The sequence below is a fragment of the Ictalurus furcatus genome, chromosome 5, assembly GCF_023375685.1.
Source record: "Ictalurus furcatus strain D&B chromosome 5, Billie_1.0, whole genome shotgun sequence".
NCBI classification, from domain to species: Eukaryota; Metazoa; Chordata; class Actinopteri; order Siluriformes; family Ictaluridae; genus Ictalurus; species Ictalurus furcatus.
The window spans coordinates 29787044-29931222 of NC_071259.1; the positions used below are offsets into that span (position 1 = coordinate 29787044).

At 40.1% G+C, this 144179-nt stretch overlaps 5 protein-coding genes and 1 long non-coding RNA gene across 14 annotated transcripts in view; 3 read left to right on the plus strand and 3 right to left on the minus strand.

Moving 5' to 3' along the window:
* LOC128608166 (uncharacterized) overlaps positions 1-3908 on the plus strand; it is a 4723-nt gene extending 815 nt beyond the window's left edge. The window contains exons 2-7 of one of the 3 annotated variants that reach the window (XR_008386011.1): positions 222-1539; positions 2030-2111; positions 2327-2458; positions 2589-2677; positions 2773-2797; positions 3271-3908. This is a non-coding gene — a long non-coding RNA (uncharacterized LOC128608166). Of the gene's footprint in view, positions 1-221; positions 1540-2029; positions 2112-2276; positions 2459-2588; positions 2678-2772 lie in introns of all 3 variants that reach the window. The other 2 variants (XR_008386012.1, XR_008386010.1) reach the window with 2 other exon arrangements.
* Positions 3909-18484: 14576 nt separating this feature from the next.
* On the minus strand, positions 18485-74815 carry grm6a (glutamate receptor, metabotropic 6a). The gene is made up of 10 exons (XM_053625916.1): positions 73513-74815; positions 51955-52171; positions 48065-48200; positions 43264-43418; positions 42253-42393; positions 39771-39971; positions 34486-34625; positions 29099-29722; positions 21108-21419; positions 18485-18724 (listed from the first exon to the last, which is right to left on the minus strand). The coding sequence occupies exons 1-10, from the start codon at positions 74059-74061 to the stop codon at positions 18485-18487; spliced, it is 2715 nt and encodes a 904-aa protein (XP_053481891.1). The 5' UTR covers positions 74062-74815.
* Positions 74816-101347: 26532 nt separating this feature from the next.
* On the plus strand, positions 101348-108561 carry abt1 (activator of basal transcription 1). Its single transcript, XM_053625685.1, has 4 exons — positions 101348-101442; positions 103601-103951; positions 104174-104349; positions 106272-108561. Exons 2-4 carry the CDS (start codon positions 103615-103617, stop codon positions 106650-106652), a joined length of 894 nt encoding a protein of 297 aa, XP_053481660.1. The 5' UTR covers positions 101348-101442; positions 103601-103614; the 3' UTR covers positions 106653-108561.
* LOC128608169 (catechol O-methyltransferase A-like) lies at positions 107276-115733 on the minus strand. Of its 2 annotated transcripts, XM_053625680.1 has the most exons (6): positions 115668-115733; positions 113144-113369; positions 112091-112208; positions 110840-111033; positions 110459-110590; positions 107276-108207 (listed from the first exon to the last, which is right to left on the minus strand). In XM_053625680.1, the coding sequence occupies exons 2-6, from the start codon at positions 113315-113317 to the stop codon at positions 108028-108030; spliced, it is 798 nt and encodes a 265-aa protein (XP_053481655.1). In that variant the 5' UTR covers positions 113318-113369; positions 115668-115733; the 3' UTR covers positions 107276-108027. The 2 variants fall into 2 exon arrangements, with proteins under 2 accessions (XP_053481655.1, XP_053481654.1); XM_053625679.1 differs by lacking the exon at positions 115668-115733 and having other exon boundaries at positions 113144-113596.
* Positions 115734-117843: 2110 nt separating this feature from the next.
* On the minus strand, positions 117844-136489 carry comta (catechol-O-methyltransferase a). Of its 4 annotated transcripts, none has more exons than XM_053625684.1 (7): positions 135822-136489; positions 135521-135574; positions 121886-122129; positions 121368-121485; positions 120496-120689; positions 119254-119385; positions 117844-118902 (listed from the first exon to the last, which is right to left on the minus strand). In XM_053625684.1, the coding sequence occupies exons 3-7, from the start codon at positions 122051-122053 to the stop codon at positions 118723-118725; spliced, it is 792 nt and encodes a 263-aa protein (XP_053481659.1). In that variant the 5' UTR covers positions 122054-122129; positions 135521-135574; positions 135822-136489; the 3' UTR covers positions 117844-118722. The 4 variants fall into 4 exon arrangements, with proteins under 4 accessions (XP_053481659.1, XP_053481658.1, XP_053481656.1 ...); XM_053625683.1 differs by having other exon boundaries at positions 135521-135578; XM_053625681.1 differs by lacking the exons at positions 135521-135574; positions 135822-136489 and adding an exon at positions 127231-127247.
* The window catches only part of cdk16 (cyclin-dependent kinase 16), a 33961-nt gene continuing 17043 nt past the window's right edge, over positions 127262-144179 (plus strand). The window contains exons 1-2 of one of the 3 annotated variants that reach the window (XM_053625677.1): positions 127262-128947; positions 139566-139746. In XM_053625677.1, coding sequence (XP_053481652.1) covers positions 139626-139746 — 121 coding nt within the window. In that variant the 5' untranslated portion in view covers positions 127262-128947; positions 139566-139625. Of the gene's footprint in view, positions 128948-139565; positions 139747-144179 lie in introns of those variants that run through there. The other 2 variants (XM_053625675.1, XM_053625676.1) reach the window with 2 other exon arrangements.

Consider the following 144179-nt stretch of genomic DNA (forward strand, 5'->3'; position numbering starts at 1 on the left):
GCAAAAGAGTATGCAAGTTCTGAGACATATTAACAAGTCATGTAGCAGAAGAGAATGTTGTTGCCTAGTTACACACACTCCTAGTTTCATTTCAGCTTTTCTTTATTCATTATCCCTTATATCATTTATATAGTATATAATTTCATTTACAGTTCCCTTGATTTACTTATCCACATTTCATTTTTTACACCTAAAATGTGTCCTTGAATGCGGCGAAACAGACCATCACGAAACTCCTCCTCCCTGACGCAAGGCGTTGTGGGCAATATTAGCTGAAACAATGTCCACGGTTCCAAATCTACCGGAAATAGTCGACCATCCGGGTTACCTTTTTAAACATACTCCGATTTGGGACGCACTCCTTCTAATCTCAGATACTATTAAGATGGATAATAGGTGAATTGGGATGCAGCGTAAGATATTTTTCTTCTTCTGTTCTCCTTCTTCTTTATCTTTGTTAAAACTGATCAGGCACAACAAACCGTAGGTGGTACAGACATGAATGATGGTGCTATCGTTAGGTGTTTTACATTTTGGCCCACATCTCATGAATCATCCATCCTACAGTGAAATTGGTTTTCCAGTCATTCCTTGGGTTCTCCTACACACAAACAAAAGCCATAAGAATCACTTAGCTCCATCCACTTCAACTTTGAGCTTGTTTTGAACTTGATTTTGTTGTTGTTGTTGTTGTTGTTGTTGTTGTTTTGCAAACTAGTCCTAGAATCTTTGTCCTATTTTTACAAAATTGCTGTCAGTCTACTACAAGTGAGTGAGAACCTCAATAAGGATCAAAAATAGGTTGGAGTTTTTGTAAACAATATCCTCTCCACATGCCAATCAATGCTAATTTCCTGATAAACGTAAATGTTAAATATATTTCTAAGTGTTTTATATATTTATAATGGTAGCCAGGCAGAGCCTATAATTTACTCATCCAGCTGTAACTCATGAATGGTGGTGTGGATGTGCAGAATTCTTGAAAGGCATATACAGGACAGAGTTTGGGGGCGTGGTCATGGATTGGAAGTGCACATATGAAACAAAATGCACTACATTACATTTTCCTATTCGTACTGACTACTGAAACTAGATTATTTATTGATTTATTTTATTAAATAAATTTATTATTATTTATTATTATTATTGCCGCGCTCACTAACAGGTCCATATTCTCCTCAAACACCCGTGAGTATATAGTGGTACAGGAGGTGCTACAGGTGATATTTATTCAGATCTGAGAACAAACAGGTACTGGAAATTTTTACACAAGCCTCAGAGCAAATGGTGACAGGTGGGCTTAAAAAAACCAAACAGGTAGTACAGGTGGTGTTTGGAAACACCTGAGTGTGAACACTGTTGATTATTTATTTGTATTTTTTTAAAGACAGGTGGTACAGTTGATACTTTACACTTGCAAACACACACATGTACAGGTGATCTTTATATGCACATAAGAATGCCAGAGAACGCTGACGGATGCTGGAGAACGCCGAAGAACACACAGGCACTGGTGATCTTTGACCCCTGTGTCTACAGGTACAGGGCTGATCTTTGACACACACGTGAACACACATGCACAGGTTTATTATTTTAATTAGTTTATTTAAAATACACCCCTTTGAACACAAACGGTATGATTAATTGTTTAAAAAAATGACCTCACAGGTATTGGTCATCTTTAAATAGAAATCTCAAACAAATGGGTACTGGTGATCTTTAAACAAACCAGTGCTACTGGTTTGTGCTATACAAAACTAAGAACAAACAGATGCAGGTTTAATCTTCATCTTTAAACATTGAAATTGAAAACTAATGGGTACTGGTGGTCTTTATACAAATAAATAAATAAATAAACTCTCAACATACGGTTGCTGGTGGTCTTTACAAAACCTCAACGCAAACAGGTGCTTACCTTTTTTACAGGTGTTTACTTTTCATGTCTAATACCAGATGTTTGTGCTTTCATGTGGGTGTATATATACATCCGTCCCTCTGTCTCCTGTAACACGTGCACCGACCGGAACAGCAAAACGTTCTGCCGAGTGACCAGGTCCTCGTGTGTGCCATCTTAGTATTCATGTCCGTGGACCTGACCGTCTTCCACTCAGGTAGGTGAATCATTGTTTTTCATAATCAGTACCTTTGCTAATTTATTTGCATCCTAGGACAATTACTAAATTCATAATTCAAGGTATTTCGATAAGCTTATCTTTTTCCTTTGTAGTATGTCCTTATTACACTATTAGATTACATTTAGACTGTTTCACCTCCAGCTTTTACTCAGTTTAAGCGTATTACACAAGAATAATAATCAAATCTTGAGGTGGATGGGCCACAAGAGCAGAAGACCAGCAGAAGATCTTGTTCCATTCCTGTCAGCCAAGAACAGGAATCTGAGGCTACAGTGAACACAGGATCAAAGATACTGGACAGCTGCAGACTGGCGAAAGACCAGGTGACACTAACAGGACACCTGGTCTTGTATTGTACCAGTTTATAAACCAGTACATTTTATTCATGTATTTGTGCATTAAGTACATTTCTTCAGTTGGATTCACTTTTTTTTGGCTTTGATGTCTGATTAGTAAGAGTTCACCAAACAAAGATCACTAAATAAGTGAGCATCGCAGTGAACACACTCCCACTGAAGATCGTAACTTTCTGATGTTTTCAGGTACCCGAGCCCAGAGCAGTGAAATGCTTGTCTTAATCTCCTGAGGACTTTGTTCTTTTGGAGATCTTAATCTCTATCCTTTCATTCTCTTTCAGGTTTTGCTTTCATTTTCCCTGCATGGTGATTAAATGGCACTTTTCTTACATAAACATTGATCAAAGAGGCTGCAAAATGATATAATGCAAAAAAAATAAAATAAAAATAAATAAAAAAAATAGGGACATATGTATAAATATTGTAGTAGGAGTAGTAATTATTATTATTATTATTATTATTATTATTATTATTATTATTATCTAACAATAAATGTAACAAAATCCATGTATGTTATATGTGGTTTGTTATATTTATGTAATTCTTTACTGTAATAGCCCTTTTAATTGAATAACCCCCATGAGAAAGCATAATAGAGACAATAAAGTAAGAATACACCAAGAGAGGGAATAATGAGTGAGAATAAGAGTAAATAAAAACAAAATAATCCAACATAGTTTATTTTTAATCTTCACTCATGGTGGCCATTATATTACATTATATTTAATATTACTTATTCAGAGTTTTTCCATTATTGACTATTTATGAATTATTTGTAGCTGGTTGGCTTCCACCAGGCAGCAGGTGGCGCTGTCTCACCATGCAGCTGTAAAGCTTTATTGACTCACCGTTTGGTTTGAACTCTCACACAGCCATCCTTTCAAGGCTTTCCAGAAGCACAGGAGCTGAAGAACCCATGAATAAAGATAAATTAATAAACAAAAAACAGAACTAGTCACACAAGCTGTCCAGAGGCAAATATGTTCCCTGTTTACCCACACTGCTTAATAAATGATGTGTTTTGTGTGTCAAACTGAAATAAACAGGCCTCAGTGCAGAACAGTACTGCGTGTGTTTTAAGATGAGGAGGTTTGTAGGAGGGGACAGAATCCACACAGGCATGGTTAATGCAAATCTGAACTAACAAACAAACCTTATACAAGAAATCAACTTAGACAAGAAAGAAAGCGGTGCTGAGTGCTGAGGCAGAAACAATGACCTTAAATAAATAAAACTAGAGCCATGAATTAAGCATCACAGACCAGGAAGTAATGACCAAATAAGGACAGTGTTATATGACATTCATACTGCAGCGCTGTTGAATTCTGGATTCTGATTGGTCAGAAGGTGCTGATTAATTTTTTAGAACTGCAGCTCTGACTAATTCTGACCGCAAGGCAAATGTGCAGCTGCATCTCAAAAAATTAGAGTATCGTGGAAAAGTATCTTTTTTCCCCCCGTAATTTAATTCAAAAAGTGGAACTTTCATATTCATTACACATAAAGTGAAATATTTCAAGCCTTGATTTTGTTTTAATCTCGATGATTACGGCTTACAGCTCACGGAAATCAAAAATCCAGTATCTCAGAATATTCGAATAAAGAATTTATAATACAGAAATGTCGACCTTGTGAACAGTATGTTCATTTATGTACTCGATACTCGGTCAGGGATTTAATCCTTTTGCAGGAATTACTGCGTCAGTGCGGCGTGGCATGGAGGCGATCAGCCTGTGGCACTGCTGAGGTGTTCTGGAAGTCCAGGTTGCTTTGATGGCGGTCTTCAGCTCGTCTGTATTGTCGGGTCTGGTGTCTCCCATAGATTCTCTATGGGGTTCGGGTGGGGAGAGTCAGCTGGCCAATCAAGCACAGTAACACCATGGTCAGTAAACCAGTTACTAGTAGTTTGGGCACTGTGGGCAGGTACCAAGCCTGCTGGAAAAGGAAATCAGCATCTCCATAAAGCTCGTCAGCAGATGGAAGCGTGAAGTGCTCTAAAATCTCCTGGTAGACGCTGCATCGACTCTCGACTTGAGAAAACACAGTGGACCAACACCAGCAGATGACATGGGAACCCAAATCATCACTGACTGTGGAAACTTCACACTGGACTTCAAGCAACTCAGATTCTGTTCCTCTCCACTCTTCCTCTAGACTCTGGGACCTTGATTTCCAAACGAAATACTAAATTTACTTTCATCTTCTCCTTTCCAAACAACTTGTGGTGATGTAGGTGACTTCAGATTGTAGTTTTGGACACTTTCTGACCCCAAGACGGAACTAACATCTGCAATTCTCCAGCTGTAATCTTTGGAGATTTTTTGGCCACTCGAACTATACTCTTCACAGTGTGTCGAGACGATATAGACACACGTCCAATTCCAGATAGGTTCATAACATTTCTAGTTGACTGGAACTTCTTAATTATTGCCCTGATGGTGGAAATGGGCATTTTCAATGCTTGTGCTATTTTCTTATAGACACGCCCCATTTTGTGAAGCTCAACAACCTTTTGCCGAACATCACAGGTATATTCCTTGGTCTTACCCATTGTTATGAATGACTAAGATTATTTGGCCTATGTCTTACCACATATTTATACGCCTGTGAAACAGGAAGTCATGGTTGAACAATTTCCTGTTCCTAGTCACCCAGGTGTAGTAATATATTTTTTTTTTAATCAATGGGAATATATTTCAAATATATTTTTCTCATATAGATTCAATTGTTGCACATCTATATTTAAAAGGGATTTTATTTGATTAACCTGTGTTATGTTTTTGCAATGGTTTGATATACATGAAATATTTTTTGTGCATTTTTCAAACAAAAGATAAAAAAGTTAAACAATAAAAACTATTTTTCACAGCCTTCTTTGCTCATATTTATCAAGGGTGCCAATATTAGTGGAGGGCACTTTATATTAGATTGTAGTATGTCAGATATGTTTAGATATACAGTGGGGTCCAAAAGTCTGAGACTGAAAATCTGGGATTTTTTTAAATGCAGAATTGCAGAAAAAAAATAATAAATAAATAAAAAGAATTGTGTATGAACAAAAGGTTTTAGAATTTGGAAATATTTAAAACGAAAGAAATATTCAAGATATTGAAAACTTTAAATATTCAAGATTCTGCACTATTTCTAAGTCCCTGTTTTAATGTAAGTAAATTTGTGATATATAACATGTTAACTGCTTTGTACAAAAGGTTTTCCTCATGCCTAATCTGTTCTACTCAAGCTAGGGATGAAACGGTTACCAGTTTCACGATAAACCACGATAAAATTTAGTATTACCGTGTCACAATTTATTATCATTAAAACCGTGCGCGATTATCGTGATTTGTAAAACTTGTGGTAAATGCTGTCCACACACACCCAGCACGAGTCTGACACGGGCGCAACATGCAACATTGTTTTCTGAGCATGAAAACAGACGCTGCAATTAAAAACCGAACGCATCTATTCAATTCCTCATGAGCCTCATGAATGAGTCAGAGACGCAGCACAGATCAACTGACAGGAAGAGCGAGGCGAGCTGACTGACAGGAAGAGCGAGGCGAGCTGACTGACAGGAAGAGCGAGGCGAGCTGACTGACAGGAAGAGCGAGACAAGCTGACTGACAGGAAGAGCGAGCCGAGCTGATTGACAGGAAGAGCGAGCCGAGCTGATTGACAGGAAGAGCGAGGCGAGCTGACTGACAGGAAGAGCGAGACGAGCTGACTGACAGGAAGAGCGAGACGAGCTGACTGACAGGAAGAGCGAGGCGAGCTGACTGACAGGAAGAGCGAGGCGAGCTGACTGACAGGAAGAGCGAGGCGAGCTGACTGACAAGAAAAGTGAGGCGAGCTGACTGACAGGAAGAGTGCGGCGAGCTGACTGACAGGAAGAGCGAGGCGAGCTGATTGACAGGAAGAGTGAGGCGAGCTGACTGACAAGACGATGGCGGAAGATTTGGTTTAATATAAACTAATGCAAACTAGTCCATGCCAGCTCGAGTGCACACTCTCACTTGAGTCGTTGTCAAGAATATAATTTGTAATAATTCTTGTATTAAATTAGAAATGTATGCAAAATAAAAGCATTTTCACTAGTTCTCTCAGACTTTTGGTCCCTACTGTATATTAGATATATTTTATTAAAAGAAATTAGAGTGTCGTTTTTGTTTGTTTGTTTGTTTTTTAACGGAAATGGCGAAAGTAAACCTGACGTATGAGGAACACTTCATCTAAAAATTCAAAAGTGAGTCATTTTGGACAAAAAAGCAGTGTCTGCCCCTTTTAGCTCTTCTCATTACTCGCCCTGTTAGTGATCCATCAGATGACAATCTTTCTCTCCTCCTCCTGGTCTGTCATGTATGTTTAATGCGCTCTATAAGTGGAGCTGCTTTGATTTGGGTCTGGTGTGAGGATGAAACGGCCTGACAGCAGGTCTCGCACACACTCAATATGCTGAGAGAGAGAGCGAGAGAGACTCGTTTTTAGAAGGTGTCCATCATGATCCTACACTTAAGTAAGAAATGAAACACTTGGGAACATCTGTTCTAGGAAAACAATCAAACTGCATGGTGTGATGTGGCCTGATGTGAAGCAGAGTTACTATTACCACCCACAAGTTGATTTTTTCCAATAACAGGGCATCCTGACGGGTTTTATTCCTCTTACATCACAGCAATTTGCCAACAATTACAATGTGTAATTTATTAACAAAAAATGTCATACTTTTTTTTTTTTATCCGTTTAGAGTTACATTTAATGTTGTGGAATGTCTGCAGAACAGGTTAGCTTCTGTTATTGCTTATTATAGCAGTTATAAACAGTCGTTCCCTCAGCAGCCTCTCTCTCTTTTTGTTAAAAGTAGTTAAATAGACACCAAGCATAACTTGTCACCACACCAAGAATTCTGTCAAGGATTGTTCCTTTCACCCAGGACTGGAGAATGAGAGATGATCTTGGCAGGAAGTTCCAGTTCCCTAGTGAGATCAACATACACCATACCAAGTCTCTGCCCTGATATAGTGATAGTAGTCCAGTGGTGCCAAGTGGTGCCACTGGAGCAAACCAGTGAAAGGACCTCAAAGACCTGGCTAAGAGGCCGAGAAAACCAGCTTTAAAAAAAATATATCGATATTCATATCATAATATCATCATATCGCCTTGTCATGTTACCGTTGTCATGTTTCCTGTGTCGAAAAATTTACTAACTGTTACAAAGCACTGAAGACTCCTTCACTGGAGACACTGGAGACTCCTTCCATAAGTTCCCAATGATTGTTTTGCGCCATCAATGACTATAGGTTTTTCTTTTTTTATAAAAAAAATATTCGACTCAGATTATGTGGACCATCTGTGCAAGTCCCTGAGTAAGTTGCTACCACGGGAACATTTTAATGTATTAAAATGTGTGCCTTTATTATAAACATGTCTTGCCCTGTAGTCGGCATTACTGTCAGAGCTGCGGTTCTAGAAAATTATTAAACACCTTCTGGCCAATCAGATTCGAGAATTCAACAGCGCCGTGGTGTAATTTCCATTAATATTTAAGTTGAAGCAATATAGCTAGTACATTCCGTATGCAACGTTAGGACATAATGCTGCGTTCAAAATGCATGATCCTGTCGCACGCTTTGAGTTTTAGGCGGAGCGAGCTGTGACAGGTCAATTTTTTCACGTGATCCGATTGGCCAAGCGGTTCAGGAAAGCTGCACAGTCAAACATGACGGGTTTGTGTTTACCTCAGTTTCACTATTAAGTCGGAATAATTTGAAATGAGAAAAGTCGTTCCATTATTAAAGCGTTTTCCTGGTGTGCAGGGAATCAGATTGTACCAGCGATGTTGCACAACCTGTCAGCATCCTCTGGTCCTTTAGGGCTTCAGCTTTTGACAGGAAAATACATCGAGGCAAACATAAACCTGTCACAGCAAACATTCTTCATGGTAGTAACCTGTCTGATTAAATGTCATCCTTAACCTTTATCCTAACAGTGTTTAATCAGCATGTATAGTCTTGGGTACGCTCTAAGAGAGTTCAAAAGACAATAGAATAATCTTTCATAATATCATCTGTGGGAAAAAAATGACTGACACCCCAAGGAATATTTATGGAGCAAAGAATAAATATATGGAAAGGAATAAATACTAATCATCGTCCTTAAAAAAAATGTTTAAGAGGTGGAGGTATTATGTTTTTATTATGTTAAGATTCTCGTTGGCGTAATATCTCATAAACGAGTGCTTGAATGTAAGATTTGTAAAGATTGATCGTCGTATCAAGCAGATGAACTGATTCGAATTCTGGAATTGATGTAAACAGGCTCAAGATCAAATGTCTCTCCAGATCTCTCCAGAAATGTATATCTATATTATATATATATAAATATATTATATTATAATATATATATTATATATTATATTGTACTGATACAATAGACTTCATTTTCCACACAAATAATAATAAAAAAACAACAATAGAAAGAAAGAAAGAAAGAAAGAAAAGGAACTAGAGAAAGATTGGCACCTGTAAGGAATATTTATAATAAATGCAATGTAATACTTTTTGCTCTCAGCCTCCACCACTTTTTCTTCTTTAATGGTTCAAGATTCTCTACAAGTGTCTCCAATTCTATTAGACAGGAAGAAACATGACTTAAAATATTACTTGAGGGTGCTAATAGTTTTAGAGGCTGTACACATTAACACTAGGACATAATTCAACACTGTAATGAGTGTATGTGGGGTTGGGGGGGGGGGGGGGTTTCTTTAGAACTCGGTATTATTCAACACCCAGATATTAATTATTCAAAGTGAACCAAACCCTAAACATTTAGCTTTTAAAATGCTCCTTAAATGCTAACATTTCATTTCAAAGTTCACCGTGCATTATTAATTCTGCAACGTTAACCCTTTAATCATTTTTCAGGTTGATAAAACGTTTTGAAGCACGTCTACAACTTGCCTATGTTATGTTCTTTGAATTTTTTTTTTTTTTTAATGAGCAAGTCTGATTTCTTCTACAAAGGGATTTTATCTAGCTTTTTTTTTTTTTAATCATTTTGGTAATTCTATGTGTATTCTATATGGATGTATTTTCTGCTATAATGATTTGATTTTTATAAATGTTTTTTTTTAGGTTTACATATTGTTAATTCATTTATACACCGATCAGCCATAACATTAAAACCACCGACAGGCAACGGGAATAAGATTATCTCTTTACAGTGGCACCTGTCAAGGGCTGGGATATATTAGGCGGCAAGTGATCAGTCAGTTCGCGAAGTTGATGTGCTGGAAGCAGAAGAAAAATGGGCACGCGTACGGATCTGTGCAACTTTGACACCAGGATGCACTATGGGAAGAAGGCAAGCCGACGGAGGAAGTGTCATGCTCTGGGTAATGCTCTTCTGGGAAACCTCGGGTTCTGGAATTCATCTGGATGTTACTTTGACACATACCACCTACCTAGATATTGTTGCAGACCAAGTACACCCCTTCATGGTTCAAGGTGTTGATTTGGCCTCCAAATTCCCCAGATCTCGATCCGATCGAGCATCTGTGGGATGTGCTGGACAAACAAGTCTGATCCATGGAGACCCCACCTCGCAACATACAGGACTTCTACTGCTAACGTCTGGGTGCCAGATACCACAGCACACCTTCAGAGGTCTTGTGGAGTCCATGCCTCGACGGGTCAGAACAATATTAGGTAGGTGGTTTTACTGTTTATGGCTGATTGGTTTATATGGAAATTAGATGTTAATGAATGAAATGTCATTTATTTATATACAAATTATACAAATCTAGACACCAGTACATTTGAACAGACATCCCAAATGGTTTGTAATGGTGAATTTGAAAAATAAACTAAAATTGGTCAGTAAGTGGTTTCTTTAAAAAATAACAAACAAACAAACAAACAAACAAATAAATAAACTAGGGCTGGGCAATATGATATAATTTCTTATTATGTCAAAATATACTTTTTGAGATCATGGGAATCAAGATAACTTTTTTATTTATTTATTTAAAACAACATTGAGAAACTGGAAGCAGATTCGATGCTCGTTACATTTTTCAGAGATTTTTACTTTTGAGAACTGTTTATTGTAATTGTTGAAACGTCTTGAAATATTGAAACTAATTAGTTGGCGCACAATTGGCTTAGTGGTTAGCATGTTCGCCTCACACCTCCAGGGTCAGGGTGGGTTCGATTCCCACCGTGAGCCTGTGTGTGCGGAGTTTACATGTTCTCCCCGTGCTGCGGGGGTTTCCTCCGGGTACTCCGGTTTCCTCCCCCAGTCCAAAGACATGCATGGTAGGCTGAGTGGTGTGTCCAAAGTGTCCGTAGTGTATGAATGAGTGTGTATGTGATTGTGCTCTGCGATGGATTGGCACCCTGTCCAGGGTGTACCCCGCCTTGTGCCCCATGCTCCCTGGTATAGGCTCCAGGTTTCCCCGTGACCCTGAAAAGGATAAGCGGTATAGAAGATGGATGGATGGATGTTCCTAACCTATTAGAAACTAAAAAATTAATGCATCCATTGTTTGTGTGTTTTTTATCGGTCAGATCATTAGAGTTAATGTAACACTTTTATAAATTCTTGTTAGCACAATATTCAACACTGTAAGAGCTAATTCATAACCATTATAGGTCGCTGAATTTCTATCATCATGCCAAGTTTGATCAAAAACCACAGACTCCTACGATTTTCTTCTTCACTGGATCATGTATGGCATTTATTTATTCATTCAGCTAACAAAGTACAAATGTGTTTCATGATTCTTCAGCACGCAGCTAATGAAGTAGAAAGAGTTTTCATTTTTGTTTTTGTTTTTAAATCAGAGGATTTGGATTAAAAATGACCAACGTCGGACCACCCTTTAAGGACAAAGTGGAGATCGGAGCATGAGGATGAAATTCCGTGACTGGGATTGAATTTTACTGCCGCTTTGCGAGTTGGCCGAACAGAGCCGTCACGCTACTGAGTAATGCTTCGACTGAGTCAAAGTCTGGAACGGTGTAATCATTCGATTAGATTTACAGACGCTATATCGAGCTTTTTCTCCTTGTAGAAAAGTGTTGCATGGTTTCAGGACATACAATTCAGCATTCTCTTAAAACCCCCATGCAAACATTTTGTCAATGAAAGATTTCATTACTTTTTGTTTCATTCTCTACATTTCCTGTATTTACAGAGCGAAACCAAGGCGACTGTACACACATTTACCTTTCGTAGAAGTTTGACAATAAATAATACTGCCAAAAATAAATACAAATATTAATGAATAATAATAATAATAATAATAATAATAATAGGAAGAAGACAAATTCATTGTATAACTCTATAAACCAATATCAGTTTCGTCACATTTTCAGTTTCACAATTCCAAAAACCAGACATTAAATGCTATATAACAGTGCAAGTACTAAATCTTTTGGTTAGGGGAAATGTCTAAAATATTTTAGTGTAAAATTAGATTGCCCTTAGCTGTTTAATAAAATGAAGTTAAAATACAATGCTCATGATGATTTGTTTTTTTTTCTCCCCATGTGTTTGTTCTTATTCTTTAAAAAAGTGCTCTATGCATTTGTTTTAAAAAATGTTGTAGCACTTCTTCTTCTTCTTCTTCTTCTTTTTTTTTTTTTTTTGGTGGTGACATCATGATCTATAGCATAGCCTTACATTAGACGTTTAGAGCATAACATTAACAACACGGTATACCATCACGTCTCTATATTAAACGAATCTGAAGAAAATAAATACAATATCGGATTTTTTTTTTCCCTTTCATAGTAAATAGTGACTATTTCATTTCACTTTCAGTCCAAAGCTGCCGTCTTCGGGGGTTTACACGACGCAGGTGCATGAAACACACAAACACACAAACACTTCGGTACACATCCCACATGCTGGCTACACTGCTATATCGACCGCGTCACTGCTTTTACAGACATTTCCCTCGTTCATTAGTAAACACGAAGACATCCCAAAGATGTGCGAGACATCGTTGTGATAAAGCTTCAGTTCGAAAAATGTGCATTTTATTTATTTATTTTTTTGATCCACGTTTGCATCGTTTTTGACGTTCGTGCCTCCGAGTCCTCCTTATAGAAGTCCGCAAATGGAAATCGACTAAGTGGAGTCTTGCTTTCTTTTTCTTCCACTTTTCTTCCGTCTGGATTAGCAGAGTGTGTTGCTCCAGGCCACCTGCCATTACACACATAAAAGAACATAGGACGCGTCAGTGTAACGTTATTCAGTGGTGCATAAAACAGCATGAACAGCAACGGCTCGTTAATGTAATCGGTCATTTGGTGGAAATTTGTAGCATCATTTTAACAGCTCATTCTGCCCCCACTTTGATGTCTCTGCTATATTCAACTTCAGAATTATTCAAGAGAGAACACTGCAAATAAGTAAATCGTAGCAAGCAAGAAGGGGGAACAATTATTTACTGTTAAAACGCTGACACCGTATTTCAGTGGACGAGACGATATAAATAACACAGTTATAATACGGTTATACAGAACAAAGAGACCAGAACCGCGCTCTCGTGTTTTCTGTTGGTTCACAAGACCAAGGTTGACAAATTCACAGGTCTAAAGTCAAAAGTAAGCGCTACCAAACTGAATGGATCTTTCATGTCCTGTGTCCTTTCCCCTTCAGTGAACTGGCTTTTCAGCTGGGTGAATTTTATGGTGTTTGGTCTGACTGGTGCTTTAGCTGTAAATAAATAAAGTGTGGTTTTCGGGTGTCTCTTGTAGCAGGTCAAAACTGTAAATGCTACGGCAAAACCGCACCTCTGAAGTCGGTGAGACCCGTTGTGTCATTTTAAAAAAATCAGTTATGAAAATGTTGTTTTTTTTTAAATATATATATAATAATGTGGCAAGAACCAAATATGAGGTTGTTTTAGATGTCAAATTATCAATATTTCTTCTATCAATCACCATGGATACCCTGGAAAACCATTTATCCATTTTCCATAACGCTTATCCTACACAGGGTCGTGGGGAGACTGGAGCTTATCCCAGGGAACTCTGGGTACAATCTCACACACCCACTCACACACTATGGTCAATGTGGAAATGCCAAACAGCGCATGTCTTTGGACTGGGGGAAGAACCTGGGGTGCCTGGAGGAAGCCCCCAGAACAGTGGGAGAACATGCAAGCACCACACACAGGGCGGAGGTGGGATGTCACCGTTGCCCACCATGCAGAAATTGCTGTACCTGAATGTGAAGCCTCATTGGAGCTACAATTGGAATCCTGTGTTGTGGTCACTTGACACAAAAAAGTTTAGGCCACGTGGCATTGTCATGTTTGGTGAAAAATTGGGCCTTCATACAAGCCCACTGCAAGTTGGTGTTTGTGAACTGCTGATGTTCTGGTGCTGTTTTGTTTCTGGTGGAACAAGAGCTCTTGTCGAGATTGATTGAAATTGATAAACGTAGCTATGCACCAGGATATTTCAGCAGAAAACCTGCTACAAGGAGGTTAAGACTTGGCCAAAAAATATAGATTTTAACAAGATAATGGCCTCAAATATACCAACAAATGACCACCAAAGCTTTATCTCTGGCACGAGGTTACAACTTTGCAGATGATATACAAATGCAGGTGGAGATTATAACAAGACTTCAAATATAGAAGCAAATCAACACCATAGATCACCCCTCTTCTGACTCTGCCAGGAGGTTAAGGCTTGGAAATGCTGCTTGTAATATGCGTAACAGATGTGGCTAAGTTTAATAAATACACAAGCAAGCGACGCAGAAATCGGAGTCCGATCTTAAAGTCCTCAAATCAAGCAAGAGTCAAAATACCAGTCAGACCGATCAAGACCAAAGGATCATCCAAAATACCAGAACCAGGAATCAGGGCAAGAGTCATGCACATCAAGGCAAACAGATGAATGGATCAGTACTTAGACATGGAGATATCGGCAAGGCTTCACAATGACTGAACGTCCCCGAACTGCTTATATAGAAACGAACCTGGAAGTACATCCACACGCAGCATGTTCGGAATATACTTATATAATAGAATCTACAGGAAAATGCAAATCTGAAAAGAACAAGTCAAGTTTTTCCAACTAAACCTTGCACCAAGAGGTCAAGACTTCAAGAATACACTTTGTAATAAAGTGACCCACACATGGCCTGGAGATCCTGTATGAAAGTATAAGTCTCTACTGCATTCTTAATAACAGCAAATATCTTTCTTCTGTAAAAAGAAAAAAAAAAAAAGAAAGAAGAGGAAAGAAAGCCCAGAGCTAAGTAAGAACAGAGAAGAAAGAACTGCTCGTTTGGAAAACTCTGAATAAATGGGTTCTCTCTCTCTCACTCTCTCTCTCTCTCTCTCTCTTTTCCCCACTGGGCAGAATTTTATTTATCTGTTTTGATAATTCCATCGCATTTGACTGATGTGATGTAAACGGCTCGATTTATCATCGCAGAATTTCCTGAGCTAGTTTCATCAGACTCCAACATTGCGGGCTTTTTTTTCCCAACTCTGATTTCTATGACAAGTAATATTGATTCACTGTGATTCATCTCATACACAATGTTACTTTTATTTATTGGTGAGTCAAGTAAAGAAATCTAGTAAAAAAAACCAAAAAAAACCACCAGACGAATGGCACGCGAAGCCGGAGTGTTATATAAAAGCGGAAGGGTTTCTTTTTTTCCCCCTGATGCTTTGAGAATACCTCCCTCCTCCACGAGAGGTTCAGAGAAAGGTTTCTTTTCTCTCCTGAGCTGACTCACAGTCTCCGCCGTGTTATTGAAAGTGAAACTCTGCTCTTACAGTTTTCCCACAATGCCTTCAACACCTTTTTCCATCTCTTCTTTCAGAATGTGAGAGACTGTAGTTAGTACTATTTAGACTTCACGTTCTTACTGCGACAGAATTCAAAATATATACAGTGTTTATCAACAGCTGGGTATTAAGATGTTCCTGTTCTTCTTTACATTTTCTTTTCTTGTCTTTTCGTGTTTAAATTTCACTTCGCTAATTGGGAATATCAATGTTAGTTATTACAATTTTTTTTTAAAATGTTGTGGTATTATTTCTACATTGCCGTCTGGTAAACAGATTTATTCGCTTTCCAGGCTGCTGTAGAGGTCAGTTAAGTCTTATTTAGGTGTTAAGATGATCTGTGAGATGATTATCACACCTTATGTTATGAACAAGCATTTACTGTCAGAAAAAAAAAAACACCTAGCGTACATGTGTACATGTGAATGTGTTCTACTGAGGTACAAACGGTGTTAGTCACATCGAAGCTACAAATGTTAACCAAATGTTTCCTTTTTTTACCTTCATTTATTCTTTCTTTCTTTCTCATTCTTAAATTTCCTTTATTTATTTTTTTATTACATTTTCTTTATTTGTCTTTATTTTTCCATTTATTTATTTTAGTTTTCACCTTTTGTCTTTATTTTTAATTTAAGAAAAAATCTCTATTTTTATGTAAGCTTTTTTTCCTTTTAAAAAAATATTTTTCCTTTTTCATTCTTTTCCCCTTTTTTCATTTCCATCTTCTTCCATTTCCTGTTATTTCTGTCTAATTTTGATTTCATTTTCTTTCTTTCCTTAAATTTTATTTTTTAATTAACTGCATTTTCTTTAGTTTTGTCTTCCTTATTTGTTAATTTCCTCTTTTTTTCCTTTCTTCATTTAATTTCTTTAATTTAATTTCTTCCTTTTTTTCATTGTTGTGTTTTCTCTGTAATTTTCCATCTCATTCTTTTATTTGTATAATTTCTTTCTTTCTGTTCATTTATTTATGAATTCTATCTCTTTTTTATTTAGTTTTTTCCTTTCTTTATCTTCGTTTGTTTGATGGTTTCCACTTTTTTTTCTTTGTTTATTTAATTTGTTCATTTAGCTTTCTTTCATTTTAAACTGTATTTATTTTTTGTTTTATTTTTCATTTTATTTACTCTTTCTTTCTTTCTTTCTTTTCTTTTTATATATTAAACATTTCTTTCCTTATTTACTTAATTTTTATTCTCTTTCTTGCTTGAGGCTAATTCTGTATTTTTTAAAATTTGTTTGTTTGTTGATTGAGTCCATATTTTTCTTTGCCTTTCTTTGTTTGTTTCTTTCTTTCTACCAGCCTTCCTTCGTTCAACCTTAAGTTGCTTACTTCTCACCTTCTTCCACCCAGACGTCCTCACACTGAGCAGGAATATCGTGTATTTTTACATATTTGATGTATTTTGGTGGTTATTTTTTTATTTTTCTCAAGGACATCAGTAATAAGAAAGCACTGGGACGTGCTGCTGCTGCTGCTAATACGTCCTGGAGAGAGAGAGCGAGTGTGTGCTGGAGAGATAGAGGGCAAGTGGAAAATTACTCTAAAGAGCTTTTTTCGAGGTTTAGACGAAGAGAAAATTGAGAAAAAGTGTAAGAGAGAAACGAGGAGAACATTGCCTGAAGTCATGGCCGTACAGCCTGGAGGAAACTCACCTAATGAGTCACGACACATAAATACTAATTTACAGCAAAGTAAAAAATTAAAAATAAAACTGCTCATAGATGTACGTATTAAATAAGAGGGGAAAGTCTACAACAAATACTAGTGTGTTAAAGGTACAAAAAAAATCCATTTCATTACTTCATTATAAAATTTAAATAAATGGATTTTTAAACATCAACATTATTAGCCTCTTTTTATGTGGAGGGGGTTTTTATTTTTTTTTTCAGTTGTTGTTGCTGTAATTACTTTTTCACATCCTGCTCCTTTCATTCGGAACCTCTGCAAGACGCCAATTCAGAGCGATGACACGGAGCAGCCACCTTTAAACCACCACTAATTAGCCCTAAAGATAGATCAACTAAATGTGTGGAGAAGTCACAGAGGTGTGTGTGTACGCCTCAGGAGGCGACGATGACCGCTTTTGCTCTCTGCTTTGAGTCGAACCTTTATAATGTGTAAAGTGCAGAATCTTCTCACAGTCTGTTTATCTGCAGTGAAAACAAGAAATACAGTCAGATTGAACATCGGGTGCTGGGTCACTGGCAGAGAGGAACATTTTTAGAACGTTTCTTCTTCCAAAGGTGCCTCAATTATCAGGCAGGATACAAAACCGTTCATTCACAGGAGCGTTTTAGAAAAGTTAGTTCAGAAAAACGCTGCGATGACGTGAACCTTGACTGATCGGCTTCGGATCGTGTAATCGAGTCACTGAACCGAATTTAACGAACGTTTTGTGTGAAACTCAGAAAGAAAGCAGTCCAAAAGAAATCCACGTTCAAATAGGACAAAAGAAATGGCACCCTATAAAAGTTGGAAGAGTCTGAGTGTGGCTATGGTTTGTTGACGAAACTGCAGCGGCTGAGGAATATTTTTCTCTTCTTCCGTTTTCTCCGCAATTTGGTTTATTCCAATTCCCATCCCGTCCCCTAGCATACAACAGCTACCAACTGGAGAGAGTGAAGGCTAACACGTACTTCCTCCGAGACAACCACATCTTTTCAAACTGCTGAAACAGGGCAGCATCTGATACACGCTCTGAGAAAAGCGCTATCGGCCCTCTTCTGCATACATGAGCTCACAGATGCACATGATTAGCTAGTGTCCTTGTGATTGACGGGGGGGCGGAGAATACCATCCCTCCCACCCAGACAGCATGGCCGATTTTAGCCCGGTACTTTTCTGTTGAGCCACGCATTGGAGGCGCTCTTTACCCATTAAGTCAGCGAAGTGTCATTTTTGCCTTTTATGGATTTAAGTGGGCGTTACTAAATGTACATCAGCTGTGCTTTGAACACTAAACACGTGGGACTATAACAATTACAATGAAGCTGCTGACTAAATCACTGCATTCTTTACGTTAAAAGAAAAATGAATCATTTGATACAAGTGAACTCCAAGCCAGCAGTAATGCTCAGTGGGCGTGGTCAAGCTCAGACTAGACACCAGGAAGCAGACAGAAATGTTCACTGACTCGTTTATTGAGCTGGACTGGAATTTGAGTTACCTGCTACTGCGTCCTGTCTGGCTCCATCTTAGTCTCGCCGTTGTGCTTTTCGCTGTTGGTGTGTGACAGACGAGTGGACATGGTGGCCGCCTGAACCACAGCCTTGAAGCTGCGCTTGCGTTTCTGCACATTCTGCTCCGGGTGAAAGATGATGATGTACACTTTGGGGATGTAGAGCATACCCAGGGACACGGAGGCACTCAGGCTCATGGACACGGTCAGCGTGGTCGTCTGGATGTACATCTGTAATAGTCACAGTCACGATCCACAGGTGAACACTAAACACCAAGGGCCTGGGTAATGGTTTATGGTTATTACCTGCTCAGATTTTTTTTATCACACGTGTTTGGAAATTCCCACTAGATACACAATAGGGATGTGACCAAATATATTATACAGAATAAACAAATATTGTGTTCTAAACAGATACAAATAGGAAGTGTACTACTAGTTGTTAGGGTTTTTTTTTTTTAATGGTCTGCATTTATATATCACTTAAGAAAGCACTACATCAGGACTGGGATCTCAGGGGACACAGCAAAACAAAGTCACACTAGTGGGAGGTTTTTACTTTCATGCGGTGAAGTGCGAGCGATCGGATATGAAGATCGTGGGACAAAAGACGGACGACATTCAGTAACATGGACATACAGCATTCATACATTCATCCTTAGTAACTGGTCTGGTCAGGGTCGTGACAGTTTAAGTTAAGCTACTAGTTTGTTTATTTTTGGGGGGAAATAGAGTAAGAAGGGTTTAAAATAACGTCAAGCAAAGAATTCCTGCAACGACAGGTTTTCAGAACATTGCAGGAACGTTATATTCGCAACATTCCAGGAAAAAACCCCAGAACCTGTCAAATACATTATTGAACAATCTGGTAGACTTTTTGGTATCTAAAACCGGGTTCCTGTTTTCCTTGCACTCCTGCGTGTATTTTTAAAACGGCTGCCGAATTTTACAACAGCTTTCAATTATTGAAATCCTCTGTTTAAAACAGTGACGCTACTTGAAAGACCAGAACTAATATCTTTTAATGAATAAATAAAATCCCGTAGACGGTTTCCCACCAGGAGAAATCACGCGTAGTGTCGTTGTGGTGAAAAGAAACGGGGGGCCTCGGTGGTGGTTCACCTGGCGGAGGAGAGACGGAGCGAACAAACGAATGCTCGAGTTCTTCATTCTTGTGGTGGCTTCTCTTAGCTTTATTAGGATGGGTGAAGGCATTGTCTCTCCGGCTCCCCCACACTCGTCTTATCTACCTCCCACCACAATTAAACCCCTCGCTGCAATGAAGCAGGGCCTTTGTCTCCATGTCATGGTGTGTCTTCAAGAGATAAAGACAGGCGGGGTGGTGGAGATGAGGGGGAGAAGACGTCTTCTTTTCTGCACGTCTCATCTCTCCCTGTGTTCGCACGTTGCCATATGAAAGCTCGCTTCAAAAGAGAAACTGCTTGAGACGCAACTTTGGCGGCGTTATCACGGGCCTGGCAGGTTGCTGCTTGCTTTGGCACATTCATATTGAAATGACTTCATTCTGCATAATTTTGCTACACGAGGACTTAAGTAGTCGCTAAACTGTTGGGCCTTTTTGTCGGTGAACTGGGGAAAGATAGGGTTGTGGTAAAATGGTGGCTGTTCCTTCGGAAGTCATAATTTCCTGCTGCGTGGGTAAACGCGCTGTACGATTCCTTGTGTTTTGAACACACGCAGGATGAAGGAAGAAGAATAATTAAGGGTTTATGGTAGCATAGTGCTTTATAATACTAATCATAGAGGAGATGAAGTGTGTAATGAGTGTAATGAGATTTCTCTCTATACAGTCTGTCTCAATGTACCTGATCTCATGGCCAATATGTGCAAATTTGTATAAACGAGGGGCTGAATTTATTAATGTGGCTGAATTTCATTTGAAGAAGCTGTAAAAAAAAAAAAAAAAGGGCTTTATCTATCTGTCTATCTATTTTTTTATTTTCCTGCCTGTTTGTTTGTTTATTTATCATTCATTTATCGTTAATTATTCGATTCATTTGTTTATTACTTGCTTGTTGCACGCACGCTTATTCGATTGTTTATGACTCAGTTAGGTCACTGAATTATTTTTCCTTTTCATATCTTCTCTTTTTGCGCTCCCACTCTTAGGAGTGGTTGTAATAGTCCATAAAAATGTACCTTTATACTGTATATTCATTATTTAGTCCCTCATTGTCCTCCTAAAGGTTGCAGGTAATAATAAAAATAAATAAATATTCATAAGAAATGAGTCATTCAAATAGTTATAATAGTCCTGTTCGTGATATTGATATACGCTTCACCATCAATGTGGCCAAATGTGGCCTGGTTTCCCATATGGAAAGCCTTCAGGGTCAGTTTTGTTCCACTTTAGCGTTTAGAGGAAAGCTTTCCCATGTAGAAGGTACTAAGGGTAGAAATGATAAAAGAAAGAAACAAGAAAAGAAAAAAAGTTTATGAGATGAAAATGATCAAAATTGGCTAAATGAACTGGTAGAGGAAGCAAATTCCTTTTCCGTCCTGCGTTCTTTCCCACTTGACTTGTAAATGTAAATATGTAATGTTTAGAAACCGGACAGTAGCGAAGTCGTGTCGTTAACCCGACAGCTCTCACCTTCTCCGTGGACTGTGCCGTACCAAAGAAGATGGGCACGAAGGCCAGCCACACGATGCAGGTGGTGTACATGGTGAAGCCGATGGGCTTGGCTTCGTTGAAAGTCTCGGGGACGCCTCGACTTTTGACGGCATAAACGGTGCACGTGACCATGAGCAAGATGCTGTAGCTCAGGCAGCAGATCAGAGACAGGTCGGACATGTCGCACTTCAGGATGCCACGTGCCAGCTCGGGGTTGGGCGGCCGCAGCTCATCGTAGTCCACAATAGTGTGGGGCGGCACCACGCCGAACCAGATAAACACTCCGATCACCTGCACAGAGAGAGGGATGAAGATCTGGGGTGAGATGCAGGAATATAGTGACCTATTGGGGGAAAATGTCAGATGCTGTGTCTCAGATTGTTTACTTATATACTATTCCCAATGCTTAGATATATATATAAACTGTCTCGTCTCTTGTCTTCAATGTGTTCTTCAGTGTGTTCACACTGAAAAATATAAAAAAAAAAACGACTTATTGCTGAAAAAATTGTGAAGTGTAGACACTTTTTGCAATTCCTTGTCCCATCATGCAAAGGAAAAAAACAAAGCAGGTGTCTGATGCTGGGATGCATCAGTGACTACGTTTACATGGACAGCAGGAATCTAATTATTGACCTTATTCTGAATAAGACAGTATTGTCATTAAGGTGTTTACATGAGTCGCTTTTAGAATACTCCTTTCATGTTCAGGTTTTACGTGTTATAGAACATAGATGGATTAACGTCACACGTCATTACGTCACCGCGCCACACCGTCCGACGTCCCTCCAGAATTTCACGTATCGACATACAGTTCATCTTCGTTATGGGACCGTATACAGTTTTGGGTGTTTTTATTTTAAATTTTACGAAAGCTTCAAGTGCAGTTAATTATTTGTCGTGCTGTACGTGCAAATAGACGACTGCTTGAAGCCGTGGGCTGCGTCCCAAACCGCGTACTTATCGTCTATATAGTAGCTCAGATACATGTATTTTTCCTACTATATAGCAGGTAAGTACGCGGTTTGGGACGCAGCCGTGCTCTCTTGTTTACCGTCAAACGGTTGAGTGCTGCCTTGTGTGTACGTGTCCTGTCGCAAAATGTGGTGAAAACTCCCACACGACGTTAATAGTGTGATTAAGGTGTGTACGTGTCTGTAACACACGTCGATAATGCGACTAAAACAGGAGTACTCCACACGTCTTAATTCCATTTGTGCTTACTTCGAGTATGACTTTAATCGGATTAAAGTAATAAAAAATCGCTGTTTACATGCTAGTTTTTTAATCAGAGTATCGTCTTAATTGGGTTAATATCGGATTATTGTTGTCCATACAACTACTGTACGAGTGCATGCTTCTGGTCCTCGCTGTTAGCAATATTGACACTGAAATGAGTAACCTACTTAGTATTAAAGGTGTCATGGAACATCTTATTTAGCTCGGTTTACGTCGGTTTCTACTGTATGCATGTTTATGTATGTTTTGCCAGCAATGAACTCCTCGTTCTTGGTTTGACTTTTTACGATGTTTGAACAGTATTCTCAATAGACAGCGAAAGGACATCCGACCCCGGTCATTAAAAGATGTGCTAGGTGCCGTGAATTAGACAGGCAAAGTAGACCCGGCCGAGTGAGAGGAAAGGAAGTGCACATCTCTCCGTGCTCAGTGCTCGCAGAACTCTCACATGTGACAGTTTCTCTGAATACTCACTTCACTGCTCCATGCTTATGAGTACGTTTGTGTGCGTGCAAGTCCCAGCACCCTGCTCTTGTTGTAACGACCGTGTTCGCTGATACAGCTCTGCTCGCTCAGGTCGGCCATCCTTTCTGTTAAAGATACCGTTTAAACTCCATCACATTTTTTTTTTTCATTCAGGATACTTGTAGGAAGATAGAGTAGCGCCTTAATCTTGATATTTTCACAGAGCACAGTTTGCAGTCTGCTTTGCTTTGATTGCCATCATTAATCATGAAAAAACATCCAGATCACTGTCATTCTGTATCGTCTGTTCATCATTGCGGCATTAGTGCACTAGGCTTACGGCACACAGTATCAGACGCTGGTATCTGGAAACATTTTTACGAGTAAAAGTCAGAGTAAATGAACAGGGAATCGGACCAATATCAGACCCAGTGCCATCGGTATTGCTGCGTAGAAGGGAAAGAGCTGGTAGCAGATAACAGACAGGAAGGACGTACCTGGTTACTGATGATGACGCAGATCTGTAGATTAAAATGAACAACACAGATAGTTCCATCTTTGAAAAAAAAATGCTTTAAAAAGGGTTATCTGGTGTAGTTAAGGGTTCTTCAGTTTACTGAAGTTCTACCTGGAACTCTCTCTAAAAGGGAAACCCTCCGTCATAGGGATCTGAAATTTTCAGGTTTTTGATCATTTTGATGATGCAACAGCCAGGCATGGGTGCGAGCCAAGGGAGCAAAATTAGGCGTGCTTTCTAGGTGGGTGGGATGGCATTGTCTCTCTCCCCTGTCAATCACAGAGACACTAGCCAATCGTGGGTGTCTGTCGGCTCACGTATGCAGAAGAGGGTAGATAGCGCTTTCCCTACAAGTGTGTTACCGTATGCTGCCCTGTGACGCAGAATGTGCAGCAGCTGGGTGCGAAATGACACGTGACCGGAAAAGGAGGAAATAAGTACAAGAAATGCAAAGTGGAATAATTAGAATAATAGAAATATAATGTAAAAGTAACTTACTGGTAAAATGCAAATAATAATTTATGGTTAAATGCTACAAAAAAAAAAAAATGTTCAGCTTGTTTTTAAAAAAAAAAAAAAATAAATAAATCAGTGATAGATAGAGCATGGTGAATTGGTAATGTGGTCCAGAAAGACTGCTTAGCCAAAGTACTTTTGATAAAGATGTGTCACATAAATCAATGTAAATGTAAAGATGGAGATAAAGATGGGTGTCAATACATATGAGCACTATGAGCCCTCTATGATCAATGGAATTGTTCATATAATATCATACAGTATATATAACTGATCATTACACACAGTCAAACAGATCACGCTCAGGATTATTTGTCTGGATTTGTGAGTCCTTGGGTTCAGTTCAGACGGAATTCAGACAAAGACCAAGCTTCATTTGTGGAGTGGAGAACTCCAAAAAGCATCCTGTTAAAGAAACGTACAAGATAATTGTCGTAAGTAGCCCCGTTTGCAATTAATAAGGTTTAATTTGGGGTTTTAAAATGACCCTCCTACCAAGAAGTAGACAGATTAAACTGCAGGAAACGGTGCTCTTGTGTATTTATCCCGTATCACAGTCCTTCATTTGAATACAGCAGCTGGACGGTAGAAGAACACAGAGACGAGCCCGTCCTCCCCACCTGTTCGTCGCAGGAACTCACTCACTGAAGCTTAATCTCGTCTGCTAATGCAAAAAAAAAACAAAAACAACGAGAAAAAAAAACTTCCAGAAGAAAGTTTCAGGTCATGGAAGGGGAACGCAGACGCAGACGTGAAGACAGATGCTGCTGTCATGAAGCTCAGCAGAATGGCAGCGCGATCATTTAGACTCGCTGACACCTCCGCCATCATGAGCAGGGAGGCAGGGCTAAAAAATATCCCGCTGTCAATCAATTCGGCGCCAGAGGACGGATAAGCTCCTCTCCCCCGCATCCCACTTCCACTGAGTCATGCACATCTCATTCAAATACTAAGCTCACAGCCACAATAGCTTTATTAATATTTCTGCCTGTAAACGTGTGCATCAGCACCCTGCAACTTTTTTACGGTATCAGAGGAAGAAGGAAGATTAGCGTGGGCTAGTTTTCCTCTGTCTCAGGCATATTACTTACAAACCAGTAGCTGGAATTGATGAGGAATTTTGTTGCCGATGCGTACCAGTGAGCTGGTCTGTGCAAGGTTGAGCACCCACATTGATGAGATGTGCAGACAGCTTAGCATCAAAAACTGGATTGCCTGTCTGTGTGTTTCTGGATCCTATTCAGAAATAATTCATCATTCTTGGAGAGGATATAAGATCTCTGTCGACCGCTTTTGTTTTCCTACAGCGCTCCAGATTGCTATTTTAAACCGTATAAAGCTCTTTTACTCGCGGCTTCTTAATCAGTTCTTCCCCTTAAAAGCGCACAGTAAAAAATGATATCTCGGCAAGTGGAAATCTCTTGAATATAGTCAGATTTGATCTTTCTACTCGTTTCAAGCTTGAAACGATCTTGTTCTGTTGGAACTTTGATCATTTTAAGCTTTCATTTTTGAAAAAGACGCGAAATGATCTGCCAGCTATCCATCCATTTTCTGTACCACTTATCCTACACAGGATCGCAGGAAGCCTGCAGTCTATCCCAGAGGACTCGGGGCACAAGGGGGACACCTTGGGGTATTGCATGGCTCAATCACACACCCGTTCACACACTTTGGAAATACCAATCAGCCTACAACGCATGTCTTCGGACTGGTGGAGGAAGCACAGAAGGAGAACCCCATGCACACAGGGCGGAGGCGGGAATCGAACCCCCAACCCCAGAGGTGCGATGCGAACCACTAAGCCACCGTGCCCCCTAATTTATCTGCCAATATCTTATAATAAGAAATACTTGACAGATCGAGTTCAATGCTAGGATGTTCAAAGTGCTAAGATGGCATTTTTTTTGCCGTGCGTATTATATAACAGGGGAATTTAACTAAATTTGGGTCACTGCGTAAAATATCTTGCTTACAAAGGCACTGAAGCGACTAACAGGACTGGATGGGGACAACAGTTACCTTAACTATTAGTGCGTAACTTAGTGCTTACGCTAAGGTAATTAGTGCTAAGGTAATTAGGGCTTACCTTAACTTAATAGTTGCTTAACTATTAGTGCAGGAACTCCCAGTCTTCTTATTGGTTTCATTTGTTTTACTCTAAATATGAAGACAGATTTTGTGTGCCACTGTTTAGAAATGTAGTCGAAGAGATTTTGTACGTGTTATTTTTCACTATCCTGACACGCTGCGCTAGTGTAGGAGTTCAGCAATAAACCTTTCCTTGTCCACCTACCTCCGCTAGTTCCTCGACAACATCGAGTGATCCTGACTCAACAGAACAACAGAAGCAGTTCTGAATTTGACACGGAGAATAAATGCATCCTTCTCTGTCTTTTAGCATTCAGTTTAAAAAAGCCACGTTGCCTCTGTGCTAATCAGACCAGAGAGAGAAAATAAAATGAAAAACATCTATGAAAATCTGTGAAGATTTTCTGACCGAATATCTCCAGGCCCTGTAGCTACTCTCTGGTCAGACGAGCTGTCTTCAAAAGCTAAATAATTTACCACAAGACGCTTTCAGAAGATCTGCTAGAGATCCTGGTGAGCTGGGTCAGCTATCGAACGGCTGCTGTTATTTAATTCAGTCCTCTGAAATATTTTTGTTGGGTCCACGTCTGGACTACAGTCTGCCAGTGGACGACCCTTGACCTTGTTATACAGTGTAGTTATATGAATGAGGAATGAAGTTCTCGATCTGTCCAATGTAGGTCTGGACCCAGTGATGCATCCTGGGAGAGGAAAGGGTTTAACCCAGAATGGATCACATCTCCATTTTCCCAGAATGCACTGGGATCACTAATGAGATGTTTGAGGTGATCCAGTCGATCTACTGTGATGTTTCCGAGATGTTTCATTTATGATCACTCGCACAGGATCTTTTGGGTAAATGTAGGCAGATGTGTTTTGTGTTTGTCACCTCACTCCAATCGCACACACACACACACCTGTTCCCAATTACTGGCTCACAACAAAAACATGCACAAACCTCAGTTCTCTGTGATCCTTGCCGATCACTTTTGCCATTACCAAACCTGCATTCTATTATGGTTTTGACCGTTGTCTAATTTAGCCCACTTGTTGATCTATTGTGTGTCTATGACAGGGATCTTCAATCTTGTCCGCAAAGGTCCGGTGTGCCTGCAGGCTTTCATACCAGACAAATAAAAGGCATACATGATAGCTGAGTGGAGACGAACTGATTAAATGAGTGGAATCAGGTGTGGCTCCTGCCTGATTGGAATGAAAGCCTGCAGCCACACCAGCCCTTTGTGGATAAGATTGAAGACCCATGTCTGACTTCTGGATGGAGTTCTCATCACTTGGAAACCACTCACTGCTGCTAAGGATGGCCCCCATATGGACAGCATAAAGATACATGAGATTAATGTGGCTGTAATCACTTAGAAACCATGAAGATGGCTTTGGACTGCAATTGCCATGAGCAGTTTTGCACTCAAGTCTCCACCAGTGATACACTGATAACAACAAAATACGTTAAAACTGTATTGAATTTCCTGGGTACTCAGTTGCACGTTTTGACTATATAGCACACAGTTATTGAAGGGAATTCTTTATAATTGCACTATTCGTTGTCACCAAGATGAGGACGGGTTCCCTTTTGAGTCTAGTTCCTCTCAAGGTTTCCTCCTCATATCGTCTTGGGGAGTTTTCTCCTTGCCACGGTCACCTCTGGCCTGCTCATTACGCAACAACGTCCGTTATTAAAAGTACTATACAAATATAATTGAATTGAATTGACGTCTGTGTCATTTGCGGCAACTTCGGCGTGGTAGAATCACATTAAACGCATACTGACACATTCCTATTCGCATCCAAAAAAATATAAAAAAATCTGTGCTCAGCCTAATTCAAACCAGACAAACGTCTCAAACACCATCCAGTCTTTTCTCTCTTTTTCTGGGTCCTGAAGACGTTCCTGTAAAGGAAAACGACCGACCGTCACAGCGCGCTGATACTGGAGACTTCTTCCGTAAACATCTTCTTACTTAATCACATCAACGTACATGTTTCTCTGTTGAATAACCTTTCTTTTAATCTGTTTATCATTAGATACATTAGACCGCGTGAAACATCCGCCATACAAGTCCTTGTGTTACTATGGAAACGATAGCTTATTATAATAAGCGCGTTAATCACAAACAGGCCAATACGCTAGGAATATATACCGTGTTTTCTGTCTAACGTTCATTTCAGGGATCAGAAACACTTCCATTTCGATCCATGCTGACTCTGTGAGGCCAAATGCAACAGAATGATGGATGTTTTAAGAGTTTTTAACAATGGCGCTGCTGTGGTTCACATCACTTCACTGGGAGCCCATTAGAAGAAGAAAAAAAGTATACCAAAGAACGTAATCTCCCAGCCTGATTAAACGGCTTATTATAACGATAGCCTCGATTTATATTACATGTCACAGTGTCATTATTCATTGAATCATCCTCAGCGAGGGCTATTATATATTTAAGTAACCGGAGCTCAGGATCAAAACAAAGACCCTGGAGCTGTAAAGTACACCGCTGTGGCACTCATTTCATTATTGTTGTGTTAAATAAATTCATGCTGCAGTGATACAGTCAAAGCAGTGTGCATACTGGGATTGTGTATTAGTCTTACAGATGCCACCAAACCTAATAGGTAGGTTCCTGAGTGATATTTATATCATATAAGACGTTTCTAACAGGCTACACTTTCAAAAAGAGCTGGAGAAACGTCCCTAGCTTCGCCAACATAAATTGAGCGAATGTATATTAGGTCAATTAACTCTTTCGGAAGGGCGTCGTGGAATAAATATGAATCCAATACACATCAGGATATGATTTCATCCTAGCCACTCAACCTTATGATTATCTGAGCAGAGTTCCAGCAATGAAAAAGGAGTTTATGTCTGAAATATGGGACAAATAAACAGCTTTTGAGAAGAAGTCAGTGTGCCTAAAATCAGGTTGAAATATGGAACTTTTCTTTGAAGTACAGGAGACCTGATAACCGCACTTATAATATAATAATAATATATGTATTATATTTATATTTATTAGCAATAATATAATATGTTGACGCTACAACGCTATAATCTTGTTTTATTTTCTAACATGACCAAACATGATTGATGAATTTCCTGAGCGCTGGACTGCGATCAGTTTTGTCTCACCTGGAAGGAGACGAGGATGAAGGTGATGACGAGCTGCGATGTAGGGCTGATGAACTTCGGCGCCGTCACCGACTTCTTGCCCTGTTCGAAAATGCGGTAGATGCGGTTGGTTTTGGTCAGCATGGCCGAGTAGGTGATGCACATCCCGAGGCCGAGCAGCAGCCTGCGTAAAGCGCACACCACCGTGTTCGGCTCGGCGATCATCAGGAACGTGATGAGGTAGATCAGGAAGATGCCCGTCAGCAGCACGTAGCTCAGCTCGCGCCCTGACGCCCGCACGATGGGCGTGTCGTTGAAGCGCACAAAAACGATCACTACGGACAGAGTGGCTGCGATGCCCAGGATGGCCAGGAACATGGGCACGACAGCCCAGGGCGAGTGCCAATCCAGCTTGATGATGGGTGTGGGCGTGCAGGCAGTGTGGTTCGCCGTGGGCCTCATGTCGAACGGACACATTTCGCACGTCAGCTCGCCCACCTGGTACTGATAGCCATCGCAGGGCTCGCAGTGCCAGCAGCACGGTACGCCTTTCACCATCTTCTTCCTCTCGCCTGGCTGGCACGGGAAGCTACACACAGAAGCAGGGATGTAATGCTCGCCTCCGGACCACTGCATCTCCTCCACCTGAGACATAATATATAAGTTTATAGTAATCAATGTTTTAGTTAATATACAGAATAATTCAAATTGTGAAAGGTTCAAGCAGTACTTGGTACCATAATACAATAAGTGGGGAATAAAACATAAGTGGAGAGTGCTGTTATAAGACAATAATCAATAATTGATTTGATTGAAATAGAGTTGATTATTTTCCAGTAACAGCAAGAGTTTTATTCCTCTTAAACTGCAGCAGCTTGCCAGTGCTGACAGTTTTTTCAGCTTCAGTACTTTTTATCCATTTATAGTTACATTTAATTGTTGCTAAACAAGTCATTCCTATTATCACCTACTTTATCGCAGCTATAAACAGTCTGATGATGGGTCGCTGCCGGGTCGCTGCCCGGTTAGCTCGTAGAGTAGCGTAGCTTTATAGTTTTTATAGTTTTTGTTTGTTTGGTATTTTTTGTATATCGAGTGCATCTAGTTTACAATTTGCAGCATAAACGTAGATTTATTGTGGCTACATGTGCGTTCTAAGGTCGCTAACTCGCCACACTGTAGTTGACATCGACTAGTGAACGATACGGATTCTAGAAGACTCTTTTGGTCACTGGTGTTTTAACATTTTTAAAAAATATTTTTTGAGCAAGTATCATGTTTATCAACTGGATATATTCTCCCGGAGAATCGGCGACCTGCATACTCGCGAGATTTTCTGTTGCAGCCGCAATTCCACCCTCATCAGGCTATTGTTACAGAGAGGATTCCAGAAGAAAGAACACGGAAGAGGCCATCTATCCAAAGGGAATCTTCTCAAAACGAGAAGGGGAAAGAAAAAGGGAAGAATACGAGCTAGACTCAAACGGGAGAAATGTAAACATCGATCGTTCCCCTCAGTCATTACGGCTAATGTCCGTTCTCTCCGTAGCAAAATCGATGAACTGCGAGCTAATGTGAACTATATGCATCGATTTAGGTCCGCTTCTAGTTTGGCATTCACTGAAACGTGGCTAAATAAGAACGATGATGATGACACTTTACATATAGATGGCTTTGGGATTCCCCTGAGACTCGACCGGGATAATGTACTTACGGGCAAACAACATGGCAGTGGTGTTTGTTTTTATGTAAATACATGCCGGTGCTCAACGAGTGTCGTAAGGGAGAACTTGTGCACGTGTGACATTGAACTTTAGGCCGTGTCCCTACGCCATTTTTATCTGCCCAGGGAATTTCCACAGCTTTTTTTATATATCGGTTTATATCCATCCGAGAGCAAATGCCACCACGGCCGCCGAGCATATTAACAAAACCTTGGACAGACTGGAATTAATATCTCTTTAACCACTTGGTTCTGCTGATCACCATACTGTATTGCTTGCACCAGCATATTTACCGGTTATAAGGAGGACAGAGAAGGTTGTAAACGTTGTTAAACAATGGACTAATGGCAGCATTGATAGGCTACAAGGATGGTTTGGAACAACTGATTGGAATACGCTCATATCTCCATCTATTGATATTAATGAGCAAGTGGATATAGTAACGTCGTATATATATCTTTCTGTGTGGAGAACATCATTCCTACTAAGCAGGCTACCATCTTTCCCAACAACAAGCCCTGGGTGACTAAGGAAATTTTTAAACAAGAAAAAGAGAGTTTTCTACACCGGCTCTGGAGTTTGAAAAAATAGAGAGATTAAGCGTGCTATTAAAACGGCTAAACTGAAATATTAGAACAAGATTGATCAAACATTTACTCAGGGGAACCTCCATACAGCCTGGCAGGGTCTTAAGAACATAGGAGCAGTTAATATTGCTCCCACTGCTCGTAAGCACATTCAGGTTGCAGGTAGCAGTCCAACATATCTTCCAAATGACCTCAATTGTTTTCACATCAGATTTGAGACAGATAATAGCACTCAAGTTGAAGCAATCATTTCTATTCTAAAACCTGGTGACTCTGCCCTCACCATAAGTACAGAGGAGGTGGTGCAAGCCTAGATTTAAATTCCTTCGATTTATATATAGCGCTTTTCTAGACACTCAAAGCGCTTTACATTCTATGGGGAGAAATCTCCTCAACCACCACTAGTGTGTAGCATCCAGCTGGATGATGTGACGGCAGCCATAGTGTGCCAGAACGCCCACCACACACCAGATATTAGTTTAGAGGAGAGAGCGATGTAGCCAATTCAGAGATGGGGATTATTAGGGGGCCGTGATACAGAAGGGCCAATGGGAAATTTTTCCAGGACACTCTTAAGAAGACCAAAGTTAAATCTGCACCTGGGCCGGATAATATCTGTAGCCGAACCTTAAATAAAACATTGTACGGAGCAGTCAGGGGGTGTGTTTCAGACTCTGTTTCAAAGCTCCATGGATAGTGGTGTAGTCCCTCAGCCGTGGAAACATTCCAGTTATTCCGATACCAAAAAAAAGAGCTCCATTAAAGCCTTAAACGACCTGAAGCCCGTTGCTCTCACCTCTCTTGTGATGAAGGCTATGGAGAGGGTTATTAAAAATGATATCACGGAAGTAACTGACCCACAGTTGGACCCACTTGCCTATCGCACAGGCAGAGGGGTCGATGATGCAAAGGTGTTTATCTCAGACATTGTTCATAAGTGAGTCTTCTAATACCACAGTCAGGTCTTTGTTTGCTGATTTTATTCCGGGATTCAATACCCTACAGCCACATGTTGTTGCTGAGTATCTCATCCGTCGTTTTCATTTGGAGGACCATCTGATTTTTTGGGATAATTGACTGTCTGAGCAATAGGTCTCAGAGAGTGCTGGTCAACAACATCATTTCTGACCTTCTATATACTTCAACTGGTTCTCCGCAGGGCCGTGTTCTTTCCCCTCTGCTCTTCCTTCTGTATACTGATGATTGCAGGTCCACCCAATCTAACTGTCATCTGATTAAGATTGCTGATGACAACGTCTTACTGTCTCTGCTTTCAGGCCCTTCACAGCATCATGGCCCAGCTCTTCAGGAATTTGTTGAGTGGTGTGACAACTCCTGTTTGGAACTAAACGTGAACAAGACGAAAGAAATGGTAGTAACCTTTTCTAATAAGCAGAGGCAGACGGGTATGTCAGTCACTACTGTTATTCACGGAAAGCCCGTAGAGATTGTTGAGGAGTACAAGTACCTGGGGACAATTTTTGACAATTTGCTGAAATTTACTTCCAACACGGTGGAGATACTCAGGAAATGCCAGCAGCGGCAGTACCGTTTAAGGAAGATCAATTCCTTTGGGGTTAGTCAGAACATCCTTATTATGTTCTACTACTCCTATATTGAAAGCGCCATTACATTCTCTATCGACTGCTGGTTTCATTCTATTAACCTTCAAAATAGAAATCGTTTCCGAGCACACAGATAAAGTCTGTTCAAAAATGATTAGACTTCCTATTAGGGCTATTTCTACTATACGTGAACAGCAAATGCAAGACCCTTCACATGTCCTGTTTTCTGTTTTTGAGTGGATCCCGTCAGGGCGACGGCTTCGCTGTCCAGGCTGTAGGACACAAAGGACGAAGGCAAGCTTTATTCCTAAAGTGGTGCAGCTTTTAAATTCTCAACCATGTCTGACCCCTTTGTTTACCATAGTTATATACATATACATCGGGGGCAGTGGTGGCTTAGTGGTTAAGGCTCTGGGTTACTAATTGGAAGGTCAGGGGTTCAAGCCCTGGTGCTGCCAAGCTGCCACCTTTGGGCCCTTGAGCAAGACCCTTAACTACCTCCGCTCCAGGGATGCTGCATCATGGCTGACCCTGTGCTCTGACCCCAGCTTCAGAACATGCTGGTGTATGTAAAGAAGAAGAATTTCACTGCACTGTAATGTATATTATTTATTCATTCTTATACATGGTTTGGATTTATTTTTTTTAATTTTAGATATCTGCCTGTAGCAGATTAGATTTAATATGTACATGGTGCACACTGTGTTATTTATTTAATGTATGCTGCTTCTTATGTATATTGTTCGTGTTACTCTACGTGACATCGTAAATTGCCCCTTGGGGACAAATAAAGTGTTTGAATTGAACTGGATTGTCTTTTTCGTCTCTCTTAAAGTTGAAAAGACAAAAAAAACAGAAAAGAAATCTCTGTCCTGAAGACGTTCTCATGTTGGAAAACGTAAAAGGACGGCTTGACCTCTGACCTTTCTCTTTACTAAATCGCTGTGAGGAATAAAACTTCTAAATATTCATAAAACCTCAGGGTGGTAACTTCGTGGTGGGCTGCAGCACACCATCCCATCCTTGATTATTTTCCTAAAACAGCACAACAACAAGTGTATCATTCCTTACTTAAGAGTGTGACGTATTGTATTAGTTCATTGAAACCGGGTCACTTGGTACGTACTGGACTCCTCTAATTATATTGTAATTATTGGTAATCATGTATGGTTCAATCCCACCTTTGAACACTGTTCATGTATAAAGTAAAATTCATTACGTAGTTCTTTTTCAAGACTCCTCTCGACATTTTCCCCTCTCACTACTGCGTGTGGCTTGTTAATTATCGGTCTAGCCGAGGGTTTTTATTCATTTTTAAAGCATGCTGTGCTGCCTCACACAGTGTGTATGTGTCATGCCATGCATTGCAATGTACTGACCTCCTGATCAGACCAGCATACATAGAAACACAGAAATAGGATGCATAAGATTATCAGCTCTAGCTTATACAGGATTGCTGAGTTATGTTTTTGAAGTTGATGCAGAATAAGTTTATTTTTTTTTTTATATTATAAAATGGGAAGTGGACCCACGTTGATTCGGAGGTGGTTCGTCCACTGGCCGATGACTTTGTATCCTGGGCTGCTTGTGTTGCTGAACTGATACTGAAAGATGTCATAGCGACCCGGAGCGTCGCCGTTCTCATTGAAAAGGACACCGGTGCCAGCACTGCCTGCAAATAACACAAAGAAAATATATCATTCAGATTATGTGTAGAGTTTGCATGTTCTCCCCGTGCTTCAGGGGTTTCCTCCAGGTACTTTGGTTTCCTCTGTCCAAAGACATGCGTTGTAGGCTGCTTGGCATTTCTAAATTGTCCACAGTGTGCGAATGGGTGTGTGAATGTGTGTCTGATTGTGCCCTGCGATGGGTTGGCATCCAGTTCAGGGTGCCTCGAGTCCCCTGGGATAGACTTCAGGCTCCACGTGGGGCGGCTGTGGCTCAGGTGGTAGTGCGGATTGTCCACTAATCCTAGGGTTGGCAATTCGATTCCCGGCCCACATGACTCATGTCGTAGTGACACATGCCGAAGTGTCCTTGGGCAAGACACTGAACACCAAGTTGCTCCCGATGGCAAGTTAGCGCCTTGCATGGCAGCTCTGCTACCATTGGTGTGCGAGTTTGTGTGTGAATGGGTGAATGACAACCAGTGTAAAGTGCTTTGGATAAAAGCGCTATATAAATGCGCCATTTACCATTTTACCATTTAATGCGCTTTACACAGATACACAATTAAGTGTCATTTAGTTAGAAATGACCGTTCCCGGGGAAAAAAAAAAACATTGGCTTGTTAATCAACAACAACAACAACAACAACAAAAAATGCAATTCTAGATAAAAACAGGAATATGAAAATAGCAAAATATCCTGCGTGGCATTAGGTTATCTAATAACGTGCATGTTTTTTACTTTATAGTTTGACATTTCCCAATAATCAGCTCGTGTTTATAAAGTCATTTTATTTTCACTCTGTTGTTTGACATTTCCATAGTAATCAGCAAATAACTCGTGTTTATCAAGTGAACGTTTTCTTTTAAAAGGACGCAGATTATAAAATATGAAAGCAAAACAGACAAATCTAACAGAGTGAAGTGGGCATTTTCACGCTCTTCGGTTAGTAAAGTCTCAGCCACAGAAGGATGATTATCAGTAATGATTTGACTGTAAAACCGAGTACATTGGAATATAAAAGGAAGGAAAGCAACCCAGTCTCATACACAGAAATTTGATATATTGCTATAGAGGGTGCTGCAAATAAGTTAGATCCATTATAGATGGTATCTATACATACATATATAGCTTTTTTAACCTTAGCGGTTCTACAAAGCGCTTTACATGTGTCTCATTCACCCATCTACACACCAATGGTAGCAGAGCTGCCATGCAAGGTGCTAGCTTGCCATCGGGAGCAACTTGGGGTTCAGTGTCTTGCCCAAGGACACTTCGGCATGTGGAGTCACGTGAGCCGGTAATCAAACCGCCAACCCTACGATTAGTGGACAACCCGCTCTACCACCTGAGCCACAGCCGCCCATTATAGGAAACTAATCAACGACAGGATGATGTCACGTAGCGCAACACAAAGCAGAGTTGCTCCTACTGTGTTTTGACGTTTCCAATAACAACACAGTCTGAAGTGTTTTATTCTTGTTCCGACTTCCGCAATTTACAAACGAGTACCATTTTTATGTATTAATCAACAACGCTTCATACTTTCATTATCCTTTTATAGTTACATTTTATGTTCTGGAACGTTTGCTAAACAAGTTAGTTCCTGTTATCGCTTATGCTATAGTAGCTATAAATTACATTCGTTCTCTCACAAAGTTATTACGACAAAAAAAAAATCGCAGCTTGTCATGTTACCGTGACATCACAAACCCCTCCATCTTGTGTCAGAAATGAATCAGCACCTGGAGATTTTTTTCTTTTTAATCTAATTCAGGTTTTAACTCTTAAGTTAAAACCTCCCTTTGGGTGCTGCACTTTTTTTTTTAAATAACACAAACATTACTTTCTTTTTACTTGACCTTTAAAATAGATGTCTAGAACCACATAATTAACTTAGCTGCAAACACGATTCCCCCAAAACCACAAGCTCACACTCATCCATCACAGTAGCATAAAGGGGCGGTATGTGTGAGGGAGTCCCCTCGCTTTGCTTTCTCTCCAATCCAACTGAGCTTTTCGTGTTCTCTCACTTCTTCCTCGCACACCAGCTGCTGGATATGGAGGATCCATTCATGCATACTTTAACATGATAAATGTTGCATACACGGTCTATTCTTGGCCTGATTACATTAAAAAGAAAAGAAAAAAAACACTATGCAGGAAACGAAGAAGGGAAGGAACACAGCGGCGATGTGAAGGTTTGCGATTTGTCCCCCTTTCACTACGTCGATCCCAAACGGACGATCGACTCGGTCACATCAATTATTATGTGATAATTTGACAAGATTTGTAGTTCCTAATCATCTTGCTAAGCAGCTTCAGTCACTGTTGAAGGAACAGCAGGTTTCTTTATGCCTCATTTGAAGTCTTAGGATAAAAATAGGGACTCCTTATGGGGTTTTTTTCTTCTTCTTCTTCTTCTGAAATAATGCATGTTCCTTGTTTGGATGTTCCAAGTTTTCAGTCTTTTTACAAAAGACTGGGTTTCCTTTTTCCAAGGGGGAAAAAAAAAACTTTAATGGACAAGCCCTTTAGAAATCCAGGGCCAAGTGTGGCTGGAGAAATAACATTTTATAAACGCTCCCGGGGGCAGAGATGGGCCGGACAGAATTAGAGAAGGGAAAAGAACAGAAGGAAAGAGTGAAAGAAAGAGAGATGCTCTGGTAATGGAGTGCAGAGTTAGCCTCGATACAGCAGTGCTACAGTACTCACTCAGATGAAGTTGTACTGCAGGGCAGAGTGGTGGTTATGAAAGTCCTCACTATACACAATACAACCTCGCTGACCTACAGCAAACACCGGAATTCATTACTGCATGTCTTCTGAGAATGTCGTGATGTATATACGGTATATGTTGAATCCAGCACTTGCATTTGCCTCAAGTCACAATATTAATGACTTGCATTCACGTGAACTTGTTAAGATCACTGTATATGGATTGCCCACTGTAGAAACTCTACAGACATAAAGTCATCAATACCTATGACTGTCATCAACCTACTATCAACTAATCATCAGCTTGTGAGATCAAATCCTGACGATGCCAAGGACGCCCATGGCCCAGAGTCCAAGAGAGCAAAACTGGCTTGGCGGGAGGGATGACGTGTAACTTTCTTCGCTATCAATCACTAAGCAGTCATGTATGTGGAAGAGGGCAGTACGCGGGTTCGTCTGAGTGTGTTACACTGCTCTGTGAAGCAGCATGAGCAAAACGAAGCAAGCTAGCACTTGCTAGAGCTCGCTAGTTGTTGAAAATTTGCAAATGACCAAATTAGGGGAGAAAATTACAGTTTTTTTATACTTTTTCTTTTTTCTGAGGTTTAGCAGAAATCTATACATAGTCTATAGACTAGTGGTCACCAACCCTCTTCCTTGAGATCTTCAACCAAAATCTAACAACGATGAAGGCAATGAGTGGATGGTCAGGTGGGCACGATTATGATTGGAAGCTAAAGTCTTCAGGAAGGTAGATCTCCAGGAGCAGGGCTGGTGATCATCGCAATAGACCATTCATTCATTTACCTTCAGTAATTCAGTTATCTATATCCTGCTCAGGATCACGGTGGATCTATCCCAGGACCGTAAACCAAGCTCAGGATTGAACCAGGGACTCTGGAGCTACTCGTTACACAACCAAAGCCAATCCTCTATAGATGAGGGGAGCTCAGAATTCTTACAAACAAAGACTGCTTCTACAGACCACCTTAGGACATATTTATTTGTGAATGTTCTTTAATTGTGTGCTATAACATTCTGGCTATTCAGTGAAGTTGACATTATTTAGAGTTCTGCTTGTTTAAAATCCATTCAATTTCCCTGTCCAGTCAAATCAGCTGATAAAAATTGAATAATTAATATTATAACCCCGCCATCCCATAACCAGACCCCCGGTTATGCTTCCCAGAATCAGTGAAATACAACAACATGCCCATTTTTTCTTTAACTTTATTTAGATAGTTCACTTTCCAGCCTTTTATAGACTAACAGCTCATCACAGTTTAATGGCATGATGTTGAAAGATAGATCAATGTCATTGGATATGTTGTTGAGAATCAGCTGATTGGCTGGTAGATGGTTTGTAGAGCATAGTGTGGATGGAACTGCACTTTTTCCTATAAAAAAAACTTCCATTTCCAAATGTGTCTTGTCCTGCTGATTTGATCCATGGTTTGTTTTTTTTTTGGTTTTTGGTTTTTCATTTTTTTATGAGAATGGGTGCTAAATTAGGCTCAGGAAATGCACAGTTCTGCTGATTGTCGCGCGTGAATGCAAAATGAATGCAGAAATTTTAAAAACCTTGTTTTCAGTGAGTGCATTTTGTGTCAAAACATTTTAAAATAATGAGAGTTCGGTACAGTTTCACAGTTCATTATCCTAACTAACTGTGTGAAGGGTTTTGGGGGAAAAAAAAAGGAACTGAAAAAAAGCTTGTCAGTGAAAAGAAAAAAAAAACCAAAACCCTACGAATATTCGAATGAATTATTACCCTAAAAATCTATTGCAAAAAAATAAGTACTTTTATCTGCTATCGATCCACACATGATATTATGAAGATGCCAGTGATCCTGCAACTGGAGGCTACAGCCTGGAGATCGCTGAGGATGGTACCGCTTGAAGTACCATGGAAATGCTTTTGGACCTCAATTCCACATGGACGTTCTCGCTGTGGTTGCTGAGACTACGGTTGCAGCGATGGCCTTGGGACTGCGATTTCCACATGCACTCGGGTCTCCTTTAGTGAACAGTGGACTAGTTCAGCAAACAGACTTCATGTTAAAACCATAATGACCTTTCTTTTACTCTCACACTATCCGTCGTTACCCAGATGAGGACGGGTTCCCTTCTGAGTCTGGTTCCTCTCAAGGTTTCTTCCTCATATCATCTTAGGGAGTTTTTCCTCGCCACCGTCACCGTCGCTCAATAGGGATAAATTCACACACTTAAAATCTCTATCCTGTGTTTATATATTTCTGTAAAGCTGCTTTGAGACAATGTCCATTGTTAAAAGCGCTATACAAATCAAATTTCATTGAATTGAATCTAAAAGATGTGATTGTGCCTTACTAGCAATTCAGTAATCTAAGTAAAGATGTGTATGTGTGTGTGTGTGTGTGTGCTTTGGTCTGGAATCCTTATCTCGACTCACCATTAAAGTTGACAGCGCGGATGTAACTGAGCAGTAAACGTCCCTCTACGGGGTCCATCTTAGCACAGAGTCCCATCGCCCCCGGGCACAGGTCCTGGTGCATGTTGTGTAAAGCGTGTGCCATGGCGTAAACAGCGTCAATCACAAACTGCACCTTCCCCTCCTGCTCGTACGGTGAGTCACGGCCGATCCGCTCTTTACCTGAGGGAAACCGAGAGAGCGAAACAAGGGATAGAGATATCAATTTCGAGCGACAGCCAAAAAGGTGAGACATAAATGAATACGCATCAGCAGAGTAAGACAAAGAGAGAATTAAAGGCGATCAAAGTCACCCATCACTGTCACGCTGTCATAGCCTGCACTCGGAGAGAAAACTATTTCTTCCTTCCTGTCACTTACTCTGAATTATCACGCAGCCTCACCAGTGCAGTTTTTTTTTTTTTTTTTTTTGGGGGGTTTTCTTTGGATAATTAAAAATAAATCACCCCCAAAATGGCAACAAAAAAATGACACATTTATCCAAGGATGTCAACAAAATGTTTTTATGATGCATGATTAAGAAGAAAGGCAACATATCAAAGATAAAGCTTGCCAAAAAAGAAAAAAAACATAAAAGTAGTTGCTTTCCAGTCTGATGAATGTTTGAAGATTCTCTGTCTTTTACCAGTTTAAAAAAAAAATCCATCCAAACAAAACAAATTCTGCAGAGAAGAAAATGACTGAGGTTCGTTAAGGGTTCTTCAGATGGCTAATGGCTCTAGCTCTCTAATGTGGTTCTCTAAAAACCTCTGTTTTTAAGGTTCTTCATATAACCTTTAAACCTAAATGAACGCTTTTCGTAAAAAAAATGTAAAAAAAATACTTCCCTCTTTAATGTGATTCGTTTGAATACACTCACACCTCAGTGAGATTTACACAAACTCAGGAGCTCTTGTAGGAATACAACAGTTTTTCCCAATTAACAGGATTTTATTGAATACCACATGCACCAGCGAACGATTTACAAATAAATCTATTCATCTAGTTTAAAAAAAATCCATCAAAAAAGGAGTAATTGAAAAAAAAAAACCCTCAAATTCTGCCATGTAAACTGAGATAAACACTGTCCGATCTTATCCACGAAGTGTGACAGGAGGTAAACATGATACAACGCAACTCGTTCATCTGACAGCCGAGTCCAACTGATTAAACAGGCGGAATCAGGTGTAGCTCCTGCGCTGTCGGAATGAAATCCTGCAGCCACAGTGGTGCTTTATGATCACGATGGAAAAATCTTGCGAATATGTGACACACACACAGCTGAACACAAACATTTCCAAAAGAGAGTTAGATCAGGACCAAACCAAAACCAGTGACTTAATGCAAAGTGCTTCTAGTCAAGTTTGTCCACATACTGATGACCTTCCTGGGTAGTTATTTCCAGTCATACAAGGCCACACTCTGTTGAGAGAGCCATGAACCAGAAATGGATCAACAAAAAGACATCCCTGCTGAAAAAAACAATAGAAACCCTCACAGAATTTGGTTTTAATGGAAACTATAATGGTCCCTGTGGGTCTCGACTGGTAGTTCGTTGCCTTCTATTGGTGGAATGTTATGTCTAGTGGATATCATTAAAGACCAATAATGGTAATGGTTTTAATGGTTATCTGATGGTTTGTAATGGCATTTGTAGTGGAAGCCATTACAATTGGTATAATGATAACGAGTCTTTATTTATCACATATACATTACAGCACAGTGAAATTCTTTCCTTCACATACCCCAACATGTTAGGAAGTTGGGGTCAGACATGACAAGGGCCTTGCTCAAGGGCCCAATAATGGCAAGTTTGCAGTGCTGGGGCTTGAACCCCCAACCTTCCAGTCAGAAACCCAGAGGCTGGCTTGAACCCCCAACCTTCAGGTCAGAAACCCAGCACCTTAACCACCGAGCCACCACAGCCCCCTATGATGGGTTATATTGTTTTTTTCAGCTCAGATTTCAAGCATACATGGCATTTGCGGCGTTTCGCTCAAATCACACGCAAATAAGAAGTCACTGTTGTTTCTGGCAATGTCTGAACCAATAAGGTGATTCGCTCTTTTTAATGGATGGGCGGGACTTATGTAATTCAGCTGCCATTTTGAGCCCCAGTATGCAGTATACTGTACAGTGTTTCTGAAGCAACTTTAAGTTAAAAACATAGTTTCATTCCTGTAGCTTTATGCCAGGCTAAACAAACAGAGATTACATTTATGGTATTTGGCAGATGCCATTATCCAAAGCGACTTACATTTATTTCCTTCATACATCTGAGCAGTTGAGGGTTAAGGGCCCTGCTCAAGGGCCCAACAATGGCAGCTTGGTAGTGCTGGGGTTTGAACTCACAACCTTCAAAGCAGTAGACTAACACTTTAACCACTGAGCTACCGCTGCTCAGTGCACAGATTTGCTTTAAAAAAAGAAAAAAAAAGAAAAAAAATGGAACAATTGGTTTCACCTGTACATTTCTTCTTTTCCGGGTCGAGCTTGATGCCTGGCCGTGTCAACTTGCACCTAAAGTCATCCTCCCAGAACTCAGCGAACCAGATATTTCTTCGGTTGTTCTCCAGAGAGCGGGATGTGAAGTACTGATCAAACCCTGAACAAAAGACGCAGAGAGCCAGCACTGCCTCAAACCCAGATTGAAATCAAGCGATTTAAAGGGTTAGAAAATAACAACATGCTGTATTGTTTATAAATGTCAATGTAAAAAGGTTCAAGTCTGATAACTGTGTTAAAAAAACAACAACAACAACAACTCTAAAATATGATCAATCTAAATAAATCACGGGCGTTCATACTTCGACATGCTATGTCCTCATGAACATGTCATGGAAGATACATTATCATGAGTTGTCATTATAGTTGTCCAGTTGTACAGCAGTATAGCATGAACTGGTGGACCATTACTGGTAATTGTCACGATATCACAAGATAAGTGTACCCTAGTTAGCACATTTGTCATGATAGATGTTAACACCCATCCTTAATGAGAACTGTAATAACACTTTATGAAATCAGTATTACATTCTATTACAGCACTGCACTATTGAACTCTATAATCTGAATGGTCAGAAGGTGTTGATTCATTTTCTACAACAACAGCTCGGGCACTTGTCTCATTCTAGTATTTTATCATTTCTATAGTAACAACTTATTTGTGGACTTGCATGCCATATGTTGTGAGGAGATGTTTCTTTGACATTATGGAAGGAGTCTCCAGTGTCAGTGCTTTGTAATGTCAGTGTCAAGACAGTAACTTTAGGTTTACTGATAGTTTCCGTAAAGTAGGAAATGTACCATCTATCATAAAACATGTGCTAACTAGAGTACACGTAGGAAATTAGCATAACTGGTCATGGAATCAAACATTAGCCGAGCTATCGTGATGTAATTGTTGTATTGTTTGTTTAAATTGTTATTGTAATGTCAGCCTGCAGTCGTTCGACACATTTTGAGGCGTCTTTACCTTCCACAGAGGCTCTTTTGGGCAGGATGGTGACGGCACCCTCTGCCACTTCCTCATTGTCCAGGATGGGGGCGCTCTTTGCTCCCCAGCTGTCTGAACCCACAAACTTAAAGTGGCCCGTCAGGTTCGCCCTTCTAGCCGCTTCTAGTACCTGCCTACACCAAGCAGACAGAGAAATCATACGGAACTGTAGGATTAATGAAAAAAACATTTCATCATAATAGATTTTTTTGTCTTGCTAATTTATGTGCGTTTATTTTTAGTCCTGGATTGAATAATCAGTCAATGCAGATGGGTTTCATTAAGTTTTAAGCAAACAGTTAATTTATGTGTTAACTGACTTAGCTATTTAGTTAACATTACTTACAGCGTAGTAATGATGAAGTTTATGGTTTTTTAATATTTACTCATGCGGTAAATAATGTTAGTTAAGGGAATATTAATATAAAGTGTTCCACAGTAAACGGTGTTTAACTTTCGCTCAATAAGAAGAAACTTACTGTAGTCAAGTATGTTTTTGTCTTCTTTGAGAAAAACATTTGACCAAACTATACTCATTTCTTCTAATATATTCAGGCATTCATTCATTCATTCATTGATCTTTAGTAAGGGCCGCGGGAACACACAGCGTTATGCGGGAATACACTTTAGTTACACAAGCTCAGGATCGAACCTGAAGCCATGAGGCTTTTTATAATAAATCAATTACAAAAAGAGCTTATGTTTGTGACTACAGAATATTATTCGATATAGAACAGTAAAACAAAAATCCAAAAGCTTGTGTCTTAGAAACAGGTACTAAGTATACTTTGAGTCCCTTACAGTGAAGTGGAACAAGAGTGGCCATTATAGGACATATCCAGTGGGTCACTACGTCTTGCCTCATTAATGAGAGCCATATCGATTCGACAGAACCACCAACTGAACTGTGATCCAGCAGAACAGCCACAAGAGCTTGTTAACAAATCAGCAACTGGCCTTCTGACTTCTCAGTACAGAAGACAGCGATTCCCTCAAAATCGGCCCCTAATTATATCTGATTTGAATTCTGTTCCAGTACCAGGGTGAATGCCGGCTCTCGCCGTGTCAACACGCAGCGCTTGTTTAGTGGTGTGAGCTTTAATGAGTGTGAAACTTCAGCACACACGTCTGTCCGTGCCGATGTGGTGGAAAGGCTGTAGGCAGCATGTCATGGGCTAAAGTTTTCATCAGCAAACACTGGCAGGCACAGGGATGTGTATGAAGAGCTTTAAAGATTCACTGATTCAAATCAACGCACCAGGCTCAATATTTACAACACAGTTACACTGATTCAAAACATTTCAATACCATGTGCCTAACTTTTTTTTATCACTACTGTTTATTATTTCGAGAAATGTTCTCACTAATGTGCCTGTCAGTCCCAGTGAAGGAGGCATGGTCTCTGTGCCTGTCAGGTTCACTGACAATGATGTAGCCTTTGTGCCCTTCAGTCCCAGTGAAGGTGGTGTGGCCTCAGTTTCTGTTAGTCATAGTGAAGAAGGAGGTGTGGCCTCTGTTTCTGTTAGTCATAGTGAAGAAGGAGGTGTGGCCTCTGTTTCTGTTAGTCCTAGTGAAGAAGGAGGTGTGGCCTCTGTTTCTGTTAGTCATAGTGAAGAAGGTGTGGCCTCAGCTTCTGTTAGTCATTGTGAAGAAGGTGGTAGGGCCTCGTTTTTTTTTAGTCCTAGTGAAGGAGGTGTAGCCTCAGTTTCTGGTAGTCCTAGTGAAGAAGGAGGTGTGGCCTCTTGTTCTGTTAGTCCTAGTGAAGAAGGAGTTGTGGCCTCAGTTTCTGGTCCTAGTGAAGAAGGTGGTATGGCCTCTGTTTCTGTTAGTCCTAGTGAAGAAGGTGTGGCCTCAGTTTCTGGTAGTCCTAGTGAAGAAGGTGTGGCCTCAGTTTCTGGTAGTCCTAGTGAAGAAGGAGGTGTGGCCTCAGTTTCTGGTCCTAGTGAAGAAGGTGGTATGGCCTCTGTTTCTGTTAGTCCTAGTGAAGAAGGTGTGGCCTCAGTTCCTGGTCCTAGTGAAGAAGTAGGCATGGCCTCTGTTTCTGTCAGTTCTAGTAAAGGAGGTGTGGCCTTGGTTTCTGTCAGTCTTAGTAAAGACGGAGGTGTGGCCTATGTTTCTGGCAGTCTGAGTAAAGAAGGAGGTGTGGCCTCTGTTTCTGGCAGTCCTAGTAAAGAAGGAGATGTGGCCTCTGTTTCTGTCAGTCCTAGTAAAAAAGGAGGCGTGGCCTTTTTGAAACTACATTTTTTTATTATTGCACCATATGACTGTGACACAAATGTGAAACATTTTTTAAAAAAATTAAATTTGAAATCATATTGGCTTTTTGCCAACTTTAAATGTATATTTCATCTCAACTCGTCTCATAAGGAGAAATATTCACCCTGCAAACCCTGATGCTTTCCAGTCACCTTCAGAGACAGCAGCAGTTAAAAGCGAAACTTCTTCTCTTGAACTAGACTTTGAAAACGTTCTTACGTTCAGCACACTAGCTCAGGTGGCCAGCCGTGTGAAGTGATGACCTTCTTCAATTCAACATTCAGGCTTTTAATACATTGACTGACAGACTGACAGTCTGTCACTCCTCAGCATTGTAGTTGAAGGTAAATGTTTTACATCGCTCTATCTCCACTTACGGCTTTTCATCCTTTGCTACTTTGGCCACCGAGCCCGTCAAGGCTTCAATGAAAGCGCTGTCAAGACGACAGCATCACAGTACCTGTGTTCAATATGAAAAGCCACTGAACGGCAGAGATAACATCAGGAAGGCTGTAATCGCTGACAGCTTTCATACCTCTGAACTCTTAAAGTGACATTTTAAAAGCGGATACAGCTCACGCTGTAGGCTGGGTCAAGCTCCTGTGTTAGAGCATTACACAAGTCAAGCTTACAAAATGTGAAATATCTCATTTGGTGAGCTGTTTTCATTATATACTACGTAATATACTAATATACTGTATGCAACATACTGTATTTTGAGTTAGAATTAGACATAAAATATATAATATATACCCAACAATATTTTATTTTGACTGAGTCTGAGTTTCGTATCTACTCTTTTACTACCAACATAATATGTATAAATATTCATAAACCCAAATCTACACAGACCCATCTGTTTCCCTGTATAACACACGGTCTGGAGATTTTACCCATCATGCTCTTCACTCTGCTTCACAGCCCAATGCCTAATTTAATTTTCCTGCCCCCTTTATTAGCCTATCAAAGCATCAAAGGGACTCCATTCTAATTATGCTTGTAATGATTTCAAACTAAATCTTCCCTCTTTTGTCTAGGAATACACCCACAATACACCCTCATGCAGCTATAACAGGTGCGGAAACAAGCCAAGCAATGCACATTTGTCTTATAACTGCCTCACCATCAGCATTATATAAATAGCAGTGTATTTACAGCAGAAACACTTCCAAACAGATGATAAGCCTGTCAGAAACACTTAGAATTAACAGGTTGTGCAATTGAACAATGAGGTTTCTAACAGGATCATACACCAATCAGCCATAATATTAAATCCACTGACAGTGGCACCTGTCAAGGGTTGGGATATATTAGGCAGCAAGTGAACAGTCAGTTCTCAAAGTCGATGTGTTGGAAGCAGGAAAAAATGGGTACCTATATAACAGTACCTACCAAAAGTGTTCCAAGGAAGGACAACTGATAAACCGGCGACAGGTCATGGGTGCCCAAGTCTGATCCCACAGAATAGCTACTGTAGCACACACTGCTGAAAAAGTTAATGCTGGCTATGATAGAAAGGTTTCAGAACATACAGTGCATCACAGCTGGCTGCGTATGGGGCTGTGTAGCTACAGACCGGTCAAAGGGCCCATGCTGACCCCTGTCCATCGTTGAAAACACCTACAATGGGCACGTGAGCATCAGAACTGGACCATGGAGTAACAGAAGAAGGTGTCCTGGTCTGATGAATCAAGTTTTCTTTTACATCAAGTGGATGCCCGGGTGCATGTGGGTCGCTTACCTGGGGAAGAGATGGCACCAGGATGCACTATGGGAAGAAGGCAAGCTGGCGGAGGAAGTGTGATGCTCTGGGCAACGTTCTGCTGGGAAACCTTGCGTCCCGGCATTCATCTGGATGTTACTTTGACACATACCTCCTACCTAAACATAAGTAGGCCAAGTACTTGGCCACAGACCAAGTAGACCCCTTCAAGGCAACGGTATTCCCTAATGTCAGTGGCCTCTTTCAGCAGGATCACGTGCCCTGCCACACCACAAAAATTGTTCAGGAATGGTTTGAGGAACATGACAAAGAGTTCAAGTTGTTGACTTGGCCTCCGAATTCTCCAGATCTCAGTCCGATCGAGCATCTGTGGGATGTGGTGGACAAACAAGTCCGATCCATGAAGGCCCCACCTCGCATTTACAGGACTTGAAGGATCTGCTGCTAACGTCTTTGTGCCAGATACCACAGCACACCTTCAGATGGTCTTGTGGAGTCCATGCATCAATGGGTCAATGGGTGATTGTAATGTTATGGCTGAACTGATCGGTATATATATATATATATATATATATATATATATATATATATATATTATACTCTATATACACTCTATATAGACTCACTGTCCACTTTATTATCAACAGCAATTTTTCTATATGCAGGTATAGTACAAACTTTCCTAATGATACTAAAATATAATGGAAAAATTACAGTTTTTTTTTCTGTGCAATCTTGCAATGAAAGCCAGGATTGATTAGGATAGCAGTACTGATAGTACATGAGCATTGATGGACTTACTTGATGTCGTCTTCATTGGCGAAGATGATGATCCCTCGAGCGTTCGGGGTCTCCATTAATCTCTTAATGATCTTGTCAAACTCTCCGGGTTTGGGGTCTCGGGGGATCTTCATAGACTGAGCAATGCACAGGCCTCCTGTCTCACAAGAAGACAGACACTGATGTTGAAATTTGTCTCGCTGATGTTGACCAGCTCCAATTTATATTAATGACCACAGAGAAGTTATGAGAAGACTGGTATAAATGCGTACAGATGTCCCGGCCATGTTTTTCGAGCTCTTTGGGACGTACAGTGCTGGGTGTGATATTAATAGGTTGATTAATTTGGTTCAGCTGAGAGTAAAAAAAAGACTTTGAAGGTTAAGGAGGGTCAGATTTGATCTGGGCCTGGAGAGCAACGTCACTGTAGCTCAATCCACTCCCATATAATTAGCTGATGAGTTAAATATGATGTGTTAGGGGTAAAATAAGGTAAAGGTGATACAGGATAAGAACAAAAAGTAATACAGAGGCATGCCTTACAAGTTGTTATAAATATAGTACATTATAAAATGGATAGTTTCTAAAAATCTGATTGTTGTGTTGTTTGTGTTGTCTGTGACCACTTAAGCCATTGTTCTCTCTATATAATGTCTTAATCTTTGTCTGTTATGTTGCTTAGCAACCAGCGCTTACTGTTAACAGACTACATTGCGTGATGGATGAACTGTTCATCACAAATATTATTAATACAATCGGAATAATAACACTAATCTACAAAATGGAATCCAGTTCACAATAAAGCAAAATATCAGTAAAACTAAATTAAAAACTCCAGCTTTTCTATCTTGTTAATCATTCCTGATTGGGGAATTTATTTATTTTGCCCTTTCCTTTTTGCCATTTTTTTGTCTCCCTCTTTTCACTATTTTGTTTTTCTTCTTTTTCGTATTAGTCATTTTTTTTGTACAGAGAGCTTGAGGCGCTATGTAAACATACACACACATTATTATAATAATAAAGCAATATTTAACATGTTCTCTGACTAATACACCTATCATGACTCCTCAATGTTTCATAAATCTTTTTTTGTAACAGAGCTCCATTCAGAAACGTCATTAATCGTGACATATATATATATATATATATATATATATATATATATATATATATATGTATATATGTATATATATGACCCTTGCCTAAAATTTGACATCGCTGACAGTGACAATCAATAAAAAAATTCAAATCCACTTTCGCATACCATCTCTTTTCCACGATTTGGTTCCTATCATTTCCTATTACTAAGTCGCATATGACTCTATAGACAATGTCTTGCGAGTCAGTGAGGTAGAAATAGAGAATAAGGTGGTAAATATTACTTACAGCACTTGGTAGTAAATATGACTTATTTACAACATTAATTCCCATAGAAAGTAAAACCACTCGAGTTGAAAAGTCAATAACGGAGTGAAATGAAGACGAGTCAAAACAGCACTAAGCTGCATCCTGTGAGATGAGTGCAGGATGGACATCTATCTAGTTTATTTCTTTAGTCCAAAATGCCTCCAGCCAAATAATCCAGTCAGAGATCTGATTGAATTTTAGAGTAACTGTGTTAGATAAGTGGTTCTCGGTTCCTCTTCTTATGACACACACACACACACACACACAGACACACACACACACATTGCTTTTTCCTGCTTTAAAGTACCCCAGTACATATCATTTTAAACCATTATATATAATCAATCCATGTAGTGCCAAAAATGGTCTAGGAAAACCTTTACACATTTACCCTAGGATCTATTTTGGAAATTAGCAAAGCACTCATGTCCTCCTACTTTGCCAAGGCTAAGCTTGGATCTATCTTGGAATTTAGCAAAATAAAAGCCCTAATGTCCTCCTGCTTTCCAAAAGTAGCTAGTTGGCTAGTTATCTGCTAGCAGCTTTAACTTAGCATCTATATTTGAATTAGGAAAAAGCCCTCCTGCCCTCCTGCTTTCCCAAACAGTCACCTGGCTAGTTAAGTTCTAGCACATTTACCTCAGGATCTATCTTGGAATTTCAGAAAAAGCCCTCCTGCTTTCCAAAGCGCTAGCTGGCTAGTTAACTGCTGGTAACTCAGATTTATCTCAGAACACTAGTGGGATCTTAGTATCTGAGATTCTTCTATATATATAAATAGCAGTCAAACCTGCCAAAATACATCATAACAACTAAAATTAGACAGGTTAGCTAGGTGGCCAGCTTAGCATATGGATTTTGTAGGTACTATGTTTTTAAGTGCAGGGCAAGGCTAGGCAATATGGTGATGTAATGTCGTTATTGATATATCATATATCAGTGTATCGTAATATTGTGTATCATAGAGTTCATTCCGATTATTCCATTATATGATATTTACTCCTATTGCCCATCCCTAGTGCTAGGGATCTCAAAGGAATATCTGTTGTAGAGTTTTACATATACCCCATACTGATTCCTGTTGAGCCCATGTGCCAAACATGCCCGTAGTAACTACTACTCAGCATTTTCAACAGCAGACCTATAACATAGCAACCTATAACCGCCTGCATTGCGTACGTGCTACTGTATAGCGTGTTAAAATCAACACCAATCTGCGTTTGAAGTCAGACACTGGTCTAATAATGACTCAGAAATGCACCAGGGGTTAGTCTGCAGTGTTGTGATTGACTCCAAATCCCAAAATGAATCACCCAAGATTGAGACCTACAAACATGTTGAGAAAGAAATTGGTGATGGCAAAGCAACGGCGTGGGATGGGAGACGAAGGACATGTATTCTTAGCATCCAACATACAATTCAGTGTGAGTTCTTCTTAAATCTCTTTCTTCCCGTTATATATCCATCCATCCATCCATCTTCTATACCGCTTATCCTTTTTCAGGGTCACGGGGTACCTGGAGCCTATCCCAGGGAGCATGGGGCACAAGGTGGGGTACACCCTGGACAGGGTGCCAATCCATCGCAGGGCACAATCACATACACATTCACACACACATTCATACACTACGGACACTTTAGACACGCCAATCAGCCTACCATGCATGTCTTTGGACTGGGGGAGGAAACTGGAGTACCCGGAGGAAACCCCCGCAGCACGGGGAGAACATGCAAACTCCGCACACACAGGGTCATGTTGGGAATCGAACGTGCTAACCACCGTGCGCCGCCCCGTTATATATTTTCATATATATTTGGAAAACAGATATAAGGCCTATAGGAGTTTGCATGTTCTCCCTGTGCTTCGGGGGGTTTCTTCTGGGTACTAAAGTTTCCTCCCCAAGTCCAAAGACATTGTAGGCTGGAATAGTACCTGGGATAGGCTCCAGGCTCCTCCACGACCCTGTGTAGGTATATGGTACAGAAAAAGGATGGACAGATGGATATAATACCTATATAGCCTATATAAGGGGTTGGACGACTATTCTAGGCCTAAGCCTGGTCAACTAATCTTTTCCACAATTATGGCAAAAATCTGATTAGTGCACTACACTTCCTACGAACTGATAATGTTTTATTAAAGCAAAAGAAAAGGAAAAATATACTTTCCCAGAAGAGACTTACACAATGTGGAGTTGACTGTAGAATTTGTTTAATCTGGCCTGAATATTACAGTTAAAAAATATTTTTAACCATCTGCCTGTATTTATTTTTACTGTTTTTTTCCCCAACATTTAATAGCTTTCAATTATGGTCCTTCAAAGCCTCATGAAAATAGTAATGTGGTCTGGGCAGAATTTGAGTTCGTCACCCCTGTTGTAGAGGGGCAATATGAAAACCCATTTAGGATTTAGATGTATCACCAAACATTTCACTAAATTAGCTTAACAGAAGCAGTGTTAGGACGGTTAATTGAGACTTTTCTGCTGTGCGCATTACTGTACCTGCCTCTCGAGAGATCTGAACAAACGCGTCCACGCCGCTCTCTCCATAGTTGCCCTCGGAGGCCAGTGTAGAGACGTAATTCCAGCCGAGAGCCTTCACGATGTCCACCATGGCCTGAGCCTGGTACGAGTCCGGAGGAACCACCCGCGAGAAGAAGTCATAGCGGTTGTTGTCACTGAGCTCCGGGGCTGTGGAGGCGTAGCTGATCTGAGGAATCTGGAAACAGGAGACGCAGGATATCAACTCTGAATAAATGGTTAAAATGACGATCACAATTATTTCATTGAAAACATTTTAATATCATTATTATCACAATAATTTAGTCGATTTAATGATACTTTAGCATTTTTATCCATTTAAATGCCATGCTAAAATGTCATTTTTTCCCCATCAATAACGTTTATACTTGCATAGTGTGTAAAAAGAAATGAACTATTGATTCATTTATTTTTATACATATTTTTGATCCCAACTACATCTATCAAATCTTCTTGTACAGTATTTTTCATTTTTTTCATGCTCAACATATGTTTTTTAAGCTGATTACTTAAAGCATACTGTTCTGCATTCCTTGTACAGACATTTGCTTAGCTGAGGTAATATTTCATTTTGAAAGATCATCTGTTTCCTGGGATTCTGCTGGTTACTGACATTATGTTTATCAGCCATTTCATTTGACACTGTCCCCCCACCCAAATATATTCTTGTCATATTAATTATGTCTTTGAATACATACATAAAATAATAATACCATTTTGATCAATTCATTTACTGAAAAATGATTTTTAGGATATGCAAATCTGATGTATTACCTCTTTTTTTTTAATTTATTCATCTACAATAAGTGCTTTATCCTGATCAGGGTTGTAGTAGATCCAGAGCTAATCCCAAGAATCCTAGGCATGAAGTGGGAATGCGTCATGGATGAGACGTCAATCCCATCACAATTATTGCCTCATTTGTGTACTTTAATGCAACTTTAAACGAAAATAAATAATTCATAAAAAAAAATTCTAATATGGTACAGATTGTGTTTCATTCTGATGTAAGGGTTACTTGGATGTGACTGTGATTTTAAATATATATATGCTGTTACACTAAACTAAATGAAAAAAATAAGTAAATATGACCTGATAGTATATAACTATGCCTAGGCTACTCTGTCTACAGATTGGAAAACAGTCCAAGTCTTCTGTGATTGGTTAGATAGTTCAAACAGTCTAATGGTAACCATCTGCTTTAACTAAGTGCAACACTATCACTCTTAGCTGATTAGATTTAATTAATAAGAGCCAAAGTATTCATCCTAATGAATATGCAATTCAAATGCAAGAAGATTCAAGTTTGTTTAATTCAAAGTGCGCATGTTTTTGCCATGACTGTTACTCAAACTTCCCTAATTTACATCACGGATCCGCATCTCACACCAACCTGATTTCATGTGCTGGAATTTCCTCATTTAAATGGCAAATAATATGAGTCTAAGCCGTAGACGCATTAACACCTCACCCATTAAAGCCGTATTTTTCAGACACAGGTTCTGCCCGGTCATGGCTTTAATTACACTGCTAAGTAATTCTCCATTAAAGGAATACTGTTTAAAAAAAAATTGCTAATGTGCCTGCCGATACACTAGGGCTTGTTCAGGCTGGTGGACGTGATTCATTTACATAACTACTTGCTTGCTTGCTTAACTATTTCTCTGGCCTTTTCATTCCCAGACTAAATGGAACCTTTTTCCAGAAGTCCTAAAAAAAAGTGCCAGGCGTTTGGATTAGCAGGTTTCTGTTACCGTAATTCAGTATGATAATTCTCCTTTGATAGGCTTTAATCCAGCGGTGTTCGGCTTCTGCATACTAATGTGCGCAGATAAATCTCCATAAGGAGGTTTCAGATGCAGCTGTTTGTCGGGCGGAGAAAAAAATGAGCAGAAAATACTTACATCGATTCTTTAAAAACACTCGTAAGCCTCAAATTTATCGCAGGTCATAAAGTAAGATTAGGGATTTAGGGGCAGGTTCTCGCTTTCTTTAGAACTATGTATATCACTGTACATTAGGATGCACATTTCTAATTTGTGGAGGTTTTCTAAATGTGGGTCAGTAAGAAGAGGAACACAGGCAGAGTGTGTAGAGAGAAGGACACAAAAGGAAGCCATTTGACAGATTATCCATCGAGGATTAGAGTGGTTTTAGTCAAATGAAGTGATGCACAGAGGGACGCAAAGCCATTTCACAGCCTTTCAAAAACTGCACATTCAACAACAGACTTAACTCTTCATTCACATCCCTGAATCATCGAGACGCTGAGATTAGATCAGTGTATATACATGCACATGCACATACACACACACACACACACACATACACACAGCCTTGCATTATAGATTCAACCGTGCTGGAGCAGATTGTGGGTGGCTTTATTGAGCATCAGTAAAACCTGCGTAATGTACGTAGGCTGTGTTTGGGATCAGTGAGCGAAATCGCTCTAAACACACTCGCTATTGTAAAATAAAGCTCTTTCGTTCGAGAAAGAACGTCTGAGCTTTAAATCACCTGTCACAATTCCGGTTTGCGTCATCTGGTTTTTTTTGGCAAGCGTTTCAGCGGGAAACCGACTCACCTCAAAATTTATCCAGCCAAGGAATGTTTGGAATTCTCATGAAATTCCCAATGAAATCTAGGCATAATCAATCAGGGATTATACCATAGGAACTCATGGGAAGGCAATTCATTGAGTATATACGGGACAACATGAACATATATGGTACACACGGTTACTTCGCCTGCAATTAAAGGCAAAATGACATAAAAAGCACATAAAATTCCTACAAATCCCATAGAATACCAAGAAATTCCCACATTACATCCTGCATATTATGTCATTCATAAGTTTACATGCTAATACATAATATTCTGAAGAATAAGAATGTAATCAGAATATAATAACATGTGTAAGATATAAAATACCATGAAGCTTGCTGTTATAGGAAAATAGTCGATATCAAACACGAAGCAGAGTTACTGTTACCAACCTAGTGTTGCTACAAGACAAATGAGTACGTATTAGAATGAGCGCTTTAGTATAAACCTTGCAGCCAGAACTACTGTCAGAGCTGCTGTTACGGAAAATTAACCAACACATTCTGTCCAAATGATCACAATCGAGAATTCATCAGAGCTGTCGTATAATTCACTCCAGAAAAAAAGAAATCCATAATCTCCATACAGATAAGTCCATATTCATACATATAACCCATAAAAATCAATAATGTACTTTGTACTCTCACTAAAGCTCCATCAGAGTTTTCCATCATTTTTTTACAGCTACTTTGAATTTAGTTGTAGATGTCTGACGAAAAAGTTATGGTAATATTTTATTTTTTATATTTTACTTGCGACATGGATACCATCAGCCAGCCAAATAATGAACTGGCGGTCATGTATTAAGTATGATAATAGACAACATATTAAATCATGGAGTTCAGTTACGCAATTCGTTGCACAACATAATGATTCGTCATTGTAAGTATAAAACAAAATTTCATTTGTGGAAAACCATGTACACTTCAATAACATTACAGCGTTTAGCTACACGGTGAAGTTTTTCTTCATGTTTATAGGTGCGAGTGCACGTTGTCATGTATCAGGAAACGCTGGACTCCAGTTCCCATCAGCGACTGCACTGCACTACATGTCATATGACCACCTGCACCTGATTCACGTTTCTGTTAATGAGCACTCTTGTATTTATAGCCATTGTCTGCACTGTTTCTCTGTCTTTCGTTGTCTTAGACTATCATGTTCCCTGTTTCCGTGTTTTGTTTCATGCCACAGTATTTTGCCTGGTTGTCTTAGTGTCTATGTTTTGTTGTTTGTTTATATAATAAATGTTATATATCTGCGATTGCTTCCGAACCCATCCTTGATTCGTGACAGACGTGAGATTACTGACAAACTTGATGTAAATTTTGTGTGAGATCAATTTTAATGACTTCTTGGCTAATCTAGCCTCGTAGCTGTCAACCGATGACCTGCAAATTATTCGTATGCTGAATATGTAGTGAAAAATATGCGCTCTCTCTCTCTCTCTCTCTCTCTCTCTCTCTCTCTCTCTCTCTCTCTCTATATATATATATATATATATATATATATATATATATATATATATATATATATATATATATACACGTTATGTGTGAATGTGTTCATGTAGGCATGATGCATCACTGTGCAGAGTCAAATCCCCAGTGCTGAATTCATTCTGTTTACTTTTATCCAGTTAGATTTATATGAACATTAGGCATTAAGTCAATGCCAGGGATTTTGTATAATGCATGTTGTATGTGTTGTGGGAATGCTTATTGGAGATATTTGCTGTAAAATCCCTAGAGCTGGATTTTGCTCAGTGTGTGTGTTTGTTTGTGCGTCTGTGTGGTTGCCTATATAAGAGGATATAGTATTTTTGTCCATCATGCACGTACAGAACATACAGTCAACTGAAAAATGATTGCCACCCTTCAGGAACATGAACAATCAGCAATGATACAGTGTTCTTTTGAAAGGTGCCAATAATTTTGTTTATCTTGTATGCTATAGTAGTCTTCTGTATTCCTTGATGTTTCTGATGTGTGGGTTAATCTTATATATAAGAGAATACAGTATTTCATTTATCCCTCGGCGTACAGAACATATAGTCAAATCCGAAACTATTGGCACCCTTCGGGAAAATGAACACTCAGATTCATATAAAGTTCTTTTGAAAGGTGCCAATAATTTTGTTTATCTTGTACCCTAAAGTAGTCTTCTGTATTCCTTGATGTTTCTGATGTGTGGGTTAATCTGTATAAGAGAATACAATATTTCATTTCTCCGTCGGTGTACAGAACATACAGTCAACTGCAAAATTATTGGCACCCTTCAGGAAAATGAACACTCAGAATCTATATAAAGCTCTTTTGAAAGGTGCCAATAATTTTGCAGTCAGCTTGTTTATTTTGTACTGTAAAGTAGTCTTCTGCATTTTTTGATGTTTGTGTGTGTGGACTGCAATGATTTTTTTTCAACGTAATGTGACAAATTTTCCCTCTGAACATTAATAAAGCAATCAATCAAACTTGCATGTCTGTCTCACTCCCTTTTTGCTCACATTTCCTCCAGCTGAACCGTCCATTCTGTGAGCTTCATCAACACACTGAGGCAAACTGAGGTTCACGGGAAGTTGAGCACGCTCAAAGCAAACCACCAGCTTCACCCCAGAGCTGTAGCTGTGATAATTAATTAGACAGGTCTTCTAATCAGAGGCTTTACATGCAGCTACAAACCCGCTTTGCAGCTGAATGGGTTCATAAACGTGAACACAACAGATTTTAAATATTCCACTTGTAGTCATGGTGAGGGACTTAACAGACAGACCATAACAGACCAAGTCCTTACTGAAAGAATAAAATCATGCAGAATATCTCTGCTGCTTTTTCTGTATATCATAACATATCAACATTCCATATGGCAAATTCATGTAGTCATAATGATTAAGTTAATGAAATTGTTGTCCAGTTGAATGTAACAGAAACGATAGTGTTAATGTGTAAACAACTGAAATGTTGTAGGAATGTTATACAGAAATATTCTCAGAAATGTTTAGAAAATATTTAGAAAAAAATGTTGCTAATATAAAATTATATGAATATATAATTCATATATTCATATAAGAATTATATGAATTATAATTCATATGAATTTGGGGGGGGGGTGTCTTCCTCTGGGTACTCTGGTTTCCTCAACCAGTCCAAAGACATGTGTTTTAGGCTGAATGGCATTTCCAGATTGTCCGTAGTGGGTGTGTGAGTGTGTGTGTGTGTGATTGTGCCCTGCAATGGGTTGGCACCCCGTCCACAGGTGTCCCTCGGCTTGTGCCCGAGTCCCCTTGTGTAGGATAAGCGGTATGGAAAATGGACGGATGCATATAAGCTTTGAATTTGTGGTAACTGTGTGGTAGCACTCAGATCCATCAACTGGACATAATTGTAGCTGTGGTTTAGCTGTCAATAAGAGCAGGGTTAAATCATTAATAAAACGTCATAGCTTTAACAACCCAAATGTAGCCAAAGCTGATATGCTGAATTTTAGCTATCGTGTTTTTTCTCCATCCGAAACAGTAATGCAGTCACATGTATCAAAACCACAAACTGCACATTTGCATTTATTCATTTAGCAGATGCTTTTATTCAAAGCAACTTACAAATGAGGAAATACAAGCAAAGCGATATATCAAGCGGAGAACAATACAAGTAGTGCTACTATGCAAGATTTATAATTGAGTTCTAGAGAAGCAAAGTGTGCAGAGTAGGGACGTAAGAGCTAGAGTAAGTTGTTTTGTTTTTTTTGTTAGGGGTTAGTTACGTGCTCACGGAAGAGGTGGGTCTTTAGCTGTTTTTTGAAGATGGTGAGAGAGTCTGTGGTCCGGATTGAGGTTGGAAGTTCATTCCGCCACTGAGGAACAGTTAGTGTGAAGGTTCTGGAAAGAGACATTGAGCCACGCTGAGTAGGCGCTACTCAGTAAGCGTCGGTCGTTAATCGATCGCAGATCGCGTGAGGGAACGTAAGCCTTCAGGAGAGTGTTGAGGTAGGAGGGTGCTGTTCCAGACAAGGTCTTGTATGTGAGCATCAAGGCCTTGATTTTGATACGGGCGGCGACAGGAAGCCAGTGGAGGGAGGTGAAGGGGGGTGTGACTCGGGTTCTTTTGGGGTACTGTAATATTTTGAAGTCTGATCACCCCCAAAAGTGAAAGTGAAAAAACATTACAGTGAAAATACTCTACAGTGCTGGAGCATCACAGACATTCTGAGAGCTGGTATCGGCTTACAAACTGCATGGATTAGATTTGTGTCCATTACACAGTGACACATAACTATTCAAGATTCAAGAGTTTCTTGTCAGATGCCACGTAAAGCAGACAGTTACACTGTATTGAGAGTCTTACTCTACATCCCTTCCGATAAACCATCAATATGTCCAGATAATGTTATAAAATGGTTGGAATAAATAAATAAATAAATAAATAAAAACATTTCCATATAATTGAGGTGAATTAAATTGATGCTTTCTTAAAGTTGAGGTGTTTACTTATGTCACGGGCAGAATAACTCAAAACTGCTTCTAATATCACGTATAAAACGATTGTCAAAATAGAATAAATACTTCATATGTGAAAAGCAGATGCTAAAGTTCCCTTTAAAATACCGCAGTAGCAGCTGATTATCACTGGTTGTGATTTCAAGTACTGCCACCATGAGCATGGCTTTAAACCCACAACTGCTTAGCTCGACTGAGCTCTGCCACGGTTAAGCCACATTGGATAAGAAAGTATCTTTCAAATGAATTAATTTGAATGTCAATTAATTCAATGTAAATATTACCAAATGCTTGATAAAATGCACGCTGAGCTACACAGGCATTTATCTCTTTTATAACCACCACTGGTACCTCGTTATAGGAAGCAAATATAAGAACAGTGAACAGACGTTTATCTTTAATCTAAACAGTCTGTGCAAAGGCTTTAATTCAGGTACAATTAAAGAAAGTTTCTCAAACTGAAGTTTCCATGGAGACATTTTTTATTTTTATTTATTTAATTTTTTTTTGCGGAGCCACTTTAGCATGCTGTGAACGTGTTCAGTAAAGAAGAGCAGCGCAGCATGATTATGAAACATCTGTATTTAAACTAGCATATGCTCTATACGGTGGCTGTTAATGCAGCGTACCAGAAGCTTCCAGAAACAAAACATCAAAGTTAAAACACTCCTGAACGTCCTTATAGCCTCTTTCGCTCTCGCTCTCTCTCACTCACACACACACGCAAATCTCTTAAACACACTTTCTTGTCCCCTCATACATTGTCTCTCTTCCTATCACACACTTAGAGTACACTCCCCCGTGTTGTATGTTCTGCATCCCGAAAATACATTGTCCAAGGAGCTCCATTCATTGGTATGCAAAACATTTCTTCCAAGATTTCTTTCTTTCATGCTTTTCTTTTTTTCTTTTTACAGTTTATCGACATAAAAAAAAGACCCACAAGATTAAAAATACAATCTATCTGTATCCTGCAACAAGGAGGATACAATCCAAACAATCCCCCCCAAAAATAATTTGAACCAATAAAAAGATGTCAAAGGTTTGTCACATCACTCTCGGTCTCCGAGACCTTATTTGAAGAAGGCTGAAAAAGCTATAACAGAAAAGTCAAGGAGCAGGACCAAAGGTCAACCAAGCAATCTGAGCGAGTTAGAGCACAGATGTCAGGAAAAAATTGGGAAGAAATTTACAACTGAGAGGATTCCAAAAGCTGCTATGGGGATATACAAAGAGGTTAGAGGAGGTTATGATGGCAATGCATGAACATATACATTATTAAAGAATATTTATGCCACATTTAGAGAGCCAGATTTCAAACTTTTCAACATTTGAAACCTTACTTGACTGTTGTGATAATGAAGGGGCATTTAGGAAAGAAGTGTTTGGTACCCAAGTTCGATCCTGAGCTCGGGTTACTCTCTGTGTGGACTTACTCTGCATGTTCTCTGAGTCGGTGTGGGTTTCCTCCAGGTTCTGCGGTTTCCTTGCACCTCACAAAAACACACCAGTAGGTGGACTGCCTATGCGAAATTGCCCTTAGGTGTGTGTGCATGGCATCCCGAGATGGACCGGCATCCAATCCAGGTGTATTCCTGCTTCACGTTAAGTGTTCTAAGGACTTCGGATCCATCACCACTCTGACCAGGATAAAGCAGTTACCGTTTTAAGTAGAGATGGAACCGAATGAGTGTGTGAATGTGTGTTAGATTGTGCCCTGGAATGGGTTGGCACCCTGTCCACGCTGTCCTCTGTCTTGTGCTCCGAGTAACCTGGGATAGACTTCAGGGATAAGCAGTATGGAAAATGGATGGATGGATGGAGCCGATGAGAAAACTGGGATTGGTATTGGACCAATACCAGGAATAAATGGGGGATCAGATATTGGAGGGGGGAAAAAAGAATTTGATCAAATCCTGTAACAAATTGGAAATATTGAGATTGGATCAGAAAAACTGGATTTGGAAAATATTGGAAAAGATTTTGATGGGAAAAGATTGGAAAAGATTTCAACTGGAAATATTTACATATAAAGAATTTTTGTTAGGTCTGTTTCTTAAGATACGTATACTTTGTTATATTTCTTATATTTGCAGTATAAGTTATATACATATATATATGTGTAAATGCAAAATCTATTGGACACAAATGGGACCCCAATTATACAGTCAACCTCTTAACTAGATAACAAGTATGTCACACTTTTAAATGATCAAATTTTAGTTCAATTGCATTTGACCTCCACTTTCTAGCCTAGTTAATTCATGAAACATGGGACTGGGTTAAACACAGTTGAGCTTTAACATGTCTGTTGGGTTAGCTGATGATTTTTTGATTTGTCCACCCTTGATCATTATCAGTGACTTTCACAGCCCTATAATAATAGCCTATACTTCAGGTATAGTAGATGTTAGCTTGATTTAAGTGCTGTTTTGAAATTCCTTTGAAGGTCAGAGTATGAGTGAGGTTTTGTAATATGTTTTTGTATTTATGGATCATCGTATAGCGTAACACTGAGCTATGCTAATTGTTATATATTTTTGGAATGCAAAAATATGCATTGGTGTGTAACGAATCCCTTCTGCTCCCCCATGAAACCCCTATCCCCCCCCTCTACTCTATATAGGATATGTTCTACTTATGGAGCTGCACACACTCACACACACAGACACTCTCTCTCTCTTTCTTTCTCTCTTACTCTCGCTCCCTCTCCCCCACTTACACTCTTATATCTCTCTTTTTGTGTGTACAGCAGTAAATTTAGCTGTGGGGTCTGAGAGGCTTAATGTCCCGAGGGGTTTCTCTAATTCTCCAGCTATCAGCTTCCTGATGGTTTATCTCGCTCCTCAGCCTCTGTTCAACAGCGCCTGGTAAAGACGATGTCATTAAGCCATGCGCTGTGTGAAACCTGTCAGTGTGTGTCTGTGAGAGAGAAGCGAACTGAGGCGTAGGGCTTTGTCTGGATCTCGTAGTGAAGCTGGGAAACACTCATGTAGCGTGAAGCCTGTTGTCTCGTCTGGCAAAACCCCCTTAAATACACAGCTTCATACTGTTCACGGGGGAGTCGTCATGAACGTGCTAGTTTTTATGACATTTCCCTCAAGTATAGAAACCTCGTTTGATGTTTGTTTTTGGAGAAATTGAAATCACAAGATGGCAAATTATTACAAATTCAATTAAAGGACTACTGGAGCATTTTTTCAAGCTAACGACTATACACCACATCTGTAACGCCTGATTAGTCGAATCGGAATAATTCTGGGAAGTTTAAGGGCAGTTTAAAATGCAGGACTACACACGTATTTGATATCAAACACGAAACACTCTAACGATGAATGTGTGAATATGAAAGACGTTTTTACCAAAGACGTTCTTACGTAGCGTTATCAAACTTTTCAGCACCAGAGCAATACGTCATTATGAGTCATTCCAGTTCCTTTTTTTTACATTTTTTTTTTTTTAGATTTTGTGGTCTTTATGCCATCTTTACATTCAGTGATTAACTATAACTACAGAACCATGGCTGGGAAAAGCAATGAAAGCTGGTTCCAGGTAGCTCGCTAACTTAGATAACATTAGTGCTAAACAAAAATGTTGTTATGGCATGTTTTAATAGGTTTGTTTACTCTTAAATAAACGACTGAGAATATACCGGTGAAAATCAAGAAATCTGCTTGGTTCCCCTTTAATTCTGTATATATGTCATGATGGCTAGCAATGATAAAACTGTAACGGTCAAAATCTCCGAGCGCAAGAGATCACCGATATGACCAGACACCTGTTTGCAATCCACTTTAGATAATATCTCTATTGTGAATAAAAGTTGTGAAGTCTTGCCACATTTTACTGACTGTGCGTCTCTGAGACTTTGACCCCCTAAAATATTTTACGACAGTTCCAAATGCCTATTTATGGCCGGTTAAAATGACACACATGGAGCAGATATATGTGCTGAATAACATTGTTTTGCACAGTAACAATGTTCATAAAAGGTCAGCACAGTCATCCTCCATATTTAATCACCGCATGTTAAATAAATGCGTCCTTTGTATTAGTTTAATTAAATTTTAAAGCCTACCAGCTGCTATGCTGAGAAACAGGATTAAACAATCAGGACTGTGCATTTTTCCCATTGCTGTTTGAAAGCTACTAGCTAGCCTCGAGATATCAAGGCAACATTATTTTCAGTGTTTTCAGTATTATTTAATTTCCTGGGCATATTTCCATAGGTCATTTTTCTTTCAAAATTATTATTACATTCTGCAATTGGAGCTCTGTCTCTGATGTGGTACACAAATAACCACTTATGACTGCACACCTGAAAACAAAGAAAGCTTTTCAGAGCAAGATATAGTGCTGACGGGTTGAAAACATATAACCGACACACTTCAAGAGGCTCTGAATATTCTGTTGTTGGTCGTCTGTAATGTCAGTCAAATGGTCTCTCCATATTAGCAACAGCTAGAAGTCTGCCTCACAAGGCTAACTAGCAATTAACTAGCCAGCTAGCTATTAGCAATGGCAGGAGGACATGTGGGTGTTAACAAAGTGCAAATTCATGCATATTCATGGACTTGGGCACGGTTTTTATTTATTTATTTATTTTATGAGGGTAATGATATAGAGATATTGCTACGCCACTTTTAGTGTAGTTTCTTGGGCATTAAATCATATAAAGCATATTATTATTCTGCATAGATTATTTTAATGGTTTCAAATTCCATGTTCAGGGGTATTTAAAATGTCAGATTCAAATGGCTCTCAAGAGTTACGCAGCAGCTACCTCCATCTGGCCCCTAAAAGATGAAATATGGAGATGGATATTACTGAGGCGCTGGGACACATGACAGCTTGTTGAAAAATTGAGGACTCTAAGGCTCTGGACCGAAGTGCAAGAAAACATCTCCTCATACAGAAAACATCTTGTGCCCCAGAGCGAGAGATTCCAGCCTCTTACAATGATTTCTCTCACTCTTGGGCATACAGAGCTGCTAAAACGTTAGGACAGAAGTGGCATGTATGTATATATATGGGGTTTGTGCTTGGGGGGTGAATGTGTAGTTGTTTGAAAAAAGAAGGATTTAGTGTATGTGTGTGTGTGTGTGTGTGTGTGTGTCTATGCAGTGCATTTAAGTCCTAGACACATTACTCATCATTGTTTCAAGGTGGTGTATGTTGTGAGGAGAACACGCTGACGTTAGCTCAGCACCGGGAGTGATAGCCTCAGTGTGATCTCAACCTCAAAGTCCCTGACAGAGCTCAGCTGATATTCACCCCAAATCAACCTCAATGCAAACAAAAGTACCAAACGTTGCTTTAAAAGTCGAGTTTGCCATATGTAAATGTGTTTCTAGACCTTAATCTAATTTAGACCTTGTCTAAATTTAGTACAGTAGCTAAAGTTTAGTTTGAGACCTAGACAATTTGGTAAAAACATGATTTGCAGTATTGCCATGTGATACTACTCTCTAGTTTCTTCATTTCAGTTAAGGTCCATTAAGGTGCCACATGCTTGTGTATTTTTGTTTGGAGGACACTCCATGAGCTTTTGTTTTGGTTTTGGTCTCCACATGACATGACTGATTACCCTAATGTGCTCACCTGTTCTATGTCTCACCTTGATTGGCTTGGTTCTTTGGGGTTAGTCCTTTGGGGTTACTCCATTTTTTTCTGTTTCTATTTCTATAAGTTTTAGCATGCTTTGGTCTCATTAATGCTGCCTTCAAGTCCTGATGGAAATATCGTAATTACAAGGTGAGTGCACTTTAATGCCACCACAATGTCCTAATTACAACTCTTGAACCCAGACTTTCCGGGTTGTGCGCATATCATTGGTTGTACACCGATATGAATGTGATGCCTAGAGCAGATGGTAAAATTAAAAAAAGTTATTTTACTTGTTAACTGTTCAGTGCAGTTGTAGTAGTCGAAGCCTTATGCTGCGTCCCAATTCACCTACTTATACTGTGCACTAATACGTTTGAGTTCGTAGCAAAAGAGGATGCAAGTACTGGGACACACGAACACGTAATATAACGGAAGCGAACGTTGTTGCCTAGTTACGCACACTGTCACCATAAACAAACTCCTCGTTCAGCTTTTCTTCATTCGTTATTCCTTATATAATTTATACTATATAATTTCATTTACCATTCCCTTGATTTATTTCTCCACATTTCATTCACACGTACATTTCAGGTACTCTTTTTACACAACATCCAACCGTCAATCTTATGAGACAATAAAAAAACGTTAATTAGTGCTTAACATTGAAGTTCTTACGCTTAAATACTGCAGATGCGTCACCGACGTTACGCTCGTCCGCCATGTTGGCAGGTTGAATTCAGCGACGCAAACCGTCACAAAGGAGTCGATGGATCCACACTTCTAAAATCTACCGGAAATCGTAGACCATCCAGGTATTTTTGGGATACTCATTTCAACATACTACGATTTGGGACACACTAATTCTCACCTTGGATACTATTTCGGACGCAGCATTGGTTTCCTCTGTTGCCTGTGCTTTGTATCTTGTAGTACTCCCTGGTTTGGATTTCCCTCGTCTGTTTTCGTATTTTGATGATGGATTATCCTGGTGTTAATCTATGTTCCTGTGTTTTGACCCCAGCTACGTACAATGACTCTCGGATTATACGTCACGCTGAGTTTAAGCACTACCTACCTCTACCTTCTGCACGTTACACCTGATTCATGATCAGAATATTAACCCATGTAGCATATACTGTATAGTATCCAAATGGATCGTTTAATAGTAATTGCAATTCCCCTCACATGCAGCAGGGGGTGCTAAAAATGACACACTTTAATAACAATGTACTGCAAATGTATTAAATAAACATAAACTGAGAAAATGGCATGACAGACTGACACCCGAACACCTGTCCCTGAAACATCAAAGGCTGTGATACTCACCAATATTGTCGCTTCTGAGTGCGCACAATTTGTTTTATGATATTGTACGATTCCAACCTGAGCGGCGCAGCTGAACACTCCAGCACACATCAGCACCAAGCCTTTTGTCATGCTAAACAGACATGAGATAAATGCTTTTGCACATTAAAGCAGCAAACAGGAAAAACACACACCTGATAAACAGAACGAGGTGATTGTCGAGGTTTTGTCTGCGCCTGAAGGAGCAGGCCTCGAACCGGAATAATGACAGGCAGCAGTTCGCTGCTTCTATGTACTCAGATGTAAAAAGGGTCTGTTTTAATGGAGCTGCTGCTCCTCAGCTCTGCTGGACTCCTTGCTTTTGTCTCTCTTCTGCTTCTGGCTGTATATTTTGGACGTCTAATTAGAGGCTTTGCTAAAGACAGATGTTCTCATATGGACAACTGCCACTGTCTGTCTTATTTGCATTTCCTCTGAACCAGTAGGATATCATTCTTTTTTTTTTTTTTTTTAGATCTGTCCACTGAAAAAAACTTTAATGTTCATCATTCCATAGCATAATGTTCAGTTCGATTCAATTCCGTTTGATCTGTTTAGCGCTTTTTATAACTGACGTTGTCACAAAGCAGCTTTACAGAAATATATCAATTTTCAATCCAAATTTTAAACTGATGAATTTGTCCCTAATGAGCAAGGCAGAGGAGACGGTGATGGTGGCAAGGAAAAACTCCCTGAGATGATATGAGGAAGAAACCTTGAGAGGAACCAGACTCAAAAGGGAACCCGTCCTCATCTGGGTAACAACGGATAGTGTGATTGTTAATAAATCCCTTCTATAACTCTGTGCTACATGAAAAAAACAAAAGTGCAGCTGTGCAATCAGCTGTGCAATGGAGACCCGAGCGCAAAAAGACACCGCACCAAAACTGCCCGCATCAGTTGCAGTCCAACGCCATCTCCACGGCTTCCAACTGGCTTTAGGCTGTCTACAAACTTGATAAAAATAAAAACCGGATGTGTTTGGATATTCTGAAAATGTTTATCCAGTAGCTTCACACATAAAATCTGCAAAGTTCCTGAAAAGGTTCCTCCAGCACAAACACACCTACTGTAAAGTTTCTGAAAAGGTTCTACTGGTGATAACACAAACAGTTCTCGGGTTTCTGAAAAATGTTATCCATTGGAAACCACATACAACTTTCAATGTTCCTGAAAAGGTTCCTCCAGTAGGAACACACTCAAATGATCAGAGTTCCTGAAACGGTTCCAATGCTGGAAACATCTAATATTTCTGAGTTCCTGAAAAGGTTCTACTGGTGATAAGATGTCTAAACAGTTTCTGAGACCTTATTGGTGATGTCTAAAGTACCCAAGTTCCTAAAAAGGTTTATACAGTGTATACACACATAAAATCTGCTAAGTTCCTGAAAAGGTTCCTCCAGCACAAACACACCTACTGTAAAGTTTCTGAAAAGGTTCTACTGGTGATAACACAAACAGTCCTCGGGTTTCTGAAAAGTGTTATCCATTGGAAACAACATACAACTTTCTATGTTCCTGAAAAGGTTCCTCCAGTAGGAACACACTCAAATGATCAGAGTTCCTGAAACGGTTCCACTGGTGGAAACATCTAATATTTCTACTAGTGATGACATGTCTAAACAGTTTCTCCCTCAATTCCCTCAATTGGAATTCCATTGGTGATAAGATGTCTAAAGTATCCAAGTTCCTAAAAAGGTTTATCCAGTAGTATACGCACATAAAATCTGCTAAGTTCCTGAAAAGGTTCCTCCAGTGCAAAGTTTAAAGTTTCAGAGTTCCTGAAAAAACTCCACTGGTGGGGTGGAAATACATCTAAAGTTTCAACGTTCCACTGCTGGGAACTCATCTAAAACGTCTGCGTTCCTGAAAAGGTTCCTCCAGTGTTTTTCTAATCTCTCAGCCATTCGTGTGACCAATGGCATTAAAAACAACAAACCACCACACAAACAATAATATCAACAAAACTGGGCATGAGCATTTGAGAAAGCAAGCCAAGACCTCCAATAAGTATAACGTGCAAAGACAGAATCTTGGACGCACAACTGGTGGCACGGTACGTATTCCTGTTTACGCCCAACTCACTGAGTTGGTGTTATATTCACCTAGCTGAGTGTGATTATCGTATGACTGTTTGGGATGCTGGAACATGCTAGAACAGATGCTCTTATGAGACATTTATAGAAGCGATGAAGTGATGTGGAGCTTAAGTAGAGTTGTCTTTACAAGTATAACCCGAACTCTAACACCCAGCACTGATGCTGCCTTCAGGTTCCATTAGAGCAGATTCGTCTCTCATCAAATCTATCTCTCTTTCTTCTTCTGAACAAACTGAAGGAAAACAGAGCAGAGCTGTACATGTGCTCAGTCTTCTTCCCTCCATAAACCTCCTTCTTTCTAATTCACCGCCTTACATAAGAGCCGTGTAGGATGGATTAGAGTGTAGAGGAAGTCCAGGCAGGAGCGGCTGAGATATGCGCTTTTACTGGGGTGCGAATCGGCAAATTTGTCACAGAGATTCTGTACTTTCTCGGTTAGCCGAAACAGCAGAAGAAGACGGGGAGAAAGCCAAGCCCTCGAACATGGCTGCCAGCGAGAGGGGAGTTTTTCGAAGAGTGCTATTGAACTGGGCTGAATGACTTGTTTACCCTGAAGATACTTTTATTTTCCAACAAATACTCCATACCTCGTGTTCCTTTTTCTGAGAGCAGCCTGGTGCTGGTCATGGATCAGTGAGCAATTCTTTTGGCAGCAATGCCCAAACATAAAGGCAATCCTTGGCAATCTTGTCCGTTTTTGCTGCAGGCTAAAATGAACTCCTCTTCAAATGCGTTGCTTTATTCGGTCCAAAATACAGCTCGAACCAGCAGCTACAGTGTAAACCAGCACACTGGCTTGTATTAGATTGACAGAATACCGTCATGATGTGAGGAATAAAACACTTGATGTGTGCCGTTACAAGAAAATTAATCAATGACAGCCGTGGTGTAATGCACTCTAAAATTGATTCTTTTCCAGCACATTCTGAGGTGTCCGGGTTTCAGCCCGAACCACCCCCCCCCAAACCCTCCCCCCAAATCCAGTTGCCCGAAGTGTTTTATTTCTCTATACGAATCAATCAGCCAGTGCTTGCTTTTATTTGATTAATTAAAGAACGCCATACTTTCTTTCATCCATTTGTAGATACATTTAATTGTGAAACAACTTACTGACTTGACTGTTACAACGTGCTGACTCCATCCGTAAACGCTAAACAAACACCGCCTTACAGAAAACCTCACCATATCAACAACTGTAACTTTTTATATATAGAAAAAAACATCAAGGATCATCAACAAAATAATAATAATCTATAAGGGGTGGTGTGATGTGGCCCAAAACAAAGGAGTTACTATTACTACCAGGACGTTATTACTTATATTATAGCAGTTATAAACAGTCATTCCGTCACCAGCCACTATTTTTGCTTACTCTTAAAGTAAGATAAAGGGGGGGGGGGAAACACAGCTAGTCATTGTTCCTGAGAAGCTGGAAATCAGGAAATTGTCAGGAACAGTTTTTCATGTGGGAGAACACTGGAGACTCCTTCTATAAATAAGATCTTAACATATAAACATCTCTTTTTACGGAGACCTTCACCATAGCAACGGTTAGAATGGTTGTTTGTAAGTAACAGGACATCCGCTATACCGGTATCTGTTCCTATGGAATCAATAACCTATTAGAACAAGCGCATTACAATACGACCTGTGATTTGTCTTGCGGGTGGAACTCCTATCAAAGCTGTTGTTTCCTGACCACTCAGAATGGCGAATCCAACAGCGCTGTGGTATGAGCATATGTAATGAATTATTCCCCATTTGAAATGTTAAATCATTGTTCGCCGTGTTCGCACGCTTCATTATGGCGATGAAGACAGGCTCTGTTTCTGAAACAGCGGTGACCTTTCGGATAAAATATTCAGGCAGCCTTTTGTAGTTTTACACTGCTGTCAGCTTGGCCATGAACACATTTCAGCCAGCTGGCGCTCTCCAGAGAAAGCTGGCTATTTTTTGATATGTAGATCAAACACTTGTCAATATGCACTGGGGTGCTTTGTGATGCCAGACAGGGTTTCGGGCGGTCTGTCTTGCCAGATTGGACGTTTCGAAATCCTTCTGAGCTCATACTGTAACACGTTCCTCATCACCAAGGAGGTGATGTTTTCAGATCGTTTTATTGCACCAGTATCTGACCGCTGTTTAGGGGGAAAAGTTGTGACATTAAAAAAAAAAAAACATAAAATAACTCTAGTGTTTCCCACTCAAACTTGTGTCACTACTAAGAGAAAAACCAAACCGATAGCTAGAGCCTCAGGGAGCAGAGAACAGCGGAGAGCCTGATTAGTCGACGTGATTAGTTACCCTGACTAATTACATACTTGTCAATTAACAGTTGCCCTGGGTTACTGGAGCCAAGTCTCACCAGCATAGAGGAATCAACTAAGCATCCATGCCAAAGCTGATTTACAGGATTTACGTCAGGTTCAAGAGGTCGGACAGTTCAAATGACACCTTCTGTGATCTCATAGAAAAGTATAGAACACACACATGCAAATTTACATCTCAGTTACACTGACAGTTACCTTTTTTTTTTTTTAAATGTTTTATTTAGTTTAATCACTATTCTATACACAGCCCACAGAATAATGCCAAAAAGCAATTAAAAGAGGAACGTTAAATCTTGCTGGAACTTATTAACCACTCTTTCTCACATCCTAATAGTACTCAATGGGAAATGAGTGCTTTATTAAAAGTAGCTGTACTCTGAGGGTAAAGCTGTTAAACTTATAGAGAGAAAAAAAAAACATTCACAGACAGTGCTAGTATGAACTTTAAAACATAAATACGCCTAAAGTGTCTAATTAGAGTGATAAAAGCTTCGTTCCAATATAATAAAGTCATTTCTATCATTTCTCAGTTCGGTAAAGTAAAAAAAAAAATTCTCTATTAACTTTTATCTGTTCCCTGATTAGATTTAGAAAATTCTGAGTATTTAAAATGAGGCAGTTGAAATAAAAATGGTCAAGTATAGGGTGTTCAAAAAACTTTTCCAAAACTTTTTGGCCACATTTTATGGAATATGACATACAGTACCTTCCACACGCCACAATGATCTCAATACTGAAAATTCATAGTTAGAGATGAGCATACTTTAATTAGGGTTACTGTTATGCTGGGGCTTTTCTTGAAGTTCATTGAAGGAGTAGGAGGAGGAGGAGAAGAAGAAGAAGATGAAGTCGAAGAAGAAGAAGAAGAAGAAGCCTATGTGACTAATAAAGGCTTCTTCTTCTTCTTCTTCTTTTCATCATAAAGGCCTCTTATTCTTCTTCTTCTTCTTCTTCTTCATTGATATAAAAAGTCTCTATTGTTTAAATTGTTAGTAATACTCATCAACACGTTCTGACCAATCAGATTCGTCAATTCAACAGTGCCATGGTATGATGTTGAAACAATGCAGTATGTATATGTATATATTTGAGATGCACCGATGTATCGGCCGATAAAGGCTATTCTTCCCGCGTTTAAAAACATCCGATGATCAGGGCCGATTATATCCTGTCAATCAAAAGAGGGCGGGAAACCACATCGATTTCATGCTGTGTGTAAAGATGATGTTTCTTGTGTGGAATGATGATAAAACTGCAATTCCCCCCCTTTTTAGAATTCAGTCAACGTTAATATGAATGAATAACATTCATTAAGTTAAGAAATCTTACTTTAATCTTCAGAATTGAGTTCATGTGTTAATGTTAATTAGAGTAAAGTGTTTTCTGTTTATGAGACCAGTTACTGTGAAATAACTTGTTCGGACCCCTTTTTTTTTTTAGATAAAAACACAATGAAGACAAGTGCGATAGCCAGTGTGTCCAGGAGACCTCTGGCATGTTCTCCATCATGCTTGAAAGAACATACCAATTTTCTCATAAAATCAATGTCCTTATAAATGTGTACCTCACACTGTGGACACACCAAATACCGACTCTTTTTTTTTTTTTTTTTTTTTTTTTGCCTTTTCATTGTTCTTTATAGTCCATTTTTATATGTACAAATGTTTCATTTTCATTCGTCTTCTTGAAGGCATCTTTGCTTTGCAGAATTTCTTTACATGTGACTTTTGTGCAGTACCGTAAATGTAGCTGTAAATAATGTACACGCACTAAACCGGGTTATAAGAAATGGGACAAGACTTTCAAGCCAGGAAAATGCCAGTTCTGCACTGCATTAGCACTCAGAGTGGGTCTCTGGAGGCGTTTTGGCCTAAAGTAGGTTTGAAAATACTCGTGCAACGGCAGATTTCCAAAGTCGCACCTGTGTTGCGCAACTCAGGCCAAATCAGTGCAGGCATGCTCATTTCTGAACACAAAAACTAGGCTAAAATAGAAAGAAGCGCCTTATACCAAAGCAAACTAGCAAAATCAGCAAATTACATTTGCACAAAAATAGGGCCCAGAGAAACTTAACCACACGATACACTCTGTGGAAAAAGTTCAGCAGTCTGTTGCAACCCCTTAAAATCTTATAATATTATCGAGTTATTCATTGTAAAGCATATAATCCAGTAACTACTATGAATTATCCAGTAAGCGCAGTATAAAGGTATATAGTTACGACTGTAAGGGAGCGTCTGGAGCCACAGACGTGTCCTGGGAGTTTGAGAAGAGATTAAAAATGTCTCTGGGAATTAAGACACTCACAGACTGATTTAGCTGATCCATCTTCTTTTGTTAAGGATAGCTGATCTGGACAGGCGCTAGGGATACACTATATGCGGTTTGTTAATTGTTGTTCCATTGGCTTGCAGTATGCTAGCCAATCACAAAATGTTTTATTGTGTGCTGTGATTTTCTGAGACGATCGATTTGTGTCCAGTCGTGGGGGTTTGGCTGAATCATCACATTCACATTCACATCAGTCCTTCCAGGATTTCATGATTCCGTGATCGCAGAACTCGGCAATATTCGGAGGAGCTTGCGATTTTTCAAGATTACCGCAGATTTCGGCCTAGGATCGTTTTTCTGTCCGTTAGCATGTTTCGCTTATGTTTTGCCCCTTGCCATTACCATATTTGTAAGCATCCACTGTGTTTTGCGTCATCCTATGCCGTCCTCCTATTGGTGGCTTTGAGAAGAACATTATAGAAAAGCTGAGATTTTAATAGATTTTTTTTTTGACACTGCCAGATCTTTGTCGTCAGCCATCATTGGTCACAATTGCACTAAATAGGCTCATCGCATTATGCTTAAGAATAATTATTTAGAATTCTTTTAGATTTGTTTGTTTGCAAAATTGTACAGTGCAATCCTTGCTTTAAACAGTAGAGTAACACGTTTCCCCAAACTACTTCCTGTTTCAAAAGTCTCAGGCGCTAGGAAAGACAAATAGTGTCATGTGACCTTAATAAGCACACACATATACACACGTTTGACTCACCTCAAAGAGCCGAAGCACGTTAGCCACCATGATGGAGACAGAGCTGGCCGATGCCCCGATCACACCCACCACACGCTCCGGCTTTCGTATGATCGGTTGCTCACCGTTGGAGCACCGGATATCGGACGTATCTTTCTGAATAAGTGCCTGGACAAACGTGAGCGACTGCTCCAGCGCGTAGGTGTCTCGAGAGCACGTGTCCAGAATCCGCGTGCCCAGTGTGATGTTGGGCAGCAGCTCGGGGTCACTGTTGATTTGGTCCAGCGCGTACAGCATGGCTTCCATACGATGGACCCCTTTCTCCTTTTTAATCTCACCACATGCTTGACCCAGGGGCCCTTTGGAGTGCACGGGGAAGAGTCCACCGAGTGTGACGTCACCGGGGATTTTGATCGAATGCGGGTGCGTGTGCTGGTGCGCCATCAAAGCTGGGCTGACGCACAAACAGAAGATCCACAGGAGGCGTGGCCACGTGGGTGAGTGGCGGCCGGTCCAACTCGGCTGCAGTCTGAGATCTAATAACGGGGACGGCGGGGAGTGGGACGCCATGGCACGTTTGGGTTTTACAGCAAGTGTTCATCCACGACCCAAAGAACCTGTCAACGATATAACAAAAATGATGAGCCGTGGACTAATTTTTCATCATGGAGACAAAATAACTGCCGTGTTCTCTAGTCTGCTGCCATGCCATTCCTATCAAACATTCAGGCCACGGATCTGATAAAACCACTTGGTTATCTGTTATAAAAAAAAAATAAATGTATTACTTTGATTGGAATGTTCTCATGGCAGCTTTACAACACACTCTCGTACAATCACAGTAAGCAGTGCATGAAATTGGGAAGCCATTGAGGTGACCCTGTAAGACGGGATGATGGGAGCTGTGCTACAGGCTACAGATTGCAGGTGTGTCCTCCAGCAGCTAGACTGCTATCAGCAGGTTAGTCTGAATGAATGAAGAGCATTATGGGATGGCAGATGGCAGCACGTCGGGGAGCAGAGGTAAACACACTCATCTGATTTAGAGCGATGGCAAGGCCAGGTGCAGAGCGACTGCTTTTCACTGAGGTCTGGAGAGAGCCACAGTATCGACTGGGTGGAAATGAAACAGGGGGGCAGACGACACAAAAGAGGAAGGAGCATGGAGGCCAAGAAATTGACAGATAGGAAAGAAAAGAGACTGATAGAGAGAAGGAGATAAAGGTTGTGGAGGTTTTTAAGAATGTACGGGGCTAAAAGTCCAAAAGCCATAAAGGTGTAAAGGTGGAATAAACACATGAAAATATCTTTATTAGGTGTGCAAATAGGAATGACAGAAGTAAGCACTGTGATGCGTAGATACATGCAAGAATCTTAATAAAGGGATGGATAGATTGGTCAAAAGAACAGTTGAAAAGATCGGATGCATGTATGGATAAATGGGGCAAATAAATCAATTGGATTGACAGAAGAAGGGAAGGTTGGATGAACGGATACATAAACAGACAGACGAGAAAGGATGGGTGGATTATGTCTGCATGTATGTATGGATGGATGTATGGACGGATGGACTGATAGATGCATGGGTGGATGGAAGCATGGATGGATGAATGATGGATGGACAGAGGTGGTTAGATAGATAGGAAGCACGGATGGAAAAATGGGTCAATGAATGGACAGATGGAATGACTGACGGATGGATGAAAGAAATTGATGATATAATGAATAGTTGGATAAATTAATGGATGGATGGTTGGATGAATAGATGGGCAGAAGAAAAGATAAATAAAAACACAGACAGACAGACAGACAGACAGATAGATGCATGGGCAGACAGCCAGATGAATAGAGAGAAAAATAGACAAATAACCTGATGGATGGCTGGATGGATGGATGAATGGATGAGCAGACAGAAACACTGCTGAAAGACAGGATGGAAAGACACATGCTTGGATGGATGAGTGCACTGACAGAAAGAAGGAGAGATCAACAGACAGATGACTGAAGGATGGAAGGATGCACTGACAGAAATGGCTAAATAAAGACAGACTGATGGATGGGTGGGTGGATAGATAGAGGGATGGACAGATGTACAGCCAGATTCAATCTCAAACATGTATCTTTTCTTGAGTTTAAAAAAATATTATTATAACTTTTTGGCTAACATTTTTTACTTTCCAGAGTGCAGAGGGTAAACCGTGTTAGAGTGTGTTACTGTGAGTGTGTTACTGTGAGTGTGTGTTACTGTGAGTGTGTGTTACTGTGAGTGTTTGTTAGAGTGTGTTACTGTGAGTGTGTTACTGTGAGTGTGTGTTACTGTGAGTGTTTGTTAGAGTGTGTTACTGTGAGTGTGTGTTACTGTGAGTGTGTATTAGAGTGTTACTGTGAGTGTGTGTTAGAGTGTGTTACTGTGAGTGTGTGTTAGAGTGTGTTACTGTGAGTGTGTGTTAGAGTGTGTTACTGTGAGTGTGTATTAGAGTGTGTTACTGTGAGTGGGTATTAGAGTGTTACTGTGAGTGTGTGTTAGAGTGTGTTACTGTGAGTGTGTATTAGAGTGTTATCGTGAGTGTGTGTTAGAGTGTGTTACTGTGAGTGTGTATTAGAGTGTTATCGTGAGTGTGTGTTACCGTGAGTGTGTCTTAGAGTGTGTTACCGTGAGTGTGTGTTAGAGTGTGTTACCGTGAGTGTGTGTTAGAGTGTGTTACTGTGAGTGTGTGTTACCGTGAGTGTGTGTTAGAGTGTGTCACTGTGAGTGTGTATTAGAGTGTGTTACTGTGAGTGTGTGTTACCGTGAGTGCGTGTTAGAGTGTGTTACCGTGAGTGTGTGTTAGAGTGTGTTACCGTGAGTGTGTGTCAGTGTGAAACCAAGCTAGCGAATTGTCTCTACTTGCTGAATGCTCACAAATGCGGAATGGGGTTTTCACGTGTTGTGTTCCCGGTATGAAACCCTGAGCTCTCCTGTACTGCAGCACATGTTGGGCTTTGATAGCATTTGCAGTAAGCAGTGGATATTACATTCGTCAGCAAAACCAAATCTCACCACTATTATCACATTTTCGCCTGCTCTAGTTTTCAGCCTGGCCGGCCAGAAGGGCCTGCTTTCTCGTCACACAGCTGATACACGTCAAATTGAAAAATCGAATATGAAATTTGTCCAGCATCACGTCTGCTTTACTCTCATTTGCAATATCTGAAATGTCACATGCGTGCAATAGCCTATGCATGCGCCCTGTGTCGAATGCGTGCGTTTATGTGTGTGCGCTCATGTTTACAGGCCAGAGAAAGCTGTCATCGTTTGCGTGAGTTTAAATGTCATACGTTATAATGCAAACTAATTGTTTTGAAAGAGGTTTCATCACTCGCAGGGGCGTAATTTAATTCCGCAAACTGGCAGAGGCTCACAATCAGACAGTAATGTGAGGAGACACGAGTCGAGTGCGCACTCTCGCAAATGTGATTTTCCTGCTGATGGAACATCACTCGGAGCTGCTAAACATAATGGGAGGTTTCAAAGATGCAAAGAGAGGTTTATAACAGTCTGCATATTGACTGGCTTATAATCCATTCATTACACAGGAGAAGTAAATACTGCAGTATTTTCAATAGACGCCTCTGACAGGCTCTTAAACAGGCTCTTAAACATAAAATATACACTTGTTCAATCTTTACTTTGAATGCCAAGACCATCAGCAAGCTTGTTAGCAGTAGTCCCACATCATTATCATCATCATCATCATCATCATCATCATATTACAGTGTTTGTTAGGCTTTCGCTCCGCATGAACGCTACACGATGAAGACCGGTGTTTACGTTCATGACATCCAGAAAGGCAGAAGTCAATAATAGTAGTAGCGATCAATAACAAGGCCATGGCAGAACAGAAGGCTTTAGAACATATTTCGAGCCCATCCATCAAAACGTTTTCTTTTCCCATTCCATTAATAAATGCGATTACCTAAAGCTTTTCAGGATTGTTGGAAGAACGATCAATGTGGAAACCTAGTTATCAGCTCAGGCTCGTCTATGGAGCAGTTTGAGTCAGCTTCCTGTTCTTCACTTGCCTTTGTTTTGGCTTTGTATGTGCGATATATATATATATATATATATATATATATATATATATATATATATATATATATATATATATATATATAAACCTGTATGTGTGAGAACATGTGCAGACTCAGAACCTGCAAAAAAAAAGGGTCTATAGGGAAATCTGGGTTTCACCTGAGTGAAATAGAACTTGTTTTTGTGCGTTGGCCTTAATGAATATGCAAATTACGGCGATTCTACCTGCACGTTCGGAAGGGCGCAGTGTGAGTTCCTACACCTGAAAGTCATTAAGGGAACGACAAATGTGTACAAATTAATACGACCGAACGGTAGGTATTATACTTCGGGATGCCTGTTAACACCATTTTACCCGCATTTCTGCCTGAGCGTTCCCCGCTCCCATCATACGACAGCTACGAACAGGGAAAGGTGAAGACTAACATGTGCTTCCTCCCAGACACATGAAGTCAGCATCTTTTGGAATATTTTTGCTCATTCTGCATCCTTTCCACCTAGTCCTTTGACACGTAATGCCTATTTTTTTCCCCCCCTACAATTACTTTTCGTAAATCACCTAATAACTGCCTGTACATGTTTTAAAAATCGTGCAGTATATTGTGGAGCATTGGACCAATATAGGAATATAAATATCAGTGTCGTATATGCTATAAGACATTCATAACAATGGTTGTTAAAAAAAAAGAAGAAAAAAAAGAAAAAAAAAGAATATACAGTAAATGTATTTTGTTCATATTTACATGAAGTGAGGTATTGTGCAATTTACAGTAATGACATGGTATAGTCAGGTGTGTCCTGTAAACCGCACTTCGCAACATTTTATACACACAAAAGGAAGACAGTGATGGAAAGGGCTGTTGTTGACGTGTATAACCACTGATGCACCACTGCTCCCATCTATATGCAAATTCATACAGGTTAATATTAACATAAATTTCATAAGGAGAGCTACAAATCTTGAAAAACGTTAGTATTCAATGTTACTACATGTTACACTGTAGTAGTATTTAGCTTTAATGTTATTGTTATTTAGTATTCAATACAGCTATTACATCATAAAATATATGAGCCAATCATGTTTCGATATTCAAATAAAGGCTTTCCAGCACTTGTTTTCCAGGGGAAGGAGGTAGAACCTGTGTAGCATTTCCAGTTAGAGTATGAATATTTTCTGGATTTCTTGATGAAGCTAAAAAGTAGGAGCTTCAGGAATCTGTAATGTTTTTCTAATTACTTTTTTTTTTTTTTGATTAAAAAATCAAGCAATAATTATTCAACTTTGATTGTATAGTATTCTAAAGAAAACTGCTGACCTTAAGTCTTGGTGCTTGGGTATCTACTCACCACTGAGGTTGGACTAGACTTGTGTGTGTGTGTGTGTGTGTGTGTGTGTGTGTGTGTTGTTTTGGATAAATTAAAAAAAAAAAAGAAGATTCTATGATACCGTTGGGGGGGCGGGGGAGGGGGGGGCACAAATTTATTTCTTTTTCTGGCTTGTTTTGGCTCCACTCATCACCCTAGAGAGAAGCATCACTACAAATCAATGATGCAACATAAAAATGATGCCAATCATATGTTTAGAGCTTTACAGTCAACAGATCGCAACCCAATCGAACACCTGTGGGAGATTTTGCCGCGACCTGTTAGACAGCACTCATCAAAACGCAAACTGGAGAAATGTCTTCTGAAAGAACGGCGTTCAGAGCTCCAGTACAGTTGCAGAGACTTTTATTTTACGTTCATTTTTCACCCATCTGTATTTATTCAATTTCATACTTTTTGAGGGTTTTTTGGGGTTTTTTTTTTTTTTTTTGCAAATAATGTAAAGCACTTTCAAACACGTGAAATGTACTCTATAATAAAGTACAAAATAAATAAATAAATAAATCCGCCTGTCAAAGATTTGATCTATTGCAGCTCACAACACACCTGATGTAATCAGCAGCTGTGAGAACAAAACGGATCTGGAACGAGGCCTTTGAGAACGGCACCGAGGACCTCACAGCTAATAGACTCTGAAATTTATAAAAACGAGCCTGCGCACAGCTCACACACTTTGGATCGATGGCGTCTTCCCCCAGATGATGCATTAATTCAGGATTATATGACATTCTGCTCAGTAGCTACTTCAGAAGTATGGCCAGTACTTCATCCATCCATCCACCTCCTTCTACAATCGACAAAAGGTTCACACCGTGTCAAATGCAGCATGCAGCTTCTAAAATAGCTTCACATCTTCAGCGGCCCAGAAAAGGGAAATAATAAAATAAAACGCCGGGCCCTGAATGAATACAGTACCGATGAGGAATGGTTGTGCTTTTTTTCGTGTTTTCAGAACAGAGTTAGAAGTTTCTGGAATGGCAGATTCAGTGGTCCTCAAAACCTCAAAAACACATCATATTTAACCAAAAGATTTTTCTTTGATCGGGTTGTGTTGAGGTCTTTGGTTTAAAAGGGGAGGGGCGCACGGTGGCTTAGTGGTTAGCACATTCGCCCCACACCTCACACCTCCTCGCCTCACACCTCCAGGGTCAGGGGTTCGATTCCCACCGTGGCCCTGTGTGTGCGGAGTTTGCATGTTCTCCCCGTGCTGTGGGGGTTTCCTCCGGGTACTCCGGTTTCCTCCCCCAGTCCAAAGACATGCATGGTAGGATGATTGACATGTCCAAAGTGTCCGTAGTGTATGAATGGGTGTGTGAATGTATATGTGATTGTGCCCTGCGATGGATTTGCACCCTGTCCAGGGTGTACCCCGCCTTGTGCCCCATGCCTCCTGTGATAGGCTCCAGGTTCCCCGTGACCCTGAAAAGGATAAGCGGTATAGAAGAAGGATGGATGGATGGATGGATAAAAGTGGGGGAAAAAAATACATGACCAGCAGTTATTCTAAAAGGTTTTGTGTGCATTGCATCTGTTTGGACATTTGCACTGGTTTCGGTTCTGAGCATCTTCCAGCTGGCAGCCGTATAATCTGTAAATTAAAGATACAGTTCAGACCGGATGAGATGCTCAAAGAAGCGCTAAGAGGTGCAAATTAATGTCTGGTGGCTTCTTAATGGTGGTGTTAACTATCTTTTTATAATATATTTTAATAAATGAAGTAATTTTGCATAAATAAGTGTTTAATTATTCAGCAACAGCAAGTTTACTCTAATTTTACTTAAGACTTGGAAGTAAGGCTTATTTTACATTATGCCACAGCGCCTCTGAATCAGTGCTTGATTCTGATTGGTCAGAAGTTGTTGATTAATGCGCTCATTATAATACATATATTATCGTTACTATAGTAACAACTTACACAGCGACTTGTATAACAGCCTCTCCGTGTAAACAGATTATTATTTCTTTTTTAAAAATGTGTCTATTGATGACGTTTTCTGTGAATGTGGAGTTTTAATGAGCATTTATGGAATGAGTCTTCAATGTCAGCGCATTTTTCATTATTTTTTTTTTCAACAGTCAGAGCTGTTCGTTTAAGTTTTCTGTGACGGTTTCTTGGTAGCATGACAAGCTGCGTAATACATTATGACTTCTATAGTACACAACTTATATGGACGTATAAGGAGGATATGTGATCTAAGCATAAAATATTTAAAAAGTTGTATTTGTCGATATGGTGGATTTTTTTTTTTTTATGTGTGTGAGATGTTTATGTAACATTTTTGGAAGGAGTCTCCAGTGTCACGTTCAGAGGTGAAGCTGTAACTTTACGTTTTCAGACATGGGAAAGTCTTTAGGAGAGAGGACTTGGTGGTTTCTTGGTAACGTGACAAGCGCGGGGAAAAAAGGGAGGTTGGCGAGGGAAGTAACTTCACTACCAAGTGTATAGGTGTAAATGGATTTTTTTTTAAAAAGTACAACCATTTGTACTTTAATAAATAAAGCATTTTAATCTTTGGCAAACCGCTGTGGAAAAATACGATCAAAATTTTTTTGTGCATGTTGTTATTGGAAATGAATCAACTCCGGGGCGGTAACAGAAGCTGTGCAGCATCACACCAGCCCATTATTAATATTTTTTTTATACTAAGTGTTTTATGTCTTATAAATTATTTACTGTGACTGATTTCTATGTATTATTTCAGATGCTAAAAAAAAAGGCCAAACACAGAACATGGACTGTGTGGAAGGCTGTGTAGACTTGTAAATCCCAGCAATTACGTTTTTTAATTGTGAATAATTTAGCACCTTAGATATTTGTGGAACATGAGCACTGTTAAAATCTGTGAACTTTCCTGAGAAAGCAGATCTGACACAAGCTAACATGTATGAGAAAGTATTATGGCTAGGAGGATGAGGGAAATGTGTTTCTCATAGCATTATTCTTAGCGTACTGTAAACACGACACGATCTCTGGCGCTTATTCCAATTCCGTGAATTTTGCATGAGATCTGATTGCACTAATGGACTCGGCAGTATACACTCCGGCCACGGACATCTTCCGAACACCGTTCTGGCCATAAGCTTCAGGATCTTGAAGGGTACAACCTGTCGCCTGTTGGGCACTCCGTACTTTCGTGTATACACACTTCCTTGTTAACAGTCAGTAGGGATTAAATGTTATTAGCCACATTTAGTGACAAAATTGACCAGACGCTCTACAAATGCTAGACATCTGGCTTGGGAAATGTCTGTACTCTTGACCTGTCCTACTTCTAATCGAAGCCATTTTGTATGAAAGTCTGCAGCAAAAGCTTGGTTTAATGTCATGAAGTAATACATGTAAAGAGTGTAATGAAGCCTATTTGTGGTTCTCTCATTCCCATTTACTGGGAACGAGTCCTCGGGGTCCTTACTGGGAACGAGTCCTTAATATCAACTCAGATGGACTGTTTCACGTTTTTTGCTGTCTGTCAGGTGCTGAGACTTACAGACTTATACTGTACAGCCAAGTGATTATAATCATTTTTACATTATCCTAATGGTGTCTCTCTTTATAAAGCATAAATATCGAAACCCTGAAATGCATCAGTGAAATTACACACTTTAATAATATATGCCAAAATACATGGCAAAGAAGAAAGAAATCAAAAATATATATATATAAATATTAGTAATATAAATAAAAATGCCTGCTATGTTAATATGATACAATAAGTAAGGCATAAAACATGATGAGTCGTGATGTTCTAGTAAAAAAAATAATAAAAATCAATGACAGGATGGTGTGAGGTCTCCAAGATTCAGAATATCAGTGTTTGATTTGTTTTTGTATTTGTTTTATATATCTGATTGATGACTGTTTAATTTTCCGAGACATTACACGCCGAAACACATAGTAACAAGTTCACTCTTAAAAAAAATTTCAAAATTCATTCATTTATTCCTATTTTAGCTCGTGCCAAGAAAAACAAAAACAGGTTGTACACTATTATGTGTATTTTTTTTTTTTTTTTTAAATTACAAATAGAGACTACTGTCACTTTCCGAAAGGGTGAATTATTTCCTTTGTCACAGTTGCAGAACGTCTTGTCTTTCTACAAAACCATAATATAAGACCCATTTACATATGATCATGTGTAATGTTCACTCGTTGTTCTTAAACACACTGAGCGCTATGTCTTCTTTGAATTGGACAAAAAGATAAAAACCCCTGTGTTCCATCACTGCTCTGGAGTTTTCTGCCGCTATGGGAGTCACGCTCATCGAGTCTTGATCATTCTGTCCCTAAAACCTGAGCCAGTTCTAAGTGAACATTAGTGTCAGATGAAATGACAGCGCTTGGAACATTTTGTGAAGCTTACGATGCTCCAGAGTCGAAAGTAACACTGGAAGTACATCAATATCAGATGGAAGTGATTGATTACAGCTATATCTATGTTGGATAGAGGACTGGACTGACATTTGCTGTTTTACACAATGAAGCATGAACTTTCCTCATTATGTACTTATGAGAAAAGATAGTTGTGGCTGGCTGTCAGGGTTGTACAATATATCATTTGTTAATAGTAATACTGATATCACAGAAGCCTGCACGATATGAATGACTGAACGAGCCCTGACCGTTTCAGAATGGTGTTCAAAGTATGCAATAAAACACTTTGGGACATGCTGTTATATTAGGAAAATAATCAACAATGAGTTACTGTTACAACACCACAAGTGGATTATTTTCCTACAACAGCACTTAATGAAATGTTTCATTCCTCGAACGAATTTTTATTACTGAAAAGAAACACACCTTGCACTTTTTGTCTATCTATAGTCACATGTGATGCTGTGGAATGACTACGAAACAAGTTACACCCTGTTATTACTTATGTTATAGCAGCTATAAAAAAAAAAAATAATAATAATAATAATTTTTACAAGTCATCCCTCATAATCTTCTCTCTTTTTGTCTCTCTCTCTAAAACTAATAAGACCAAAAAAAAAAAAATGCAGCTTGTCATGTTACAGAGAAAACAGAAATGGCCAAGCCTTCCATCCTGAAGACTATAGACTCCTTCCATTACATAAACATTAAATAAACGTCTCACAAAAACTTCAAGTGCTGATATAGTAAGGTAATCGACAGAGAATACAATAGAACTGAGGTATAATAATAAAACAATAAAAAACCTTTTTCTTTTTTATCATAAAACTATAATTCAACTTGATCAAAGCCAACCTTTATCTGTGGCACCACCATCATCGTCTCAGGTTCGTTTTAATAGACTTTAAGGGAAAATCTCAATTGCAGTGTGAACAATACAGTGTATAAATCAAAGCATTATTACGGTATAATTAAAAGTTTTGCCCATATTGCACATGCCTACTGGATGTCATGTTTTTGTCGGGTTTGTTTGGGGGGTTTTTTTTGCAGCAAAATTCTTGAATGTAATGTAATATGTATTTATGCTGACATGTACACACCATGTGACAATCGTGTAGCGGTATCAGCATCAGTGTGGATACAGTACGTGCTATAATCAGCAAACACACACACACACAGCACTGAAATAACGCTTACAACATCAAACCAACTTATCTGCATTTAAACATTGAATGTGTTGCTGATTTTGCCATATATCGGTTCATCTCTAAACAAGATACCGCAAATATAATTCCAACCCAGTTTAACATCAGCAAAATGCTTGTCAAACCACACGCTGATTAATATTACAGCGTGCTAATGAATAAGTCGCATGCATTATGAATGACACACTGTGCATGCAAAATAAACCACCATGTGTTTTATCCTAAACAGGCTGCATCGACGTCCGCTGTGTGGAAGGAAGGGAAATCATGCAAAAGCCTGCATGCACACTCCTGTGGCTTATATGGATTAGGGAAAGCTGTTCATCACCAAATACACATCCTTCATGAGTTACTGTCTGCTCTGCTTTCTTCTTTTCAAAGCTCTGCACTTAAAAATACCACACAGGTATAACCACACAAGCATCTTGTACAGCAGTCATGAATATAAGCCCAGCCCAAACCCTGGTGTTGAATGAACCCTTACAGTGGGCATTTGTGCAAGAGTACTTTCAGCACTGAAAGAATTCACGCAACACTGCAGAGGTTAATTCCGCAGATCAGGTGCTAGTTCAAAACTGGATGGATCCAGGCAGCACAGTTGGTGTTCCTTTCATTGTGTATCACCTTGCTCGATTAATCGCGGTAAGTTAAAAAAAAAAAAAAGGATGCTCCACATGCGCAAAATATACTTCATATTGCAACACACTGCAGATAGTGGTGACATGGCTTGCAATGTGGAAATACACACTGAGTCCGAGTCGTCACATCAGGATGAGCGTGAAGGTTAATTGATGAACTATTATGATGAACAATACAGAAACATCATGTGCGACAGCAGACTGTAAGAAATCGTGAACGGCGTTACGTGTCACTTCTGTGGAACAGTGAAAGTATTTCCACAAACGTACAGTACAATGAATTCTCCTGCTAAATCAACCTGCTTTTCCTTTTTGCTGGCGCAGCACCACCAAGACTACTTTTAGAAATGTACGCCTAGAAATGTGAATATACATAGAGTACCTTTAAACAAATAAACATTTAAAGGTGCACAATAGGACCATGGATATACATTTATAAAGCTTTTATATATATATATATATATATATATATATATATATATATATATATATATATATATAGATAGATAGATAGATAGATAGATAGATAAAAGGTAATTAAATGTACACCACATGCACCTTCTCTTCTCAGGTAAACAAAATATACACTAAGGTACTAATCATGGTACCACCCCATGATTAGTTCAGTTTGGTACCTTTATTTCTGAAAGTATAGAAGGGGGAGGAGGAGGGCAGGAGGAGGAGATACCACATTGCATTTGGAATGCAAAATATTTTGGACTGTGATATAGCTTGAAATATGCCATAGGTATACAAGCAGATGCAAAACTGCCTTTTATATCGGTCTACATCAATGCATAATGATGCAAGCGTGCATAAAATGCACTTTAATAGAAGTCAAGATGCTTCCACGACACAATAACAAACTTTCTATGAAGGTGTCATTATGTCACATTCATTCAAACAGCATGAATGATGATAAATGCTTTGGGCTTTACAAAGACTACATATGGACTAATTTATGAGCTACACACGCAGATGGAGAGGGAAGTCTCGTGCACGTCTGATTTCTTACCTCGGTTTTCCATGAGCAGTTTCGAGCTCGAGCCAGAATCCACCCAAGCAGTTCAAACTACAAACTGAACTCCTGCATCCATTCAGTCACTTAGAAACTTCCGCTCTGTCCTCTCACATCAGTGTTTACCGGAGTTTAAACAGCGCTTCATTCCCGCTGCAACACTAATGATGATGATGATGATGATGGTGGTGATGATGATGGTGATGATGAGAGGAGTTCACTGGGTCGGACCCGGATCATTTGGAGAAGGAGAGTCCACTGGTGTTCAGATAGCCTATAAAATACAGATGCTGAGCAGAGGGAGGGTGTGTAAATCACTCTGAGATAGACAGAGAAAGGAAAGGAAATAATCCCGTGCAGCCCGCGCGCGCTCTTAAACCGAGGGGCGCGCTAAGGCTGCGTGCGCTCGTGCATGAGTCAGAGAGAGAAAGACAGAGACAGAGAGAGAGAGAGAGAGAGAGAGAGAGAGAGAGAGGAGGGCGGTGTTCAGAGCATTCTTAAACACAACAACGCACGCATTAGTTTAGTTAGGAGTGAAACGCTTGGGCGCGTGCTGTTACAGGAAAATAATCAATGATGGGGTGGTGCAATGTAGTGTACTACGACAGCAGGTCTTGAAGTGATGCGTTCCTCTTATGCTGCGACAACAATTGCCTTTTTTTTTTTATAAAATATAAAATGTCATTCCCTCACCAGCATCTGTACTGTATTTCCTCTCTTTTGAGGTTAATAAGACAAAAAAAAAATGTTACCAAAAAAAAAAAAACACAAGGCCCTTCATACTGAAGACCGTCCTGGGTTCGCAGCTTTATCTCTGACAGTTACAGATCACTGACACTGGAGACTCAGTCTATAAATGTTAAATAAACATCTCCTTACAGAAAGTTAGTAGTTAGCACGTTTTGCCTCACACATCCAGGGCTGGGGGTTCAATTAAAAACTCTGCCCTTTGTGCGTGGAGTTTGCATGTTCTCCCCAGGCTTCAGAGAGTGGGTTTCCTCCGGGTACTCCGGTTTCATCCGCCAATCCAAAGACATGCGTTGTAGGCTGATTTGCAGCTCTGTTTTGTCCGAAGTGTGTGAAAGTGTGTGCGACTGTACCCTGCGATGGGTTGGCACCTCATCCAGGCTGTTCCCCGCCTTGTGCCACGACTTCCCTGAGATAGGCTCCAGGCTCCCCGCAACCCTGTGTGGGATAAGCAGGGCAGTGGTGGCTCAGTGGTTAAAGGCTCTGGGTTACTGTTCAGAAGGTCAGGAGTTCAAGCCCCAGCACTGTCACGCTAACACTGTTGGGCCCTTGGGCAAGGCCCTTAATGCTCAGATGTATAAATGAGATAAATATAAGTCGCTCTGGGTAAGGGCGTCTGCCAAAAGAGGTATGGATGGATTTACCTTGCAGCTGGCACGGCTGTCAGATCTCCTGTTATAGAAAATTTCTCAATACCTTCTGACCAATCGGAAACCAGAATTAAACAATGCTTTGGTTTATTCTCATGTTGTATTAAAGGAAATAGGATTTATTATCGTGTAGCCGTCTTGTAGTAATTATATTAGGACACCCCACTGAGTCAAAAGTACAATATATAGCCAAAAGAATATTTGGTTCTTCCACAAACTGTTGCCACAAAGTTGAAAGCACAGAGATGTATAAAATGTGAAATTTCCTTTCACTGGAACTAAAAGGCTCAAACCTGTTCCAGCCAGCATGACAATGTTCCTCTACACAAAGCAAGCTCCATGAAGACATGCTTGCCAAAGTTAGAGTGGAAGAACTCAAGTGTTTTGCACAGATCCCTGACCTCAACCTCACTGAACACCTTTGGGATGAACTGGAACACCGACCGCACCCCAGACCTCCTCATCCGACATCAGTACCTGACCTTACTAACACTCTTGTAGCTGAGTGAACGCAAATCCCCACAGCCACGTCCCAAACCCAAAATCTAGTGGAAAGCCTTCCCAGAAGAGTGGAGCGTATTATAACAGCGAAGGGGGAACCAACTCTGTGTTAATGCCCATGATTTTGGAATGTGATGGTTAAGCAATTATCCTGTCTATGACAACAACAACAAAAAAAACCATACATTAGCACTTTACAGGGTGAACTGGACATGAATAACTGATGATTCTCTTGAATATCATAACAAAAATCCTTTATATATTTGACTTTTAGAGACCTTAGAACAAAAAACTCACAAAGCTGTAAAATTCTTCTAAAATCTCTTCTCTAGGTCTGCAAAAATGTCACATCTGCAGGTAGTCCTCTGGCTAAGTGTAGCATTATAATGAGAACATTTGTCCATTGCGCTCAGTTAAGAACACAAACTCTGTTACTATGGATTTTGGGTACCTCAGAGCAACTCAGGGTCACAGAGGAACGGCCATCGCCTGGAGCCAACGCTAGATCAACATGCCTGATTCACACTCACGGATCGAACCCAAACTCCTCTGGAGACACGTCAGCTTGCATTGAAATGCTATATGCACATGTAGCCAGTGGCTCCAGTTGTGATGTTGTCTCTTCCCCAAGCACATACAATTTTAATACACTCACACCCTATGTAGTTTATTCACTGCTTTAAAAAAAATCCTGGAATTATTTATGCGTGATTGCACTGAGATATCCATTTCGAGCATCAACATCTCCGTGGTCCTTTTAACCGGCTCCTAATGTATTTGTGAAAAAATAAAAATCCCTTTTACTGACCTAATATCCCAAAATAAATCAGTTCAGTGGAGAAGAATAAGAGAATTGGAGCTGCCCCCAATTTTATACTCTTTCACACTCTTTCTATTTCATATAATATCATAAGAGCATCGCACAGCATGCACGCAATCGCATTTATGACGATAGGAATGGCATTTGAAAAGTGTAAATATGCCCTGTGAGTTATATAAAGGTGTATAAGCCTGCATTCCAGACAATGGCGATAGAGTTTATATTTTTAAAAGAAATGAAGTTTACCCGGTCTGACAGCATTAAAGTTGCATGTGCTCAGGGAGAGTGTTTCGGCACTACATCAGAGTCAAGGCCACCCGCTTAGAAAGAGAAGCTCACGTTTGACTCCAAGATAGATGTTCGGGATGCTGGGTTTTTATTAGCATTTATCTGTATTTATCTGTCTGTCTGGTTTGGTTGGTTGGTTGGTTGTATTTATATGTTTGTTCGTTTTGTATTCAGTCATTTTGCATTATCGTATTTATTTGTATGTTTGTTTAGTTGCTTGGTTGATTGGTTTGTGTTATTCATTTAATTCATTTTGTATCGTTATATTATTGTATTGAATTTTTTGGGGAGGGTGCTCCTGTCCTGGCTGAAGCTGTCAGAAAATTGCCTCCCTGCTCCACGGAGGACATCAACCTGCCACCTTGCTCTGCTGAGGACGTCGTTCTGGCGCCCTGATGTATTGAGTACGTCGCTCTACTACCTTCTCCACTGAGAGCATTCCCCTGCCACTTTGCCTCGCAGAGGACGCCATTACAGACCTTGGCCTCGCCATGGGCGTCACTCTGTCTCCCTGCTCCGCCCTGGACGTCACTCCGCCTTCCTACTCCACTGAGGATGCCTCTCTGCCTCTTAGCTCCGCTGAGGATGCTGCTCCTAACCCTTGCTTCGCGGTGTACATAGCTCCCCCCTCTTCCTACACGTAGGACATCACTCTCCCCTCTAGCTATAAAGAGATTGCTGCTCCCCTCTCTGGCTCTTCTGAGGACGTCACTCCTCCTTCTGGCGTCGTGGAGATCGTAGCGTCCCCCTCTGGTTCCACCTAACAAAGATTTTTTTCGCTAAACCTGTCATTTTGTTTGCAATTGTTTGATATCCGTGAGAGCAGAGTATTTTTGTGATTTTCACTTCACTTTCCTGATGTGCATTTTGCCGTAAGTGCGGTTGTTTTAATCTGGTGGTCCCTTCAAGATTTTTGTGTGTATGATGACGTCGAAGGTCACGGCAATGCCAACATGGCAGATGTAGGACGTCTGGGATTGCATTGATACTACACACACATACTGATTAGTACGTACTGAAAGAGGTTAAAGTATCAAGAACATTTTCACAGCCTTCTTTGCTGATATTTACCCAGGGTGCCAATATTCGGAGGGCACTGTTTTTAATTGAGTATTTAGCTATCACTGGACAGGGTGTGATCAACCTGACAAGCTCAGAGGCAGTAAAGTTGGCTTCTTATTAGGATTGGAGACAGGAACATTTATTTGAAAGCACATATTGAGCCTCACTACAGCCTGAAGTGTCCATCTCACCGAGGTTGGGTGATTATTACAGTAACTCGGGAAGTCCAGACAGTCCAGATAGCAGGACATTTAATTCCTGACATCAGTGAGTTCTTCCTCTCTGTATATCTATCAGAAAGTCTGGAGGTTGTTTTAAAAAGCATTGATTCCCATATGAAATTGATATTGGATTTGTTCATATTTTGGGAAATAGAACTTAACTAAATTGTTCGAATATATCACGGAGAGGTACAAATACAAATAAAAACCATGTGAATGGGATTAAAAAAAACTGAATTATGAGCTCGAATGATGTAGCTGAGGTTGAGGAAGTGTCAGAGTCGGAATTCACACAATATTTTCAGTATTTCAGAGAGCATAATTCATATTTAATCAAGAAAAACCTTCCAGTTTAGGCCACACCTACTTCTGATTGACAGATCCAGATCCAGATATACATACAGATGGAGCGCTAAACAGATATCCACATACAGATTGTGTTACACCCCTAGCACTCACATATTACTCACATAATCACATGTAAAATATATATATATATATATATATAATCTGAAATGCATATATTCAATTTGGGTTTGTTCTCTAAAATTAGACAAGACCAAATAAACCGAGACAGAGTGCAAGAGGGGCAGACAGAGATCCCTCCAGGGACAGATAAAATGAAATGTGGGTTATTTCTGATCTAATTTGTCTTATCTGAAATTAAGCTCAAACATGTGAGCTTACATGAGGCTAAGACAGTCAATGAAACGGCGTTACTGTCGAGCGCTGCGTGTCCATTTCTAAACAACGTCTGGCACAGTTTTAAACCAAACATCATCAAGACTTCGGTGGAAATGAGCATGTTGCCTAAAACATCGTCTCGTCGAGTCGTCGAGCCGTACGGACAATCCCACCAGAATGAAGGACGGGCGATGATGGATCCGGAAGCAGACCTGAAATTCGGCGCAATCGGCAATTGTGAAAGGAACCCAGTCTCTGTGTATAATCTCCAGAGACCACAGCAGATGTTAATCAGTTCTGATTTCACTCTTTTTGAAAAGCGCAAATCGATGGGGCATACACACGAAAGGATTATCTTCTCCCTCGCGTCTCGTATCTCTGAGAAACACCACGGATCCCATATAACTTTCACTACAAACAAAAGCTGTTTTGACGTCCTCAGGCGTTCACACTCCAACGCTTCAAAGTCTGCCACGTAGGTGGCATTTCATTACGTGTATTTCTATATTTTAGGTAGGAAAAATCCAGGATGTAACTGCATTGTACTTTACTTCAGTGAAGATAGCGGATGTAGTAAACAAAAATAAAACATCGAACACAATGTTTCCAGAGAAGCAGGATGTTTCAGACAAAAGTCATTAGCTTCGTTAGCTGTTCAAGCAAAGCAATGACACTGTAGGAGGTGAAAATCTATATAGTTAGACATTAAAAATGCAGACACTTGTCTGTGTCTGTAAGAAATGTTCGTTTCTTCCCACAGGAGCATCGAGGAGCCTAGACAAACCTGCGCTTTCTGGGCTTCCTGGCTGATTACAGGTCCTGGGGACTCTCATATCACACACTCACACTCACAGAGCTATGAGAGAGCTGAGGGCTTCAATCGGTCTGTTCTTATGAGACACCAGGCCTGGCAGTGATTAGAACTCGTAATGCCTTTTGGCCTAACAAGATTCAGAATGATAATTTCACACTTCCCTTGCTCTCATTTGGCGTCTGGACATCCGTCTCCTTTGGAGAAATCGTTCTGATTTGTAGCCAGGCGACAGACAGCATGCACTTAATCCGAGCTTCACTGAGTAATGAACAAATAAGGACAGGGGATGAGTGCAGGGAGGCATGGTGGTGGGTGGCGTTGCTGCCGCATAACTCTGTGGCGTTCTCCTGGTTTCCTCTCAGTGTCCAAAAACATGCCGGTAGGTGGACTGGCTAGTCTTAATTACCCCCCAGTGGGAGGAAACCAGAGAACCCAGAGGAAACCCACACGAAGAAAAAAAAACACACAGGTAGAACATGTGACACTTTGCACAGACAGTAACCCGAGCTCAGGATTGAACGCTAAAAAGGTGCTCTAATGTAATTATTCCCCTAACTTTTTACCCTCCATCATTTTGTATTGAACTGAGAGCAGGTCTTCCCTTTACTTTCTGTGTTAATCTGTGTTCAGAAGTGGTGTGTGTGGTGTGTGTGTGTGTGTGTGTGTGTGTGTGTGTGAGAGAAAGAGAGCTCGATACGAGGCACATTATGCGTTTGGTTGTGAGAGCAATGAGAACCTCCTGCTGCTCATTCCCAGTTCTGCGTTTCTCCCTCAATCAATATTTCAAATCACCAAATAAATCTTTAATGGTTGGAGCTCTGCAGGAGCCGAAGCATTCACTCACAGCAGCCAAGTGGCTGTTGATGTTAGTGTGTGTGTGTGTGTGTGTGTGTGTGTGTGTGTGTGTGTGTGTGTATGTGTGTGTGTTTGTGTGTGATTAAACGCATTTTATTCGGCACTGAGTAGTGCATATGTTGTTTTTAAGAAGGATGATTAACGGATTTGTTATGTATTGTATGTGTGTGTGTGTGTGTGTGAGTGTGTGTGTGTGTGTGTGTGTGTGTGTGTGTGTGCATATATGTGAGTGTTTATTTTATGCCCCTATGGATTGTGCAATTGCCCGTATATGAGAAAGGGAATACGTGTGTTTTTTCTTGTGTGTTTGTTTGTGTGTGTGTGTTTGTGTGTGTGTGTGTGTGTTTGTGTATGATTAAATGCATTTTATTCGGCACTGAGTAGTGCATATGTTGTCTTTAAGAAGGATGATTAACAGATTTGTTATGTATTGTGTGTGTGTGTGTGTGTGTGTGTGTGTGTGTGTGTGTGCATATATGTTATCTGGGTGTTTATTCTATGCCCCTATGGATTGTGCAATTGCCCGTATATGAGAAAGGGGATACGTGTGCTTTTTCTTGTGTGTGTGTGTGTGTGTGTGTGTGTGTGTATGATTAAACGCATTTTATTCGGCACTGAGTAGTGCAAATGTTGTCTTTAAGAAGGATGATTAACAGATTTGTTATGTATTGTGTGTGTGGTGTGTGTGTGTGTGTGTGTGTGTGTGTGTGTGTGCATATATGTGGGTGTTTATTCTATGCCCCTTTGGATTGTGCAACTGCCCGTATATGAGAAAGGGAATACGTGTGTTTTTTCCTTGTGTGTGTGTGTGTGTGTGTGTGTGTGTGCATATATGTTATCTGGGTGTTTATTCTATGCCCCTATGGATTGTGCAATTGCCCGTATATGAGAAAGGGGATACGTGTGCTTTTTCTTGTGTGTGTGTGTGTGTGTGTGTGTGTGTGTGTGTGTGTGTGTGTGTGTGTGTGTGTATGATTAAACGCATTTTATTCGGCACTGAGTAGTGCACATGTTGTTTTTAAGAAGGATGATTAACAGATTTGTTATGTATTGTGTGTGTATGTGTGTGTGTGTGTGTGTGTGCATATATTATCTGAGTGTTTATTTTACGCCCCTATGGCTTGTGCAATTGTCTGTATATGAGAAAGGGAATACGTGTGTTTTTTCTTGTGTGTGTGTTTGTGTGTGTGTGTGTGTGTGTGTGTGTTTGTGTGTGTTTCAGACAGATGGCTCAGTGTTTCTGGCTCACGTTAGCGATGCTGTTGGAAGTTCACACCGTCATGGTCAGGGCTCATAGGAGGACTGCAAACAAAAACTCTATACTCCTCGAGTGAATTATATTTTCTTTTTGATGCTGCGTCTCCACACCTGCTACCACCAAGCACAAAACCTTTCATGAATATGAAGAATTTGCAACTCAATAATGCAAATCATTCAACAGTGGGGTGGGTTTTTTATTTTTTGGTGTATTTTTCATGACTGCCGTGCTGTAAATTTCATTGTGACCCATTTACGCTGCTGCAGTGCCATGAAACAGATGGAGGGTTTCGGGTTTTATGAAAACCAAGGGTCTCGCATGTTCTCCCGGTGTCTGCACGGCTTTCCTCTGAGTTCTCCAGTTTCCTCCCACTTCCCAAAAACATGCCTTTTCCTCCGTGCTTCTATGGTAGTCCTGAAATTTGAACTCAGGTTCACTAAATGCAGAACATTAACCACTAAGCTATACCACAAACATGATCCCTACACGTGCGTCCATTTCGTTTTATTCGTATAGAGCTTTTAACGATGGACATTGTCCCCAAAGCAGCTTTACAGGAACATGGATACTTTCAGGATATCGATTTTAAACGTATGAATTGGTCCCTAATGAGCAAACCAGAGGCGATGGTGGCGAGGAAAAACTCCCTGAGACGATGTGAGGACGAAACTTTGAGAGGAACCAGACTCAAAAGGGAACCCGTCCTCATCTGGGTGGCAGTAAGGATGCTGCCCGACGATTGCGCAACATCTAGAAAGGTGACAAAATCAACGGAACGTTGGCTTATATTAACTAACAAGCCACATATTTTTAATGGTTGCTGATCACTAAAACAAGGTCGTTATTATTTCAACAGAATGTAAAATTGTATGAAGATGTGAAAGCGGACTTGTAAATGGGATGTAAATGGTAGGACTCTTCCTCACATGGTTCAATGGACTCAACTGTATACAAAGATAATTACAGTAAATGATCACACACTGCAACTCCATTTTCTTATCATACACCGGATTGCGGGAAGCCTGGAGCTTATCCCAGGGGGACTCGGGGCACAAGGCGGGGACACCCTGGACGGGGTACCAACCCATTGGAGGGCACAATCGAACACACACTCACTCGCACACCCATTCACACACTACGGACAATTCGGAAATTTGTCCAATCAGCCTACAACGCATGTCTTTGGACTGGGGGAGGAAACCAGAGTACCCAGAAGAAACATGCAGTTTTGCACTCAGGTCTCCTTTAGTGAACAGTGGACTAGTTCAACGAACAGACTTCATATAAAACCATAATGACCTTTCCTTTACCTTCACACTATCCGTTGTGACCCAGATGAGGACGGGTTCCCTTCTGAGTCTGGTTCCTCTCAAGGTTTCTTCCTCATATCATCTTAGGGAGTTTTTCCTCACCACCGTCACCACCGGCTCGCTCAAATGGGACAAACTCACACACTTAAAATCTCTATCCTGCGTTTATATGTTTCTGTAAAGCTGCTTTGAGACGATGTCCGCTGTTAAAAACGCTGTACAAATAAAATTGAATTGAAGAAACACCTGAAGAACACGCAAACTCCGTGCACACAGGACAGAGGTGGGATTCGAACCCCCGACCCTGGAGGTGCGAGGCAAACGTGATAACCACTAAACCACAAGCAACCATTAAATAATTTTTTTTGAAAATAAATATTAAATTATTAAATTAAATTGCTGAAAACGACCCTAAAGAATTGCTTTAAACCCCTAACACAGAGGGTTTTCTTTAAGAAAAAGCTTTCAATTTGAACCCCTTTAAAAAGCTAGAATCTTTAACCATCCAATAAGCTTTTGAGGATCCTATTTTTTTTTTTTTTAAAGTATATTATTTTAAATTTTTCGTTGTTAAACTACAGAAATACTTTCTACACTGCAGAAAATGACATCCTAGCAAGTAAAAACACAATGGATAGAGTCAGGTTTATCTACTTTAAGATAACCATAAACCAAATATAAGATTACTAACCCTATTTGTTTACACATTTCTAGCTTGAAATTGTTTTATTCTACTGGCAGATTGCTTTGCTTTTTATCAGCCAATAGAACAAGACTATTTCAAGCTAGAAACAGGTTTAGAGAGGCTAGAAATAGGTGTGATAATGTTAGATTTAGTTGAGTGTAATCGTATAATAGGACGTATTAGAACAGTTTGGCTATATTCAGATATTTTTATGTTCTATTTCTCAGTTTGTTCATTTGAATTTGGGGTAATGGCCCCATACGTAGCATTCTGTTTAATGCTCATTAGCAACCACAATAACACTCACAAAAATTACCCCTGAAGGAGCTGCACAAGTTTGAGTTCAAAGTGTGAGTCATGCTCGTTTTCGTGTGTGTTACCTGCGATAAATATATTTACATGTGTATGTTAGGGTGAGCGGATCCTAGATCAACACCCTTAGTCTGTATCTGAAATGCTTTACGGATATTACTGTGCTCAGGACCAAATTAGGACATTCAGGGGAAAAAAATGCTGTGAGGAGTTCCTGTGTTGTGGCAACCTCTATTTCTGTCTCTCTCTCTCTCTCTCTCTCTCATTCTCTCTCTCTCTGTCTGTCTGTCTGTCTCTCTCTCTCTCTCTCTCTGTCTCTATCCCCTTACACCCTCGTTTCCTTCACGGCTTGTCGCAACCGATTCATACCAGCTGATATGTAAAGTTGTTTGGTGTGTGCACAGATCTGGTGGACAGTGGCCTGTCAAACGCATGTCTTTCGCTGTCACTCACTCTGAGAGTAGAGCAAACACACTCGCCGAGGCGCTTCACGTTTGTCACGCTGTTCCTGCATCTCAAATCACACTCAACAATTACATACAGAAAACATTACATGTCTTAATGCTTTGGTGTCAATTAAGCTGATTTACCCTCTCGGAATTGTTTTGCTCTTTGGCATTGAACATAGAATAATCTTGTAATGCTTTGTTATACTTTGTTTTTTTGGGTGCACTTTAACCCTTAAACGCTGTGGGTATGTGTGTCGCATGCTGGTGGGAGTGGGTGGATTTTACTATCATGCTGGTGGGAGTGGGCGGTTTTTACTATCATGCTGGTGGGAGTGGGCGGTTTTTACTCTCATGCTGGTGGGAGTGGGCGGTTTTTACTATCATGCTGGTGGGCCTGGCTGGTTTTTACTCTCATGCTGGTGGGAGTGGGTGGTTTTTACTATCATGCTAGTGGGATTGGGTGGTTTTTACTATCATGCTGGTGGGAGTGGGTGGATTTTACTATCATGCTGGTGGGAGTGGCTGGTTTTTACTATCATGCTGGTGGGAGTGGCTGGTTTTTACTATCATGCTAGTGGGATTGGGTGGTTTTTACTATCATGCTGGTGGGAGTGGGTGGATTTTACTATCATGCTGGTGGGAGTGGCTGGTTTTTACTATCATGCTGGTGGGAGTGGGTGGATTTTACTATCATGCTGGTGGGAGTGGCTGGATTTTACTATCATGCTGGTGGCAGGGGCTGGTTTTTACTATCATGCTGGTGGGAGTGGGTGGTTTTTACTATCATGCTGGTGGCAGGGGCTGGTTTTTACTATCATGCTGGTGGGAGTGGGTGGTTTTTACTATCATGCTGGTGGGAGTGGGTGGATTTTACTATCATGCTGGTGGGAGTGGCTGGTTTTTACTATCATGCTGGTGGGAGTGGGTGGATTTTACTATCATGCTGGTGGGAGTGGCTGGATTTTACTATCATGCTGGTGGCAGGGGCTGGTTTTTACTATCATGCTGGTGGGAGTGGGTGGTTTTTACTATCATGCTGGTGGCAGGGGCTGGTTTTTACTATCATGCTGGTGGGAGTGGGTGGTTTTTACTATCATGCTGGTGGGAGTGGGCGGTTTTACTATCATCCTGGTGTGAGTGGGTGGTTTTTACTATCATGCTGGTGGGAGTGGCTGGTTTTTACTATCATGCTGGTGGGAGTGGGGGTTTTTTCTATCATGCTGGTGTGAGTGGGTGGTTTTTACTATCATGCTGGTGGGAGTGGGGTTTTTTTCTATCATGCTGGTGGGAGTGGCTGGTTTTTACTATCATGCTGGTGGGAGTGGCTGGTTGTTACTGTCATGCTGGTGTGAGTGGGTGGTTTTTACTATCATGCTGGTGGGAGTGGCTGGTTTTTACTATCATGCTGGTGGGAGTGGGGTTTTTTTCTATCATGCTGGTGGGAGTGGCTGGTTTTTACTATCATGCTGGTGGGAGTGGGCGGTTTTTACTATCATGCTGGTGGGAGTGGCTGGTTTTTACTATCATGCTGGTGAGAGTGGGTGGTTTTTACTCTCATGCTGGTGGGAGTGGGGTTTTTTTCTATCATGCTGGTGTGAGTGGCTGGTTTTTACTATCATGCTGGTGGGAGTGGGGTTTTTTTCTATCATGCTGGTGGGAGTGGCTGGTTTTTACTATCATGCTGGTGGGAGTGGCTGGTTTTTACTATCATGCTGGTGGGAGTGGCTGTTTTTTTCTCTCATGCTGGTGAGAGTGGGTGGTTTTTACTCACATTTATTTTCAGTAACTGCATTATCCTGTCAGGGTCACAGTGATTTAAAATACTTATTTATTTGTAGCTTGGGAAATAATACCAGGTTCACTGGCAAATATTACTGGCGGTTGCAAATAAATAAATAAATGACTGGGCTGGGTGGTAGTGGGAATAAATAAGATAAGGTCTATAAAATCAAATGAAATCCATAAAAACATACTGCATGTGGATTAACATCATACTTTGAGGATCCCATACAAGTTACAGCACAGAACTAGCTAGCTGTAAGTGTGGCTAGCTTATTTAGTAGATGGCTGTGTTATTCCACTCATGGACAGCATCGTTACGATGCCCTCCATTAATATTGGCACCCTTGGTAAATATGAGCAAAGAAGGCTGTGAACATTGTCTTTATTGTTAAACCTTTTGATCTTTTGTTCAAAGCAAATCACAAAAATACTCTGCTCTCATGAAGATCAAACAATTGCACACAACACAGGTTCATCCAAAAAATATATATATTTGTTAAATATAGGTGTGCAATAATTATTGGCACCTGTAATTAAATTAATATGATTCATAAAAAAATATATATCTATATATTTATATATATATATATATATATATATATATATATATATATATATATATATATATATATATATATATTTGAAGTATATTCCAATTGATGTTTTTTTTTTATTTTAACAGTTGTACACCTGGGTGACTAGGAACAGGAAATTGTTCAACCATGACTTTCTTTTTCACAGGAGTATAAATATGAGGTAACACATAAGCCAAATTCCCTTAGTCATTCATAACACTGGGTAAAACCAAGGAATTGTTTGATATCCATGAGAGCAGAGTATTTTTGTGATTTTTAAAAAACAAAAGATCAAAATGTTAAACAATAAAGACAATTTTTCACAGCCTTCTATGCTCATATTTACCAAGGGTGCCAATATTAGTTGGGGGGCACTGTAAGGTGGTTTCAGCCAATGGAACAGTGATGTATAACATCAGTAAATATGTCCTCATACAAATTTGAAAACCACCACAATTAGCACAGCTCCATCCTTTTAAAATTTATATACTGACCAAATAATAAGTTCAAGCCACTGAGAATACTTATGCAGTGCTCCCCAACTAGGTTTTATTACTTACAATATTTTATTACTTTTATTACTAATGTTTTATTACTAAACTTAGTAATATAATTTTATTACTTTTATTACTTCTAAAAATGTGACTTTGCACCGTGTCAAATTTGACCAAATACAAATCTTTATAATCAGCATATGCTTTATAAGTATCATATTTATGAGTGCAGAAGTACTTGAAGTGTTAAGAATGTTTCAGTCTTTAGTAAATTTCTTTATTCATGTGGATGCTGGTGGTTGTCCCTGCAATTATGGTGCTTATTCCTCATCCACCAGTCCTGCTTTACATAACAGGAAGAGCACCATCATGATATGAGACATGCCATTAACAGTGCTGGATGCCAGGAACAGGGTCTTTGTGTTCAGGATTATATTTAACCTGATAGACCTCAGGCTGGGATGAGCAGAGTGCTCTAAACCAACACGAGTCCCCCTCATATATAATGCTCAGGGTCCATGCATATTGATAGAGAGCAGCACAGCATGGATGATCTCTCTCTCTCTCTCTCTCTCTCTCTCTCTCACACACACACACACACGCGCACACACACACACACACACACGCACACACACACACACACACACACACACACCTGTACTGAAGGTTTATTATTATTACTATTATTGTTATTATTATTATTATTATTATTATTATTATTATTATACAATTAATTGTGTGTAATAAATTTAAATGAAATACATCACTAGTTGCTGAGAGATGACATTTATAAGAAAAAATGTCACATCTTTATTTCATTACCCTGTTTTAACTGTTTAGTTGAGCAAATGCTTCTTACTTTTTTATTTATTTATTTTTTTTTAGTTGATCAAATGCAGTTTCCATTGGATCTTTATAATTATATTATTCCTATTGCGAGGTTTTGTCGCCCCCTTCTGCTAGAGACGTGTTAATACAAGCAAGTCCAGCAGGCTCTGAGGATTATTGCCCGGATTTTGTAAATATTGTTGCTTTCATTTCTATACTACTATCTTTATTGCTTTCAGTTTAAATTTCTCCTTTCATTCAGTTTCTCTGTAAATATGTCAGTTTAGTTTAGAACTTATATTCAATACAAAACCTATATATTGAATATAAATATATAGCCCATTCAGCAAAAACGTATATATACAAAATTTATTTATATACACAATATATACTGTTTTTTTTGTTGTTGTTTTTTTTTTTTAAAAAATTGACTTTTTTTATTTTACGTATGTATTACTTTCAGTTGTAGTATTAATAGCAAGAATTGCCAGTTCATAATATAATAAATAATAATAAGTAATAAATAATAAATAATGATCTACATAATAAACAACTAATGCCAAGCCTTTGTGTGGACTACTACAGACAAATTATTATTAAAATGCATTAAATAAACATTAAATGAAACGAAATACAACAAATTACGAATTAGTAATACGAATTATGCAGAGAACAAAGTGTAGTGGGTACACATTAACTTGTTTTATTTTCAATTTAGGATTTATTCAGTATTAAAATGTCTTTATTTAAGCTTCTGCCCCTTTAACGCTTTTGCTTGTCCTGGGCGCTTGAATGTGACGTCAGTAGTGCGCGCCGAGCCACATGTGTATGAGACCTGAGAGCTGTGTCTCATTCTTTAATCCGGTATAACTCTGTAAATAGAGAAATGCTCGCGGACAGGATCACTGAATAATAGCGGATAAAGGTACAAAAAATTATTTTTTGTTTAAAAAATAAAATATATATATATATATATATAAAAACTATATTAACGGAGAAATGTATTAGAGCATTAGCTAACACTGGCCGCTTATTTATTTAGTAAGCTAGCTTTATAGCCACACGCTAATCAGATCCTTTCTAAAGTACAGTAGCTGTAGTTTAGAATGATGTACAGCACTGAAACTTTGCAGAACATGACACAGTAAATAATATACTGTTTGAGTTTTGTTTGTGTGTCGTTATTGTGATATTACTGACCTTTAAACTGCAGGAATTGCAAAAAGTGAGAGCTTTAAAAGTGTGTTGTGATCATCCTTACAGGAAACCTCCTCCCTGAAACACATTACATAGGCTTCTATTGAAATATTTGTCATGTGATGTGTTTAGTGATCCTGGTGCCGATTTGTTGATTGTTGCTGTATTTATTATTATTATTATTATTATTATTATTATTCCTGTAGTAAGTTAGTGGTTCTCTTTCGCTCTGATGTCACAGGGCGACATCCTTTTTTTCAGGCAAACCAGCCTATGAAATTCTAGAGTCTCATCCTGACTGGTTACCATCATTATGTACCTTGGGTATGCAAAAGATAAAGCAGTGCACTCTGGGCGGTTTAATCGGAGGACAAAGAGACAGCAAAGGGTGACGGGAACAACACCGCACCTTTAACACCACCAGATCTAGCTCCAAAGAGGTCTGAGATGGATGGTACTGCACCATCAGTTCTAGCTCCACAGAGGTCTGAGATGGACGGTACTGCACCATCAGATCTAGCTCCACAGAGGTCCGAGATGGACAGTACTGCACCATCAGATCTAGCTCCAAAGAGGTCCGAGATGGTTGATGCTGTACCATCAGATCTAGCTCCAAAGAGGTCCGAGATGGTTGATGCTGTACCATCAGATCTAGCTCCACAGAGGTCTGAGATGGAAGATGCAGCACCAACTTATAACATGGGAGAACAGCAGGAATGTTGTTTTTGTAGCATCAGGTGTGATGAAATTAACCGCTTGTTGGAGGAGAACAGGAAACTGAAGGAAGAGCTCTCCCGAAAGATGAAGGATGAGGTTTTTTTTTTTTTTTTTTTTTTTTTTTTTAAGGTGACTATGTGAAGGTCAAGTACTACACTGGGCTTATGCTGTAATGATGGGTGTGCTGATGCAGCTTCATCCCTGCTTACCACAGACCGGCCGAAAACTTTTGCCTTTATTTTATCTAAGTAGCGCTGCTTTGCTTCCTTGTTCAGTTCAGTTCTCTCGATAAGGTATCTTGGACTTGATCTTTGCTCGGTCCGTTTGTGCTTTTTCGCTGGTGAGCTGTGTTCGTCTTTACTCCTGTTGCTGTTCTTTACTCCCGAGCATGACCGTCGGTGTCCTAAAGTATGGTGGCCACTACCCAGAATGCAATGCAACGCGCCGTGATGTCGATTCCCGAACGCCATAGAAGGAAAAAATGTCAACAATCTCAAATGTAAGGGACAACGCTTACGTTGGCGCCTAAATACAAAAGCTTATTTTCTTATTTTGATAATGAGAAATCCAACATAGGAGTAGTGATGTTGTGGCAAATATTGGACTCGGAGACCCAAAATGCAGTGCGGTTATACAACGCAGTCAGCAGTGTACGAGACGACGAGCGCACTGGTGCTGACCATGGTATTTAGCATGAGAGTTGAAGCTTTGGAAGATGATCAGATTGAGCAGAGTGTACCGATGAGGACGTGAGAGAGCTGGACAGACTTGAAGGATTAAAGCGCCGCTGCATCGCTCTCTTTAGGTAGAGAAGAAGCGAGGGCGAAGTCTCCTGGCACCACTTTCAGCAGTTAGTCGAACAGCATTGTGGGTGATGTACTGTAGGAAACTGTTAACCAAATGAAATGAGTTTAAACCAAGAACTAGATTAGATCACATATGAATTATAAATATCGAGAAGTCATGCAGAGTGGATTTTGCCCTTTCACGAGCCTAGACACTTCGTAAGCATGTCACAACAAACTATAAAGTATTCCAAGATGCATGGTCCTCTATCACAAGATTTTACGCTATAATTGCAATATATTTTGTATATATGATGCAACCTTTTGTATAGTTTTTATAAAGTAACAATTTATGAGTACAAATGATATTTCTCAAACTCACAGGCTGTGTGGAAGTTATGGCAAGCAAAGCAGAGGCTGAAATGGATCAAGACACAAACAGTGCAGCTAGTGATGAGGACCTGAACATGTCTGAGGAGGAGGAAGAAGAGGAGGAGGATGGACTTGAACAAAAGGAAGTAGATGATGCTAACCAGGAGAAGGGTGATGAGGAGAAGGATGATGGTGGTGGAGAACGTTTGGATTATGCCAGTGAAGGCGAGAAAACAAAGGACAAGAAGTGTGTCCCGGGTATCGTGTACCTGGGCCACATTCCACCAAGAGTAAGGCCCAAACACGTGCGCAACATGCTGGCGGTGCACGGAGAAATCGGACGGGTTTTCCTTCAGTCTGAAGGTAAGTGATGGAGGATCAGCTGACTAGAATGGCGCTGTAATGCTAAACCAGGAGAACACCTCGTCCTTGGCATTTACGTTTTTATGTACTCGTGAAAGTCATGAGTCCTGAACCACTCCTGTCTGATCCAGCATTTTTATGTATTTTAATGAACGTAAACATGTCAGTGCCGATCAAATCTAGAACTATTCAGACGTTAACTTGGACAGTTTCTCATCCTAGACCACTCTATCAAGAGAAAGAAGAGGAAAGCGGGCTGTAAAGGCTCGAGGTACGTGGAAGGCTGGGTGGAGTTCCGAGACAAGCGCGTGGCTAAGAGAGTGGCAGCGTCTCTTCACAACACGCCCATGACAAACCGCAAGAGGAGCCACCTCAGCAGTGACTTGTGGTGCATCAAAGTACGTCACGTCCCAACACACTCGCCGCTCAGTACTTTTTCCACTTGTGTATACGTTTAATCCGACACATTAAAGAGCTGCGTAATACGATGACGATGTGAAGACTTTTAAGACTGGAAGTGTGTGGATAGCTATAGAAATATTTCTTAGCACTGCAACAAGCTTCATTTTCATACAGGATTGTTGTGGGGGGTTTTTTTGCTTATACCACAGCTATGTTGAATTCTCAATTCTGATTGGTTAAAAGGTGTTGATTCGTTTTCCTCAGTAGTAGATCAGGCAAATCACAGGGTCATGTTAATCGCCCGAGTAAAAAGTGTTAACATTTAACAAAGGAAATGGATTGTTGTTGATGTGGTTAAGGTTTCCGTAAGGCGACATACAGCGGTGCTTGAAAGTTTGTGAACCCTTTTTTTTTATTTTTATCTATAGTGAGAAATATAGAAAATTCACAAACTTTTAAGCACCACTGTATATGTAGAGTTTATGGAAGGACTTTGTAATGTTCAGTATGTTTTCAGACGTCTTCAGGACAGTGGGCTTTGTGGTTTCTCGGTAACACATGACGAGTTGTTTTTGTTTTGGTCTTATTTACTTCGAGAGAGAGAGAAAAAGAAAGGCTGGTGAAGGAATGACTGTTTATAGCTGCTATAATGTAAAGGCTGATTTACAGCGGGGGAAATAAGTATTGAACGCGTCAACATTCTTTCCAGTAAATATATTTCCAATGAAGCTGTTCACATGAAATTTTCACCAGACGTCGGTATTAACTCAAGAGATCCGGAAATATAAAGAATTCACAACGTTAAAGTGCGTAAATAAAGTTAACGAGACTTTATTGGTAACGAAAAGCCGCTTTTTTATAGACCATCGATTTACTAACCCAGCTGATATTAATTTGCACAGATAGGAGGTATCATTACTTACGGATTTCAGCTGGTAAATCGCCTTGGAGAACTGCTTTTTCTTAGCGTGTCCGATACTTTTTTCCCCCGTGTCATTCCAGTTTATTCCGTATAACTTTATTTACAGACTTTAACGTTGTGAATTCTTTATATTTCCGGATTTCTTGAGTTAATACCGACGTCTGGTGAAAATTTCATCTGAGTCGCCTCATTGGAAATATATCTACTGAAAAAAATGTTGACGCGTTCAATACTTATTTACGTTACACCACTGTATACTCGCTGTTAGCTACTTCTACCTAAGATGGCCGCCGCTTGCATCACGTTGTTGTTCGGCACGTCTATGTGCACACCCTCAGAAATGAAGGCAACGCGTCCGTGTGTTGCAATACCACCGTAAATAGCGGAGGCAGTATAGCGCCATATGATACGGTGTCCGTGATACTGAATAAACAAACTAACGTCGCGTCTCAAATCGCACGCTTGCGGTATGTACTATTCTAGACCGTTACGGAGTACTAATATTAAGTGCTAGAATTTTAAAACTTACTGAAAGGTCTGTTTTGAGTCTTGTGGATCATCTAGATTAATATATTTTTTTTTTGACGTACAGTGAGGGTTTTTGATTATTTTGACACATATCATGACAACAGTCACGAAGACGGCAGAGAGTTTTAAAGAGAAACGGAGTCTGTTTAATGTTGCCGTGCGTGAAATGGCTAAACATTACAGTTCTGCTCGGAAACCAGATGGACAGGGATGTTTTGGCGCTAACGTGCCGTCTAGCGGACGCCACTTTTAATCCTCCGGATGAACACGAGCGTAAGAGTAAGGGAGTATGTGAACAATGCCGCTCATATACACTAGCAGCTGCGTATGCAAACGTACGGGTGCTGAAAGTCAAATATATTTGCACCTTAAGCCATAACAGGAAGTAAGTTGTTTCCGGAAGTTCCACAACATTAAATGTAACTAGAAACTTTATTTATAGTCGGCCATTTCTCCGTCTCGCCGCAGTACCTGCACAGGTTCCAGTGGTGCCACCTGAGCGAGCGTCTGGCCTACGAGCAGACGGTGTACCATCAGCGCATGAGGACGGAGATCTCGCAGGCCAAGCGTGAGACCAACTTCTACCTGGCCAGCGTGGAGAAGAGCCAGACCCTGGACAGGCTGAGGAAGAAGAGGGCGAAGAAGGGCGAGGTGGTGGAGGAGAAGGGCTGGGACTTCACACAACGGCGCACAGAGGAGGAGATGAGGCTGGAGCGCATGAAGAAGCGCGGCCTGTCCAAGAAGAACCTCCAGAAAGCTCAGGAGAAGAGCAGAGCCATCCAGGAGAAAGCGCAGTCCAACGTATCCCTGCTGGCTAAGATCTTCAGCAGAGGGGCTTCACATGACTGAGGCGCGTGTTCGTGCGTGCGTGCGTGTGTGTGTGCGTGTGTGATTAAAGTCATAATTGTACACAGAGATCAGACAGAGTGTACATATGTTCGTTGTGAAGGCAGTGAACCTCATAAGAGCTTTCGAAAGGCTTTTTGTTGCCACAAAATCATTCAGGATGTTGCGAATAAAGTAACAAGACGTTAATGTCCGCCTCAAACTGGCAGTTTTGTGATTGTTCTGATTTTTTTTTTTCATCCATCAGACACTGGATAATCCTTTTTTAAATGTCTGATGATATATTTTTAACGGAAGCAGCATCTTTCTCAAAATATTTTCTTTATATGAACATGTTGTCATTTCGCGTCACCAGAATTATTCTTCAATTGTTTATGAGGATTAAAGTAGTTGATAGAATTATCAAAGAAATGCAGTTTCACCAGATTACACTGTATATTTCATGTTTATGTGTAAACGCAGTGTTCATGTTTATCAGATTGAGGCTTTTAGCCAACAGAGAAATGGTATAAAGGGTCCTAACATAAATTGTGAAACATATTTGCAGGTAGATGTTTTGGGGGTTTTTTTTGATCAAGTGATTTCACACATATAAACAAAAGAATATTGCAAGACCAACAACAATGTGTAATTTATTTGTATAGTGTTTTTTTATTTTTTATTTTTTATTTTTAGACAATATCACACATTAACTACAGAAATCTAGACGTTGGTTGAGATCCCTAATGAGCCGGCATGAGGAAGAAACCTGGAGAGGAGCCAGATTCAAAAAGAAACCCGTCCTCTCTAGGAGACACCAGAGAGCATTGATATAAGTTATTACTCTTCTACGGCTGCGTATTATCAAGCCAAACAGTGCTTAGTGCTAAGTGTGTAGAAGGCATGTTCAACGAGTATCCCGTATCCCAGGATAAGTACAGGACAGTGTTTATGATTGCAGCAGTAAGTATTAAGGTCTTAAGTACAAATTTAAAGTGTCCAGGTGAGACCTCATCAGCAATCGATATATTTTTCACCTTAACATTTTACCCATATTTAACAAGGGTGCCAATAATTCTGGAGCGGCGTGTAGGAAAGTTTGGATGTTAATTGTGGGGAAGGGTGTGAATCTGCCATTTAATAACATTTCTAAATAATACTACACTAATGATCAATAAAAAATGTGGCTGTATGATAATGGACTATCTTACACCAAGACAAGTATGAATTCATTCGCCTGACTTTTCCCTCAACACACACCTATAATCAGCTCAGTTGAGACCAGTACACTGATTTAAGTTCATGTTTATATTCCCTACCCTGGAAAGGTAATTGATTGTAGACCATTGTGATTGTTGTTGTTGTTGTTGTTGTTGTTGTTGGAAATAACTTATTCTTTTTATCCCAAGAAGACTGACTTCTCCAGTCCGTCCTCCAGTTTGGTGTACTCCAGGTGGGCGGGATAGTATCTGCTCTCATAGCGAGGGCTATTCCTCACATACTCCAGGTATTCCGGCGCTCCAGGACAAATCACGTTGTCCGCCAGCAGCACAGAGCCCTTCCTTAGCAAACCGCACTCCTGCGAAGATGCAAAAAAAAAAGAACCTGTTTCTATAGTGACTGCTAACACAGGAACAGATTTAGAAAATTTCTGTCAGATGTTCATTTAGTATTTTTGGAGTCTCGGGTAGATGTGAAGCTATAACTTTACATTTTCCAACACTGGAAAGTCTTCATGACGGAGGAGTTTGCAGTTTCTTAATAACACAAGAAGCGATATTTTTTGTCTTATTAATGTCAGGAGAGAGGAAAAAGAGAATGATGAGGGAAAGTCTTTTCATACCTGCTATAATGCAAGATACGTATAACAGGAACTAACTTGTTTCATGGACATTCCACAATATTAAATGTGACAATAAACAGATAAAGAGCATGATGTGTCATTCTTTAGTAACGCAGGCTCACGTTGCATTTTCTTCCTAACTTATTACAGTGTGTATACATTTAAATGATCTAAATGTATCTAGAATTAATGGGTGCAAAATGTTCTTTTAGTGGACGTTTTTATTAAATACAGTACTCTTTATTAAATAATACTTTACTACATTATTATATTCCCACTGTCCTGATCCAGCTCATCAGGACTGAACTGTAAAACCTTTATTCTAGAGTAAAGTGTTTCGAAATTGCAATAAGCGCGGCCATGTCTGATTGTAATCAGGATCTGGATTAGAATAAAATGTATGAATGTCTAGAGCTCCATCGATCCATTGCTATAGACTGAAGACATTTGGGTTTGAGATCAAAGGATGAATATGAGAAGAGGTTTTTTTTTTAGAGGTTCAGCTTTTATTTCCCGGCATTTATATGTAGGTGTGTTAAACAACATAGAACTTAGAACATTTTGTATCAGACCACCCAAATTTGTAAGTGAGAAAAAACTATTGGAGCATGTGACTGACGGGTGTTTCTTGTTACGCAGGTGTGTCCCGTTAGATTGACTGTTTGAACAATAAATAGCTCTGAAAAAATCTTCAGTTTCACCTGGGAAGAGTGCGTTTGTTGTTAAAAAGGATAAGCCAACATGAAGATCGGAGAGCTGTCTGTGAGAGAAAGCCAAGCCATTTTGAAGCTGAGAAAAGAGGGAAGATCAATCAGAGGCATCGCACAAATATTGGGCGTGGCCAATACAACAGTTTGGAATGCGCTCAAAAAAGAAAGAAACCACTGGTGTACTGAGCAACAGACACCGAATGGGTCGGCCAAAGGAAAACATCAACAGCTGATGACAGAAACATGGTGAGAGCTGTGAAGAAAACCCCCAAAACAACAGTCAGTGACATCACCAGCAACCTCCACAGGACAGGGGTGAAGGTATCACAATACGTTGTTCGAAGAAGACTTCGAGAGCAGAAATATAGAGGCCACACCGCAAGATGCAAACCACTCCTCAGTAAGAATCGGAAAGCCAGATTGGAATTTGCAAAGAAATATAGAGATGAGCCAGAAAAGTTCTGGAACCAAGATTAACCTCTACCAAAGTGATGGAAAGGCGAAAGTATGGCGAAAGAAAGGATCTGCTCATGATCGAAAACATACAAGCTCATTTGTGAAACATGGTGTAGGTAGTGTCATGGCTTGGGCTTGCACGGCTGCTTCTAGAACGGCTCACTAATCTTTATTGATGATGGATGAATTCAGAAGTTTACAGGATCGTCTTGTCTGCCAATTTACAGAGAAATGCATCCAAATTAATCAGGAGGAATTTCATCATGCAGCAAGACAATGATCCAAAACACACTGCCAACTCAACAAAGGACTTTCTCAGGGTGAAAAAGTGGAAGGTTTTAGACTGGCCAAGTCAATCTCCAGACCTTAACCCGACTGAGCAGCATTTCACCTCCTGAAGAGGAGACTGAAGAGAGAAACACCTGGAAACAAACAAGAGCTGAAAGAGGCTGCTGTAAAAGCCTGGAAAAGCATCACAAAAAAAAGAAACCAACAATTTGATGATGTCTATGAGTCACAGCCTTGATGCAGTTATTGCAAGCCAGGGATACGCAACCAAATATTAAGTGTTATTTACTTTAATTGACTTCAAGTCTTATCTGTTCCTATACATTTGCCTGCCTAAAAATTGAGTGGTCTGATGCAAAAAGGTTCTATGTTTGATGTTTGTCTAACACATCTAGATGTAAATACCAAGAAATAAAAGCTGAAATCCTAAACTCTCGTCTCATATCCATATTTTGGTCTCCATCTTATACCACAATTGGCCTTGACGTTTCAATAGTTTCGGAGGGGACTGTATGTTTTAATATGTCTCTTACCTCAAACAGCTTAATGTCAGGGAGGTACTGGTCTTTCCAGTGGTCAAGAAAGATGAAGTCAAACGTCGTGATGCCAAAACGCTCCTTGATTTGGGGGATCCACTCACCCGACGAGCCCTCTACTAGAGTCACCTGGAAAAAGCAAAGTAGAAATAAAGATCAAACAAAATCCCTTCTTTATTATTTATGCTGAGATCATATAATCATATAATCATATAATGCAGGACCATGTGACATTTCGATCACAAATTCCTTCTGTGAATTGAGCATTCAGAAGCATTTTGTTATAACAAAAGATAATAATAAATTAACTACAGTATATTTCACATTGACTAGCAGTCTCTCTCTCTCTCTCTCTCTCTCTCTCTCTCTCTCTCACACCTTGTCTTGTAGGCCAGCGTAGGCAATGATCTGCCTGGCGACGGCGGCATAAGCTGGGTTAAACTCTAGCGTGATGAGTTTGGTGCCGGGGGAGAGCAGGCGGGCGATCCTCACTGTGGAATACCCGCAGTACGTACCCAGCTCCAGAACCGTGCTTGGGTTCACCTCGGTCACCACCGAGTCCAAAATGGAGCCTAAATGGAGCCACAACACACACACACACACAGTAGCAGCTACACTGAAAGATCATTAACAGATGTAATTGAGTGGTAAATGGCACAATCGAAACATCATTAATGGTCTTTCTGCATCATTTAACAGCCAGTCAAATCCGCACCATTGATTATTAATCAGCTGAATCCTAAATGGCTCCTTATCGAGTGTATGAGCTTGTAGCTCATTCCTGCTGGGCATTAAATGTTAAGAGTAGGGAAGGAAGGAAAAAAGGAAGGAAGGAAAGATTCTAGGTTTTTTGGACTATGTAGACTCTGGTCACTAGTTGGAGATATTCTGTCTTTTCCTTTTTTTCACTTGTCTGTTAACCTTCATTATTGTTTTCACCTGCCCCTGGTTTGCTCCAATATTTATACCCTCCATTTGCTTTATTCACTGCTGAATCCTTGTGTTCCTCATGTGAGTGCCTAGCCTCTCGAGATCAGGTCCTGGATTGGTCTACAATTCATTAGAGGAACCCATGCATTTGGGAGGGATACGATTCTCCCAGACCGAGCAGAACCGGCGCATCCGAGAGAAGTGTTGCCTCTACTGTGGGAAACCTTCAGATTGACTTTTCCCCTGCTATTCACCCTCCCCTCCACCCACATCTCATCAGTGGCCAGCCTGCCTTCACTGTCCGCCACCTGCTAGACTCTCACGTAGTCCGTAGGCACATCCAGTACTTGCTGGACTCATGACCCAGTAGAACACTCCTGGGTTCCTGCTTGGAACATTTTCACCACTGAATTTCATTGCATCTGACAATATGCAAAAAGACCAAATGTGCGTGTGTGTGTAGCCAAGTGGAGAACTCATTGACCCAGCAGGCAGGAGAACACCATCACCTCACATTCACGAGCATACCACATGAGCAGCCCCGAGGACTTTCACTCAAGAGCAGGAAACAAAGTGACAGATGGATGGAGAGGAGAGATGTCCAACCAACAGAAGGGAAACAGTATCTGAGTTCATAATGTGAGAGAGAGAGAGAGAAGTAGACAGAGGTACAATAAAGAGAATGGTAGATGTGTTCACCTTTCTCATCGCCCACATTCATGGCCCATTCAGAATTCTTGCAGAAGTAGTCGATGGCAGAGATCACGCTCTCGGGATTTCCTTTATTGGCGTTCTTCTGCACTGCTTTTAGCATGCGCTGCAATTACACAATAAAGAATTTAGAAAGTTACGAGGCCAGACTTAAACTCCTGCATGGTTAAAGCTATTGGGGTAGTGCTATTTTACACTGAATGGAATGAAATGTGATGGGGTAATGAAGTTGAATTATTATGAAGTGGTATAGAAACAAAAAGGAATGGAAATGGGAATGATACTGAATGGAAAATAATGGGTTGGGATGAAAGAAATGGAAGAATGGAAGGGAATCATTTTGACTGGAATTGAATAAAGGAAGGGAATTGACTGGAATAATTAGATGGGTGGGATTATACTGGATGGGATGGAACAGAAGAATGAAAGTGAATTATATGGAACAGAATTCAATGAAATTTTTAAAAAATGGGATGGAAGAATGTAAGGGGATTACGTTTACTGGAATTGCAGAAAGGAATAGAATTGACTGGAATAGAATAATTAGATGGCTGGAATTATACTGAATGGGATGGGATGGGATGGGATGGGATTGAACAGAAGATTGAAAGAAAATGATAACATAATGCAATGGAATAATAAAATGGGATGGAATGAAAAGGAATGGAAGTGAATAATTTTAAATAGAATTGAATGAAATTGAATTATATTCTATATATTTTTTAAAGCTAAATCATAATTCTTGGTGTGTATGAGAGTTGGACACTATTTCTGAGTCTCCATGTCCTTCAACAAATGTAAAAATACATTATTCATATATTCCATTTAAACACAATGCACCTGTGTACAGACTAACAAATGAAAAATAGTAGAGAGAAAACTCTGAACCTGAAAGGTATCTAAAATTCCCCAAAACAGTGCTGTGTGTTAATGTGATTTTTTTTTTTAATGAACTAGAAAAATAAATGTCCCTTAAATGAAAAAGAGTCCCTTAAATGTCATGTCTCCATGAAGGTCAAAAATAAAAACAAAGCATGTCACCTGAGGCCGTGTGGAGCGGGTGAGCGTGTCGCGCAGTCGCTCAGTGATGGTGGCATGCCATATTAATGTACAAAGACTGCTACGCTGCACAGCTGGCACGAGCCAATAAAAGAGGACAAAAAGGAGAGCTGCACAAAGGGCGCACACCGTCAGCAGGCAGCACTCCATTCTCATAGAGCGGGGAGAGGAAATGAGAGAGGCTAGGAGACTAGGATAGAGGAAGAAGCTGTTGGAGACAGACATCCAGAAAAAGACAGAAAACCAGAAAGAAGAAACAAATGTAAAGGTCAGTAACTCAAATTCATACTCCAACTCCAGCATCAACAAACCTGAGGGGTAACACAAAGGGCAATGGCAACCCAACATCCCTATTTACCAAAACACTCTCTGCCAATGAATCCCTCTTTTACCTAAGAGAAAAGCTATTTAACAACACGCCTGAATAAACAAATAGGTTTCCAACCAAAACCTAAAGACTGAATGTGTGTCCTGAAGGCAGTTCCATAGCTGCAGGGCTTTGTAGGAAAAAAAGCTCTGTCCTGCCTTTTAATGCTTAACCATTAATGATCAGTTTATGGTTATGAGTAAATCAATATTGTTTGGATATTTTTTTGTCTTGTAGTGGTGCTTCACGTTACCACTTTTGACTAGAACCGGATGTCTGGAAACATACTTCTGTGACCGTTCTTTCTTCATCGTTGACTTTTCTTTCAACAAGCCATCAGTCTGCTAATCAAACCAGAGAGAGTAAATAAAATGACTCTAGAGCTAATGTCTCTAGCCCTGTAGCAAGTCTCTGTTCTGATGAGCTGCCTCCAACAAAATCATTTATATAAATGTCCATCCATCCATCCATCCATCTTCGATACCACTTTATCCTTTTCAGGGTCACGGGGAAACCTGGAGTCTATCCCAGGGAGCATGGGGCACAAGGCGGGGTACACCTTGGACGGGGTGCCAATCCATCGCAGGGCACACTCACATACACATTCACACACTCATTCATACACTACGGACACTTTAGACACGCCAATCAGCCTACCATGCATGTCTTTGGACTGGGGGAGGAAACCGGAGTACCCGGAGGAAACCCCCGCAGCACGGGGAGAACATGCAAACTCTGCACACACAGGGCCATGGTGGGAATCGAACCCCTGACCCTGGAAGTATGAGGCAAAGTTGCTAACCATTAAGCCACCGTGCGCCCCATTTACATAAATATGATTCAGCTAAATAATTTACATAAATATAATCTTGGTGAGGTCATATCTTCATTTGGGTTTTCATACCACTGCTATGAAGATGACACTCAACTCATCCTCTACTTCCGTTTCGCAGACACTCACGTTTCCTCTCAGATCTCAGGATGTCTGGAAGACATCTTCTACATGGATGGCAGCTCATCAGCTGATAATTAATCCCAGCACAACTGAACTGCTGCTCATCCCAGGTGATTCATCCACATGGCAGGATTTTGTGGGTCTCCCTGGACGAATATCCGATCTCATCTTCGGTCACTGCACGAAACCTTAGGGTTACCATGGATTGTCCTTTTCCTCTCGCAGTGCTAATCTGACACGCTCATGCCGATTTCTCCTTTACAACATCAGAAGGATTCGTCCATTTCTATACACACAGGCCGCTCAGGCGCTTGAAACCGGACTGCTGCAACTCGCTCCCATTGCTACGCTCCTTCCATTAAGGCATGCATTAAGACTCTTCTCTTTTCTGGCACCTAGATGGTGGAATAAACTTCCCCTAGATGTCCGAACAGCTGAGTCACTGGCAGTCTAAAGACCTACCTCTTCCCGAAGTACTTCTATATTATAAAAATTCTTACTACATTACCTCCCCAACACAGTTTTTTCCTCCATGACCTAGAGAACCAGTATCGGGATTTATTTATCAATAGAGACTTCGAAGCTCTTCTGTAAGTCGCTCTGCCCAAGGACGTCTACCGAACGCCATAAATGTACATATATGACTGGATAAACAACAGAGGATCTGCTACAGAAACCAAGTTGGTTCATGTTTTTAAAACTAAAAGAGTTGCTGACCCACAGGCAGTTTTTTAACAGTATATTTCTGATTTGGTCTGATGAAATACTTTGCTGCGTCTGCATCAGGTCCACGGTCTGCCAGATGATATCCTCTGATCTAGATAGCGATAAAAAAAAAGAACCTGCACCTTTTCATCAAAGCAAACGTGGAGGATCGTAATAAACCAGAACGACACTTTTTTCCCCCATACGCTCCAGAGCTACAAGGCTAATCTCTCTAACAAGCAAGGAAACCTTAAAACAGTATGTAATCCCATCTGTACATACATACCTTCATAAAATAGTAGATACTTATGATCTGAATCACTAATGTACAACTTTATCTTCAAACTAAGTCTGAGTGAAAGTAATTCCAGCTTCAAGGCTGGTTTTAGCTCCGTGGTATACTTTTATCTATTTTCCTAGATAACAATGGATCAGAAAATACCAGAAAATGACAAGCAAATCTATTTGAGATTACTTACCGTTGTTAAACTGCATTAGTGTTTGAATGTACAGACCGTGTTGGTTTGCCTATTGACAGAAAGAGTCTGTGGTCGATTGACCTTTGACCTTGAGATATTTCTCAACCTGGCATATGTAAATACTTGCAATAAAACAGAGCAAAGTGTGTACAGGCTGCAGTGCAGTTTTATAGTTATTGTGTCTCTTTATTTATTTATTTATTTATTTATTTATTTATTTTTGCTGAGTAATGCATGTGCAGATAATTGCAGTGGATATTGATTACTGAAATGAGTTTTTAGGAATCGTGTGTCAGTAAGAGTGGAGAAAAGAAAGAGATTGTGAATTTGACTTGTGCGCTCACGATGGGTCGGACTGGCACACAACACTGTCTCGTTCTGACACGCGCTTTCTGCTTCAACAAGTGTCTGATAAGGAAATGGCTAGCACTACTCAGTGCTATATACAGTGCTTGGAAAGTTATAACTGTAATAAAAGTAATATAACTTTGAATATGTTTTATTACTATTATTAGTAATGTTTTATTACTAGCCTGAGTTTTATTACTTTTATTACTTAGACTTCTAAAAATGTGACTTTGCACCGTGTCAAATTTGACCAAATACAAATCTTTATAATCAGCATACACTGTATGAGTATCATATTTATGAGTGAAGAAGTACTAAAATGTTGAGAATTTCTCAATCTTTAGTAAGTTTCTTTATTCATGCGGATGCTGATGGTTTTGTCTACAATTATGGTGCTTATTCCTCATCCACCAGTCCTGCTTTACATAACTGCAAGAGCACCATCATGATATGAGACATGCCATTAACAGTGCTGGATGCCAGGAACAGGGTCTTTGTGTTCAGGATTATATTTAAGCTGATAGACCTCAGGCTGGGATGAGCAGAGTGCTCTAAACCAACACGAGTCCCCCTCATATATAATGCTCAGGGTCCATGCATATTGATATAGAGCAGCACAGCATGGAGGATCTCCCTCTCTCTCTATGTTTCTCTCTCTCTCTTTCTCTCTCCCTCTCTGTATATCTTTCCCTCTCTCTCTCACACACACACACACACATCTGTTTTGAGGGTTCAACGCTATCTATTTCCTGAATAGCCACAAATTATGCACATGATCAGTCGTGCAAGTGACACACCTCTGACCAATATTTAATTTAATTTAATTTATTTTTTATTTATAATTTATTATTATTATTATTATTATTATTATTATTATTCACTTCATTGTGTGTTATAAATGGTTAATGATATGCATCAGCAGCTGTTGAGAGATAGAAAATGATATTTATAAGACAAAGAAAATATTTGACACATCTTTATATCATTACCCTGTTTGTTTTTTCCTGTTCCTGGTGCAAATGACATTTTTAGTTGAGCAAATTCTTCTTATTATTTTTTTTTTTTTAGTTGATCAAATTCTATTTCTAGTGGATCTGTTTTCTTTTTTTTTTTCTCGAGGATGAGGTTTTATCGTCCCCTACTGGTAGAAAAGTGCTAATACAAACAATTCCTGCAATTTCTCGGGCAATAAAAACAACAACAACAACAATTTAAAGGAAAAAAAAGAAAATGATTGTTCAGTTATTGTTCGAATTATGTCAATATTTTGCATTCATTTCCATACTACTTGCTATGAATTTCAGTTTAGCCTTTAATTCAATTTCTCTGAATTTATACTCAGTATACATTCTATATATTCTATATATTCAATATAAATATATATTTAATAAAAACATATATTCAGTATGAATTCAAATTTAATATATATTCAATATATACTTTTAAGAATAGATACTCGTTATACGTTTCTTATTATACTTATAAGTATTAAGATAGTAAATAAGGTATAGTATTAAGATTTTTAAAAATGATTTTTCTCACGTTACTTTCATGTTGTGGTATTAGTAGCAACAATTGCCAGTTTATAATATATAATGATCTACTACATAAACAACTAATGCGAAGCACATTTACATTTACTGTATATTTGTGGCATTTGGCAGCCGCCCTTATCCAGAGACTCTGTCAACAAACACATCCTGATACTGGTTCACTACGCTGTTACATTATGTAGTCTGGACATTAAAAAATAACCAAACTATGGGTGTGGTGTTGTTTTTTTTTGTTTGTTTTTTGTACAACAGTAATAACTTTTTAATATTCAGAGCAGATGGTCATTCATATTTTTATTATCTTTAGAAAGCTTACAGTCATTGGAAAGCTCCCACTCATCATTATAATCACAAAAATACATATTCTCCAAGGAAAGATGGTTAAATCATATTGCGTTTCAATATTGGGTGTACATTTGTTTGGGATTTTATTTGTGTGCATGTCAAAACATTGTGGGGGAAAAAGTAATCTTTTTTTTCCTTCTTTTTAAAAAAAAAAAATTAATATATGTAATTCAGCGTCTTCCACATGCAATGTAGAGGTAATGACGACGTAAGATCAAGCGGTGTATTATGAAGTCAAACAATGCTAAGTGTGTAGGAGGCATGTTCAACGAGTATCCCGTATCCCAGGATAAGTACAGGACAGTGTTTATGATTGCAGCAGTAGTAGGTCTTAAGTACAAATTTATAGTGTCCAGGTGAGACCTCATCAGCAATCGATATATTTTTCACCTTCACATTTTGCCCATCTTTAACAAGGGTGCCAATAATTCTGGAGCAGCGTGTAGGAAAGTTTGGATGTTAATTGTGGGGAAGGGTGTGAATCTGCCATTTAATAACATTTCTAAATAATACTACACTAATGATAAATAAAAAAGGTGGCTGTATGATAATGGACTATCTTACACCAAGACAAGTATGAGCTCATTCGTCTAACTTTTCCCTCAACACACACCTATAAACACACACCTATAAACACACACCTATAAATCAATGCAGTTGTATTTTTTGTAAATACTGAAACCAGTACACTGATTTGAACTGGTTAATATTTATATTCCCTGCACTGGGATTATAATTGATTGTAGATCATTGTGATTGTTGTTGTTGCTGTTGTTGTTGTTGTTGTTGTTGGCAATAACTTATTCTTTTTATCCCAAGAAGACTGACTTCTCCAGTCCGTCCTCTGCTTTGGTGTACTCCAGGTGGGCGGGATAGTATCTGCTCTCATAGCGAGGGCTATTCCTCACATACTCCAGGTATTCCGGCGCTCCAGGACAAATCACATTGTCCGCCAGCAACACAGACCCCTTCCTTAGCAAACCGTACTCCTGCGAAGATGCAAAAAAAAACAACCTGTTTCTATAGTAACTGCTAACACAGGAACAGATTTCTATCGTTAATGGGTGAAGAATGTTCTTTTAGTGGACGTTTTTATTAAATACAATACTCTTTATTAAATAATACTTTACTACATTATTATATTCCCACTGTCCTGATCCAGCTCATCAGGACTGAACTGTAGAACCTTTACTCTAGAGAAGTAGTTAAAAATTTCATTAAACGCAGCCAGGTCGTTGGTATAATGCTGATTATTATGTCTGATCGCAATCAGGATCTGGATTAGAGTCAAATGTGGACTGTCTAGAGCGCCACGGTGTGTGTTTTAATATGTCTCTGACCTCAAACAGCTTAATGTCAGGGAGGTACCGGTCCTTCCAGTGGTCAAGAAAGATGAAGTCAAACGTTGTGATGCCAAAACGCTCCTTTATTTGGGGGATCAAATCAGCCGACGAGCCCTCTACTAGAGTCACCTGGAAAAAACAAGCAGAAATAAAATTTTTAAAAAATGAGCAAAATCCCTCATTTATTATTCATGCTAAGTGTTGAGGCACTAATTCAAAATTTTACAAGACTTTACAGGTGACCGTAAAACATGTGTGCTTTAAATACAGCTGTGCTTTACGTAAGGAATAAAACACTTGGGAGTGAGCTTTAAGTAGGAAAATAATAATTAGCTCCTGTTATCACTTACATTATATCAGCTATCAAATATCTTTCTTCCTTCCTTAACCTCTATTTTTTCCTTTCATTTTAAGTTAATACGACAAAAAGAAACCACAAACCGCAATGTCCTCCGTCCAAAAGACTACAAAACACTGACACTGGAGACTCCTTCCAAAAATGCTAAATAAGCATTTCCTTACAGAAGACTTTACTTGATCAGTGATCACACCCATTTCTTAATCTGTTTATGTAGTATGCTTGCCATACAAGTCCCTGTGAATGAGCTGTTAGTATAGAAGCAACACCATTAGAAGGAGTGCATTAAAGCGCATCTATTATGGTTTTTCAGATATTACCTTTCATGTAGTGTGTTATATATATGGAGCTGTTTGTGGTTGTAAAAAAGTCTGCGAAGTTTCAAAAATCAAAGCGCAGGACAAACGGAGTTATCGACTCCCGAAAGAAGGAAGCGATTCTGAACAGCTGAAACGAGTCGTTAGTGATTCCAGACTCTACTTCCTGTACTAACCAACGTAGGTTTGCAGTTTAAATCATGAGCACGTTAAAGTGTTTTTTGATCTTGGATGCGTGTAAATATATTGTATGAGAGCTTTAAAACAAAATTAGGCACGGTTCAAAAACCATAATAGGTGCGCTTTTATATAAACCTGTGATTTGCCTTGCAGCCGGAACTACTGTCAGAGCTGCTGTTACAGAAAATTACTAAAATCACTGATGACATTAATCGATTGTGTCAAACATTCAAAAATGTTGTGGTATAATAAAAAATAATAACTACAGAGAATTTCACGTTGACTAGCAGTCTCTCTCTCTCTCTCTCTCTCTCTCTCTCTCTCTCTCTCTCTCTCTCTCTCTCTCTCTCTCTCTCTCTCTCTCTCTCTCTCTCTCTCACACACCTTGTCTTGTAGGCCAGCGTAGGCAATGATCTGCCTGGCGATGGCGGCGTAAGCTGGGTTAAACTCTAGCGTGATGAGTTTGGTGCCGGGGGAGAGCAGGCGGGCGATCCTCACTGTGGAATACCCGCAGTACGTACCCAGCTCCAGAACCGTGCTTGGGTTCACCTCGGTCACCACCGAGTCCAAAATGGAGCCTGAACACACACACACACACACACACACACACACACACACATAGTAGCAGTTACACTGAAAGATTAACAGATATAATTGAGTGGTAAATGGCACAATCGAAACATCATTAATGGTCTTTCTGCATCATTTAACAGCCAGTCAGATCCGCACCATTGATTATTTATCAGCTGAATCCTAAATGGCTCCTTATCGAGTGTATGAGCTCATAGCTCATTCCTGCTGGGCAAGAAGTGTAGGGAGTAGGGAAAGAAGGAAAAAAAAGGAAAGAAGGAAGGAAAGAAGAAAAAAAATGAAAGAAAGAGAATTGATTTCTACCTTATTGTCATATCTCTTTCACCACAGAAATTCATTGCATCAGACAAATAATAAAAGCACTTTTTATCTCTCTCTCTCTCTCTCTCTCTCTCTCTCTCTCTCTCATTGTGTGTGTGTGTGTGTGTAGCCATGTGGAGAACTCATTGACCCAACAGGCAAGCAACACCATCACGTCATGTTCATGAGCATACCACATGAGCAGCCCCGAGGACTTTCACTCAAGAGCAGGAAACAGAGTGACGGATGGATGGAAAGAAGAAATGTGAAACCAACAGTAGAGAAAGAGTAGCTGAGTTAATGATGAGATAGAGAGAGAGGAATAGGCAATAGAGTACAATAAAGAGAATGGTCGATGTGTTCACCTTTCTCATCGCCCACATTCATGGCCCATTCAGAGTTCTTGCAGAAGTAGTCGATGGCAGAGATGACGCTCTCGGGATTTCCTTTAGTGGCGTTCTTCTGCACTGCTTTTAGCATGCGCTGCAATTACACAATAAAGAAATCAGAACGTTACGAGGCCAGACTTAAACTCCCGCATGGTTAAAGCTATTGGGGTAGTGCTATTTTACACTGAATGGCATGAAAAGAGGTGGGGTAATGAAGTTGAATTATATGAAATGGGATGAGAAATGAATGTAAAATGTAAAAATACATTATTTAGAGAATTCCTGTATACAGAATTCTTCAGACTAACCAATAAAACTAGCAAAGAGAAAACCCTGAACCTGAAAGGTATATAAAATTCACCTAAAAGTGCTGTGATTTCAAAAAAAACAAAAACAAAAACAAACCCCCCCCCCCCCCGAAAACTAGAAAAGTAACAGAGTTCCTTAAATGTCATGTCTGCATGAAGGTCAAAAATGAAAACAAATCATGTCACCTGAGGCCGCGTGGAGCGGGTGAGCATGTCACGCAGTCGCTCAGTGATGAAGTCATGCCATATTAATGCCCACATGCCATTACTCTGCACAGCTGGCACAATCCAATAAAAGAGGACAAAAAGGAGAGCCGCACAAGCAGCGCACACCGTCAGCAGGCAGCACTCCATTCTGATAGCGAGAGAGAGAAGAGAGAGGAGAGAGGGGAAATGAAAGAGACTACGAGACAGAGGATAGCGGAAGAAGCTGATTGAGTAAGAGACAGAGATCCAGGAATAGAAAGAAACAGCAAGAAAGAAGAAATAAGGAATTAAGATCAGTAACTCGTATTTGACAGATTCATACTTAAACTCCAGCGTCAACAAACAACAAAGATATTTTCGGTTTGTTCCACTGAAATACTGCTGCATCATGTCCCTGATCTAGATACTGATAAAGAGCCTGCACCTTTACCTAGAAGCAGAAGTGGAGGATCATAATAGACCAAAATGACCATTTTTACCATACAAGCAAGGAAATCTTAAAACAGTATTCGGCTCAGTAATCCCATTTGTACATAAATAGTATTATAAAACAGTACATACTTCAAACTGTCTGAGTGAAAGTACTTCCAGCTTCAAGATGGAGCTACGGCTGTTTTTTTAGCTCTGTGATCTATTTTCATAGTTAACAATGTATCAGAAAATACCAGAAAATGACCGAAAAAATCTATTTGAGATTACTTACAAATGCTAAACTATGCTCTAAGCGTTGCTTATTTGTTAGCAGCCGCATTAGTGTTTGAATGTGCAGACTGTGTTGATTTGCCTATTGACAGAGTCTATGGTCTACTGACCTTTAATCTTGAGATAATACTCAACCTGGCAAGTCCACGTATGTAAATTCTTGCAATAAAATGTCCAGGTGTTGTAACAGAGCAAAGCGTGTACAAGCTGCAGAGCAGTTTGATAAGTATTGTGTCTCTTTTTATGCTGAGTAATGCGTGTGCAAATAATTGCAGTGGATTTTGATTACTGAACTGAGTTTTAAGAGTGGAGAAAAGAAAGAGGCTCCTGGTCTTCCAGTGCGTAGGACTGGTACACAACACTGTCTCGTTCTGACACACACTTTCTGCTTCAACAAGGGTGTGATAAGGAACCACTAAGGCTGCTGACTACTGAGTGCGATGCGATGCTTGGAAAGTGAACATCTGTCTCCACACACTGACATTGCCAGAAGCTAATCAGCTTTGCAAACAGCAACTCTGCCACGTCTTCTGCTATAGTTAATAATTAGATATATTCGAAATGTCTGATATCTGAGAGCATATTTTGTGTTCAAGGCCTCAAGCTGATTGCAATTACAGTTCTGGCAGTCTGCCAAAATGTAGTACTAGGAAATGATATTTATTACATTAAATTCACGGTGTTCAAAATGATGGTGAAATAAAGTGGGAGGTAATTAGTGTGTCTGGTTTCCTGTTGGTTTCATTCCCTTTAACAACAACAAAAAAATACACACCTTAGAGATTTGGCACAGTGTTTCGACTCGTATGAAAAAGGGTTTATCGTGTAGTCTGGGGTTTTTTCAGTGGAAGGTTTTTCTATGGAGACATGACGGTGTGTTTTAGCGCAAGACAGGACACAATTTATATCAATCACGTCAGCTTCTGAAAGATAAGCAAGGAATAAAACTCTTGGGAAATAATCCATGACAGAGTGATGTGACACAACTCGACACAAAGTGGATTATTTTCCAATAACGGAATGTCCTGAAGCGCTTTATTCCTCTTATACCACAGTGATTTGTCAATGACTGCAATGTTCCTTTTATTATTGAATGATATGTTGGGATTTTTAGCCATTTCTTGCTACATTTAATGCTGTATAATGTCCGTGAGACAAGTTAGAAACGGTCATTCCCATCACCAGCCTCTCTTTTCTCTCACTCTCGAAGACAAAACACACAAACACACACACACACACAACTTGTTATATTAACGAGAAAAGTCCTGAAAACTTCCTAGTAGTCGAAAATGTACTGACTGTTACAAAGCGCTGACACTGGAGACTATTTCCATAAATAGACATAAAATAAACATGTCCTAACAGAAAACTTGACCATGTAAACAAGTATATGTTTTCTTTGTTAAAAAACAACACGTTTTTTTTTTTCTGTTTAATATTAGCGCTGTATTACGTAGACTGTTGCACCAACAATCGTTCCTATAAAAACAACAACGTATTAGAACGAGGGTATTAATACAAACCGTTTTTAATCGTTTCAGCTAGAGTTATAGAAAATGAATCAGCCATATCTGTGTGGGCCACTTGTTTAAACAGTCTGATAGGATTATTGGCTTATAGTTTATACAAAATGGCAGCAGTGGAGGCTCGTGTTATGATGAGGGCAGGCAGAAGTTTAGTTAAAGAGCCATCACAGGTTTAGTTAGAGATATTATAATTAGTCTCTAGGCCCGGCAGAAGGCTCTGGCAGGCAGAGAACTCTTTTGAGCTTCCTCCCTCGCACGCACTAATGAAGTAGGTCTCATCGATCTGCGGACCTGCCAAGCAGCAACGTGTCAGCTCATCTGCATTCTGAGCACTGGGTCACATAAATATTTCACTCCATACTGCTGTTCAGCTCGTGGGCCTCCGCAGGGCCACAGTAACGCGCTATTCTCACTCACGCCTTCGCATTGACACACACACACACACAGATGGAGCTGTGGGGAAAAGCAGACGACATGCATCAAAAGCTGTAAAACAGATCAGCAGTGTGGTCTTGAGGGTGGAGATGGTAAGAAATATGAATCCACATGCTCATACAACTCACGTACAAACATGACTTAAACACACACACATGCTCACACATGCAGCTACTTTTCCTTGAAATCTACAGGAACGCCTGTGCAAAATCACGCCAAGTAGAATTTCAAGCACAACGTCTTACTTCCTCCTGGAGATGTCCACATGCAGGGATCACGTCCCTGTTCGTCTCCAGTGCCTTTCTGCTCACCACTTCTAATCTGAGCACCCACTCCTCCTTTTCTTTCCCTCCTTCTTTAAATTTGTGCAGCTACAGGTCAAACTGAAGCACGAGGCACACACTACATAAACAGGGATGGCCTGTGCACACACAGGCATATGTAGGTATGTACACACACATATACACTCCCTCTGACTTCTATAGTCATACACACACATAGGAAGCATTTGGGAGAAAGGGATAACCTCAGCCAACCGGAGTGAGTGTTTAATCCCCCTTTAGCCAATCACGCCTCAATCCACCCCTCTCGCTCTCTGTGCTACTCTCGGTGTTTGCCTCTCTTTCATACCCTTCCCACCCCTAACCCCCCTGTCGTATAGGTGAAAGCGGTGCAGCAAGCCTGAAAGCACTGCACACAGGAGCTCAGGCATGTTCTTCTCCTCAAATCTACAGCCTCAGCTCTGAGGACTTATTTACTGTTTAAAACCTTGTTTTGGTTCAGAATACTGTATGGTATTTAAAGCATTACAGATGTATTGCATCATTATTAAAATCAGGAAGGAGTATAGACAGCCTTTTGTCTTTGATGTAAACATACAACTAGTTGCATTTTCTGTGGCTCGTTAGAAACATTTGAACGAAAGCATTCTTGTGGATCATTATTTGCCCACTTTTCTTTTGCATAAAATCCCCCTTATAGTAGCCTTATAAGCAGCAGGGTGTCACCGTCTAAAACAGCTCCATTTTGTATGTTGTGGGTTTCTGAATTGGGCTGGTACTTGTAACACAGCTCCTGGGCTAAATTTTCTTAACTACAGTTTGTAGGTTTAAGTTCTCTGGCTTAAGTTGCTGGGATAAATTCCTGTGCCGAAGTTCCTGGGCTTAAGATTAATGTTAACTCAGGAACAACATTCTGTGCTGGATGTCCTTATGGTGGTTTGCTGGTTAATAAAAGTCTTGGGTCTAAACTTCCTTGGATAACAGTACTGTGCTTAAGCTCCATAACTTTTACAAATTTTTGGACTTAAATTCCTTAAGGTCCCGAGCTTACATTCCTGGACATAAATATCTCATCTAAAAATTTCTAGCCTAAGATTCCTGGATTTACATTCCTGGGCTAGAAGCCTTAGCTTAAATTCCCGGGCTTAGATTCCTGTACTAAAGATCTTGGACTTAATTATCAGTGGAAAGACAGCTAATAATGCCAACACACCAGAACTATTTGGACAAATCCTGACCAACAAGATTTAAATACTATATACAAAGATCTTCCTGTCATATCACCTTCCAAGGAACACAGTTTCACAGGTAAGCCTGAGGCACAGCAGGACTGCCTGGCACTCAGACACACCTTAACAGCCACATTCAGGTTATTTCAGAGCAAAAATGAGATTGGGAAATGTATTCCAAAACAAATATAAACACATCAGTTACATTTAATGCAAACGTAATGTAAAGACATGTACGTTCTATTTTCATATAAACGATATAGACAATATACAGTAATTAAAACCTAATAAAAAGTGTGCGTTACAGCAAGACTTTGTTTATCCTGGTTGCTGGGGTGGACAATATCTCAGTATCGTAATAAAACACTTTTGGACATACGGTTATAGGAAAATAATCAAGTCAATGATGGGGTGGTGTGATGCAGCCCACCATGAAGTATGTGCCATCCAGGGTGTGTTCCTGTGTTCGTGCCCAGAGTTCCCAGGATAGCCTTCCGGATAAAGTGCTTACTGAACACGAATGAATGAATATAGGCTTGTAGGCTTGAGTCCAAATCAGTGTAGAGGTCTTTCATAGACATCTGAATAATAATAATAATAATACAAAAATGACTAAAAAGAAGATGTTGGCCATTTAAATGCAGTCACAGAATGTAAACAAGCTCAGAGCTGGAAATGTTTCTGAAAAGTTTGAACTGAACTGTGGCCACACACACGAACTTTCATGTTATAATTTTGACTAATTCAGCCAAGGTCATGTGTGTGAGACCGGCTGTGCCACCGGCTAGTGTTACATTTAATTAATGCCACTTGTGCATTGTCCCTCTACACCAAGTGCCATTTCCCTTGTATGTGGCAGTAGAAACGGATTGAGTTTCTCGCATGCATGGATATTCTCAACAATGAAGTAAGAGCTATACTTCTCCTACATTTATGCTACGTAGTTAACTTTTTTTGAACTGTATTCATTTTTAATATTAGGAGGTATTATGGAAATGAGGCCACACTAGGCTGGGTATTCAGAGCATGCGTATGTTCCTGTAATATTTCCGGCAACCAATAATATATGTAAATTGGTTCTCAGTCAACACGACTGTCAACTCTTTCTCGGTTTCTTGCCTCTCCATCTCACAATGCAGGATAGTACAAACCTCAATAAAGTGCACAAAGGATTGCGCTCCAGGCTCATTGAGTGTGTATCTGGGCGAGCATGAGCTGCTGGGGGTTGTAGCGCATGCCAGAGCTGTGACTCACTCAGAGGCTCCACTGACCTGCTTAACACACACACACACACACACACACACACACACACACACACACACACACACACACACACACACACACACACACACACACACACACACACACACACACACACACATAACCACACGCGCACACTACAACAGTCTACATGCTGTTGCATACACTCTTTTTCACTCTTTCATACACACTTATGTAACGTGCATTCTGTCACTCTTTTTACATTACCACTACACTCTCTCTCTCTCTCTCTCGCTAGGGCTCTTAATAATAGAAATAAGCATACAATTGGAGCATCAGAAATTATGATGCACCTTTGAATTGCTTGTAAAGCATGGGATGTAAAAATGCTTTATTAACGTTATTTCAGTTTGGCAACAACTGTTAGTCGGAGTGATAAACTTCTGAAATATTTGAACCTCACCTGGACTTGCACATATTTCTCATCAATAATGATCTAGGCGTTTAGAATAAGCCTCCATGCTCAAATATCGGTTATTCTACTAGAAACATTAGCTTCAATTATTGCCTACAAACATGGTAGTTTTGTGAATTCCTGAAGTCAGATGTGTGTCTGCATGAATGGCACTGGGTGGCAGCTGCCACGCTTGAAATAAGCCTTGCCAGCCTAACTTCCACCTCTGACCTCTGACCTGTCACTGGTCTGCTCCATACTTCTACACAATTCATACTGACTTAATAAATCATATTAATAAAGCTTATTTCTGTTTTGTTTTGTTTTGGGGGGGGTGTCCCAGTTTTTTTTTTTTTTTTTTTAATATTTAGAAATACAGAGAAACTATAAATCCAATGAGTAATGTCATTTATTAGATTTGTTTTAAATCAGGTATTCTACAAATGCAACTTTGTCCTGTACATAAATTTTTATAATGAACCCTGGGAAAGCAAATGGATTTCCAATTAAAAAATTTTACATCTAAAACGATAAACATCCGCGTTTCATTGAATGCCTTCGATTTGAACTGTTTATTAATGAGTGAATTTTGGGAAGGAAATGTTACAGGTCTGTTTTATTACTAGTTCTAGGATAAAAGCGATCTCCCCCGAGGATTCACACTGAATGGTACGGTCTGACTTGGTTGAATGGAATTTGGACCAGACCATTCTGGGCCATTTCCAGTTTTATAGGGGGGAGGGGAGCACTTTGCATTCTTATACCTTTATCAGATTGAGATGTGTTCTAGCAACCTGTGGGTGGGGGAAAAATGTAAAACGACAAGTTATTACAAGATGGCAGAGTGATTTTATATTGTGACTGAAGTGTAATCAGGTCTAATTCTACCTCTCCAACGAGCTTGTGTGTGTGACTCCGGATCTATTCGCAGCTCTAACCTGACTGCTCCCGTCCCTTCCCTTCCACTCCACTCCGGATTTGGCCAGCAAGGGGGGAAACGAACAGCTGCTGCGGACGTTTTTGACACGGTTTTTCGCGGACAGGGAGTTTCTGATGCCGTCAGCCAGGAAAGGATCGGTGCACAGCCGGAGCGGATAGGAAATCATGGCCGAAGACTATTGGGAGTGCACGGCGGCCGCTTTGGGATATTAACGATTCACAAGGACACACGGGAATCTCACGTCCTCCCTCGGGTAAAAAAAAAAAAAAGCTTGTTTTTATAGTTATGTGCTTGTGTATTGAGTGAAAACAACAACAACAAACCCTCTAAATCCGTTGAACATTTTCACGGTAACGCTTCTCTACCTGCGTGCACGCTAAATCACCATGGTGATTTAATACCGGAGCTAGCATGTCTTAGCGGTAGTTGTTGATGTCAAAGATTATAGCTAGCTAGCTAGCTGTCTCTCTATCTAGCAAGCTCCATCTTTACCACTTCATCTCATTTTAGACCGCCAAAAAAGATTATGAAGTTATATAATCTCTCTCTTTTACATATGTGTGTATATAAATAAATATATAAAAACATTCCGCCTAGAAGACGAAATAATTAGCCGAGTTGCTAGATACGACCGTTAAATAGCAGGGTAATTAGCGCGTGCATTCCAGTGCATGCTGTAGTTAATTAATTCGGGATGGCGCGCGCGAGCGAGCATCATGCTAACACGCACTGGTATTAAGTTCTTATCTAAAGGGGCACTTTGGTGAAGAATTAAAGGTGATTTTTTTTTTTTCACTTCAGATAAGATGTACACGGACATGGTTGCCTGTTACGACTGCGTCGTGATAGTATTTAGAGCATGAACCGTTTGAATCCCGGGTAAACCCCCTCCTGATGACGTTTAAAGGTGGCAGTCAGTTTTGAAGAGCTAGCATCGAGCACAACAAGGTGGAAATGTGGTTTCAGTCAGAACTGGTCACCAAACTACCGACCATTTTAAGATAACCTATGTACAAAACAACAACAACAAAAAAAAAACAGCAATTGTTTATGTAAATAATAATTTGCCAAAATGTCTGAAGTAGGGATGCAGCGATACTGGTATCTTTGTGAATCCTAACTAGTGCTTGGCGATATATCGATTTGGTATCGATATCGTGATAAATGATTACGCGATACACTTTTCTGAGATATTGTTGGTATGGTGATGTATTTATGTTTTTAATAATTACAAATGAAACGGTACTGAATGGATGTTATTGATGTCCTTTAAAAAAAAACAACTTAATTATATTTGTAGGCATTACAGAGAAGTATCCTAAGTGAGACAAGTAAATACTGAAGTATTTGGTTTTTTATTACTGTTCTGCAGACAGTTTGTTCGCTCAATTATATATCCAGATGTGCGTTGTGTATCGTAGAAATGCTTTTGTCGTGTCGCCCGGCCCTATTCTCAACCGTGACGCCGCCGTCCGTGCTCAGAAGTCGAGGGAGCAGGATCGTCCGAGTGTATCCGTCTGAATCCTGCAGGATTTCAAACCGCACCCCTTACAGAGCAAGGCCGTTATTACAAGTTAACGCCCACAACAAATACGGTTAGGGTGAGGGAAATTGACGAGATTCGTGCGTCTGTCTTCGAACGGGCGTGGGAATGTCGTGTGGCGTGATCTGCTAGAAGGCGTTCCTTGTACATTCCTTCCAGGGTTTTTTGCGATTGCAGAAACGAACGCAAAATCAAACAAACTCTGTGATATTTCAGGAAGTTTGAAATCTTTCAAGATTTTCCGCAGATTTGGGCCAAGACGTGCCACGTGACGTCGACACGAAAATTCGCACAGCTGAAAGGTTTATTTACCGACGCACATCAGTGCGAAAGACAAGGCGAGTTCGCCAATTCGAGTAGTTTTTTTCCAAAGAAGAAAAAACACAAAAATTCTGCAAGTTTCATCACAAATTTTAAGAAAAGCATTTGTTTTTTTTTGGCCATAAAAAAAAAAACCCTCAGCAAAACCCTGTACAGACCGATTGTGATGGCTGTTCCTTGTAATAGGTGTTGTTTGTAGTCTTGCAGGATGCAGACAGACCCTTCTCATGTGCTCATGCTGGGAGGGGTGGCATTACTCTCTCTCTCCCTTCATTGTCAATCACAGCGGCACTAGCCAGTCGTGGGCATCTGTGAACGCATGTATGTCGAAGAGGATGGATGGTGCGTTCCTGAGTGCACACAGCGTGAGCAGCTTCTTGGAGGACGAACGTGTTTGACTTCACCCTCCTTGCTTAGTAGCTGTTGTATGATCTAGAGAGCTGGCTGGTGGGTGTGTATTGGCAGATGACCAAAATTGGGGGGGTTGGGGGGGAAATGGAGAACCATGACACCATCTAATACTGCAGGAGAGGTATTACAGCGTCTTCTGACGACACAGATAACCCGATAAAACGATTTTAAACATAAAACGCCGCAGGAGTTCATTGGTATCAGCACATGGCAGCGAAAGCTGGCTAGACGAGAAACAATGTGTGTACAACCCTAGGTGAGTGGAAATAATTGCCCTTACTTGGTATATTGTTCTTGGCGATCTGCCACTCTCAGGTGTTTGCAACGAAGTCGGTAAAACTTGATTTACTTCCAACTGCACAGAATCGCTTTGTGCACAAACCCAAGAAATGCGTCTCTCGGGTATGTATGAAGATAACGAAGATAACGAAGATAGGGTTATTCCTGATTTGCAAAAGCCGAGGTTACTTTAAACCGGGAACAAGGAAGTGCAGTTCGGTTTAAACGCCGCATTGTATTCGTGCGTTAATCCTTCATACGTGCTGTCGTGTTGAGGTCACCGTGTCTTGGAAGAGACAGCCACACACGCACGTCTCCATGGGCGCCTCTGACTCAACACGCCATCTGACGTGTTCTCGGTGATCAGTGAAGGGGAGTAGGAGCTTAACACGAAGCTCCGCTAGGTAGATTGCCCTGAATCATCTTAGATAATTGTACATCGCTGCCAAAAAATGAAAGCCCACGTTAGTCCGGGCCCTCTCGATGGTCTATTACAAGCCTCCATCACCAGCCTGTTGATTAACGTGACAGCGACCGCGTAGGATTGTTCTGCATCGCTGGAACGTCTCGCGTCACGTTTGAACCGTGGGAGAACAGGAAGACGATGCCAAGTAACACACACTGTTCTGTAGTACATCTCTTTAGCTGTTGTCTTTTTGTCTTCTTTGAAATAAACCTCCCAAAAGACCTCCCTTTTCTCATAAAGCATGCTTGCGGATGGGATTAGTCTTAAATCTGAAGCAGATGTGCGTGGATCTGACCTGATTTTGATACAGTTTTGGCGCTTTTGAGCAGAATATGAAACTGCCGTCGAGTTATGTAATCCCTGAGGATGCTCGCGTTTCAAACTGCTGTTTTGTTTTTGCTCTAAAACGCCTGTGTGGATTCAGTGGAATTGGACGTATATGATTTGAATTTTTTTTTTTTTGTTTAAACAAATGAACGTTAGATAGCGGGAATGTCCGAGCCTCTTCCTAGAGATCGGCGTTCTTCCTTATTTAGCTCTCACAATCATTAAACTACTGAGAATTGGATTCAGGGTCAAAATTAGCCTGGGACGTCGGATCGGCGTCAGATTGGACTCGACATCCCCCCCGCCCCCTCCCCCATCTCGCAAGCCGTCATTAGCTGCGTTTTCATCCAAGTTGCAAATGTAACAAATTGGATTAGTATGGAATTAAAAAATTTGTGGCATTAGTATTGAGTGTAACTTTTTTTTTTTTTTTTCCTTCAAGAAATGAACAGAAATATACAACGAGAGAGAAGAAAAACACTGAAAGTGAAAACAGTGAACTCAGTGGGAAAAATCTAACATGGTGTTCAAATAAACAGCGTTCTTTGTTTACGGTTTTCTCCGCAAGTTTACGTTCGCCATTCTGGCACAATCCTCTCGTGTAGGCGGGGCTTAACAGCGGTTTAGTCTCATTGGCTAGTGAGATTTGGATCGACAGTTCGAGTGTCCAGCTGAGGAGGAGGAAGATGATGACGCTTCGTGCTGCTCCGAAGAGCGTATCTCGAAAAAAGAGTCAAATATTAATTACGGACTAATATACTGACTAAGCAAGTAATTTCCACTACAAAGTACTTCGGAATCCGTGCCACTGAAGGCTCTACTTCCTGGTCATGGAGCTGTCGATCGAAATCTTAAAGCTTTGTGCAGGCCGCATCGCATCAAGCCGTCGTTGATTAATTTTCCTCTTAACGGCACAATTTTACACGTAATAAAAAACAACATTGTATGCTATGTTGCATTGCCCCAATTTCATCCAAGTGGTATTACTGACATTAGAGTCACACGCTAAATAGCACAGGCTTTATTCAGGTCGCTGTAGAGTTCCCTAAAGAGAACGCAAACACACATCTGCGCTCCTAGCGTGAAGCTGCCAGAGCAGTCCGTGTCCATGCCAAGCTGCTAACGGTATGTCAGCTTGTGTTCAGACCCATGCTGCTCTGGAGGATGATTAGGATGCTGTCGCACAGTCGAACACTGACTAGCTTCGCTTATTCGTTTCCATACTCTCACCTCTTTTACAGCGTAGCCTTCGCTCTGCTCTTTAACACACCTGATCCATTTAGTGAAATAGCTAACCATAAACTGATTTTTTTTTAAATTGTTGGCAAATTATTGTGGTACAAGAGGAGTAAAGCACTTTGGGACATGCTGTACGACCCTGTCGTTGATTATTTCCATGTACAGGCTCGTATGTATGTACGCATGATCGTTGTTTCATTATCACACCGAAAGGCCAGGGCTTGTTTCAGTAATCTGAGAGACTATAAGCACATGATTATTGCTATTAAACTGGGCTTATGAGCAAGAGACTCATTCAAAAACATAGCAGACATGCCGCACACCGTGTGTTACTGCCATGATTAGTGGTAAAGCACCCCCGAGCGAGCGTGCCGGTCTAAAGGTCGGATTTTTCGTTTTTTCCTTTCGTCCCTCGTGCATATTTGACAACATGGCCGGGGGAATAACGAAGCCTCGGAAAGCTAACAGTCAGATTTCTGACTTCCTGAAGGTTTCATTAAAGACACCTGAAGGTCCGTGTACGTGTCCAGAATTCGTTTGCGCTTCATGTACACGGTGACAAGGCAGGTCAGTAAGGACTTTCCGTCCTTCATCGTCATAAATGCCGAAATTTCCGGCGTATAATGTAATAATAATAACAGCATCGCTACTAGGCGTAGGGGCAAGTGGTCCAGTGTTCACAAGTGACAACAATTATTGATCATCGAAGTAAATAACACCTTTACGATAAAGAGAAAAAAATAATAATCACATCGAATACATTGTACATCAACTGAAGTGCTGTAAGAACCCACATTAAATCATGCTTACAGTGGCATTCCTGGTGGAAACGTTTAGTTTTATCAAAACTGCTCAGATGACAAATGTTTCAGTCAGAATCCGAGCTGATTTAAAGTACTAGCTGATGGTGTTTTCGAAGAATTTGGAGTCTGTGACAAAACTGATCTAAAGAACAAAGCAAGCTGACTAGTTCTAGCTAGCCAAACAACCTAAAATGATATACACAAGCCGTCTGGTCTCAACGAGTTTCACCGCGAGAGTGAGGTTCTGGCAATACAGGATGTCCTGCTGTCCACGATAACAATACGAAATGTCTTAAATATCATGTATTTTTAACTGATTGACAGGTTGAATGGAAAGTCAGTGAGGAGGCTGTATGTCCAGGTGCTGTTGGATTAACTCGAGAAGGTCACCTATCACTTGGCACAAGGACATGTTTTTGTTGCTTCTATTTTTCACCCTGTCTGTCTTGTTTTTCGTGGTGTCTTCTCCCAGAATGTACGGGGGGGGGGGGGGAACCATTTCCCTGGTGCATCTGCAAATCTGGCACAACCTGACCTCCTGTCACACTGCAGGATATCAGCAGTAAAGCTGCACCTCTGAAGGCTTTATCTTAAAACCACAACAGTTTATGGTGGATATGAACAAAGTAGCCTCAAACAAGGAGGCACAAAGGTCATCGTGACATTACAGACTAAATTCCAGATTAATATGTCTATATTTAAGTGTCTTATATTAAACGGGTATCTGTTGAAAAATTGGTGGGGATTCTCAGCCAGCATAGAATACACGATCTGTTTTTGGGTTTTTTTTTTTTATTATTCTGGCAAATTTGTCATAATGTGTGAACAAATGTATTATAGTTCGAGTTAGTTTTGCTTTGTTTACTTTCCACTTTTGAATCTTCTTATCGGGGGCATGTTGGATTAGCGGTTAGCATGTTTGACTCGCACCTCTGGGGTTGGGAGTTCGAATCCCGCCTCTGCCTCCGGCCAGGTACTCCGGTTTCCTCCCCCAGCTCAAAGACATGCGTTGTAGGCATGCGCTGATTGGCATTTCGAAATTGTCAGTAATGTGTGAATGTGTTGGCACCCCTTCCAGGGTGTCCCCGACCTTGTTCCCTGGGGTAGGCTCCAGGCTACCTGCATCCTGCGTAGGATAAGGGTATGTATGTATCTATGTATGCATGTATGTATGGATCGATCTTCTTATGAGAATTAACAATGACTCAAACTCAGACTGAATTTCCCTCTGTTGGAATTGTACACTATGAAGTTAAAAACAAATAACCGTGTTCCCTGTAGCCAATAGATGCAATACAGTACAATGAAATACAATAAAAAATTTTCTCTTTTTAAAAGGAAAGAAAAAAAGCAAAAGAACACAATTAGCCTCAGTGAAAAGTGTTTTTCAGGTAGTCACCACGCAGAGCTATGCGAGAGCATTGAAAGAACACTTACTTCTTTGTCTGGACACCCTAGCTCACATAGGCCATCTACGCAGGCCGCACTTGTCTTCCTAGACAAAACAATATTGTAAACAAATAGGCACATACTTTCACAAAACAACTGCTGATGAAATCGCTTTAATATTAGAACTATTCGTTTCAGTACAATCCATGCGTATTTTACCGTGTAACTAAGTGAAAAGTACGTTATGCACGAAAAACACCGCCGAGCACACGAAACAACGCAACGTATGTAACTCTACACGTTCCTAATCTTCACTTCAGACCGCTTGGTGACAAATTGTAATATTTACCACTTTAAACACGAGGATTTACAGCCTCTCCTTTACTCATCTCGCACTGTTAACTTGCCCGGACTTTTCCTCTCCGTGGGTGTGTCTGACGCTCGAGGGAGGGTGGAAGGGTGGAAATGTTCTTAAAGAAAGAGAGCCCTTTTGAGAACTGAACGTATTCAGGTTCACCGCTCGGCACCAACCATAGTCCTAATTTACGTCCGTGGCGTTTGGCAGACGCCGTTATCCAGGGCTACTTCCACTCATCTCATTTATACAGCTGAGCAGTTGAGGGTTAAGGGCCTTCGCTCAAGGGCCCAGCAGTAACAGCTTTGCGGTGCTGGGATTTGAACGCACGACCTTCCGATCAGAAGGCCAATAAAATAAATATAGTCTCAAATCAAGGAGTGTTTTGTATTTATTCAGCAGTTTATAGTAAATCTGACACAAGCTATAGCTGATGTAGAGAAATGTAAATAAATAAATATAAATGCAGTGGTGTGAAGGTCCTCTAAGGTAATGCAAGGTCATTAACTGCTGAGATTTTATGGGTCATATAGTTAGTTTCTTGTGGGTTCATTGGGTTTTGATGCACTCTAGCACTTGTAGCCGCCACTGTTTTATTAGTCAGACAGTGTTTGATAACTAAAATATCCCCCCCGCCCCCTCTCTCTCTCTTTGCCACTATCAGCCAGAGGAGGATGTCCTCAAGAAGAGTTTTTAATTAGATTTTTTAAAATTTTATTTTCATACCACGCCGTGGTCTCGCCTTTGGTATCGTGTACTTTTTGTGGTATCGGTACCGACGACTAGATTTTTGGTATCGTGACATCCCTAGTACGATGGTGTAAAGGTTGTCTAAGGTAATGCAAGGTCTTTAACTGCTGAGATTTTATAGGAAATTGCGTCATATAGTTAGTTTCTTGTGGGTTCATCGGGTTTAGATTTTTTTTAAAAATTTATTTTAAAAAAAATAACTTGTGGGTTCAGTGACGTCAAGAATCCAGCTCAGTGTGTTACATTAGAGAAAGGTGCAAACTGTTGTTGTGTACGATACAAATATAACTATGTATATTATATTGATTATATATAATTGATGTTTTTTATATTATATATGATAATATATAATTTAAGTGGGGTTTTGTTTGTTTGTTTTTTTAAAAAAAAGGTAGTACATTACCTCAGTGCAGCAGTGTCGACGTGTTCGTAAGAGTGGCCATCTGTTTTGGGTTGCCGAAGATCAGAGCGGTTTTTACTTGAGGTTAGATCTTTGAACCGACAGCCTGCGTATTGCACTGATTATCACTGACTCTTAGTCAAAGTGCACTGCGTCGATGCCAAGCTGCTCTGCTGTTCAGAAATCTCCGGCGTGTTCACATCTTGGGTTTCAGCTCCGGCTTTCCGCTGCCGTGCGTTCCTCAGCGACAGGCCACTCAACTCCACTTTCACCATTTCAACCATCTGAAATATTTTTAGCGTCACCCTTCTGACCGTTTCCGTTTGCGGGTGACTTGAGAAGCCCTGTACCACGGTGTTCCGTTTAAGTCTTGCTTCCACTTCTTAAACCGTAACGTTTCGGTCGTTCCAACTGTTTTTACGACCCTGTGTTAGATCTGCAGATTTTTTGGGATCGCTCGTTACATTTTATAAGGTACACCACGACCAGGTTTTATAGCACCCCGAGTCCTGGCACATACTCCAACCCACACGTGTGTCGTTTCTGTTCTTAATATAGCTGCGCTCGTTTCTGATCAGTTGGTGAAAACTCAGTTCTGGGTGAACACGTGTCGCTGTGTCAGTCCGTTATTAATAGTAATAGTACTTCCAAAAGCGTAGCCTAAATTGGAGCGATAATGGATGGCTAGCAAATAAAGAAAGATTAGATTAGCACTGTGGAAACTGCAGGGGTTTAATTATCACCCACTCAGGTGGAACTGTATTATCATCTAAATCACTTCAATGTACAATTACTTCACCAAGCTTTCAGCGACGTCTTGTACCCGAATTGGATGCTCGTGCTGAGTGTTTTGACTTTGAAGATTTCTAGCAAAGTGTCGCACTTTAGTCCGTTTCTGTCGATAACTGTGCATCAGAAACGCAAGAAAGTTGGTGGTTCACTTACTAGTTAGCTCCACTGCTGTGAAAAAGTATTCACCCCATCCTGATTTCTTCTGTTTTTGTGTGTATATCTCGTACTACTACTAATAAACTTATGACCTCAACTGTATAGTGAGATGTAAGATGTCTTTGTTTGGTAAATAAGTACAAATGTATAATATGTACATTTTCATGTTTTGGCTAAGGATAAAAAAGTTTACATTTGCATCACAGATGTTTAGGAGCACAGATGTGCTCCTAAATGTTTAAAACGGTCTCGTCTCTGAAGATGAGCCTGAGGGAGTGAAGTTGTTTGCTGTAGCTCATCTGTGACCGTTTGCATGTGTTTTGTTTGTGTCCTTGTTTCCGTAGCCCGACTGCGCATGTCTCGGAATCTTGCCTTTAACCTCCTAAAATTATTTGTTATTTTTTTTAACGAGGCAGTTAGCTATCTCTTCATTTTTTTTGGGGGGGGGGTCACCACACGCTCTTGAAACGATGTGGCGATGGCGGCCGGGGGTTGATTGTTTCTGAAGTGAGCAGTTTGTGTTGATGTTTATACGCTTGGCTCTGAGCTGGAAGTCGAGTCCGGCACTGAGTCTCAGCATGACGTCTTCCCAGTGGAGCGCCATCGCTTTCAATAACGTCCAGAACTAACAAACATGTCCGCCCACACAGTCATCTGTCATCCCAGGAGTGCTAACAAGAGTGTTATTCGAAAGGGTCGTGACGATGTTGTGTTCTCCCCAAGAGAGAATGTTCATCTTCATGGGTTGGGAGACGTCATGATGTAATGTCAGTAACACAATAAGCCACTACTACGTTTAAAAATCGTAACCCCCCCCCCCCCCCTTCCGCATATGTACAGGCCAGTCTTGTGGTAGGGCTGGGCGATATATCGAAATAATATCGATATAGCGATAAATGATTACGCGATACACTTTTGAGATATCGTTGGTATGGTGATGTATTTTTTTTTTTTAAACGTTTTTAATAATTACAGATTAAAAAGTCTTTGTAAGCATTAAAGAATTAGCATCATTAAAGAATTGGTAGTAAGTAAAGTCAAAACTCACTCTTTTTTTTGTTTTACTACTGTTTTGCAGCCAGCTAAATTGTATATCGTGATACATTTTTCTGAGCTATTGTGGGCATTATGATTTCTTTTTATAACTTAATTAAAAAAAAACAAAACAAAACAATTACAAACTCTGAAAGCACTTGACTTAAGGAGGCTTTCTACTGTTTTATATCTTTAAAATATTAATATTTTTGCAGATTTTTTTCCCTAACTGTTTTCAGTGGCAATTTATTTTCTGTAGACGTAAGCTCGTTTTTTAAACGTGAATTTTAAAAAATTGTAACGCTTTGTTAGCAAACCTTATATCAAAATACATGTCATGAATTGTAGAATTGTTTTCAAATATCGTATATATGATGTACTATAGAGGCCACCCCTACCTAATTGAATTTGTAGGTATAATCTTTTTATGACCTGGCTGAACTTGATATAGCGTAACATTTTGCGTACCGTGAAAACATTCTTGCGATATTTTTGCCACTTTTTGTAACGCAGTCGAAAAATATGAATGGAGAAATGTTGATCGTGTAGCATCCTGAAGGATACTTGAAATACATCACAGGTGTGTTTGTCTGTGTGTGTCATAGGGCGACTGTACAGTGGCTGCCCCTCCCTCCTCATCGTCTCGGCCCCCCCTGCCCCCTCTGATGGAGCGCGTGAGGAAGATCAAGCGGCAGCTGTCCATGACGCTGCGGGGGGGCAACAACGGGGACAAGAACTTGCCCGAGAGCATCAGCTCTCAGGACACAGGAGCACACAGCGACTCTGGTACTGCGCCACACCACCTTCATCTCCCAAATCCAACATCCGCAAGTCGTCATCACGCTCATTTCAGCACTACGTATACAGTCTCGTACAACTTTACAAGGCACGCTCTGATATTCACTTCAAAACACAGCAATCATCACGGGTCACAAAGAGGAATCGCATACGAAGATATGAAACTCGTCGTATCACCGTTTCCTTCGTTAGAAAGTCGAAAACGAAGCTACTTTTGCGTTCATTCAAAATAAGGAACCTTAGAAATCTGCCGTCTTTATTTCCGACTTCTATATGGAACACACCTAGGAGGCGTAACCAGTGTTTTAAAAAAGATGAGCCTGTGTGTGGTCTGGGAAAGCCCTTCGGATGTCGCTGTGTATAAATTCCCGGGTTTTCCCGGGGTTTTATACTTAGTAATCCATAAATATATTTCCCCCCAAATGTTTTTCATTTTCTTTCTAATCTCGCCTTGGTACTATTACGCAAAGGTGTGTATGTCATGTTTGATAAGGAAGCAGTTTTCCAAATGCCTTGGTAAAGACAGCGATTTAAAGATGAATAAAAACTGATTTCTTCACACAGCGAATGTCACGCTTTGATCAAGTTGTGGATCGTTACATGCCGTAGTGAAACGGATATAAACCAAATCAGTTCGGTTTGTAATCAGATACCGGCTGTCAAAATGTCCGTGATGCTCCTGCACAACAGTCGAGATGAAATCTTTATAGGCTTCACTTTATTTGATGCGTGCAATAGAGAAACATATTTCAGTTCTGGAAAGTTTGTAGTTTTTGGAACTATATTTAGTAGAAAATGTCAGAATTTCCCCATGTGAAGGGTTTTCCCAGGTCGCCTCACAAATCTGTTGCGAGTTCCGAATTACTAGATGCATCAAATAAGCAATTATTAGCACATGCCTCTCACAGCTCTCACAACTCGAAGCACTGACACAGTAACCCATCATGACATTAACATCGTCAGCATCGTGCGCACTCATCCCAAATCTTCACTAATTATTATACTGTACAATGTAATACAGGACTTTATAAAACAGGACAATACACACGCTTATGCGTCACGTCTCAACTCAACACGTGGCTAAAATTTGATATATATATATATATTTTTAATATTGCAAAGAGATCATCACTTTGCATCCCAACAATTATACGGCCACATCTAGCTCAAGTATAGAGACTAGTGCAGTTTAGCGCTCTCCTCCAAGCGTGTTCAGCTGCACCATAACATTGCATTAGCAGCAGTTTGAAAATATGCAGTGACTTCACATGACTTCAGATAAAGCATGTTAGCCTAGTCAGCTTGGGAGCCCTAGCAGGCTGGTAGGAAATAGATGATGGGTTTATATATATATATATATATATATATATATATATATATATATATATATATATATATATATATAGATATAGATATATATAGATATATAGATATAGATATATAGATATAGATATATAGATATAGATATATAGATAGATATATAGATATATATATAGATATATAGATATAGATATATATATATATATATATATATATATATATATATATATATATATATATATATATATATAAACCTAAAATTGGCTACGAATCAATGTCGTGTGAAAAAATAAGTACACCCCATGGGGATTGTTGGCTTTTTTGACATATTTGGACGAGGAAACATTTGATCATCTTTGAAACGGCGCCTGTTAATGAAGCTGATATACTCGAACAGATCCACAAGGGAAATTAGCTTTTTTTTAATCATTTATTCAACAGAAATATTGATAGATGTGATCTTCTGCGGAAAAATTAAGTACACCCTTGGCCTCAGAAGCTAGTATTTCCCCTTTTAGGAGAATAACTTCTTTGTAGGCGTTTTGTATAAGTGTCCACTGGGCTTGCTGGAAAATTTGACCACTCTTCCATGTAATATTCTTTCATTTGCAAGATGTTTGAGGGATTTCTTACATGTTCTGCTCATTTCAAATCCCCCTACAACATTTCAATGGGATTCAAATCCGGGCTTTGACTAGGCTGTTCCATAACCCTCTATTTCTTCTTTCTGAGCCATTCCTTGGTGGATTTGCTAATGCGCTTAGGAGCATTATCCTGTTGAAAGGTCCACTTTCAGTTCAGTGTCCCTGAGGCAACCACACATGTTATGAGGTGCTTCTCATGAAAGGCTGTTTTTGGTCTGCTGTTACTGTGACCAAACAACTCTTTGATTCGTCTGTTCAGAGCACATTATTCCAAAAGGCCTGGTCTTTTCCTGTATGCTCATTGGCAGACTGTAGTCCTGCAAAAGCTTTTTCCTGGCATGCCTCCCATGCAGGTCAAATTTGTGCAATCTCTCTCTGATTGTAGAAGCATGCACTTTGACACCAACAGTTGCAAGACTTACTAGCAGATCCTGTGACGAAATTTTGGGGTTCTCTGAGACTTCTTTCTGCATCCGACCGTCTGCTCTTGGGCCGAATTTGTCGTTTGAAATCTGCACCATTTATAGATGATTTTCCTCACAGTGGAATGATGTATTTCAAACAATTTGGAGATCCTTTTAAATCCCTTGTAAGACTCCTAGGTATCCACAACCTTTTTTTCCCCCCCGAAGGCCTTACAGAACTCTTTAGATCTTGGCATGATGACACAACACACCTCAATAGCAAAAGGAACATCAGATACTAGATATGAGAGCGGTATAAATAAGACCGGTTCCTCCTGTACTCCCTAAGCAGGTCCTAATCACTGGAACCCAAACTTGAACACCTGATTCTAATTGTCTGGGTTTGAAGGTGTGATAAATGTAGTGGTGTACTTACTTTTTCCATGTGACTGGTCTGTTTTTTGTTCATTTAAATTGTGAAAATTACTACAAAATGTCAATTGCATGTTTTATTTGATAGCGTATCATCTTTATCAGTAGGCGCTGTTTCAAAGAGGATCAAATGTTTGCTTGTCCAAATATGTCAAAAAAGCCTACAGTTTTCATGGGGTGTACATATTTTTTCACATGACTATGTGTATACACTATATAAGTATGTTTAAGTAAGGAAATGTTATACATGTACTAGTTAATGTACTATTTTACGAATGAGTTTTTACTAGGTTTTATGCAAATTAGTTATTTTTCTCATTAGCATTTTTTTGATCAGATGTAAATAAATAAATAAACAGGTTAAAAAGCTAAGATATTAAACAACATCAAGATCATTCATCATTCATTTCATTTTCGAACGGTTGTGTATGCGTAGAAGGTTTCACTGAACTTCAGTCTGCTGTTTGCTTTCTGACCAATCAGCATGTTTTATTCCAGCATGGCCCCCCCTCTGCTCTGACCAATCATCTGCTTTGGTCTGACGAAATCATCTATTCATCTGACGTCTCCGTTCTGTTGACCAGGCAGAAGCGCAGAAATACGAGATGTTTTTTAGAAATGTTCGCTTATTGTGTGACTTCAAATATAACGCACGATAATATAATAATAGATGAGTTGTGATCTATGGGAGATGCTAAAACAGTCACTGAATTAGTACTAGCAATAAGAGACTGCAATACGAGCTTATTTTGGGGGGCGAACCGGCCTAACCGTGGCCTAAAAGACTCGGGAATAATCTACTGTAATAAGATTCTGACTCTGAGCGTATTAGTCACCATGTGAAAGACTCTGAGATTATGAACACAATATTTACTCACCGTATCATGTGTTCAAAATGATAAATCACGACGTTAGAGCATACAATAAGAAGTTTGGGTTATATTATATTTAGATGATTATCCAGATGATGACTAGCCTCAGGTCGCTGTTTTATTGCTTAGCCTTGAAAGATTGTGTGGCTCGATTGCTCCGTGTGTGTGTGTGGGGGGGGGGGGGGGGGTTGGGGTGGGGTGGTGGTTTTTGTTTTTAAAGATAAAATCTTATTGTGGCATCGGTGCAACTATCGCTGAGCCAGCGAGGCCAAGCCCATTTCCCATCATGAGGAATTGCTGCGCTTATATTTCAACAGCATGACATGAAACGACAGTCTGTGATGGCATGAATAATCGGAGCTTAAAAAAAAAAAAAGGCAAACTAATTGGAACTCGATTGTACATCCCCCTGTTTTTGGCATTGCTGATTTTATTTATTTATTTCTTACTAACAATGAAGCGGTTTTGCGTAAACGAGGTTTTACTGGATTTAATGCATGCGAATGCGTTTTGGTTTTTTCCCTGTTGATTTGGTTCGATTTTAATTTGCTGTTTCCCCTCTTTCTTTCTTTTTTTTTCTTCCTTCCCCTCCTCTCCTGATGTTTCTTCCCGTTTCCTTTTATTGCATCATCTGTCTTTCTCACCTTGTTTTCTCATCTTTCCTCATTCATTTTTATTACTCTTCGTCTCTCTCTCTCTCCTGTCTTTCGGCCTTATATCTTCTCAAATTATGGCCTGTCTATGTTCCT

Bases quoted from the DNA above. Each gene is read 5' to 3' on its own strand.
- grm6a (XM_053625916.1), bottom strand. From the start codon at position 74,061: ATGGCGTCCCACTCCCCGCCGTCCCCGTTATTAGATCTCAGACTGCAG. The intron at 39,972-42,252 runs GTGAAACCAATT...GGTTTCCCTCAG, and splicing joins GGAAAAGAAGAAATGTACAG to GTAAAGAGCGGATCGGCCGT. The intron at 21,420-29,098 runs GTGAGACAAAAC...CTCTCTGTGCAG, and splicing joins TCATCCTCGTCTCCTTCCAG to GTGATCGGAGTGTTTATCTG.
- abt1 (XM_053625685.1), top strand. From the start codon at position 103,615: ATGGCAAGCAAAGCAGAGGCTGAAATGGATCAAGACACAAACAGTGCA. The intron at 103,952-104,173 runs GTAAGTGATGGA...TTCTCATCCTAG, and splicing joins GGTTTTCCTTCAGTCTGAAG to ACCACTCTATCAAGAGAAAG. The intron at 104,350-106,271 runs GTACGTCACGTC...GTCTCGCCGCAG, and splicing joins GTGACTTGTGGTGCATCAAA to TACCTGCACAGGTTCCAGTG.
- comta (XM_053625684.1), bottom strand. From the start codon at position 122,053: ATGGAGTGCTGCCTGCTGACGGTGTGCGCTGCTTGTGCGGCTCTCCTT. The intron at 119,386-120,495 runs GTGTGTGAGAGA...TGTTTTTTCCAG, and splicing joins ACGCTGGCCTACAAGACAAG to GTGACTCTAGTAGAGGGCTC. The intron at 118,903-119,253 runs GTCAGAGACATA...GCATCTTCGCAG, and splicing joins CTGACATTAAGCTGTTTGAG to GAGTACGGTTTGCTAAGGAA.
- LOC128608169 (XM_053625679.1), bottom strand. From the start codon at position 113,509: ATGTTGGGTTGCCATTGCCCTTTGTGTTACCCCTCAGGTTTGTTGATG. The intron at 111,034-112,090 runs GTGAACACATCT...GGCTCCATTTAG, and splicing joins GAATGTGGGCGATGAGAAAG to GCTCCATTTTGGACTCGGTG. The intron at 110,591-110,839 runs GTGTGAGAGAGA...TGCTTTTTCCAG, and splicing joins ACGCTGGCCTACAAGACAAG to GTGACTCTAGTAGAGGGCTC.